The sequence below is a fragment of the Ursus americanus genome, chromosome 16 (genome assembly GCF_024610735.1).
Source record: "Ursus americanus isolate L20-20 chromosome 16, mUrsAme1.1.p, whole genome shotgun sequence".
In the NCBI taxonomy this organism is placed as follows: Eukaryota; Metazoa; Chordata; class Mammalia; order Carnivora; family Ursidae; genus Ursus; species Ursus americanus.
The window spans coordinates 16951462-17057965 of NC_142142.1; the positions used below are offsets into that span (position 1 = coordinate 16951462).

Genomic DNA, 106504 nt, shown 5'->3' on the forward strand with positions numbered 1-106504 from the left:
TCTTTTTTTTTTAATTATGTTGTTAGCCAGCATATAGTACATCATTAGTTTTTGATGTAGTGTTCAGTGATTCATTAGTTGCATGTGACGCCCCGTGCTCATTACAACAGGTGCCCTCCTTAATATTCAATTCATATGTTGAAACCTAATCCCCAACGTGATGGTATTTGGAGGTGGCGCTTTGGGGAAGTGATGAGGGTAGAGTAAATGGGAGAGTGAGAGACCTCCCTCACTCCTGTCATGCCATAGTAAAAAGACAGCCATCTATGAACCAGGAAACAGGGCCCCACCAGACATGGAATCTACAGGCACCTTGACCTTGGATTTCCCAGCCTCCAGAACTGTGACAAATAAATTTCTGGTGTTGCGGCACCTGGCTGTCCTGGTTGATGGAGCATGCGACTCTTTTGGGTTTGAGCCCCATGTTAGCTGCAGAGATTACTTAAAAATAAAATTCTTAATTTTTGGTGTTTATACACCACTTAATCTATGGTATTTTGTTAAAGTAGCCCGAAAAGATTAAGACCATATCTCTTAGTGGCCTCCTAGTTGACTAATTTTTTTATTTCATGGTAGTATCATTTATTATGTGCCTATAATATGCCACCCACTATGGCACATTACTTGTATTATTCATTTAATCCTCAGAATAATATGTGGTAGGTGGTATTGGCTTAGTTTTAGAGAAGAGAAAAATGAGGCACAGGGATAAAATAATTTGTTCAAGGTCATAATCAGTATATGGTAGAACTAGAGTTCAAACAGGAGCTTTATCTATAAAACCATGCTCTTTCCACAAGTGCTAAGGTCTACCCTGATATCAGTTCTCTTCTTCCTCCCTTGTAATAAAACCTGTATTTTACTAAGGGAGCAATATGCTCTGTTGAAGACTCTTTCTTAGCCTTCCTTGCAGTCCAAGTTCTGGCCAGAGACCTATAAATAGAAGTGTTGCATCGAACTTCCAAGAAGTCTCCATGGAATGAAGGGATCAAGCCCTTCTCCCTCCTTCCTTCTCATTGCTGGGACAGCGACATGAAGGCTAGGGCTCTAGCAGGCATCTCGGACATAAATTATCTTGAAATTAGAGGCCAGATTTGAGAGATACCCCACTGACAACACCATGAAACCATAGTACTAGTACCACGTGGCCAACCTCTAGATTTCTTTCACATGAGAAAAAGAAAACCTGTCTTGTTTTTTCTTTCTTTTTTAAATTATATATAGCCAAGTAGTCCTAACCAATATGCCACATGTATCAGTATTCCACCTACATTTTGCCTTTCACAGTTTCCTAAAGCTACCTAATTCTGTTCCCCATGACCCATTAATTAGTAAAAACCAGCTGTCTGTGGCTCTAGGTTGTTAGCATTAACTCTTTTAAAAAAATAAAGAAAAAAAAAAAGAGCCACCAGGGGTGCCTGGGTGGCTGGGTGAATTAAGCATCTGCCTTCAGCTTAGGTCATGATCTCAGGGTCGTGGGATCGAGTCCCACGTTGGGCTCCCTGCTCAGCTGGGAGTCTGCTCCCTCTCCCTCTGCCACTCCCCCTGCTTGTGCACACACTCTCTCTCTCTGTCAAATAAAATCTTTGAAAAAAAAAAAAAACAAGTGAAGAGAACTAACATCTGTATGCTTCCTATGTGTTAGGTACACATGTATATTATATTAGCCTGCATTCTCACTGTCTCACTCATACACCTGGGTGCTCAGAGACCCTGCTTCTCTCCTGCTCATTTATATGAAGTGTGTTGTGATAACTCAAAGTCATTTCTTCCCCTTGTGCACTCAGGGACACCACTCCAGATATTGTCTTCCTTTCCTATATCATGAATCATTCCATGATCATTCCCATCAGCACTAATATATCCTGCTTTAAAAACAAAACTATTTGGCCTCACATTCCTCAATGCCCCTTATCAGCGAAAACTTAAAAGAGTTTATTCCATAGTCACTGTCCTTTTCCTGTCTTCTATTTCTCCTGAATTCATGCAAGGCATTCTTTCATCCCTATTACTCCACTAAAATAATAGTGTCATCAGTGAATTTCATGTTACTAAATCCATGGTCATCTCTTACTCTTCATCTTTTTCTTAATTGATCAGCCGCACTTGACACAGTTGATCACAGCTCCCTGGAATATTTTCAGAACACTGCTCCTCATTTTCTTCCTATTTTACCTCCCTTGTTGGTTCTTTCCTATGCCTAACTAAATGTTGAAGTGCCCCAGGGTTCAGTCCTCAGGTCTCTTCACTTACACTAACTTCTTTGATGATGTCAGTTTAAGGCTTTCAATACTATCTCCATATTGACTCCCAAATTTCTATCTCCAGCCTAATCTCTCCCCAAATCTACAACTACCAACTTAATATCTCTTATTGGGATATCTAACAGACATCTCAAACTCAACACATCCTGAACCAAAATCCTCGTTCACCCTACCCACCCAAACTGCTCCTCCTGCAGTGTTTTCCATGTGAGCAAATGTCAATGAAACACTACCAGCTGCTTAAGCAAAAAACTCTACAGCCATGCTTGACTCTTCTTTATTTACATTTAAACCGTGAGCAAGACCTGTAAGCTCAATTTTTAAAATACATACAGCATCCATGTTTAAGTACTTTTAAAAACTAAAACTTTTTAGATATTGGGGCGCCTGGGTGGCACAGTTTGTTGAGCCTCCGACTCTTGGTTTCAGCTCAGGTCATGATCTCAGAGTTGTGAGGTTAAGCCCCACATTGGGCTCCGCACTGAGTGTGGAATCTGCTTGGATTCGTTCTCCCTCTGCCCCCCCCCCATGCTTGCTCGCTCACTCTGCTCTCTCTGTCTAAAATAAATAAATCTTAAAAACCTTTTAGATATGATTATGATGTTGTGATTGTTTCTGAAACACATATTTTAATGATACATATGGAAATATTTCTAGATGAAATTATATAATGTATAGGCCCTGCCTCAAAATAATATAGACTGGAGAAAATGAGTGGGAATATAGAAGAAACAAGATTAACTATGAGCTGATGATTGTTGAAGGCAGGTGATGTGTATGTACATGGATGTTCATTATACTCTTCTACTTTATGTTTGATATTTTCTATAATAAAAAATTACATAGTTCTCATCATGACCAAAAAAATTATTAACTATGTGTGTTTAGGATGTTAACTATACTTATTGTGGTGTTCATTTTACCACAATACACCTGAAACGAATGTTATATGTCAGTTATACCTCAATTGAAGAAAACAGTTAACTAGAATATAGCCAGAATACGAGCACTTCCCACAATCTCCACGCCTACTCCTATGGCCCAAGTCACCTTCTTTTACCTGAGTTATACCAATCATCTTCCAAGTGGTTTCCTTGCTTCTACCTTTGCCCTTTTATAATCTGCTCAAAACACAGCAGCAGTGTGATCCTGTTAAAGTATAACTCAAATCACTATTCTACTCAAAACCTTCCAAAGGCTGCTATAATCCATATCACCACTCCCCTCAAACTTCATTTCCCCTTGGCCCTCACTCATTCATTATGTTTTAGCCATACTAGAATTCTCTCACCGTGAGGCCTTTATGCATTCTGTTCCCTCTGCCTAGAACACTTTCACCAAAATAGACACACCATTCCCTTTTTTCCTTCAGCTCTATTTTCAAATGACGTTATCGATGAGGCCTCTCCTTAACTACCTTGTAAAAAAGAGTGACACGCCACCATCACTGCTTCTCTCCCTTGCCCTGGTTTATTTTCTTCACAGTAATCATCACCATTTGATATTACTATGTATTTCTTTATTTTCTATTCTTCCCATGCTGTAATTTCCGTTAAAGTAAGTTTTTATATTTTGTTCACTGCTGTAGTTTCAGTGACTAGAACACTTCTTGGCACATTGAAGGCCAGCATTGAGATCTTCATTTTCTAATGAGGAAAGCAAAATAAAAAGAGGCTCAGTAACTTGCCCCAAGTAATACAGATACTTTGACCTAAAGCTTTTGTACTCTTCATTCCTTTTGTTTGGAATGCTTCCCATGTTCAAACCAGGGTCTTAACCTTTGTCTTCCATCAAAACTTGCATACTTTCTACTCCAGCTGCAGAAAGCACTTCACAAGGTTGCCATGAGGTTAAATGTGAATATGAGCATCACTAAACTTTGTAGAATGTCAGGCCACATAGTAGTTGTTAGTTCTTGTGGTTTCATCTCGAAGATCAAAGTCAGACTAGCCCGTTTCTTCAAGCTTATTTTTATCTAGATGTGAAAATATAACTATTTTCTAGGAAACCTGAATAAATTCCAAATATGAAAATTTAGATAGGATGTCTTATGTTAATAACATGTGGTTTCCTGCAAGTAAGTAATGGAAATAAGATATTTCAGTTATTGAAATATTCAGAGGTGAGCACCTGGCCAAAAGCACAAGCACATGACTGTGGTTTAAACATAGCTCCCAGTTTCATCTCTCAGCTGCAGATGTGTTTTGGGGTATATAGATAGCTTATAGTCTGCCTGTTAGCAGATGCGGAATAATTGAGTCAACTAAGGATAGTTATTCTCAAGATTTTTCAAAACACCACTTTCTAATTTGCCAAGGAATTCTGTACCTGAAGCATCACACTCCCCAAGCGAGAAGCACAATGATCTAAACATTTAGATATTTGGAGAATAAACCTCATTCATACTTCCAATGGTCTGATTATTTGTATATGCATACGTATTTTAAAATCCTATTCAAGTTTGCAATTTATCCCATTTAATTAATGGAAAAAAAAACAATGTTCAAGGTGAAATAACTTGTCTAAATTTCCTTAGTGGGAAAAAACAAAATAGAATGCGAACACATAAGAGTCAAAGTTTCTCCTCTAGCTAGTAGTATTTGCCTCTCAAGCTTTGCAGCTTACGGCATACTAGGTCATATCAGAATGATAGGAAATTGTCATATCTGGCTGGTTTTAACCTACAAAAACAAATCTCATTTGGTTCAAATTAATATTAATAATAGAACACTTAAAACCACGGCATGTATATTCAGGAGAGAAATTCAACGACAAAACATCTTTTTAATGAAGGTGCAAAAATAGCAAAAATAAAAGTCTCATACCAACTGTACAAAAGCTGTAATTAAACAATAACAGAAAATTATAGTAAGTGATTTTGTAAAGCCTGATACTTTATAAACACTAAATGATAATGTCAAGTAAGATTACAGATTGCCTATGCTCAGAACACTTGTCAGGGAGCCCAAAATCAGGTTTGATTCTTTCATCATCCTCTTAACTCTACCATGTTCCATGACCCACTGTACTCACTCTTAATCCAAGACATTCATTTTTCAAGTACGTGTCCCAACAAGGGGGTTAAGAGGAAAGGATTGGAGAAGGGATGAATTCCAAGAAAAAGAACAAATCCATGACTCCTGCAATACAGGTGGGGGAGACATTCCTGCACCTGCCCTATAGCATATGCTAGTAAATTGTGAATAAATAAACGGGTGAATGAACGAATGCCTTATCAGTGATGAGTAAGTAGTTTCCTTCCTAATTGTGAAATATAAGATCTTAAGTGATATCTCTAAAGAATATAGAACCATATAATGTGTTTTAGATGAAGGGACCTTAAAGATATCTAATCTAGTGTGTATTTTGTACTTGAGAAAATTATGGCTTGAAATTAAATGATTAACCCAAAGTCACACAGCTTGTCAGTGTCAGAACTCGGACTAGAACGTATGTCCCCTGCTTCTCAGTGTAATACTCCTTCCACTATATCTTCAGATAAAGCATCTTTCTCGCCATTAGAAATAATTAGCATGTAACTTTCACGTCCTGAATATAGCAGAGTAGTCTTACTTAGTATTATAATCAGAAGGTCTTAAAATTATTTAATCTAGTCCCTTATTTTACAGAGGAGAAATCTATGATGCAAAATGTTAAACGACTTGTCCAAGGTTAGCATAAACAAACTCAGGTGCCCAAATTCATAGCACATCCCACCTCATGCTGAGGGCACTCGTGTACTTAACGCTTATTTGCTTTTACATACTTTGATGGCATATGATACTCCACATGTGGGCAACAGGAAATGTTTATTTATATACAAGTACATGAGAAAGCAATTTCCATTCATCTTTTTAAGAAATTTTTACAAATAAGAAGTTTTTAATACATTCATCCTTTGCACACAAAATACATTCTTTTTACTTTTACTCTCAGTAGGAATTATTTCTTAATAAAAACTTAAGCTACAATGGACATCAGGTGGTTTGGTGATTTGACAATCTTTTTTCAAGATGGAAAACCCAAACTTTAAAGACAGTCAATATGTAAAGGAAAGTATATATTAAAAGTGCTCCTTCATTGAATCCTAGAAGATTGAATGAGTGCTCCTTTCTAACATGGTTTATAGCTATCCCTTGAAACAATGCAGAAGACAAGAAATTCTCTAAGCGATGACAACTCAATTTCTACAAGACTGAAACAGTCTTCATGAAATTGATTATCACATATAAATGGTAGGCTCATAGAAAGATTCCTATGGATATATTTGGAAGTTAGCCATTATTCAGGGGTCTCCTGATCCAGCAATTGACCTAAGATTGTAAGTTGCATTCTCCAAGTGGGATTTTAAGAGGTTCTGTTTAAGTGAACACAAATGATTTTTAGACCAATCGCTTTTAAGAGAGATGTGAAAATATATACCCACACGGCAAACTTGTACACAAATGTCCATAGCAGCATTATTTATAACAATCCCCAAAGGGAAACAACCCAAATGTTCCTCAGCTGATGAATGGACAAGTAAATTGTGGAATATGCATACAATGGAATATTATTTAGCCATAAAAAGAATATTAATTCATGGTACAACATGAAACTTGAAAACATGCTAAGTGAAAGAAGTCAGACACAAAAAAACACATATTGTGTAATTATAGGAAATGTCCAAGATAGCCAAATCCACAGAAAGAGAAAGTAGGTTAGTGGTTACCAGATGCTGGGGGAGGTGGGTGGAGAAGTAATTGTTAATGAGTGCAGAGTTTCTTTTTGGGATACTGAAAATGATCTAGAGTTAGTGGTGAGTGTTGTACAACTTTGTGAAAATACTAAAAACACCAAATCGAACACTTTAAAGGGGTGAATTGTGTGTGAATTATATTTTAATTCCAAAAAGAAGGATGCAACTTCATTAAAGAATTTTTTGTTCACGTTCCTGTTCCCGATCCCCCCTTTTTAATGTTGATTGAAGTTTTCATACAATCAACTTTCTATAGAATGTTTTCAGCTAAGTGCATTCAGGTCATTATGGGCTTATATTTCTAACAGGCTTTTTATTAAACAAACAAAATACATGGACACATAGGACAATACGGTGTACTGCATATTAACATTGAAAACCAAGTATTATACCTGTATTGAAGCAGATGGTTAGATTTTATATACTGGTGTATTCAGATATTACTGAGAGCCTGCCTATGCTTAAAACCAGCCAAATATTAATAACTGAGTTCATAAGATTTGATGATTAACATGTTTGTTAAAACTATGTGTATGTTAGAGGTCCATGTTTTAAAGGAAAGAGATAGGAAAGGGGGGGAAATCAGGGGTTCTCTAAGTCTTCACAAAACGGCTTCTCTAAATATTTTAACTAGCTGCTGAGAAGACCTCCAGAATGATCTATTTTGCATTTTATTTCACCCCTACACTAAAAGTCATGCATTAAAGTATCGTAATAATATATGTGGGGCACAACTTTTTCCCTTTAGATGATCAAAAATCTCTTCTTAATCCTTTATTATTTGAAATGTTAAGCAGAGTTTTTTTTGGAAGTGTGTGTGTGCGTGTGTGTGTGTTGCTGAAAACAGCAACTTTACTCACACACTTACATTTATGTAAGTGTATTTACATAAATACATTTATGTAGCTCCCTTACATATCATCAAAGGAGCTCCAACCATCTGGTATGTCTAGAGGACACTTCAGTGAGCAGAAATTAGAAGCCAGCATTCCAGTCATTTGAAATTTTCCGCAAAGGGACATGAAAGACCCAACACGCCTTAAAGGGATAAGAGGATTAAAAAATTTTTTAAATCAATTGACATTCATTGTCAAATAGCCTACAAGAAATTTCCACTGACATTCTGCAATTGTATAGGATGAGAGAATACTTCTAATGATTACATTCCAGAAAGCAATATGTTTAGCAGCTGTTTTTCAGAGGGCTTATCAAGTTTTGCTATTGTTATTTAATCCAGGCATAACTGTATAACCTTAAACAAAGCTGTGGACCATTCAACTAACTAGTGATAAATTATCCTAACCGACCAGATTCTTTTGTTATTCTGTACATGAGTTTTTGCTTTATTAGGCATTTGGTACTCCAATTTTTATTTCGGAATACAGTGCACATGTAGAAAGGAAAAAAAATCCCTGCTAAATTTGGGTGTTGGTAATTACGTCCATCAAATATACGTCATCTGTGAAATGAAATTCTAAAAGCAGCTGACAAAACTAGGATTCATGACTCTATTTTTATCAAGAGGAGAAAACAAGAACCACACAACCAGAATAATTCTTCAGAAGCACACGTTGTTATCAAGTATATAAGGGGAAAAAAATACATGGATAATTGAAGAGTTAGTCAACAGTAAGATTATGATCTAAATCTGATACTAATAAGAAACGAAGAGTTTATAAATACCTAGCCTGACATTCCCCAAGAGAATAATGATTATCACCTTAATGAGCTTTTTCTGACTGTTGTTAAAGGAAAAAAAAGTGAGGCAAAGGGCAATAATAAATGGCAAATGTGGTCCCTTAAAAAGAAGATAGGATCAACCCATTTTTCTTCCTATGGAGAATGAGCTCAAGAAGAAAGAGGTTCAAATTGCACTGTGAGGTATTTCAGTAATAAAGTTTCCTGATAATGAGGAGTTTGCAACGCTGGAATTGCCTATTGGGAAAGAGTGCAAGAATACCTTTCCTGAAATATGTAAAGAAATAAAGAGACTCTCAGGTGACAATGTCCAAAGGCAGAAAGATGGATCAAATAAGTGACTTCCTTTCAAGGCCCTTTCAGAAATGGTGCTCTTTTCTTTGAAGTTGAGAGGGGTTCTTTGTTTTGTCCTAGGGATCTATACTTGTATCAGACCATCCAAAGTCTGCCCTTAATTAAGGAGAAAAGAACTGATATTTGACTGCATACTGTTTACTGAGCACTGTCCTAACTTTCAATTTATCTTATCTAATTTTCACAAGAATCCTGACAGGTATTATGAGTCTATCTCATACATGGGGAAACTGATGCTCAAGAGATTTGTGCTCTGCATAAAGATACAGCTAATTGGACTCCTCACATCTAACCTGGTGTTCCCCCTTCCCACACCTCCCTACATTACTCCTTGAAGTGTTAGAGTTATAACCCATCAAGGATTCCATTAGGAACTAGAACACAACATCTCCAAAAAGTCTGCTCTCATTCAGTGGGAAAGTAAGAATTTGTCTCATGTACCTAAGTCAATTAAAGAGGTGCCTAGCTTTTGTGCTCTAACCTCTTACGTAAAGAAGTCAAAGAAAGTCTTACCCAAACTCAAGTGTTTCTCACCATACTGATCAAGACCAATGACTTCTTATAAAGACTAATGAAAAGCCATCTATCAGCCTAACAGGGAGGTGAGTTATTTTGCAGGTGGAATCATTTGGTCATGGGCTTTATTAGTAAGTGTTGCTTATACTTATCTCCAATTTCTGAAAACCCATGTTTTGTTACTTTTTCTACATGAAGAAATTTGGCCTTGGTTCTATTAAAATAATTTGCAGAATATGTTTTTTCAAGAGAATCAAACCAACAAACCAAATGTCATTTGAGATTCTGCCAACATAGATCTTAGCATCTGCTTTATGCCATTAATGCACCAGCCCATCTCTAATGGAAGCTGCAAAACTTCATGTTGGTCCATTTACGGGATCTTTAACTGAAGATTCTGTTCCACTAAAAAGGCCTGGTCTGAAGTCCTGGATACCAGTTATTCACTCGACTGAGCATGGCCTATCAAAAACATAATTTCCATGATTTCACATAACTTCTATTAAAACGATACTTTTCTTCTTTTTAACTTAATAGCCAGTTTGTGATTTCAACTGGACATTAGTGAATGGACTGAAAAAGCAATCCCAGCCTAGGGCACAATGACAAGCCAGTCTCTTAGCCAAATAACATGTAACCGACCTCCTTCCAGGAGGGTTGGCAGAATAGCAAAGCCTTTAAAAAAAAAAAATCATTAGCTGTAGGTTAACAGATATTGAACTGAACATGTTATGAGAGGCAAAGTGCTACAACATAGGTTAATAGGTCGTCTAGTTGAACCTCCAGCCAGTGCTGAGATCCTTCCCTCATCATCTAGCGTCCGCCTGACAAACACTATTACCTAAGGCAGCTCCTTCCATGGTGACCCACCCTTTTGAGAAAGTTCTCCCAAATCCGTAGCCCTATGGCCTTAAATCAGTGGACTTCATTCCACCCCTTTGAACCAGAGTCTTGCCCTAATTCACTAATTGTGTTCCTCTTTCCCAGGCTAAATCTCCCCAAATCCTTCAAATATTCTTCAAATGTCATAAATTTTAAATTCCTTCACCATCTTTGTTGTGCTTCAATTTGTTTTTAATGCCAAAGTATAGCTCCCAAAGATGACTGTAACATTCCAACATCATAGGCTTAGGAAAGAAGATGAAGTGTCATCTCTCTTGTTCAGGATTACTATATTAATTAGCTGTTTGAAGGGATGATAATTTCTTAATTCAGTATGCTTTTTACCTAGTGTGATGAATGTAAGAGAAGGTAGCTTTCCTTTTAAACACAAATACACTCATGGGACAGAAACGAAATTTGAAAAGAAGAAAGAAAAGAGAGCACAGCCGCCTCTTATCCCAAAATTAGTGCTCAACCAGATTGCTTGTGTGGAGTACTGTTTGTCTGAATGATGACATACATGCCTTTTTGCTCTTTTTGAATTTCTAGTTAAGTCTCAAAAGTATTATAGTTGCTTTAAAATGCATCTGTCAGGACCTTGGTTGAGGAATGTAAGTAACCAGTTGCAGTTAAAAAAGAATCTAGAAAAAATAAAGGGCAAACCCCAAAAGAGCTCTTCCAGAGGCTATAGGGGCAGTATTCCCTAAAGTATGGATGGCTATGAAATGTACAGAGTTGTGCAGGCTTAAGAAATTGAAAACGTCTGCACTGGAGGAGATAATGCTAAGTGAAATAAGTCAAGCAGAGAAAGACAACTATCACATGATTTCTCTCATCTATGGAACATAAGAACTAGGATGATCGGTAGGGGAAGAAAGGGATAAAGAAAGGGGGGGTAATCAGAAGGGGGAATGAAACATGAGAGACTATGGACTATGAGAAACAAACTGAGGGCCTCAGAGGGGAGGGGGTGGGGGAATGGGATAGACCGGTGATGGGTAGTAAGGAGGGCACGTATTGCATGGTGCACTGGGTGTTATACGCAACTAATGAATCATCGAGCCTTACATCGGAAACCGGGGATGTACTGTATGGTGACTAACATAATATAATAAAACATCATTAAAAAAAAAAAGAAATTGAAAACGTCTATCTTCAGAACTTTGGTTTGATATGTGGGGGAAAAAAATGAAAGTTTTTTTCTGGTTATAAGATGATATCTTATGTGGCTTGGTTTATTAAAATAGATGTTTTCACTTTAGTCAGAAGAGCAATTCAGAATCACTTGCAACTGTTATCTATTCAGAATGACTAATTAACTGAAATTTGGTGCTGAATCTGGAAGAATTATGGAATAGCTGAGAAGATAAATGAGGCAAATCATTGACCTGACACTGGAAGTCACCAGTGTCCTCCAAAGGTTCATGAATAGAATCCAGTCCTCTGTTAAATTCTGCCTCCTCTCTCCAACAAATCTAAATTGCTTAAAATAAATAACCCTAACCCAAATATATTATTTTGGCCATTGGTTTTAACCCTTCTTTCAGAAATTGACACATTGCCAAATCAATCCATTTGACTTTCATTTCTAGTTACACTCTTGCCACTTTACTAAGGAAGAGATGGTAACATGAAATGAGTAGAAAGAATAGTAAAAAAGAAAGGCCAGGAACACTAATGGCCTAATTTAATCTGCTGAAAGGACAATTGGATCTGCATAATCAAAATTAAATGTTAATACAATAGAAATAAAAGCATATAAAGAAATAAAAAAAGCCCTGTATAGGTAAAGGAAAAAGCACAAAATCCTTTGAGGATACGGTCTACACAAAGCCATAATAAAATATCATTAATGTCAGTGAGCTATATGATTTCACAATTCTCCCAAACCTGACTCTATGACATGCGTTTTCATTGGAAATTGAAAAGTTTTCCATATATTTAGTAACTTTATTAAAAGAAGATTACACCAAAAATGGAAGCAGACACGGACTCTGATAGTGTGAGGCAGATCAAGCCAAATTGAATTATGAGAAAGCAACTTTCTTTTTCATCCACTATGAAGTAAAAATTCATTTTTATTTAAGAAGGCTCACCTTAGCAAACGTTGCCATGGCAATAACCACCAGTAAGCAAACCAGCAAGTTTATTTCCTGGTCTAGGTTAAGATGCCCACATTTACTTAGTATCCTTTCTCAAGTTCTATCTGAGAAGTTTCTAGGTAACTGGCAAAGCTCCACTTGGCACTAAGTCACTTATTCAACTAATATTTATTGAGCACCTACAATATGGTCAGGGATTGTTCTGAAACTAGAGATGTATCCATGAAAAAGTGTCCATAAGGCCTAATCTGGAATTCACACAGCTAAGGCAGGGAGAAAAGCTCTACATTCCATGTATTTCTGCTTACGGGCCATGGATGGGTGACTGCACGCTATGGAAAGGCTGGGAGGAGTAACAGGGAAGGAAGGGGCCAAGAGCAGAACTTTCTAATCCCCTTATGAGTATGGCCAAGGGTAAACAAAAGCAGCTGAGCCCCAGGGAATAAGAATTTCAGAATGCAAGAGCGATCCTAGAAGCTGTTGTTCTATGACCAAATCTGTCCAATCTAACAGTCTATCTACATTCACAAAGCAGTTTTAATTTCAACACACTTGCTGCTGTGGAGACAGAGCTGGGTCATGATGTAGGATATTGGATTTTTTGCCCTAAATAAAAGACAATAAATCTAAACCTATGGACATGTCCTCACAGTTTAAAAAGAGAAGTTCTGGGGCACCTGAGTGGCTCAGTCGTTAAGCGTCTGCCTTCGGCTCAGGGTGTGATCCCAGTGCTCTGGGATCGAGCCCCACATCAGGCTCCTCCCCTGGGAGCCTGCTTCTTTCTCTCCCACTCCCCCTGCTTGTGTTCCCTCTCTCGCTGGCTGTCTCTCTCTCTCTCTGTTAATAAATAAATAAAATCTTAAAAAAAAAAAAAAAGAGAGAAGTTCTGCCCACCTTGATCAACTTGTTTTCTGAATACTTTTATAGTTGCTGGCTTAATGGAGAAATGGGGAGGGAAAAGCAACAATTATTATAATTGATTTTGGTTGGTATTTATTAAAATGATTTTTCTTTCCTGTAGAAACACATTCAAAATAAAAGCAATTCAAACTTCTGGGATCTCTTTCTCTCACCCATAGGATCAGAACACACACAGTGAAGCCAACCAAAAGTATCAATTCCCTTATACAATATGTATAATCTGTATACAACAGACGAGTCACTCTGAAATCTGCTAGAGGAACACTGGAAATGCTTTATCGATATTGTGTCTCTATGAGCCTCATTTCTTTAAAATTAAATAGCTTTCAAACATCAACATATCAGAACCGAGATTGCCACCATCTACAACAACACAATTGCATATCCTGCCCTCATTCCATTATTCATCCCTCAGGGATGCCAAGCGGCAAGCTACAGAAACATCTGACAGCATCGACAGCATACAAGTTTAATTATTTCCCCAATTTGCATTTATATCAGTGAACAAATTGGAAGGCATCAAAGTATGGCACTAAAGAAATTAGTAACATGTATTCAGCAGCACATCTTCCATTTCGAGTCTTGTTTTAAAATTGGCTAAGTAAAGGCATATATACCTCCATTTGAACTGGAGATTTGCAGTAACACATGCTAAAGGGAGGGAGGAAAAGAGGAAAGAATGGGGAGGCCAGGAGAGAAAGGAAAAGAAAAAGAAATAGGAAAGCGTGTATGGTCGTGAGTCTGAGAGTAACATTAGCACAGGAAGGAGGTGACAAATGACCGCTCCACCTGCTTCCACAAGCGGAATTTTTCTAAGGTTACTGAAGATACAAAAATGGTTCATGAGACTTTTCAACTGTTGCTATTGTCAACTTATCATACTAAAAACATGTACAAAATTCTAAGCCTTGGTCTGTCCAAGATGGATAGTACCAGGAAGTAAAAGATGTCACCTGCTATCAAGGACTGTGCTCTGCTTGGAACTCTGCATCGCAGTCCATTAATCCACAGTATTTTGGTCAGATCAGGTCTGTTTTCTCATACTACTCATGATGTCTCAGAGCTAGTCTTTTACATTAGAATATCAGCAGCCATTTTTTTTTTCATTTTTTTAAAGTTTCCATTTACTTAAAGGGCTGGAAAGATGAGAGAATAGAAGAAAATGGTAAAGATAGAGGGGAAAGAACATGAAAGGAAAAGTATTTTATTTTCCAACAAATCCACCCTAGAAAAGGTAGTCATGAGACTTTGAGAAAGAGTGCTGATTCATGGACTTCCCTTATTTTTTTTATTTCAATGTAATACATTTAAGGACATCAATGTACTAAAATGTTTGGTCTATGAAAGAGCGGATTCATTAGCACCAAAAGGAGTCATGGAGCTTATATATATATATATATTATTAAACCAATGATTGTTACTGTTGGTCATGGGAAAAGGTTTCATATCATTTTTACATCCCGAAGTTCTTGAAAGTGCCTGTGGACCAGAGGAATAACACTTTTCAAAGTCTCCATGGAGTCATCAACACGCACCATAGAGGCAGGACTTAGCCTTCCCAGTTTTGGTTTATCTGGTAGACAAGAAAACCAGGGCCCCCAGAAGCCCTAAAGCACAGCCCCCACATGCACCCACTGGCGTGCAGGAGGGATCTCCCTACAGTACATTTCCCCCTGGACTGTGTTCAGGAATGCGCTTTTACTTGCTTTTTTTAAAAAAAGAACAAAAGCCACATGCTCTGCAGATCATGGAGCGCCTAGTGCAATTTTCTCCTTGCTCCAACTCCTGACTGCAAAAGGGTGAAACCATTATATGTTCTGCTAATGCTGGCCTGTGGACAAAGCCTTTGGCCTGCCATGCTTTGTAAGCTCTGGATCCCACAGGAGTCAGAAGGTCTGAGAGCGGGAGCCACAGTCATCCCCAGATCTCCCCCAGCAATTTGGGGCCCATCGGGGCAGCTGCTGATTCCTTTTGCTTCTCCTTGCCTCAGCCTTTAGTTGAAATTACAACAAGTCAAATAGCTGATGCTTTTGCCTTCTCCAGGTAAGGGCGAGGATACATTGTTCACAAGTGTGTTCTGCCTGGCTTCACTGATGAGGCGACATGCTAAGTCAAGGAATAGTTTCTCCACGTTATCTGACTCCTTGGCTGAGGTCTCCAGGTAATACATGTCCTGAGCTTCTGAGAATTCTTCAGCTCTCTGCTGGGAGACCTCTCTCCTTTCAGCCAGATCAATCTTGTTGCCTAGAACAGGGATAAATCAAAGAAGGAAACATCACTGGACTTTTTACAGGCTCGGAAGCATCAACATTCAATTTCATATCTGAAGTGAAATCGGAGAGATGGGCAAGGAAAGCAAAGCAAATGTGGCTGTGATTACTGGAATGTTTGTTTTAAAATACCAATGCCATTTGTAATGGCAAAGAATGGGGCACAACCCAAATGCCCCTCAGTTGGCCATTGGCTTGAATGAAGGATGGTACATCTGCATGATGCAGCTATGTGCCTCTGTAAAAAGCAATGAGGAATGTCTCCATATACCGCCATGGAATGAGATGCAAAGATGTTAAGCAAATAAAGCAAAGTAGATAAAAGATGTAGAACATACAACTGTCTAAGAAAAAGGGATAAAAAAATACATACATGCACACCCACAAACTTTATTTTTTTAATGCGAGAATAACCCAACATTTTAATTTTAAAAATAATGGTTACCCATGAAAGGAACAAGGTTGAGGAGATAGGGAGGGACAGAAACTTGACCTCTCTAAATATACCTTGTCCCAATAGATTTGACTTCAGAATCTTAGACCTATGTTTCACCTAAGTATACAATTATAACTATATAATACAAAATTAAATTAAAAAAACAATCTCTACCAATGGAAAGCAAAATGAAACAAATGAACCTGTTTATCATGAAATGGCATAACTACACAGAGAGGGGTCTATTCCAAGTGAGTTGAAGATCTCCTATTTTAACCATGCGTCCTCAGTGGTATATACTCTAAGTACAAGAAGAACTGAAGGAAAACGTTTTGAACTTTAGAGTAATCATCCTGTCAGTGGTAGTGTGAGTATTGTTATTCCAAGGCTGCTTCTGTGGGTTTTAGGGGATAAGGCAAATGAGTAATTGTGCTAGGGTCATTGCGTCGGAGATTTCGGGCATGGGAAAAAGGAAATAGAGAACGATTAATGAGGTTAAGTAAAATTTTTACAGTCCTGAATTATAAGTGGAAGTATCCGTGTGAATAATTCATGGTGGATTTCATCTTTAAAAATTTTTCTACCTCTGTTCTCCTGGAAACCTGACAAAAGTGACACGTCAACTGTGTTACCCGGCAGCACAGCTTATGGCAAAAGTGACCCCTGACTGATAAATTCCATCTGGCCTGGGAATTCTATGCATGAATTCTAAATTTCTAGTGGAAAGCCACAACTTTGGGCTTCCCTGAGTGTGGGGACTCTTCACTTGAAGAGACCTTGAAAGTTAGGTCCATGGAGTTGTTATAAGAGAGACTGGCCTCTGTTAAGGCTTCTAGGCCAGGGCAGGTCCATTACGTGTCTGGCAGGAGCCTTTTTCCTTATACCTCAACTGTCCTGGAAGGTCCTGGGCCACTACATGGATGGCTATGGAGGATTACTTCCACTGAAGAGGAATGTCTGATGCTGACCTGCTATGAAGCCGTATTTCCTGTCCTGTATCCATCTAAGAGAGAGTCATGCCAAGTGTGGCCTATCGTAGTCTGGTGAGTCAAAGTGTTTGGTGGAGCCTAATAGACAAACCCCAGGTGGGCACTACAGAATTCACCACACACACACACACACACACACACACACACACACACTAGTTCTGTCCACTGAAATGCCTAAAAGCAATGACCACCGACTAATAGAGAAGATTCCTATCACCTTGGTTGTGGCCTCTAAATATAACTTTGCATTAATAATAAGCAGTGCTACTTGAAGGAATGGCTAATTCCTGGTCTGGGGCAGGAAATGCACAAGTTGTGCCTGGAACGCTTACACCAGAAAGCAAGCGATGGTCATTGCCAAAAGGTCATATCTAAAGGACTCAGGAGACCATTTGAAGCAGCTCCACTCTCAGAGTTGGAACAATTGGACCATCAATAATAATATTTGCAAGGGCCTAGAATATACTGAATATATTTAAATCTATAATAATATTCAAAATATAAACAAATTTTAGTAGTTACTTCTGGAAGATACTGGGGAAACAACTCATTATTTTACGAAGTGGGAAATTAAAAAAAAAAAGGGAATCAAGCATTTTTCTTGGCTGTTCTGTGAGAACTGTACCTCAGAATATCAACTAGGAAGTATATTTGCTAAAAAGAAAAACAAAAAAACTGAATCTGAGCAGGCCTCTAAATTTACCTACAAACCTGCAGGGAATACAGGTGATGGAGCAACATGTCAACGTATTCTACGGTGTGAAGTAACAAAATTCAGACTTGAAAACACGGAAGGATAAACGTATGCTTTAACAAATAAATTCCAAGGGAGAAAAAATGGAGGGATAACCTACAGGCAAAAGGAGAATTAAAAGACACAAAAGTCAATGAGAACATATGAGCCTTATTTGGATCTCTGACTTGAACAAATTTTTTAAAAATGTCTGAGTCAATCAAGGAACTCTGAACATTGTCTAAATTTTGGGTGCTATTAAAGAATTTATTTTTTTTAGGTGTGAAAATGGATTTGTGGTTAGCTTTTCTTTCTTTAAAAATCCTCTTTTGAAGTTATACATTGAACTACTGAAAGATAAATTAATACAACCTCTGGGATTTGCTTCAAAATAATCTGAAGGCAAGTGGAGACAACATAGAGGGGAACAGGTAAAATAAGATTGACCATGAGTTGATAATCGTCGAAGCTGAGAGATGTGTACATGGGGGTTCATGATACCATTTTTTCTACTTTAGCTTGTGTTTGAAATTTTCTATAGTAAACAGGTGTTTTTTTAAAGCCAGTGACTCTTTCATACTGAAGGGACTAATTATCTCCCATCAAATCTCCATTTAACTTCCTTAGACAGAATCCCAAGGAATAATGCTTTGACTCAAGTTCTCAAAGGCTTTCTGTGGAATAGAAAGAAAGCCCAAGTCCTAAGATGGGTGCTTTCAAGTGCTTCATGACAAACATTCTCCAGTATGCCAGAGGGTTTTCAGGAGTGGGCAAGAGTACTAGCTCATAGAGAGGCAGATACTTAGCCCAGCAGCCCAAAAGAAAAGTCCAACAATTTATTACAAAGCAGCACATTACAATTGGACAAATACAAGGTTTGGAGTTGATCTTACATGCTGTGCAACCCTGGGCAAAGAACTTCACCTCTCTGAGCCATGGTTTCCTCATATGTAAATTAGGAATCATTACACATAAATTTCCTGATATGATTCCTGGCACATGGGTGCTAGCTATAATGCTTACTGTAAGTATTTACTTAGCTTACTGTTAACCATAATTTGTGACTTAACAATGTTTCTGAGATTCTCTACCTGGATTTCCAAAATTCAAGTCTTGCTAGAATATACAGCAATGTTCCTTTTTAGGAAGAAAACATTTTAAAAGCCATATATTATTAACATTTTACATCACCACAAGAGGAGTTTTTAACAATCCATTCCACGTCACTGCAATTCCATTGTTAATGGGCCTATCTGTCACCACAGAAAATCACGGGTTGTTTTCTGCTTTTCCCCCTTACTAAACAGAGGTTCTACCCTCCTGCAAGATGAAACAAACTGAAGAATTTCCCTTGGTGGATTCTTTCTGAAGTGAGAATTTCTCAAGTCAGCATGAATGTAAGAAGAGAAAAAAAGTTCGTTTTTTTTAGGCCATAAGCAATTGCTTTAAGACTAAATTCTTTATTCACTTAAGAGATATGCTTTACTTCTAGACCGGCAGCTTCCATGATTTTGTAACTAGATTTTTTGGATAAGTTTAGCAGCCCACATAACTTTCACAGCAGTCCACCTTCTTCCCTAGAGCCTTCATTGACAGAAAAATCAATCAGCAATATTTTCCACTTTATTTTTCTAAACCATCGCCTTGGGAGATGACCTATTTCATTTTCTCTTCAATTTCAGAAGAACTGAATGTTGATTGCATGAATTATATAGCTGTGGACTATATTATTGGAAGGTACCAAGGCATAGGCATTATGTGATTATAAATTCTCTGATGGCCACAAATCAATTTCCCTCCTCATTAGTCCTTACTTACCCACTAGCACAGTGATGACCTTGTTGCTGGCATATTGTTCTATCTCCCGCAGCCACTCAGGAAGGCAACGGAAGGATTCCTCACAGGTTATGTCATAGGTGAGGATCAAGGCATTGGCGCTTCGGTAGTAACTCTGGGTAATGGACCGAAATCTCTCTTGACCTGCTGTGTCCCAGATCTGAAGCTGTAAAGGCATAAGAGAAAGATCAGGTTGGAGAAGCAGAAAAGAAAGTATTGCCTTGCTTTAGTTGAGAAATGGAAACACCTCAGTCAATTTCATGGTAATTTTCTGCCCTAAAAAACAAACAAAAATACAATTTTTTTTAAAAGATTTTATTTATTTATTTGACAGAGAGAGAGACAGCCAGCGAGAGAGGGAACACAAGCAGGGGGAGTGGGAGAGGAAGAAGCAGGCTCCCAGCAGAGGAGCCCGATGCGGGGCTCGATTCCAGGATGCCGGGATCACGCCCTGAGCTGAAGGCAGACGCTTAACGACTGCGCCACCCAGGCGCCCCCTGCGCCACCCGGGCGCCCCAACACTTTTTTTTTTAATGTGGTAGGTATATCTGGTTAAGGAGAGGAGCTTGCTTTGTTTTGGGTTTTTTTTTTTTATATTACCTAAGAATTTCTTTTATTCTTAAAAAAAAAACACAACTTATTGTGGGGTGCCTGGGTGGCTCTGTTGGTTAAGCGTCTGCCTTTGGCTCAGGTCATGATCTTGGGGTCCTGGGATCGAGCCCCATGTCGGGCTCCCGGCTTAGCCTGGAGCCTGTTTCGCCCTCTCCGTCTCCCCTCCTCCCTGGCTCGTGCTCTCTCTCTCTCTCTTCCACTCTCTCTCTCAAATAAATAAATAAAATCTTTTTTAAAAACTTACTGAGCATTTATTATGTGTCAAGCTCTAAGCATTTTACATGTAATATACACAGTGAAGTAGGTACTATTACTATACCCATTTCTCACATGAGGAAACTGAGGCACAGAGAGATTAATTGAGTTGCTCAGTGTCTCACAGCCTGTGTGTCCCCAGAGCCAATTGAACCAGGCATTGTGGTCCCAGAGTTCATGCTCATAACCACAATGACATATTACAAACGTCGGGATAGAGAGCAAGCTGTCATTGTGTGATTGCTGGCATTTCGGTCAGCAACTGGAGCACGAGTCCATCCCACCTCAACCACCTTTTCCAGTTCAAAACTCAAATGCATCTATTAAGAGATGTCCCTGTTAATGAAAACAGGAACAATGCCATGGTAGATAAAATAATATCCCTCCATCACTTTTAAGCTCTGAGACCACGGGCAAGTCACTTGATCTCTGGGTTTCAGTGGTTTCTTTATAAAAAGACGTTAGTAATATGCAAGCCTACTGAAAGTTCACATTTTTTGAAGTTGTCTACCAGCTCCAAGACCTAATAACTGATGGTTCTAATAATAAAGAAGAAGATAAAAAACACTTCTCCCCAGATTTCCCTGCACAGAGCTGAAGACTGCAAAGACAGCATTGTCCAGAGACTCGTGAGTGCAGGACAATCCAGAAGGCCTTGAGCAATAGCACCAACAAGAGTAAGAAAGTCCCTTCCAAACTGTATAAACTTCATGTCACAAAGTGCATTCACCCCCATTAAAAGAACATCATTTCCTCAAGGAAAACCTTCCGGAATGTTTTGATTAGACCAGGTTCCCCATGCCCACATATTCTCTTCTGCAACCCACCCTGTAATTCTCCCTCATGGCACCTGACACACTCGAAATCATTTATTTGTCATAATATGTTTGATAACTGTCTTTTTCACTAGACTGAAAGCTTCACGAAGGGGAAGTGGTCCATTTTATTCACAGAATCCCCTGCACCAAATAAAGTGGCTGCCTGGCACATAATAAATGTTCACATATTTATTGCGGGTCTCATTTAATCTTTACAACAACCCAGGGAGGTAGGCGAGTTTATGCCTCCCCTCCATCTCCTAACTGGCTACGCACAAGGCTGGGACTCAGTCTCCAGGCCTTCTATTCCCAGTGAAGGACGCATCCCACCACCTTAGCCCCCAGAGACTGATTTTAATATACATCTGCATCCAAGGAGGATGAGTTAGTTGGTGTCACCCTCTGTTCCTACCAGTTTAGCTGAGAAGACTAATGAGGGACCGGTGGTCCCTGTCCCCGAACAGTGGCACAAGGCTCTCCTTTGATCTTAAGTCGCAGCTGCTCTTTATGATGTACACGAAAGTCTGTGTGTGCTGAAGGCGACCATACAGATGTTACGGCTTTTGCTGGGACAAAAGCTATTTCTCTGCTCTGCTCCAAACCTAGGGACATGGTTCTCCTCTGCCAGGATGTGTCTTAGAACAACAGACTATTGTTTTCATACCACAATGAGCCTTGAAAAACACTTGTCATTGAATTTAATACTGTCAATCATTAGAAATCACTATGTTCTCATGATTGGCACATCTTGAGAACAGCTCTGAGAGTTAAAACCACTGAAATATTTTCTAGAAGGGTGATTGTATGGCCTTGCCAAGAGGTAGGCTGCTTTCTCATAGGGGGTTGCCTGTTTCTAGCCTTGTAGTTGAGTCTTAAGAACATCCATACTCCACTGCCTTTATCATTCAAGTTGGTTTCACTATTGTCTTTGCAACTCATTCGCTCCTTTTCAGCATTTATATGCTACTAATATATGCAGAGTGCTGTGCTAGGCACAGGGAGGATACCAAGATGAATACAATATAATTTCTGATCTCACAGGGAGGACAAACATAGCAAACCGACCATAATAAAAAAGGAGATGTTCTTGTATTAAAGAGGTGCCAGCAGGAGAGAGTGTCTCCCAGGTTTTAATCTCATGCTGGTCAATATGTTCTCAATACTGCAGCCCTGGGCTTTCTAACCATCCTCATCTCCAGCAAGGGGCTACACTGTTCGCCTACACTCTTTGCATCTCTCTTGTCTGGCTGCTGCAAGCATGCGTTGCAGTCACAGGTGCACTGGAGTGCCTCTGCACGAGACTGAGAACTTTGAGGGCAAGGGCTGCTTCTTATTGAGCCTTAGAGTCCAGTGCCTTCCTAGCAGAATACACGGCACATGGTGGACACGTGTGAATAATGGCTAGCTGAATGTAAAAAGGATGATGGAATCACAAAGAAAGGGCTGATTAGTTCTGCTTAAATGATTAGTAGGATATTAAAGAAGGTTTCACAGATAAAATGTTTGAGCTAGGTGACAATGAGCTCCTAGAGGGCAAAAATTCTTTACCTAACACAGTGCTTGGCACACCTCGTCTACCATACCACAGGGTGGATACAGGGATGAATGCATGGACAGATGGTCAAATGAGTAAATACATGTGCATATGTTCAAGACATTCTTATCAACGCAATATATACCGGATCACAAAGACAGCCAGCAAATCTTCTGTTTATAAGTAATCTCCTAAGGTTACAATGTTGTAGCCTGAGCTTAAAGTTTTACTTGTTTCTCATTTATTCATGACAGACTTAAAAAAAATGGATAGGAAAAAATTCTACACTGTTTTAATCACATTTGCTACTCAAGTTCATTTCAAAATGCAGACCGCGTTAAGAGAAGGGCCTCGACTTTGCCTTTACTGACTTAGCACTAAGAATGCTTCTAATACGTTTGATTCCCTGCCTTCAATCCTGGAAGCCGTCCTAGAAGGAACGAGACTGAAGAGGGGAGGCCGAGGTGGGGCAACGAGAAGTCAGGAGAGAGGCCTGGGGTGTGGCGCTGCCTTGGCATTCTCCAGGCAGGTGACCCTGCACAAACCACCAGTAGCTTCTCTCTCCCACTGACTCTAGGGGACTCTGAGAAAGCCCACAAACTACTCGCAAAAAGACACTTAAGCATCACCGAGAAGAGGGATTCAGTAAACATGAAAGAACAAGGACAACAGTAAGACAACTTCTGTGTCCCTAGTGAAGCTTGGGCAGCTCTGCCCTCTTCCATGGAAACACTAAAGACGTTGCTCCTCACGTGTCCACGTGTTAATGAGACCCTTAGATTAATGGGGTTGAAGGGGGTCATTCTAGATCTTGGTTCCACATACACGGCTAGAAAGAAACTCAAGCAAATTAATTAGGACTCATTAATTTAGGAGATTAATCAACTCTTACTTTTTAAAGATGAAGGTCCGGAGGCCTAAAGAGGTGAGAGGACGGGCTCTGTGCTGTGAATAGGGAGAGGAGGAAGACACAAACCTTGTTCCTGAGGAGCATGTGGTCTCATGGTAGCGTTGGCGGTTATGAAAAGATGGATTTTAGCGGAATGTAATAAGTGCTTAACAATGAGCTTATGGTTTGCAGAAAATGGAATAAATGTAATCCCTGAACTTGGAGATTCAGAAAAGAAAAGTAAGCCCGTTCTTTAATAGTGGGGACCACTTCTTACTCACGCCTTTCATTCCCAGGGCCTGGCACAGAGGACGCACTAACATTTGTGGTCATAGGAAGGAGCTCACACAGATATGTGTACATGACTAGGAAATCCAAATTTCTGGAAGTAAAATGCCTGCAACACTAGTTATCTTTACTCAACTTCTAGGGGGCGGCGGTCACCTCCACCCTGCTGGAAGGATGGTTACAAGTGGCTCTTCCTGCCACTGCTTCCTGGATGCCTCCTTCCTCCTCCCACTCCCAACTCCTCCTCCCCACCTCAGCGCACTGTTTTTTCTGAGCTTTCTGGTTGGCATTGACGTGGATTTCATACCCTGCTTTGTTTTCCAGTGCCCCTAGCTCTCCATTCACTATTGTATTCAGTGTGGATGTCTCTGCAGAAGGAACCACCTGGAGGAGTCAGGGCTGAAAGAGATGCTGGGAGTGCTTCTATTCCACACTCAGGAGCCTTGCCCTACACACTTCTCTGTGTATCTCTGAAATGTTGCAAGAGCACACTGGAGCCTCTCTGCCCTTCCCGAGGCATCTGAAGGCAGGGCTGCAGGTACCACAGGAGAAGGATGCAAAAGACATGGGTTTAAATGTGGGGTGCTCAGGCTGGGTCCAGCTGGAAATCCGATGCCCCAGTTTTCATTGTGCTGCAGATGCCAGGGTCACTGCTCCTTCCCATGGGACTCAGCTCCGACAGTGGAATTTCACTAACTCCGAGAGGCAGGTAGAGCACAGAGCCAAAGATCAGCCTCTTTCCCCTCCTACCATGTCATTCCATCCTGTTCCATATCTCTTCCCATCACCTTCCTCCTGTCCTTGCTTCAAAGTGACAGGCCTACTGTGCCTTCACCCCCTCTTCTCTCCAGGCAGGGCAGACCCCAGGGAGGAAGTGGATGCACTAGCTCACAAAACTGGTTCAGATCCTGCCTCCCTCCCTTCCTAACTGTGTAGCCATGGATAGATAAGTGGCTCAATCTCTCTGAAACCTCTAAAAGGAAGGTAGCTTACCATTTACCTCACAGGGGTTACAGTGAGGACTACATTAAATACAACAGGTCATCTAAAAGCACCTAGCAGTGAGACTGACATATTAGGTGCTCAATAAACACTATCTCCCTTCTCCCCTTACCAGACATACCATGCTTCTTACAGGTACCAAACTGTCCAGAGGGCACAGACGGGAAGAGGGAAATCATGGATCCTTCCTGGACCCCTCATTTAGAATCTCTTCCTTGTTACAAATAGGGGATATGGTGGGAGACACAGTAATTCCAATAAATGATTCATATGACCAAATGACCCATAACAAATGTGGGAATCAGTAGGGTCTTTCATGGGGCTACTGTTCTTAAGAGGTAGCACTGCTTATTGGCCCAGCTCAGGAGTTCTCAAAAAGAAATTTCTGCTTTGTTTTTACAACACCTCTGACATGACAGGAGATAGGACCAACTTGCCTTAGACCCTCTCTCTGTCTTCCTATCTATAAATGCAACATTACAAAGGGAATAGAACTCTGTTCAGAAATAAGTCGCCATGGCTGAATATATTATTTGCAATGTGGGTTTCAATGAGGAGATTTAATAAGTGTTATGAAAACACTACTTCCTCTCAGTACAATGAAAGCCTTATTGAACATTGAGCATCTTACCTTGACTTTTTCACCATTAATCTCCACTGTCTTAATCATAAAATCAACTCCAATCGTGGCTCCTTGTCCTGGGGGGAAAAGACCCTAAAGAGGACATAAAGGAAAACAATTAAGCGAATCTTTCAATTAAATGAAATTCTCTCCCCTCTTCCCCCTCACCATGCATCGCCAGCCCCTTCCTTTGGCTGAGTTAAGAACTCTGGTTCATGTCATGGGAGCCTTGTTGAATTTAATTTTGTATGTATGCTTTGAGGGGTTAAGGAAGGAGGGAGAAAGTAGGAGAGAGGAATGCTAAAAGAAGAAAGAGAGTGAAAGGGGGATGTGAAAGGGGGAGGAAGACAGAGAGGGGGAAGGGAGAGAACTAGGAAGGGGCGGGAGACTGGGTTTCAAAGACTGAAACAGAACTCAGACACAAGGATAAGATTGAGGAGCATAAAGCCATAGGGATGAGATCAGGATTGTTAGAAGAGGAGCAAAACAGATAGGTGCTCCCAGAGAGGTAAAATCCGGGAAGATTAAAACTGGTTATCAGCCTAGGGTGTGGACAACCATGGGAGTGGACCGCTGACAGGGACGAACAAACAAGAACACGCTACAGGAAACACGAACGAGACAGTGAAGCTTTTGAATTTCCCTCTGCTCTGAGGGTGAGAACTATTTCCCTCAGTGCAATGTACCACACATATGTAATTACATGAAATCAGGGCCCTGGACCCTGGGAAGATCATGGAAACAAATAAAATCATTCAGTGAGAAAATGAAGTCGGAACAGCACTAAACCAGGAGGATCTCTGTGGCCTCAGGCAAATCAGTCCCCCTCTCTGGGCCTCAAATTCCATGAGCATTTCAAAACAAAACAAAACAAAGTTGTACCTCAAACTGAAAGCTGAACTAGAAAGATAGGATTTTAGCAAAACTACATGTACTGGTCTATAGTATTTCCTGCAGGTTTGGGGGGGACTTGGAGGTGGGAAGGAATTCTAATAAGGAAGAGTTCTTCACCTAGTTTTGATTCCCTCTTCACTTATACTCCAGAATTGTCAGAAATTAAAGTAAAATGGACTTCATTAGCTCTGGCAGCTAAGATTGGGGCATCTTTAATTAAGTCTATTCCCTAACAAGAGAGTTCTTTAATTAAAGTTTGAACTTAAAAGACTGAGCTTCAAACCCACAGAAAATATCCCATTGCATGTCTGCAAAAGATGTAAATATAAACATTCATAACTGTACTTACAAATATTGAATCAATTTTCCTCTGTTTTGGTTTGACTCAAACACAAGGCTGCCAAGCTTCGAGTTTATCGCTCCAGCTGTTTTGCAGTCTAATAAATGCCAAAAAATCAAACAAAACCTTCCCAATGTCTCCCCCATCATTTTGTTCCCCAACTCCCCATGCCTCAAAAACAGCTGAATCCAATTCATTTGAACTGCCTGCTACATAACAACACCAAACATAATACTGTCTAGGGAGTGTTACCTTGGGGGGGAGTTAAGGGGCTGGGAGGGGTAAAGAGTAGAAAAGAAAGGTGTGGTGTGCTTATTGGTAAAAATTCGCGTTCAAAAATGGACACATTTTTACCTTTCATGACAAAGTTTATGCTTTTAAAGAGAAAAGCCAGATTCTTATGGTCTCAGAGATTAGGACACTAAAAGTAAAAGTGATCAGGCTAAGAACCAGGAGACATGGGTTCTAATCCTAGCTTCGCCGCTAACAGGATGTACAACGCTAAGAAGTCACATCATCCCTGTAGACCTCAATTTCGCATCTGTATAATGAGAGGAGTAGACTGAATAATCTCTAAGGGATCTTTCCTTAGATAATAAGACAAGGTCAAGGGAACTTCTGATAAAGAGACACTCTTCCACGTCTCTGCAGGCTTGTCTTCCTGCCAAAAGCAGAAAAAAGTACTGTTGGGTGGAAGTAAAACCAGCTGGAGTTTCCGGTATCACGCCACAGTGGCTGACTGAGTGCAGACGGCTGGTAGCTTCTTACTTTTGATTTTGCCAGGCCCCGGCTTAGTAAAAAAGCACAAGTTCTCTTCTGGGTTTTTTTACCCTGGGAAAAACCCTGGCATTTCCCAAGATGACTCTCTGCCCTAAAGCTGTCTGTGTGATCCCATCCAGTTTTGCACAGAACCACAGACTGTCTGCGCTGGAAGGAGCCTTGCAGGTCCCCAGGCCCCTCCTGTGTGATAGGGAGGGAGGGAGTCCGGACAGGAGGGAACTTATCTGGGCTCACAGGATGAGCCAGGGCAGAGCTGGGACCAGGACCCGAGTCTCCACACTCCAGCTGGCGCTCTTTCCACAGCACCTGGCAATCCTATGCCTTAGCAGAGCTAGTCTCAGGGTTCCCAACTAGCACCATAAGAAAATGCAAGATGCATGCATGATAATCCTGAAAAGGATGCCATTCATATTTTTCCAGGGAAAACACAAAAGAAGGTCAACTTCAGAATGATTTCTCACTCATTTCTGTATAAAAACAGGCATATAGTCTCTGGCAGTAATTCTTCAAAGGGCAGCCCCAAAGAGAACTTGTACTTAGATCATATGATAAGGACTCAATCCAGAGGGAACATTTAATTTTGTTCATCTAGTCCTTCACTGTTCTCGTTTCATTCCCATTTAATAGACTTAAAAACATCAGCATATTTGGTTCTAAACCAGAATGACTCACTCGGTTGCCTAGGAGGATGTGAGAGGGCATAGGCAGGGAGTTTGATTGGTTCAATTTGTACTTGAGTTTGTAACAAAAATAGTATTTAGGTTTAGTCTGAAGTCCAGATTCATTTGTTAACACCTTTAGGTTATTGACTGATAATCTATTTTAATCTAATAATCTGTTTTTGATACTATACACTGAAAGCAAAACAATTGGTTCCTTTCATAAAGGAAGCACACAAAATGGGGGAGGCTTGGTGGTGACCCCCAGAGCCAGACTCCCTTGAGATGGCTGGAAAAACTCCAGCCTAGGCTATAAAGCCTGTGCACTTTCAAAGGGCACATTAAGAACCAGCAGCCAAGAGGCCCGCTCTGGGACCAGTCATCCATTCTCTTACGCTCACCTAACCAACAGGTTAGTCTGAGAAACCCAACCCTGGACTTCCAAGTTCTCTTACCTGAGTGAATCGTCGGACTAGGCACGTCTTCCCCACACCAGCATTGCCAATTAAAACAATTTTAAACAGGAAATCATAATCTTCCATACTCATTTACACAGCTGAAAGGCAAACACAGGCAAGAGTGAGATGGGGCCTGGTCAGACTTGCCCACAGAGCTCAAGCTGCGCCAGCCTTGTCTCCTCAGGAACAGCAGATCTGACTCATGTGAAGAGCAATATAATGCTTCCCTCTGGTGACCTCGCCACCGAGAGAGGAACACAGGTGTTTGGTCACAGACGAACTTTACTCCTTCCCAGTCACCTCATGCCACACAGAGTGTATGACACAAATGTCCTTTCACCTGGTAACCTTTATTCTTCCAAGTCGTCAGGTCACAGGTCACCCCTGTGGTAAGAGCTGTTTTCTTTCAGCATGGAAAGGAGATTACAAGCCTTTGTGCAGACAAGCTGGGGGTGCCAGCAGGCAGGAACAAAGGAGAGCCCATCCAAAGCTTCAAGGCAGTTTATTCTCGTACAGTGTATGCCTATGGGAAGAATGCCAAGGGACTGGGAGACTGAATGAAGGGGAAGGAACTGGGAAGAAACCTTTCAGTCCCCTGCAAGTCCTGGGCGTCTTGAGGTCTTAACGGTGGGAGTTATCGCCATCCCGCTACCACCACCCCGCGGCTGTGCACCTTCCACCAGCCAGCCCGACGCTCCAGCACCTCCCAAGTGCCTGTCCACTCATTCCTACGGGCCGTGGCATGTGTCACGTCCTCTGCCCAGGATGCCCTCCCTCCCACCCTTCTGTGCCACCAAATCAATCCTGTAAAGCCCAATGCAAGCATCTTTTTCTCTCTGACTTTTTCACTGCTCTTCCCCAAATAAAGTTAAACACTTTCATCATTCCTCTGTCCTGAAATTTCAAAGGTCTGCCTCATCCCTGAGGCAAGGCATTATATCTTTCGGCTCTATTTTCCTAGCCCACGCGTGGGACAGTTATATTTAGTACACGTGTACTCTGTAGAATTAAAAGTTAATGAATAGACCTAGTGCTTAAGTGTAGGCCTTAGTTTCTCCAACTGTGCTGAAAAGAATACTACATGCTCTGTCTACCTCAGAGGACAGTTGTAAAGATTTTTTAAAAAGTGTAAAAAGAGCCTTAGTACCCACAAAGCTCTATCCTGGTGAAAACCATTATTATCTCCTGTGTACCTACTATAGTACTGTAATCGTGGTAGGAAATATAGAGATGAGCCAGTCTCTGCCCTGGAGACTAATGTGAGAAAAGTTAAACAACCACCACAAAGTTAAATACAATTCAAACCAGCAGTGGAGCTCATTTCATAAGGTGCAGGCAGGACAAGCCTGCAGACTCTGGAGGAAGAGGAGAAGGACAACCAGCAAGCCCATGAGGGAAAGGGTGCTTGGGAGAGCTGGAAGAAGCCCCCAGGGTCACTCCTACCAGCAGAGCTGAAGCTCAAGTGACTGCAACGTCGCAGAGTCGAGAGAGAGCCCAGTGCCCGGAGACCAGTCAGGTAGCTAGGGGAGCAGATCCCTGTGTGCACAGATGATTTCTGTGTGGGTTTTAACTCATCTTGGAAAGATGACTGACAACCAAGCCAACACTCATGTGGCAGCTCATGGGGTTTTCTCTCAGTTCAGAGGGACTATGAAGGAAAAAGAGTTCTCTGTCAAGAGTCTGGGGCCATAAGCAGTGTTGAGTTCACTAATATGCCAGGCACTATACTTGGCACATCAGGGATATTTCCATTTGTTTTTACAAGTCTCTGAGGCTGGCATTTATTACTATGCTACCTAGTTTACAGGTGAGTAAACTGAGGGGAGCCTTAAGTCATAAAGCAGATAGCCAGAGTTCAAGTTCAGAAGGCATATGGTGCCACCAAAAGAACTCTAGCCTTGGAGTTGGAGAAACCTAGATTCAAATCCTGACTCTACTATCTTTGGAGTCTATGTCTCTGGGAAAGCGAAAATTTTTTGGAGCCTCAACTTCCCCATCAACAAAATGGTGCTAATAACACCTTTATCACAGAGTTGTGATGCTTGAAGGGATTACTGTCCTCCAAGGACAGTACCTGGTTCTTAGTCAGCCAAATTCTCAATATGACAGCAGTTTTCCATGGTCTGGCTTCTGCCTCCACCGCCAGCCCCTACCTCTCACCACTCTGCTCACACTCCATGCTCTACGCTCACTGGATTTCTTCAGTTCCTTAAATGCCATAGGGCTGCTTTCCCCTTTGGACTTTCACAAATACTGTTCCTTCCGTTTAGAACATAGGACACAACCTCCCCTCACCACCCCCAGCCCAGCTAACTCTGAGTTCTCCTTTCGATTTCACTTAAACACTACTCTGAAGTATACTTCTTTGACCTGGGAGGAGGCCGACACCCTGCTGTAAGCTCTCATGATACCCTTCCCCATCTTTCTTTTTTTTTTTTAAAGATTTTATTTATTTATTTGACAGAGAGAAAGACACCGTAGAGAGAACACAAGCAGGGGGGAGTGGGAGAGTGAGCAGCAGGCTTCCTGCTGAGCAGGGGACCCAGTGCGGTACTCAATCTCAGGACCCTGGGATCATGACCCGAGCTGAAGGCAGACTCAGCGACTGAGCCACCCAGGTGCCCCATATCATTCCCCATCGTATAGTCATATTCACCATGCTTTACTGTACTTATTTCTTTATATCTGTCTTATGCTCCAAGTCCACCCCTCAGCACCTTCACCCCACACCACACAGGCACACACACATGTGCATGACTGTGAGCAGCATGGATGCAATGATATGTCTATTTGGTTGAGTCCCCATCCTAACCCCTCCCCATCATAGTCACTGTCATCCTTCCCACTACCATCATCATCATCATCATCATCATCATCTCATTCTATATTATTAACTCATTCAATCCTCATAACACTCCTAACAGGTGGACACTATTAGCATCCTAACTTGATATATAGGGATACTGAGGCACAGAAGTTAAATAAGATGTCATTAAGGTCCTACTTAACCGGTGGAGCTGAAATTCAAATGCACTTAGCCTAGGTCCAGCCCCTATGGACGTCCTGACACACTACCTGTAGTGCCTTTCCCAATGCCGGGCTTGCGGCCAGAGCTTAAAGAAGGTCTGATGAATTGAATGATAGAGGACAAGCACTCAATAAATTGTGATTTCCTTTTCCGCTTCTCCTCTGGCTTCACATCCAAAACTCTTTCCACTACACTGTAGTGGTTTAAATAAGAATCAAGGACAGACTCCAGATAAAAACTCAGGGATGTGGTATGTTAATTAAAATTCAAGAAAGGTGTTAAAAGTGTAAAGAAAATAAAACTCAGGGAAAGGGACAAGGATAGCAGGAGGGCGTGAGGCTCTGTGGGCCCCACATGGACCACAGCTCACGGCTTTCATCAGCCAGTGAACAGGGAGCAGAGGCCTGGACAGAATCCTTCTGTGCTTAGGTTGCTTGCCACACATTTACTCCTCCATCTTTGGCAGAAGTCAAAGACATAAAGCAGAGCAGTCAGAGGAGAATGTCCAAAAAGAAAGGCCTGAGAAACAGGGCTCCTAAGAGGTTTACAGTGCCCAAATTCTGCACCTTCAGGAAAAGAAGGGGAAGAGTTACTTGGTCTGAGTCAATGCTCACAGTCAGGTCTCATGTGGCTACCACCTGGAGAGAGAGAGAGAGCCACAGAAGACAAGTCAAGGCCCTCCTCCTTTCTATAAGAAATTAATGCCCTGTTGAATGGTTTGGGGGTTTTTGTTTATTTGTGTGTGCATGTGTGTTTTCAATAAACCTTGGGTGGTGTTGGTCTCTTTAAAATGCAGGCCATCTGTGACTAAGGCTGGACTGTAAATTCTGGGTTACCTGTGGTGGTTACTGTTCCGTTTCTAATAGGAAACACATGGTTCAATGAAACGTGCACAAGATTCTCTGAAAACTATGCTCTGATGAAGCCCTTCTGATCAGGAAGTAAGGTAACAGCTCAGGCATCACCTGGCTCCTCCTGAAATACGATGCTGCTGTCCCCTGCCCTACGATAGACAGCACTGCTGTACCTGTCCTAAGAGCTGCAGGCATAGCTGAAGGGAAACCCAACCCCTGTGAGCTGCAATATTCTAGAATCTCCCTCCTCGTGAAGCAGCACACCCACACTCATAGGGCCACACACTGATTCCAGATCATACAAGCACTGCTCCTCATTGTGCCTTCTAAGCCCAGGTTTCTTTTAGGAGCTGGATGCTGACTTTCCCCCAAACACCACTCCCACAATTCATTCATCCATGTGACAAAGTACTGGGCAACAGGGGCAATAAACAGGAACACCACTCAGATGAACCAGCAAAACCCCAAACATCAGAATCACCACAATGGGGCACCTGGTTGGCTCAGTTGGTTGAGTGTCCACCTCTTGGTTTCGGCTCAGGTTATGATCTCAGGGTCTGGAGATCAAGCCCCACGTTGGGCTCTGCACTGGGCATGGAGCCTGCTTGTGATTCTCTCTCTCCCTCTTCCTCAGCCCCTCCTTCCTCCCCTTCCCAAAAAAAGAAATGAAAAAAAAAAAAAGAGTTTAGAAAAGATATAGGAGGCACGCCTGGGTGGCACAGCGGTTAAGCGTCTGCCTTCGGCTCAGGGCGTGATCCCAGTGTTATGGGATCGAGCCCCACATCAGGCTCCTTCGCTATGAGCCTGCTTCTTCCTCTCCCACTCCCCCTGCTTGTGTTCCCTCTCTCGCTGGCTGTCTCTATCTCTGTCAAATAAATAAATAAAATCTTAAAAAAAAAAAAAAAGAAAGGAAAGAAAAGATATAGGAAACAAGATGTACTATGAAAAGAAAAAAAAATTCTAAAAATGTGATTTTGGCAACATAAACCATTTATGAAAGTGACCTTTAAAAAAAAAAAAGACACTGTAGTCACTGTTGCACATCAGTACATTTTCCCCCTCATCCTTCAGGGCTCAGTATAGCAGATAAAGTCAAGGATTCTGGTGAACAGAGGCCTGATCCCCTCCCCCAGCCCTGCTCCAGAAAATGATATTTTGGGGATTTGTCCTTGTTCAAAAACCATGTGTCTCACTAAATCCTTTTCCCTTTCAGAGTCTCAACCTTGAACAGTAAACTAAAGGGGTTGGGTGAATAGGCACCATGGTCCTTCTGGACAGCGTGTGCTGCCATTCTCTCATACCAAAGAGGCAGCATGGGTACTGACATCAAGAGACCTGGGTCGGGGGTGCCTGGGTGGCTCAGTAGGTTGAGGGTCCAACTCTTGGTTTGGGCTCAGGTCATGGTCTCATGGGTCGTGGGATGAAGGCCCACGTTGAGCCTCACACTGGGCTCTGTGCTTAGCAGAGAACCTGCTTGAAGATTCTCTACCTCTTCCCTCCCCCCATTCTCTCTCTCTCTCAAATGAATCTTTAAGGAAAAAAGAGAGAGAGACCTGGGTTTCCTGAAGAGCTGTATAAAGTTTCCTCATCCATAAAATGGGGATAATAGAATCTACTATCACTGAGCTGCTTGTGGGGCAAATAAGATAATACATGGAAAGTGATATTTAAAGAAATATAATAATCAAATGTCATATTTGACAAGAGTCATATATCAGAAGAGTTATATATACTGGTTGCAGAAAATGCAGTCAAACAAAAAGAAAGAGAAAATCATTTATAATCTCTTTCCCTAAGCAAATCGCCTCCTAGGGGTAATTATAGTTAACATTTTGGTATACATCTTTCTAGGTTTTTTTGGTTATATACACTCACCTGTATGTGTGTAGATTTTTAAGTGTATGGATTTAAAAAACAAAAACAACTATAACATTATATAAAATTTTTTGTTTTCCATAGAGTGGTATTTTCCCCAAACCCAAAAATCAGAACTCACGATCTACCAATAGAACTAATTACCAAAGACCCTCAGCATTCATTCAACATTTGCTCCTATGACCCTAAATACTCACAAAAGGGGTGGCAAGAGGATAGCTTCACAGTGATATAATTTTCAGAAATACTAAATATTATAACCCAACCTTAAAGACTTAAAAGTTCAAAAAAGTCGCATAATAAAGAAAACTGAATTTATTTAACCCAGGATTTACCAAATGTGATTTTAGCTGAGAATTCTTTTCTTATATCACACCTTTTAACAAAAAAATCTCTGGCTTCTAGGGCTCTACGACACATCAGTGGAGTAAATGTTATTTTATAGCACTTGAAATGAGGTTGCCACCCAGGTAGGGTTGCTACATGAAAGAAAACAAAATAAAGAAAGAGAGGGAAAAGGAAGGAAAAGAAGGGAAAAGGAGAAAGAGACACCCAGATAAATTTCAATTTCAGATAGCAACAAACATATTTTAAAATGATAAGTTTGTTCCAAATATTGCATGGGGCATATGAATAATTTTTTAGTATGTAAGTATAACCCCAATATTGCATGGGACATACTTATACTAAAAAGTTATTAGTTGTTTATCTGAAATTCAAATTTACTGGGCAATCCTACCCAGAGAAAATCTGAGTAGTCAGATCTACTAGAAACAGAGGCCCTAAACACAGTATCAAGCCTACCCAGAAGCTGTGGAAGGAGATCAGCAGGGCATGAGAAACAAGATATGCCTGATGAATCCCAAACTGCAAACGGAGGAATAAAAAAGGGCAACAAGTAACATTTGAAGAAGGCATTACTGAGCTTGGGTACTTGAGAATCTAGGCCAGACTCCAGGGACCAGGTTCAGACTGGCATAGAACGCGCTCTGCAGGGGAGTCTCTCCCTTCTGGGCTGTCTCAGAGCACTGTGGCCTTTCCTGTATATCCATCTCCACGTGAGCACCTGCTTGCTGGAGGGGGGTGTGCCCTACACATCTGCTGCCCCGACCGTCCTTTAGGACAGGACCATGCTTCGACAAGACACTCATGTCAGCATATTCCAGGGCCACGTTCAAGTAGACACTGAATTCAAAGTGTCTGATCTTTCACTCTAACAAGGTTCTGTCTCAGGAAGCTCATTAGTGCTTAATTACTAGACGGCAATTACTAAACATTACCATAATCAACTGCTGCAAGCTCACTTGCTTTACATAAGCTGCTAATTTCATGTTATTGCAAGTTAATTATTCTCCTTGGCCAGGGATGTCAAACACCCACCTGTGCCATGGCTGCTCCTCAGTCAGCAGGCCATAATCTCCAGCACTCTGACCCGGCCCTTTACCGTTCACAAAATATGGTCGCAGACATGATCTCATCTGCACCTGCCAACAATCTCACGAGCTGCTTCTTATCAGTTATTATGCAAGTGAGGAAACTGAGAGTTGCGGTAATGAAGTGTCACTCCAAGTCCCACACTAGTGAGTTGCAACGTGGCCTCCCCATCCTCGCCACTGAGGACATAAGGAGTTTACATTCTATCATTGTTAATACCAATAATCATAGCTGACACGTATTCAATGCTTATTATGTGCCAGGCGCTGTACTCATGTCTGTACTCATTCAAGCTTCACAACAATCCTGGGAGATGGGTACTGTTATTATTATCCTCAGCTTACAGAAAAGGACACTGTAAGCTTCCATCAAAATTACACAGCTAATGAGTAAAACCGCCAGGATTCAAAACCCACGTCTTTCTGGGAAAAAATTAAGTTGGAACTCTATCTCACTCCTTATACTAAAATAAATTCCAGATGGATTAAAGATCTGGATTTTGAAAAATGAAAACATAAGAGTACTAGAAGAAAGCATGGTCTATATAAAATCTTAAAGTGGGGAAGGCTTTCTAAGAATTACTCAAAATCAAGGCCATAAAATAAAGAGATTGACCAATTTGACTAAATAAATTTTTAAAAACCCTGCATGGCAGAACAAGAAAAGATGAACTCCTTAAAATATCTGAAACACATATAACTAAAGGCTAATTTCCTTAAATGCTGAAAGGGTTCCTACAAATCAATAAAAGAAATTGAATAAGTCAGTAGAAAAAAAATGGACAAAGGACACAAGCAGATAGTTTATAAGGAAGGGAATAAAAATGGCACTTACATATTTTTTAAAATGATCAGCTTTACTCCTGAGAGTAAATTCAAGCTCTAATGTATAATTTATACTTATAAATTATACTTTTAAACAATTAAGATTATAATTATAAATTATCATTTTAAACAATTAAGATGATAATTATAATAAAACTATAATATAGAATTCAAAATCAGAAGCCATTTTTCATTTCAGACTGGCAGAGTTCACTCCGTGAAGGAGAGGGTATGGAGAAATGGGGGGCCGTCACCACTGGTAGGAGGTAAATCAATGCACCCTCTATGGAGGGCACTATCGATTTAAAACTAAAAAGGCTATTACAAACCCTCTGACCCAGCAATTCCACTTCTCGGAATCTATCCTACACTTACATAATACACGTGTACAAAGACACATGTAGTAGGATATTCATTACAACAACGTCTGTACTAACAAATAGGAAAAACAACCTAATAGTCCATCAACAGGAAAACGGTTGTAATATTATGAAAACTACACGTCAATATACCATGCTGTGGACATCTGCAAGATGCATTAAGTGAAAGAAGCAAGGTGGAAAATGGCGTGCATAGTATGAAAAGGGGGGCATTTAATTATTTCTCTGCATAAGCATAAAATATCTCCAGAAAGAGACACAAGAAAACTAGCAACAGTGTTTGCTTCTGGGGAGGCTGTCATATATATCTAGCTGTAGAAAGGAGGGTAGCCTCCAACTCTTAAATTGTATTCCGACCTTCCACTCAGTCTGCTTGCAAGGCAAGACAGTTTCCTTCCTCAGTGAGAGAAGTCCTTTAAAAAAAAAAATCTGTTCGGGGCGCTCTGTTTCTATCTTTCAGTCTTTCTCTGTCTGCTCTGCTGCACACCCTTTGCTAGATGGGGAAGGAATGTCCCACCCAGCTTGTGGGGTTGCCCTTCCCAGCTCACTGTGTGCCACAGCTTTCTCTATTAAACCTTGTCCCAGCCCAGTAAGTTCCTACATGATGGGCTCATTCTTTCATACCAACTTCCCTCAAAACCGAGCAACCATCGCATGGCAGCCAAAACCACCGGAGAGAACCACAGTCTGTTTATTTCACCAGTAAAAACAAAACTCTCCAACATTTGTCTCATGAATCATGGCTCAGAAATTACTCACTGCCCTCTGACACAGAATCCTCCTGAGGAAGGAGGAGCCTCTTTTTCTCCCCATTTTACAGAGATGGGATTTGAAATCGGAAAAAGTGACTTGCCTCAGGCCACGCAGCATGTGAAACAGAGCCAGAAGAGCACACACCCGGGTCCCCTGACTCTGAGCTGCCGCCCCGCACAGACAAGGTCTGCAAGTATAAATCCCTCCTGGGCAAGGCCACAGGCATAGCACAGAGGAGGCTGCCATGGACCCACAGAGGGGAGCTCGCTCAAAAGCAGCCCTTGGGAATATTTTTTCAGACATGTAAAAAAATAAAAATAAAAAATAAAGTAGGCCTGAGATCTCTACAATATAATTTTCAAAAAGCAAGACAATAAAACATTTTATTTTATTCTTTGTATATATCACCTTTTATATCTTCCTATTTCCCAGAAACACACAATAGATTTGGGATACCAGGCAAGAAAGGAAAATGAAAGTTAACCCATGAAGCAGCATTTCATTGGCACTCCCCACAGCCAACGTCGGAATTCTCTTGTTGGAGTAATAGTGCTCTTTCACCTTCCCTAGTGAGACAGCGTCCCTGCCCTGAGCACAGGTCTGATCTTCCGCAGAGGTGAGAGGAGGAGAGAGGGCCACTGCGCCGAAGACACCTGGGCCCCCATTCGGTTAGCGCCCCAGGCAGAACTAGCTTGTTTGCACCACAGCCCTCGGGTGCAGGTTCTTGCCAAAGAGTCTTGGATGCGCCAGGAAATACGGGCACCTTGTTTCCTGGGGGAAAAGAAAGATACTTTTCCCGCTCATTAATGCCTTTCCAAGATGGGGAGCTTCTGTATGCAAAACATGTTTGTGGAACTGCTTTAAAAAAGGTCTTTCCAGACCCAACTTGCTGTTTCCGTCTTCTGCGCAAGCAGGCCGGGCTCCCTCCGCTGTCCTTCTCCAACAATAAACAACATCGCCCTCAAAGTGCTCCGGAGGTTCATTCCAATGTCCGTCCCATTGTGTTCTCTAAGCTGGGGACTGCGTCTAATCTCTCCTCTGCAGAAGCTTTCCTGCGCCTGTTTGGCTGGACCGGAAGGGCCTCCTTATCAGCATCTTCAGTCTCCTCCCCCAGGCCGAGCACACAAAGCAGCCTTGCCGGGCAGCCAGGGGGCAGGGCTGCAGCCCACAAGTGGGATCAAGCACTTCCCTAGTCTTAGGGACCCACAGCCCTTCGAGGACAGAGGTGTCTCCTTCCCTGCCAGAAGACTGTCACTCCAGGCTGGACCCTTCCTTCAGCTGTTGAAACAGATTCCCTCCTCACTGGAAGCATGAGAAAAAGTGAAAGGGAAGCAAGTGTCCACATGGCCTGGGACTCATATGGACGAGAATAAAATACAGGAATTCTCCCAAGATTCGTCTCAAGTTTGTCCCAGTTCCTGTGTCATTCAAGAGAATGACTACTTGTGTAGGGCCTATGTATTTTACACACACCAGCCATTCCATCCTTGAAACAGCCCTGTGGGGCAAGAGCAGATTTCTTAGTTACTATTACTATCAGTAAGCTTTTACAGCTATAGAGCACCTCAGGTTTGCTAAGTACTTCCCTATAAATTATCTTACCTGCATCCTGGCAAATTCCTGTATGAAACTCTTCCTCAACATGGCCCCCAACACACACACACACACACACACACACACACACACACACACACACACACACACAGCATGCCATAAGCCATCTGTCACCGAGGCCTGCAGATGTTCAGTCAGAAATGTAGCTTGAATTCCTCCTTGGCACCACCTTTGTCCCTCCGGCACCAAGCTGGATCAGGCCCAGCCCAAAGCTCTGCTGTCACCCAGCCAGGCTACCATGGACTTCTAAACAGGTGAAGTATATCAAATGGCATAACGTTCCTCAACAGCAAGTTTTCAATATTCATCAAAAGCCTTAACAATGTCCGTACTCTTTCATCCAACAATTCTGCTTCTGGGAATTTTCCTAAGGAATGATGCCAAGATGTGTACAAAGGTTTATTCACAGGAAAGTTCATTCCAGCATTACTTAGAATTGCCCCAAGAACAGAGAGAGGAGTAAAACCTCTATACAACAGAGAAGAGGGTTATATTTTTGTTTTGGTTTTCCTTTGAGCCACATGATGTAACATTATGAAATACATACTTGGAAGGAAATACATTTTTTAAATGCTTACCTTACCTCTGAGTAGTGGGATTATGGATAGTTTATGTTCTTCTTTATATAATTTATATCTTTTCTAAATTTTCTTGAATACACATGACATTTAGAGACAATACACCTTATTAAAATATCATTGAGGCTTAATACCAGTGAGGGAAACATGGGGCAGACACACATGCACACAGCTAGTGACCATCCACATTCAATTTGCTCTTCTAGGAAACAGGCTCTTACTGGGTACAAAGCAAAAGCCATAACAGAGTTCAAACCTTTTGTGCAGTGAGCTCACCGCTGCGAATTCACTTTAAGGAAAGAATTGAACAAACTCAAAATGCTAAATGAACAAAAATGTTCATTACGTCTTATCTAAAAGAACTGGAAACGCTCCAAATGTCCAACAAGGGATCGTTCAGTATGGAACATCAACACCATGGAATGCAGGGCAGCCATTAGAAATGCCAATTATGAAAACTATGTGGAAATATGAAATAATGTTGACAACAGGCTATAAAATAAAAATATACAAAACTGCAGCTATGAAGAATCAGCATGTATGTGAACAAGGACATTTCAAAAGGAAGAATGGGTTATGTTAGAATTATGGGACTACAGGGAGCTTTTTTATTTTTTAAGTTTTGTCCTTTTTTGGTTCTTTTTTTTTTACAAGTTTTTGACATTTTGCGTGTACCACAGGCACATTTTTTAAAATATAGGAAACACAGAAAAGGGGAAAATAAATTACCACAAGGAACACAATCACTGTCCGCATGTTGATGTGTTCCTCCCTGTCTCTTTTTCCTATGCACTGGGTGGTTCGGTTTGGTTTTTATCACTGTGATCATGTCAGTGTTTTTAAAGCAGTTACAAAATCATTTCAGTTTTTTTAAAAAAATCAGTGAACTTCCCATTAGACCATCAAGAGAACACAGTAGTGGGTTTTCTCAAGCGCTATCAGGAGAATGTACCTAACACAGTGCCTATTTGTAAACAAAAACGGGGCATGTTGCGCTGTTGTCACAACAGATGGATTGATCAAAGTTCCTCAACACTTGCAGAGACTCCCAGGCCTATTTCAGTAGTCATAAGTCAGGAGCAGGGAGAATACTGTGCTACCAAAGCTGACATTGTTGGAAACTGGAAGCAATTTGACCAGACTTTGAAAACAAAAAAAAATACAACAGCGTACCAAGTTTTCACATCAGAAAAAAAGCGTGAAGGGAACAAATCCAGTTGGCCATTAGGTCCAGAATATTAAACCTCCTTTATATCTCTCACATCCTTACTCTCCTGCCCATCTGTCCTGACCTTCCCTGGGGCCAACCTCTCCTACCTTGGCAGCAGCTGCCCCTGTTCCACATCCAGGCCACGTGGACTCCTTCCACGAAGAGACACAGAGACAGGGAAAAATCACCAAGCAGCGCATGAGCTCTGCTGCCCGCTGAGTGAGTGTGGGCCCTGGAAAGAGGGAGAGGGGAGGCTGAGTCGGCTGTCGCTATGGAGGGGCTCAGTTTCTGCAGGAGTGTGATGCTTTTGTGCTTTTCGAACAACAGGGCCCCTCCACACAAACCGACTATTCATCTCGTACATGCATCTACCAAAGACTGCCCTCTGTTCCAAGGCTAGGGGAAAAGCTGCTGCCTTGAGCTGAGAGAGACATGAGATGCTACCGCTCGCACAGCAAGCCTCACTCAAATACGCCTCACTTCAAGGACAAAGGTAACTGCATTTTTTGCCTTAGAGGCTCTTAGAAACTAACCCAGGTCCAAGAGGCAATGCAACTCCACTGTAACCTTTCCACAGAACTAATCTGACCATGTCATTCCCACACTGAAATCTCCTCAGGGGCTCCGGGCTGCCCACACAAAGCCGTGAGAGGAAGTCCAGTCCCCGGGTGAAGAGGGCAAACTTTGGAGCCGAACTGCCTGACTGAGTCCTGCCTCTGCCCTTTATGAATTGAATGGCCTTGGGCAAGTTCCCTATCCTCTTGGTGCCTGTGTTTCTTTATTTGTCAACAGGGATAATAACAGTACTTACCTCATAGGGTCGTGGTGCAGAATAAAGGAATCAATAAAGAACAAAGAAAGAGTCTGGCATATAGGAAGCACTCAGTAAGAGTTACCTGCTGTTCCTATTCCTGCTATTGTTGGAGAAAGTTCAAATTCTCTAGCAGCACATACACAGCCATCCATGACTCACACTCTGCCCCCATCTCTCTAGCTTTGTTTCTCGTGACCTTTGAGTTACCACTGCCACTGTGCTCATGCAGACAGGCCAGGGTCCCAGAGTGCAGACCCCAAGGCAGGTTCATTCCTCCACACCTTTACTCACATGGCCATTCTCTCCTTGTTGGCTGGTGAGCAACCACAGATCTCTGAAACCTTCCTTCCCCCTCTAAGTGGATTAGCCACTCCCTTCTTTGTGCCTCCGCTATGTTCTATTAAGACTCTCTTCAAAGACAGTTTATTTTCCTCATTGATTCATGTATCCTACTTCCCCTACTAGACCTTCAACACAGAGGCCCCTATGAATTCTTAACTGTAACTCCATTGTCTGGCACTTAGTCAACCCTAAATATTTATTAAATAAATGCAAAAGAAATATTGATCAGAACACACAAAGCTGGCAATACTTTTCACAGAACCTAAACACCAGGATTTAGAAATCAAATCCCAAAACACTTCGACTCTAAGGACAGTTAATTGGAAAAGATCATATAACCAAAGAGAAGAAAATTATAATTTCCCAGGAGAAAGCCAAACCTTGTTACAACGCAGTGTCTGTGTATATTAGGGGATGGAGACAGAAGTGACATTAATAATGGCTCTAAACTAGCTGATGCTGACTATTCATTGAATAGTACTTTTTAAACTGTTTCTTCAGAAAAATGTAGTGTCATAGCTGATTGGGGAGTACCTTTCACCTCGCTGAGAATGCAGGTTACCTCAATATAAAATACTACAGGAGACCCAGACTGTAAGAAAGAAAGAGGATTAATCTTTGTTGGGTGTCTATGATAAGGCAGATACTTAAAAAATAATATATTTTCTATTTATTAAATATGCTGGACGCAGAACTATTCACTTCAAGTGCATTTTCAGGTTTGATAGTGTAAGTCCTAAACAACTCTGAGACATAAGTATTAGCCTCTCCATTCTACAGATGAGAAAAACATATTCCCCCAACCCACATATTTCTAAGTGAGCATCTACTGTGAGCAACTACTGATCTAGGAGCAGAGCATACAGCAATAAACAAATAGAAAAACTTCCCGGGGGGGCGCCTGGGTGGCACAGCGGTTAAGCGTCTGCCTTCGGCTCAGGGCGTGATCCCGACGTTATGGAATCGAGCCCCACATCAGGCTCCTCCGCTATGAGCCTGCTTCTTCCTCTCCCACTCCCCCTGCTTGTGTTCCCTCTCTAGCTGGCTGTCTCTATCCTGTCGAATAAATAAATAAAATCTTTAAAAAAAAAAAGTTCCCACACTTCAGAGAGTATACATTCCAGTTGGGCAACAAACAGAGCAATGAATGAATGGGGAAATGAACATATACATTAATGAACAAGAAAAATATCAGATAGCGCCAAGTTCTCACTTGCAGAGAACTAGTAAAAATAGGAAGGGAACAGAGTGACTAGACAGAGTGGGATGTCAGAGAAGGTCTCTCTGAGGTGGCTATATTTAAGATGAGATTTGCACAAGAAAGATCAAGCACATGCAGATTGGAAGAAGAATATTTCACGCTGAAAAAAGAACTAGGGCAAAGGCCCTAAAATGAGAATAGGCTTTGGCAAGTTCAAGGAACCCAAGCCAGCACAGTGAGGCTGATGCACTGTCAGTGAGAAGCAGGCTGAGTGAGTGACACAGGGCAGGTCACAGAGACCTTGGTCCGCCAGGGTAAGGAGTGTGGATTTCATTCTGAGTATAATGGGAGGCCACCTGTGGGGGGCAGATGGCAGGGGAGGGAGTGTAGCACAAACTGAAAAACAGTGTTAACGATTTCTGTGGTCTCTGTAATGGAGGGTATTATGGTATGGCTACGGGTAGAAGCAAGAAGTCTAGTTAGGAGATCATTGCAAGTGGTCTAGGTCGCGGATGATATGGCTTGGACTAGGGCGCAGGTGGTGGGGATGGTGGGAAGGGATACATTTGGGAATGTTTCTGAAGACAGAAAACATAGAACTCACTGAAGGAATGGATAATGTTAGGGAAGAAAGAAACAAATCAAAAGCAATGCCTGGATATTTTGGCTTGAGCACTTGGGGGGATATTAGCACCACTTACTGAAGTGGGGAAGATTGAAGAACAACATGTTTTGGGTGGAGACAAAGTCAAGAGTTCTCTTACAGCCATATGAAATGTGCAGTGCCTCTTAGGCATCTAACTGGACATAAGCCTGGAGTTCCAGAGAATGGTTGAGGATAAAGATACATATTTGAAGGTCATTAGCAAATGGATGCTGTTGAAAGTCATTGCATTAGACTAGGATATCTGTATCTCAGAGAAGAGAAGGGGGCCATTTCAGAACATGGAGCACATCACCATGTAGAGGGGGAGAAGAGAAGGAGGAGATCCAAGAGAGGTAGGAACTGACCCAGGAAAGCAGAGTGTCCAAGAAAACAGCGATCAACTTTGTCAAATGCTGCTGAGAAAAGGAGTAAGATTAAAAGAAAGCAGTGGCCTTCAACCTGGTCACATGAAGGTCATTCATTGATTAACATTGACAAGAATAGTCCTGGTGGAACAATGGGAAGAGATTAGAGCGAGGGAAAGGCGTCAAAGCCCAAACTAGGGACAACCTGTACGTTTTACTGAGAAAAGGAACTTGAAGACAGCTAGAGGGGGGATATAATGTCAACAGAGGTATAAACTAATTAACAAATTTATTTTGGAATAGTTAAGAGACAAATTAGAACATTTTGGGTTTTCAGATGGTGGGGGAGGGGTTGTCTATTTTCAAATAAGAAATACAGGGGCATGTTTATTTGCCACTAAGAATTATCCAGTGATGAGGGTAAATCTGATGATGGCAGAGAGAAGGGGCATAATTACAAGATCAAAAATCTACAAGACTTAATCTTAACAAAACTAATAATGTACCCAGGGTAAAAGAATTGGTAGTCTGTGGAGCTGGGATACTAATCCAGATCTGTGTTTTTTGTTGTTTTTTTTTAAAAGATTTTATTTATTTCTTTGACAGAGATAGAGACAGCCAGCGAGAGAGGGAACACAAGCACGGGGAATGGGAAAGGAAGAAGCAGGCTTCCAGAGGTGGAGCCTGATGTGGGGCTTGATCCCAGAACACCAGGATCACGCCCTGAGCCGAAGGCAGACGCTTAACGACTGAGCCACCCAGGCACCCCCAGATCTGTTTTGACTCTTAAGTGCATCCTTTTTTTTGCCACACCATTGACTGTAATATAATACAATAGCATTTACAAAAGATCCCAATTCCAGGCTCTGAAGATAATCAGAACAGAGTTAGAAGGAATCTTAAGAGAAGTTTGGAGCACCAACACAAACATACACCCCGTTCTATATAAGCAAGCTCTGTTCATCCCACAGACCGGCAAATGTCATTTCTATTTGCACACCTGGTTGTGGTTCTATTAGCTGTACGACTTTCCGTTGTTTCCCTTATATATTCAGAGTGGGTTTGAGGAAAGGACAGGGACACTGAGATAAATCACAGTGCAGTATAAAGGCACACTGTTGAATAAACTCTCTAATGACTGTAACAAGGAAGTAAAAATATGTTTTTAATGCCAGTTGTGTGTTTACATTCAGCAAAAGCAAAGATGGGAATTGAGGTACAAGGTCATTTGTTTCTCTCTTCTTTACGCAGCTATCTCAGCAAGCGAATGACTGTGATGATGCCAAGAAGTGGCCTCTTGTCATCTGTTTCCCAGATGTTTTGCCTCTCTGTTTTGCTTTTCTCACACCTGGCTCCACATCACCTGGTCTAGCTTACCTCTTCTTTCAGGGCAATATAGATGCCATCTCCCCCATGAATTGCTCCCTGATCTCTCCTTCTCTGAACTTTTATAGCACTAAGAATTAGTACCACATAAATTTGGCTCTTGATCATATGAAGTCTTAAAACTATTCTCTGATTCAAGTATCAGAGTGACAGTAAGAGTACTTTTCAGTCAGAAATTCAGTACAGTTGCTGGCCATTGTTACTCTGAGAGGTAGCTTAGTTGAACAAAGATCAAGGTGCATCTGGCTTGAGACTGTGGCTCTGCTCCAACTCTAACATGCTAAGTAATCTTGGGCAAGTCACTTTCCGAAACTCAGCTCCCCTACCTAGAAAATGGGAATAATATGACCTCCTCCCACCACCAGGGTATGTATCTAAAACATGCTGGACAGTTTGCTCTTTGGCTAAAAACTCTACAAACCCATGGCTTTTAAAACCAGGTCTGAAATGCTTCAACCTGTTCACAATATCCTGTCAGCTTCTCCTCACTCCTAGCCTACCTTACATTTCCTATGCTGGTGACAATGAAGTCATCAAGCTATCTCTCACCACATGCTTTGTCTTTTGGTCCCTTCAGTTCCTGCACCCTAATTCCACCTTGCTCAGGTAGGTTCTCCCATATTACCCCAACCATAGCTTCATCACTGCTCTCACCCCATTGCTTATTTATTTACAGGACTATCTACTCCGTAAAACAAGGGCTCCTGAAAGGAAAAGACTGAATTTTATTCATCTTTGTATCCCCAGTAGCACAGTGCCTGGTGCATATAGGTACTTTCTTCTTCTTCTTCTTCTCCTTCTTCTTCTTCTTCTTCTTCTTCTTCTTCTTTTTTTAAAGATTGTATTTATTTATTTGAGAGAGAGAACATGCACGAGCACGGGGGAGGGGCAGAGGGAGATGGAGAAGCAGACTCCCTGCTAAGCAGGAGCCAGACATGGGTCTTGATCCCAAGACTATGAGATCATGACCTGACCCGAAGGCAGACGCTAACTGGCTGAGCCACCCAGGCGCCCCAGTACTTACTTCTACTTCATCATTCTGATGTCCATTTCTTCATCTATGAAATAGGAAGACTATCACTTACTTGAAGGGATGGAATTAAGTTTAAATATCCAAAGTTGACCACAGGTGTCTGGCATATAACCAGCCATCAGTACATTTGATTTATATTCTCAGCATCTCCTGGTTTTGCTTTCCTAGTCTGTCCTTTAGGACCAGGCTCTTACACTGGCCCTGTGTCCTTGCTGTGAGCCCTCTCCTCCAACCATATCAGTGATCAGTGAGGGTCCCAAGTCCAGAGCTGTCTTGAGTTCGCACCTGTGACAGTGTCCTATGAACTCCGAGGATGACGTAGCTAAGACACCAGTGCAGGACCGCATACGTTTCTTAAGTATCTTTGTGCAAGGTAATGTCCCAGATGCAGAAGTGACCCAACATGCACAGGGAATTTATGATCTACTGGGGGATAAGCGAAGAGGTAGGGAGACAGTTAGACAGATGAAGGCAAGATAATTCAAAGAAGAAAAAGGTTATATACCTCTGGGGAAATTCAGGAAAGCCTTAGAGGAAGTGGCATTTCAAATGGACCTCAGAGAGCTGAGGGGCTATTTCCAGAAATGTGTGTTTTCCACAAAACCTAGCACCAAAATGCTCCTGCTCCTCTGATAAAAAGTAAGGTAAATTGAGGAACCACAGCCTACTGCAGGCCCCTCTAGGAGATTCACACTGCACAGCAGGGAGGCTCTGACAAGTCCTGAAGTATGGAACCCTATTTAAGTGTGTTGAATCCAGCATCCCAAATTTGTCTGCCCAGTAGTTCTCTGTTTCTTTCCCCCTGGAGGCTATATGTAGCGTTGTGAGGAAGGTACTTGAAGAAACAGAGAGGTTACTGTTACCCTTTTAAAGTTGTATGTTTGCATTTGAACAGGGCCTCTCTTAGATAATATTTTAACATCAGATTTTTTTAAACAATGTAATCAGCAATTTAAAAAATTCTCCTGGCACTTGGTCCAAAAGGATAAAGCAAGGGGAGACTTTGCAGAACTAAGTAGCTGTTGAGACAGAACAAATTGACTCCTTTTTAGTGTGAAGCAGTGTGTAGACCACAAGCCTTTCTCTCCAGGGAGGGAGGGAAAGAACGCATCTCTGCGGACTCCATTCCTTCTATGGTAGGATGTTTACACTCATATATGGCCCCCCTCCCTCTCCAACATGCTGACTGGGTAAAAAAACACCAGACTTAAAAGCGAAGGCAACGGCATTGCATAACAAGTCGTCTAGGCATGTTTCCCTCCTTAATATTTACCAAACACTACTGGCTGCAAGGGGCGAGTAGTAAGGGGGCATTGTATGCTTGTCTGTCCCCACCCTGGAGGCGCAGTGCTCAATTATGCAGTCTGTGAGTTAACAAATGTTTACTGGGAGTGAGGCACTGGTGCTCAGGATACAGAGAGAAACAAGACAGAGTCCTGCTCCCAAGTTCGGCCTCACAGGCCAGCAAGGAAGACAGGCAGGTAAACAAACTGCAGTGCAGCAAAGTGCAAGCACACAATTCTGTAACAAGAAATGAGTGCAAAATGCCAGCGAGGCACAAAGGCAGGCGCTCCTTAACTCTGCCTGGGCTTCAGGTCGGAAGAGAGGCGTGTTAAAATAAGATTCCTCCTAGCTCTCAGAAGATTGGAAAGGAGCTTTCCTGGCAAATCTATCTATCTATCTATCTATCTATCTATCTATCTATCTATCTATCTATCCATCCATCCATCCATCCATCCATCTAACTATCTGTAAATAGGATTCCAGGTTTGAGTAGAATCAGGTAGGATAGAGCAAAACTGGGGGGAGAAAAAGGAGCAGCTGATCTTCCTGAGAAAGTAGCATACTGAACAGCTGCATCTAATTTCAGTTACTCCCGAAACCCTACAAAAATCCAGTGAAGACTTTTTGTCTTAATAACAAAACCGTTCAAGTTCAGGGAAAGAAAAGATAATGGTGTCAAATGTTGGAAGCTTGGGAAGCAGACAAACAAGTAGTAACTGACAGCAGATGCAAGAAATCTGAATCCTAACCCAGAGGCAGGAAACGCTGAGTGTGCAGCTGATGAGAACCACAGAGCCCTCACCAGGCCTAGGGCTGCCAGTAATCGCAAGCTCCTGGAACAGTGGGGCAGGATGTGAAAATGAAGAAAACAGGGAAAGCTGCTTGAAAAGAAGTTAAACCCTTAGATCCTTCTCCTCACCGACAGAATTCTGGAGGCTTAGATGCTAGAGAGCATAAAACAGAAATGTCCAGTTTTTGTTTTAAAATAATCTGGGGAGAGGGGGTGGGGGGACACGGATGAAACAAAAATGTCCACGAAGTGATCTCTAGAGAACCTGGGTGATAGAAGGATTCCATGCACTATCCTCTCTACTTTGTAGTCTTTGGAATTTTCCATAATAAAAAGTAAGAGTGGCTCTGGTCCAGGAGTACCCAGTATGGTTAATGGGGAACATAAAAAAGACAGCTTTTTTGGGTTTTCTTGACAGCTTCATAAAGGTATAACTCACATACTCAATTCAGCCTTTTAAAGTGTACAATTCAGTGGCTTTTAGTATATTCACAGAGCTGTACAACCATCACCACTGGGATGGTTTATTAAGATATAATATTAAACTTTATTAAGATATAACTCACTCAATTCACTCTTTTAAAGTGTACAATTCCATGGTATTTAGTATAGTCACAGAGTTCTACAACTACCACCATGATCAATTTTAGAACATTTTCATCACCCCAAAGAAAGCATCACACATTAGCAGTCACTCCATCCATATCCCCCCCACTCTCCAGCCCCAGGCAACCACTAATCTATTTTCTGTCTTTACAGATTTGCCTATTCTGGAAATTTCATATAAATGAAATCATATACTCTGTGGTCTTTCGTGAATGGCCTCCTTCACTTACCATGTCAAGGTCTTAACAGTTGTTTTTGTTTTTTGTTTTTTAACCCACCCTCTCCCTATCCCCACCCTTAATTAGACCACACAGCCAAGGATGACATTCAGAGACATCTTGGGAAAGCTCTAATGAAGATACAGACCACAATACACACACACACACGCGCGCACACACACACACACACACACACACACACACACACACCAGCTTGAAGGAAATAGATAGTATATGAGGCAGGGAGCAGGGTGGGAGGGTAATACCATTAATATTCTCACAAAAATGAAATAAAATTACAGCCATGAAATGAAAATAGGATGCTATATAAAGGAAACACCAAGAGGACAAAAAAAAAAAAAAAAAGAGCTCTTGGAAATTGACAACTTAGCAGAAATTTTAAAACAAAAACTAAACAGAAACAAACACAAAAAAACCTCAATACAAGGATTGAAAGATGAAGTTGAGAAAATCTTCTGGAGAGTAAAATCACAAAACAAAGATATGGAAAACAGTAGAAGTTAAAAATATTCTAGAGGACCAGCACAGAAAGTCCAATACCAAAATAAAAGAAATCCCCAAGGGGGCACCTGGGTGGCTCAGTCAGTTAAGTGGCAACTCTTGGTTTTGGCTCAGGTCATGAGACGAGCCCTGCCTGCATTAGGCTCCCTGCTCAGTGGGGAGTCTGCTTGAAGATTCTCTCCCTTTGTCCCACCCCCTACTTGCACATGTGCATGCACTCTCTCTCCAAAGATAAATAGATCTTTTAAAAAATAAAAGAAATTCCCAAGAAAGAACAGAAAAAAAGAAAAATTATAATATACTTTGATAAAAACTTCAAAGAACTAAGTTGTGCAGGTTGCCAGATTCAAAGGGTCCCACACACAAAACACAGTGTGAAATTTCTGTGAAATTTCAGAAAACCACAAAGAAAAGATCACATAAGCTGCCAGAAAGGAGAAAATTAAACAAACAGGCTATACACAAAGAATCAGAAATTAAAACGTTTCCAACTTCTCAACAGCATCAATAAAAACAAGACAATGAAGCAATACCTTCAAAATTCTGAAGGAAAATGATTTCTAACCAAACAATGTATCAAGTGTGAGACCAGAACAAAAATATTTTCAGATATACAAAATCTCAGAAATTCACTTTCCATTCACCTAAGAAGTTCCTGAAGGATATCCTTCATCAAGCAGTATTATACAAGAAACAGAGCACTGAGTAGAGACAGTCAGCGGAGGACCCCCAAATAACTACCACACGAAGAAACCAGCCAGACTGGAGAAGTAGAGCTCCAGGGACAGACATACTGAAGACAGTCATCACCAAAAACCCTACTGCCATTAAGCCCTCTTTGGTGTTGTTGATCTAAATATTTTAAATATATGATTATAAAATTTTCAAACATACTGAAAAGTATGCCCATGATACTCATCACCAATTCAATATATGAACATTTTGGACTCTTCACTTAATCTACCCCCTTTTTACTATTTTTTCTTTGTTTAAAGGTTTTACAACAAATTCTATATCATATCATTTCATTTCAATGTACTTCAGAACCCACCTCTATATCACCCATTCTCTAACATCACAATACTATTATCATACCTAGAAAAATTAACAGTAACCCCTTGATATCAGTCCATAATAAAATTTCCCCAACACCTCAAAGATGATTTTTTATAATTAGACTGTTATGGGCGAATTGTGCCTCCCCGACCCCCAAATTTATATGTTGAAGCCCTAAGCCACAGTACCTCGGAATGTGACTATAGTTGGAGATATGGCCTTTAAAGAAGTAACTAAGTTAAAATGAGGCCTTCAGGGTGGTCCCTAATCCCACATGACTGATATCCTTATAAGAAGAAGACAGATTAGGACAAAGAGAGACACTGGGGCCACTTGTGTACAGAGGGACAACCATGTGAAGAGGGAGGAAGAAGGCGACCATCTCTAAGCCAAAGAGAGAGACCTCAGGGAAAATTTACCTGCCAGCACCTTGATCTTGGACTTCCAGCCTCCAGCACAGTGAGAAAATTAATTTCTGGGGCACCTCGGCAGTTCAGTTGGTTAAATGTTCAACTCTTGACTTCAGCTCAGGTCATGATCTCAGGATCATGAGATTGAGCCCTAAGTCGGCCTATGTGCTGAGCGTGGAACCTGCTTAAGATTCTCTCTCTCCCTCTCCTTCTGCCCTCTCCCCAGCTCATGCTCTCTCTCTCTCTCTCTAATCTGTCCCTAAAAAAAAAAAATTTTAAATTTAAAAAATTTAAAATAAATTTCTGTTGTCTAATCTATCCAGTATGTGGTATTTTGTTATGGCTGCCTTAGCAAACTAATACATAAACTATCTGAACCAAAAAAATATTCATACATTACACTGATTGTAATTTTTAAGTTACATTATTTTTTTCATGCTACTGACTTGTTGCAAAAGCCAAATCAGTTGTCAAACAACCTGCATTTATCTGTCTGCTTCCCTAGAGTGTAGTTTAATTCCTTCCACTTTCCAATAAATCAAAGTTAGCTTTAGGGGCTTGATTAGATTTAGGGGTCAATTTTTAGATAAGAAAATTCCATAGACAGTAACTGCATACTCTCTTTTTAACCTGTCAAAGAATGATAGGTAAACCTGGTCCAGACTCTTCTCTGACTCTATTTGTCTTGACCTAGTGCTAATGAAGCACATGGTCATCCCCGCCATGCTGGCTGCGTGGCTTAGCTGATGGCATTCACTTCATCCCACAGAGGAGTTTTTGCTCTGACCTACTCCCTGACAGCTGGAAAATGAGAGGTAGAGAAGACAGAATAGTCCATTATCTGTGACTATACCCTATCAGATGTTCAGTGCCTGATCCACACTGTAGCCCCCCCCAGATGCCCTAATAATGGCGGCTTTAAATTTCCTAGGATCCACTTACAACTCTGTCCACTGACTTCCCCATTACAACCTTTTCTAACCTCTAGGAAAGCTAAAGCCAGACTACGAACCCAAATCAGCTTATTTTTAAACCTAATAGTGGCACTATTGCCCTCTTCTTACAAAGCTTGCTAGATTTATACTTGCTCCTTGTTTTAAAAAACTAACCGATATACTGTTTGGTAATACAAACGTGTGGTTAAACCATAAAAAAAGTAAGGAAATGATCAACACAAAAGTCAGGATAATCACTGACTCTGGTGAGGAGAGAAGGAGACATGATTTGGGGGTGGAAGATACAAAAGCAGCCAATAACTTCCAATTTTATAAGCTGAATGGTGGATGCACAATTTTCATCTTATTGTTCTTCTTCAAGCTATAAATCCATTTTAGACTACATGATAGTAATTATTTTTTTGTGAGTTGTCCAGTCTGGCTAGAACACAGGGTTTGAAGAGTAGAGTAAAAGGATAAAAGATTGGAAATGGAATTTACGCTGAAGGCAAATGGCAGCCTCAGTGATGCTCTCTTGGGGGTCAAGGGACATTTATATCCAAGATCAATTAAAATGGCCTTCTCACAATCTATCCATCAAGAATGGCAGAAAAAAATCTTTTTTTTTTTCTCCCTACTAAGTTACCTAGAGATGACATATCCAACGTTTTAAGTATCTCACTGGGAAACATAATAATATGGTTTTGATGTATTTTTCCAGTGAAAGAAGAGTCAGCTTGCCCTAGGGAACACATTTGCCTCAAATTCTTAAATGACACAAAGCTGGGGGGGATGTAGAACAAATGTTTTAGATGACAGAATTGGGATATATCTCGGTGAGCTGGAGTGACAGGTCAAATCTAGCGTACTTTATAACAACATCTACCGCTTACTGAGAACATACGATATGCCACAAGCTTTACATAATTTATCCCACGGAAGTAAGTTGCCCGAGATCACAAAGCAAGTCAATAGCAGAGTCATCATTTGAAACCAGATTTTCAGACTCAAATTCTAATCTCAAGTGAGATTTCAACTATCAGAAATTAACTCTCAAAAAACAGAACCTTCTTTACTTCAGTCTGTCACCCTTAGAGAACTGCCATTCAACCCCCAACCCCTTGGGCATAAGCACCTCAGGAAAAATTATTAGATCAGACTGATTTCAGTCATTGATGTCACATTTGGGGACCCTCTGACAGCTGCCAGGAAACTTCTATCTCCCCTGAAGAGCAAGTCTGTCATCAAGAGTATGCTGTAAGAGGATTCTTTCCGCAACCTATTCCCAGCTTGGCAATGTCTGCTTTCCCATCTATATTGAAGAGTTTGTAGAACTCATGATATGCAGTTGCAGACAGGGGGCCCTTATCACAAAGACTGCTGAGCAAGACCCCTTAGCCAGCCAGATCTCCACCTTCAATTTTCTCTCGTCCTCAGGGCCACTGCGATTTGCTGGGTGTGTGTAGCCAAGAGAACAGCACAACCACCTCCAGTGCACAGTCATATCCAATGAGCAATCCCGAAAGACAGCCAGAGAATTTTAATGAAAACCAGAAAGCTCTTGGCCACTAAGTCCAACTGCAGTCCAGGCCTGACAGCCCCTCCCCCCTTTGCCTAGAATCCCTGAGCCAGTTTCACCCCAAAGAGCAGGGAGGAAAGTCCATTCTGCATTCAGCAACATCTTCCAATGCAGCCACTTTCCAGGGTCATTTAGGTGAGAGGCAAGTACATGCTGATTGCAGAAGGACCCAGGGACCCTGAGAAGCACACGGTGCAGCAGCAACAGATCTGAGCCAACAGATTATGAAACAGTCTATTTAAAAAAAAAAAAAAAAAAAAGCCTTTCCTTCTGCCAAAGCTGTCTGAACACAGCTGCATACAAGGCTAGTGAGGAATCTTAACAAGCTTAAAGGGACCGTATTTCAGATATTCAATAACCAAAGGTGGAAGAAATGAGTATTTTGAGCACTAACTATGTGTCAGGCACTCTGATCTCATTTAACCTTCGGTATGAGGTGGGAATTATAAAGTGCATGTAACAGATAAAAACACCGACGCAGAAAGGTTAGATAAGTTGTCTCAGGGACCTAGCTGGCAAACAGAAAATCAAGGCCTAAAGTTCAATATGGGTGAGGCTCATCAGGCATAAACTCAAAATTCCAGCCTGTCCTGCCTAATAAAGAGAACGATCATTTCTGAACAGCAGCTGAGCCTGGAACTCAACTAAGATTTCTGCATGTACTGTATCATCTAATCCTCACAGTGACCAGATAATATAGAAGTCCTTATAATGCCCATTTTAGACAAGGAAGCTGAGGCAAGAGGTCAAGTAACTCAGCCAAGGTCATGACATTGCCAGGATTTGAACCTGGTCTACCTAATTCTAGAGCCACATGTTAGACTACTCACTCCTAACAACCAACAGGAGAATCACGTAGGTCATCGTACTGACCAGACAAGTTGCATGAAGACTTCGGTCCCCCTTCCCAGCAGGCTATCCACATTCCAGAGTTACCTTTCAAGTTGTCAGAGCACTCCTCAGTGGGGGCACAGAGTTACAGGCTCTGGGAAGGCTAATAGTGACATTTGCACCTTCCTGTGGACTGGGGGCTCTGTTGACACTGCATGGGTGAAGGAGAAGGCTCCCAGCAATGATTCTGAGATGCCTGTGCATACAGAAGCTGACAGCTCCTTTTTGCAGGCTCTGCTGCACCGGTCCACCCACCTCACGGCAACTCCTCCCCTCCCCAACAGCTCCCAGGCCTATTTTGTATTCTTAACAGTAGACCATGTGCCTCCTCTTAGAGCAACCGCGATTTCCCAAAGGAGACGACTGTCTAGACAGAGCATCCCAATCCATCTTGACAAGAAATGGGCCATACCATGTCAGGTTTGATCATTTACGTTTTTGGGGTCTGTGTTCAGCACCCCAGTGAAGGCTCTAGGCCTGGCACCTCTGGGTAATCAGACCGAGCATCACGCAGCACAACAGCTGATATCCAGGGTTAGAACTGTCTTCCCAGCCAGGCAAGCGTTACCCGAGAGAAGTTGCAGGCATGTTACACCCAGGCTTGTGGGTCATGCAGTCCCAGGCACACCACAGAAACTGTTCCACTAATCAGGTTCAAACTTGACAGAACTCTTCTACACACGTTCAGAATGAAGCACCAGGCTTTGAGGTAGACGGAACACCTCAGATGTGCCAGGTACTGCAGCAGGTATAGTCACAGCCAATACCTTAATTCATATTCACAACATCCAAAGAAAATATTCACAACATTTTATGGTAGATAGGACTGCTTTTTGGGGGGGGGGGGACAGGATTGCTTTTATACAAATAAGGCAACTGAAGCCCAGAGAGGTAACATAATTTGCCCGAAATCACACAGGAAATGGCAACTTCAATATCAAATCCATTTTTAATATGACTCCAACACCCTTATGCCCAATTATGAGCTATGTGTTTATTCTGCAGATATTTACTGAGCATCTTCTATGGGCAGCTACTATGCCATTTATAGAAAATAAGGTTGCTAACGTGATAGCCGGTGTCCAGTCACCAAAGAACTTATATTCTCAAGAAAGGCAATGTAGATCTGAAAGGCAGCTACAAAGTAATGAGATTAGGGCCTTTGATGACTGATCAGAGCAGGCTTCTCTGAGGAAGTGGTATTTGAGCTGAGACCTGAAAGATGAGAATGAACCAGCCATTTGCAAAGCTATGCAAAGAGTGCAGGCAGAAGTTACAAGAAGTGTGAGGGCTGGTTGCAGGAAAAAGCTTGTCATGTCTAGAGAACATAGGGCCACCAGGGACCAAGGCTGAATGAATAACGGGGAAGAAAGAATATTTGAGATGACGCAGGGCCTTGTTGACCACAGAAAAGAGTTTAGATTTTGTTGTAAGGGCAATGAGAAATCAGAGTTTTAATTATGGGACTGGCATGATCTGATTTGTGCTTTTGATTTTGTTTTTGTTTTTAAGTAGGCTCCATGCCCAATGTGGAGCCCAAGGCAGGGCTTGAACTCACAACCCTGAGATCAAGACCTGAGCTGAGATCAAGACTCGGACACTTAACCCATGGAGCCACCCAGACGCCCTGAATTTGGGCTTTAAAGAGATAATTCTGTTTGCTGCGTGCAAGGAGGGGGCCAGAGTTAGGAATGAGGGGAGAGATGATGGTGGCTTAGACCAGGATGATGGTAGAAGAGATGGATTTTATATTTGGAGATAGGACCGAAAAGAGAAGCTGATGGACTGTATGTGAATAGTAAGGGAACAAACTCCTAGGTTCCTAGCTTGACCAACTGGGTGGATGGTGGTGCCATGTATAATGAGAAAGAATGAAGGAAAAGCAAAATGCTCATAAGATACTCATGGATTTTATTCTCTTTTACACCAAGAAGAAGAAAGAGTAGACCCAGTTGTGTATTTTCTGGGGAAGCCATAAATTAAATGCTTGAAGCTGCTTAACCTGGTGAAGACCTGCTAGGAATGAAAATGGAGAATAAACAGCAAGAACCTGAAAGGTTGACCTAAGAAACAGGGGTTCCACGTACTTCATGTGGCCATCCACTAACAAGCTGGGACCCATGGGCGGAAGGCAGACATAGGAGAAGTCAGATGGATGTTGGATGGAGAAAGATAATCTTGTGGTCAGAGCTGTGGAAAGGGGAATGAGCTGCCTCGAGGTGACCATGACTTCCCCGTCACTGGAAGTGTTAAAGAATAAACCACATGACCCGTTGGCCGGACGGTTAAAAAGAAAATTCAATAATCGGGTGGGCAAATCCTTCTAAGCCTAAAATCCTTCTACCCCTAGGATCCTGTGGTTTTAAGATACAATCTTTGTTAATCTGACCATTAGGGCTGGAGTTTTCCCAATCAGGCAGAACTTCCTTGGTTTGTCCTACCTTTTAGAAGGCAGACGAGAACAACATTAGCTTATTTCAGCCCCTATAAAGTGACTTCTAGTTTACTTCTAAGTGTCCTACAAGATACTGAAAGTATAGTATGTACTGGCATACTTTTGTATAGTTTTGTAAAAGGCACAAGCTATGAATCAGATAGCCCAGATCTGCAATTTATTAGCTCTGTGACCTATGGCAAGTTATTTAAATCCTCTTGAGTCTCTGTTACTCTCTTTGAAAAATGGGAAGACTAATGCCTAATTCAGGATGTTTGCTATGAGGACCAGAGTCCACTACTGACCCATTACAGCAAGAATAATGATAACTAACATTTATCAAGTCATTGCTATATCCTAGTATGTGCTATGTGCTCTCCGTGCATTTTTTTTCACTTAATCTTTACAAAAACCCAGAAGGCAGATACCATCATTATTCCTGTCTTAAAGAGTAAAGATTTCTAGAGGTTAAATAACTTGCCTAAGAGTCATATAGTTAGTAATTGCTCAAACTGGGAAAAAAACAAGCAAACATCAACAAAAATGAAAAGAAAAAAAAAGGCAAAGAATACATATTTAGACAGATGTTCAGATATTTAAAAAACATAACCTACTGTGGAACTTAACAATCAATTCACTGACTAGACATTTAGTAAATATTTACGGAACATATAAATGAATAACTGAATGATTAAATGATTCCAACAAACACATACTGAGTTCTTACTAGGCACAGCATCGAGAAACTAGGGTTACACAGAATTTACATTAATTTCATTGAGACGTTGCCATTAAAACCATTATCTTCCAATCATAGATAAACTCAGATATTGATCCATAATCCATGAAAGGTCCTAAGAAATGTCATTCTCAGACATATCAACAGAAGCCAGAATTACTGTTGTTCTTTCTTTGGGAAGTCCAATGTTAGAGGGGTGCTCAGAGTAGTAGCTGAAAACTAAGAGCACAAAAATAGAAGCCAAGGGAGGAGATAGTCTCATAGAAAAAGATCTCATAGAAAAGTCTCGTAGAAAAAGACTTCAATAGGAAGCAGAAATCTAAGAGAACAAAGGCTTTAAGAAAGGCTGACTTAACACCTATGAGTTTGCTTAGGAACTTCACCAGAATTGTGGGAAAAGAAACCAAGTCTCAAAGGGCATTTGGATGAATGGGTTAAAGAGGAAGAGGAGGTTGTCTTTTAAGAAGTTTGGTGATAGAAAAGAAAGAGAATGGCAGCCTGGTGAGGAGCAGAAGGACTACTACTAAGGAACCAAAAGGGAAGGAGAAACCAAAGACTGATGATACATGGAAGAGACACAAGGAAGAAAAAGAAGGACCAGACCCAGGGAAGTCAAGAGGGGCAGGATGGAAAGCACAGGGGAGGGGCTACCCTTGGGAAAGGAGAGGTCATCTTCTGTTCTGACAGGAATGAAGGAGGAGAGACTATCATGGATGGACACTGTGAAAGTTACTCAGAATCATGCCAGATGGATCTCCAAACCAATCAAATTAGGGAACACCATTTTAAGCTTAAAATGATATTGATTTCCTTGGGCCACTCATAAATAAATTGGTATGGAAAAAGTCAACCATCATTTGGATATAAGTTCTACACAGTTAAAAATCAGACTTATTGGTGGGCACCTGGGTGGCTCAGTTGGTTAAACGTCTGCCTTCGGCTCAGGTCATGATCCCAGGGTCCTGGGATAGAGTCCCAAATAGGGCTCCCTGCTCAACAGGGAGTCTGCTTCTCCCTCTTCCTCTCCCCTCTGCTCATGCTCACTCTCTCCCCCCTCAATATCAATAAAAATCTTTTTTAAAAATCAGACTTATGGAGATGTGCTTATATTCCATTTCTTTGGGGGAGGGAGGACAAAGAGGGAGGGAGACAGAGAATCTTAAGCAAACTCCATGCCCAGTGTGGAGCCCGACATGGGACTTGATCTTAAGACCCTGAGATCATGACCTGAGCCAAAATCAAGGTTGTACGCTTAACCGACTGAGCCACCCAGGCGTGTCTATATTCAGTTTCTTAATCTGGGTGCTGGGTACACTGGTGTGTTCAGTTTGAAAACATCATCAAGCTATTACACTTACAAGTGCACTTTTCTCTATGTATATTATATGTCAATAAAAAGTTTTTATAAACTAGTTATTAACTTAGAATCACCACTCCTATACTTTTTGTCAGTTTTTAAAAGAGTAACTTAACCTCAAGAAAATATTCCTTCAGACAGGCAACATTCTTTGAGATTCTTTTAGATTCATCACAGTACTAAATGCAAGACTAGATGCACAGTAGGTTTCTAATAAGTAAATGTTGATGGGGCGCCTGGGTAGCTCAGTTGGTTGAGCACAGGCTCCTGGTTTCAGCTCAGGTCATGATCTCATGGTTGTGAGATCAAGCCCCCCATCGGGCTCTGTGCTAGGCATGGAGTCTGCTTGGGATTCTCTCTCTCTCCCTCTGTCCCTCCTCCCTCCCCTACATGTGCACCGATGCACTCTCTCTCGCTTTCTCAAATAAATAAATAAAATCTTCTAAAAAAAATAAAATAAATATATGTTAACACATTTTGGAGAACTTTAGCACCAGACTTAATGCAAATCTATCTCCAGGAAATGGCACCTTTATGATTGCAAAATGTGGCAGACCCCACGTTAGCCAGGTGATTGCACTGAGCATCGCCAATAATGGGATAAACTAACATTATGTGCTTCCCCTCGCACAGCAATGGCAAATATACAAAATCAGCTATTTAGCATTATTGCCAAAAACATTTAGCCTGCGTATAATCATGGAGAAATAACTAGACAAATTAGGTTGTGAGATATTCTTAAGAATCTTAAAAAATATCAATTTCATAAAATACAAAAAAGAAGGAGAATCATAGATTAAAAGACTAAAAAACAGAGAGAGAGAGAGAGAGAAACTAAAGATTACATAACAACTGAATTTAATGCGTAATCCTTGATTGGATCTTTGAAGACAGATTAACAATTATATTATTAGCATTACCAAATTAACATTATTATTAATATTATTTGGACAACAGGGGGATGACAGATCACCAAAGTGCCTGCAATTGTTCACCCCCCTGTATTCATGCCCCTGAGTAATACGACTCTGCAGTTCCTCCCATGAAGAACTTGTGATTTGTTTCAGCCAAAAGACTGACGCAAAAGTTATGCTGTGCTAGCTCCAAGTCTAGGCCTCAAAACATTTTGCACACTTCTACTCTCTCTTGGAATCTGCCTCTGTGCCATGGAAACTAGTGTGGGCTATCTGCTGGAGGATGAGAGATCCTCTAGGGAAGAGACAAGCCATCCAAACTGAAGCCAACTTAGACCAGCCAGCCCCTAGTGGATCCAGCAGCTGACTGCAGACCTTGAAGAGACCCAGTCAAAGATCAGCTGAGTCTGATCCCTTAGAAGAACCACCCACTTGACCCACAGAATTATGAGCATTAATAAATGGTGGTTGTTTTAAACCACAAAGTTTTGGCATAGTTTGTTACACAGCAAAAAGGCAACTGATTGAAGGTGAGACTTAAATATAGACTGTGTACAATATTATAGAATCAATGTTAAGTTTCCAGGGCATGATAATGCGGTTATGGAGAAGAATGTCCTTATACTTTGGAGAGAAATACAAATATATTTAGAAACGAAGTATCGGGGGCGCCTGGGTGGCACAGCGGTTAAGCGTCTGCCTTCGGCTCAGGGCGTGATCCCGGCATTATGGGATCGAGCCCCACATCAGGCTCCTGCCCTGGGAGCCTGCTTCTTCCTCTCCCACTCCCCCTGCTTGTGTTCCCTCTCTCGCTGGCTGTCTCTATCTCTGTCGAATAAATAAATAAAATCTTTAAAAAAAAAAAAAAAAGAAAAGAAACGAAGTATCGTGAGGTCTACCCCCCTGCCCCCCCAAATGTAAATCTGCATACAAAGAGGAAAATAAAGCCTATGTGGCAAAATGTTAACAACTGATAGATCTAAGAGTTTTTAAAGGTTCTTTTTACTAATCTACTTGTTTGAAATTTTTCAAAATAAAAAGTTAGAAAGAAAAAATGCACACCTATCTCCAGAACACGGTGACACTGAATATTTATCTGGTAACACAGCACAGTACCATGTAATGAACAAATCCTTCTCATTCTTTTAGCCATCCTCTACCTCCTACTCCTTTTTCTGAAGGTGATCCCTGCTGCTCAAGGGGGAAGTGGCGTAGATAGAAGCTGCAATAAACCAGGGATATGCCCTGGGAGAGTTAAAAGAAACAAGCATTAATAGATTAAAAAAAAAACATTTTAAGGTAGGTATTAACAGGGGTGCCTGGGTGGCTCAGTCAGTTAAGCATCTGACTTCAGCTTAGGTCACGATCTCAGGATCCTGGGATCAAGTCCCTCATCAGGCTCCTTGCTCCAAGGGGAGCCTGCTTCTCCCTCTCCCTCTGCTCCTCCCCCACCACCCCCGCTTATGTGCTCTCTCTCTCTCTCAAATAAATAAAATCTTTTAAAAAAACAAAGTAGGTATTAACACTATGCAATCACTAAGTAAGATTTCTCCCTGATATAATCAGAAAAAAAATTTCTGGCAGGTTGGCTGAAGCTTGAAAAGAAAAAAATCTTTGGCAAGACACATGGGCAGGTCTCTGAATTATTTTCTGTTAGAAAACAAATATTCATGTGTTTCTCTATTTTAAGGGATTTCTCAAACGCCTACAAATGAGAAGACTATCTTGCATTACATCTCTTCCCTCTGCAAAATCCCTCAAGATTCTTACCAAGACAGCCTAAATCTGTTTTTCACAACCTAATGAAAGCCTTCTTTATTTAATTTGGATCTTCCTCCAAGTGATATGTAGCAATTATTAATGCTGTGCATTGACTTATACAGACCAACCCAGGGGGCCTAGGTTCAAAGGATATAGCTTTCTGAGCTGAAATCTAAGAATCTTGGCTTTCCTATGCCATATAGAGAAACTCTGCTTACAACGAATGAATGGTAAACAAAGCCCACAATGTTCCTTATATTTTAAAAAACAGTAATCTAGGTAGAGAGGGTTTTCTTACAATAACCTATACAAATCTGTAAAAATGTCTTTGACTTAAAAAAAAAAACTCCAAGCAAATCCTTTTATTACCATTGTCAGGTGAGAAAAACATTCAACTTCCATAAGAAGGGAAAGAAAACATCACAAGCATCGCAAGCTACTGTACATCTAATGAGTCGGTTGTTCTCATCCGTCAGAACTAAAAAATTAATACAGCAAGATATTTGTTTTAGACATTATTTGGATCAAAGTCAAATCCATGCCCAATTTTTCCTACAGAATCCCTCAGTTCTTTAGCCCACAAACCCCAGGATGCCTCTGACTACAGTTTGAAACTACAATTTTAAATCTAAATGCTTGTGCAAAAGGAAGAAGGTAACACATGCAGAGAATCTTCCAGTTCCCTCCACAAACTTCATCAGATTCAGGGAAACCAACCAGGCTCTCGTGTCTTCAAGGGAACTTTGATGTTCAAACAGAATTCTACTGTGCACATTAATTCTCAGAACTGTGCTGTGGCGCTGTAAAGACAGCTGCAGAACTGGCCCACATCTGCATATTAGCATATACATCTGGTGAAAGGATAAGACATCCGCAGACCTGGCATGGGTCTCCTCAGCCACTGAGTTCCCATTCAGTTGTCACAGGTAAGTGGGAGTAAAGCGCTCTGAGCAGGTTAAGAACTTGAGCTTGGTACTTGAATCTTGGCTCTACTACTTAACAACTGGGGGAATTCAGACAAATTTTACTTAATCTCTTCAAGCTTAGTTGTAAAATGGGGATGGTAATCTTACCTATTACATTGAGTTATCGTCAGAATTAAATGAGGTAATATGTATTACTACAATGTCAAAAAATTTTCAAGAATGTTGGCTCTGATTATTATTCTTTATTACTATTTGGGTAGCGATCCTAAATCTGTTACGGGCCTTTATAACTTTGAGAGTCTATGAATTAACTGTGTGACCCACAGTAAGAAATTTGGCATCTCTGGGCCTCATGCTCATTATCTGTTAAATGAAAGGGTAGAGCCAAGTGACCTGTAAAATCCCTTCCAGCTCAGAAATATTAAGAGGCTCTATGATTGCTCTTATATGTTTTCATCTGTGTCTCAGTGCCGCTGCCTAGAGACCCTGGTGCAACAAAGCAAGTGCCAGACAAACTCTCTTTATCCTTTTTCACCTTAGTTCCTTTAATCTCATAACCCACCCCTGCAAACATAGGACGTACATAAGGGATTGGTCCCCACAAAAAAAAATACACAAGTATGGAGGAAGCCAAGCCTCTGTCCCCTTCCTTCAGGCTGCGTAGTGGCTTCCCAAACACAAGTGTGGGAGGTGCCATGAATGAGTGGATTCATTTATATACCCACAGAAGCATCCCACATACTGAGGGAGGAGTGCCTTCCTGTGCTCCAAAGACACCCATTCCTGGTCTCCACATGCGACCTTCCGTTAGTCTGGCCATCTTACCTGCCTGAACTGATGGAGGGCTGGGATTTTGTCATGCTAATTTTACATCCTCAGTTCCAAACACAGTGCCTGGAATGTGGTAGGCACCTAATGACTTACTGAATAATTAAAATAATACTTCCCTCGGGACCAAAGCTGTATATTTGCAAAGTAAGTAGGCAATTTGAGTTGTTGGCCTGAACATCTGGGGATCCTTTATTAAGGGTCAACAACCCAGCAGTGTCAAGAACTAGCTGTGTTCTTGCTGGTGGTGGTGGGAAGTGTTGTACAAAGAGGGATTATTTCACCTCCTGGCTCTCAGTTTCCTCTTTGACTAAAAAAGGGGAGGGAAGATGGGTTAAACCCAGGGTGGGAAAACTACGGCTCATGGGCCAAATCCAGCTTATGTCTCCCACCTCCAGTTTAGAATGATCTTTACATTTTTGAATGGTAGCAAAAAAAGAATAATATGCATCAGAAACCATATATGACCCCCTGGACGGAATACATTAACTTTCTGGTCCTTTACAGAAAAAGCTTGCTGACCCTGGATTAGATTATCTCTAAAGTCCCTTCAAAGCCAGAAATCTTAGCATTCTCACTCTACTGGGTATCCTTGAACAGTCTGATTCTGGCTCCTCGCACAGAGAATTTCCAAGACTGAAATAATACCCAAGGAACAGCAGGATCTCGATTGTTATTTGTTTAATTGAGTAAATGGATCTGTAGCAGCAACCTTAGGAACTGAATCCCACACCAGGAGGGTAAGTTGGGTCAATGTGTATCAAATGACTGCCGAACAAATGCCCCCAGGGTCAACTCGCTACAAGGAGAACACACAGTTCTACTGGCCCTTTGGATAACAGTGACGCCTGTGATGGCCCAGAGCTCAGATAACCTGGATTAAAACTCACCTTGTTCCACCAAATAAAAAATACAATTAGCCATCCCCTGAACAAACCACTTCAAACAAACAGGTTATAAAGCTGTCTAGATGTAGCTATTAGAAACACAGATCATCTGATCAGATAATCTTAATGGTGGCAGACCCAAGAGAATAAATCCCATCCATAGTAAGGCATATAGAATAATTTAGTTTTCAACATTCTGTTTCTCCTTCCCTTTTGCTGTTCATATATAATACCAAAACAAGGAATTCAAACATTTATGTGAGGGCAGCAAGCCAAGTAAAGTCTAGAATATATGATCCTATTAACACTAATGGAAGTTGGAGGAAGGTAAAAGAGAAAATAAAGCTCCTTGGTTCTGCTCTTAGTACACATACTTTTCCAAAATAAACAGCCAACAATTATTCTTTTAATGTTCCTTCTCTGTGCACCCATAAATCACTCCTGGGCATATACCTTGTGCTGATTTCAAAGGATGGGTTTCTGGTTTTGTGCTGTTGTTGTCGTTTTTTTTAAGTAAGTTTCCATGCCCAGTACGGAGCCCAGCGCAGGGCCCTAATTCATGACTCTGAGATCAAGACCCAAGCTGAGATCAAGTGTTGGACACCTAACGGACTGAGCCACCCAGGCACCCCTTGTGGGGGGGTTTTAAACCTTCCCTTTGCTCTTCCTCCTTCTGTATACCTACAAGGAGTTCTCCTGAAAGGGGCTGGGGGTGCTTTTCTGCCATCCCTCAATCAAGCACCTCTAGGATAAGCAGAATAAACCCCAACCATGTATTTCATTGTCAGACTATTCCTCAGGAATTACATAGTTGATGGAGAGATTCCACCCTCTCTACTTTCCTCTAAAGAAGCTACCTGGAGCTATTTTCTCAGCTGACCAGAGAAGTCTGAAGTCCCCCCCACCCCACACCCCAGAATGAGGTGGATTCACACATCTCACTCCCACCCTCACCCCCAGGCACTATGCTCCAGACATACTGGCCTGGAAAGTTAAAAAAAAAAAAAAAAACCCACAAACCTCTTTATATCTCAATGCTCATTTCCAGGCTCTTCATAAACCAGAGGAGCGAAGGAAGAATAGTTTAAATTTGGATTCTCTTCCTGTGTGTGTGTTTTTTTTTTTTTAAGATATAAGTAATCTCTACACCCAATGCTTGAACTCACAACCCAGAGATCAAGAGTCACATGCTCCACCGACTGAGCCAGCCAGGTGCCCCCTTTTCCTGACTCATTAAGCTCTTTCTAGCCAGAACAGTCAAACAAACACTAACCCTCTGCTGACCTCTGTGTGAACCTCAAAAACAAAAACAAAAACTCTTCACTTACCAGAGTCATCTTATTTTCATGTTTTCAACCAATAGAATTGGGTTTAACTTTAACTGGCATCCTTGTTCCAGAGACAAGGATCCAGCACTCAGGTTACATTGTCAGAGCTCTGGGACCCTCTAAAGAAAAGTCCTGCAATGGCTGTTCTCTGTTCCCAGGCCCAAACAGCCTCATCACCGTTTTCTCCATACCCCATCACTGTAAACCTGTTGTGGGGACCCAGCACTGCTCCAAGTGCTTGCATCAGCCCTTGGATGTTCCTGCTCTTCTTCCCCTGGATGTAATCCACAGCATCTACTAGGGACTGAAAAATCATCACACCGTTAAAAAGAATCCCTGGAAGTTTAGGTAATTAAAGTACAGAAAAGCAGGCTACCTCCACCATAGTGTAAATCTGGTATTTATTCACTTTGTCTCTAAAAGAGCCTTTGCAGACTATTCATTAATGTTTGCACAAAGAAAAGAGACCCACATGTGCCTTTTGATTATGAAGTTTAATAGGAAGTTTGAGGTGATTCAAATAGGCATTGGAAAACATGTTGGCCTACTTCGTTACTATCAGGTATATACGGAAAAATTGCATATTAGTGCTCAAAATAGACTTGCTTCCTCTTTCGACAGCGCACAATCATCTTAATAAACAAGGTACAACCATTCTCACTCCTCAAAGCAGAATTGACCATCCCCTCTACTTTGGGGGCCCAATGTACCCTGTAATGGCCTTAATAATGGGACCTGTGATCCTTTATTTACTCTTTTGTTTGTATGCCTGTCTTCCTACACCCCACTGTTCCTATTTCTCTAGGCTATAAGTCTCTAAGGACAAAGACTTCTTCATCTTCCTTCTTGAGCCCTCAATGCTCAATAGACTGCCTAGCATACGGCAGGTGCTTCATAGCAACAGGATGGAAAAGGAGGTAAGGCAGTAAGCATTAAGAAGGCTGAGACTAAATGTTTTATTCCTTGTTGCCTGGCCTATAAGTATTTTTGGAATTAATGGATGGACTGAAGAAATAAAAGAACAGTGGTACTAAGGTATGAAAGTATAGGGGCACCTGGGTGGCACAGAGGTTAAGCGTCTGCCTTCGGCTCAGGGCGTGATCCCGGCATTATGGGATCGAGCCCCACATCAGGCTCCTCCACTAGGAGCCTGCTTCTTCCTCTCCCACTCCCCCTGCTTGTGTTCCCTCTCTCGCTGCTGTCTCTATCTCTGTCGAATAAAATAAAATAAAAATCTTAAAAAAAAAAAAAACTAAGGTATGAAAGTATAGAGCTTGGCTGTAGAGTAATGAATGTCAACTTTCATCAATTCCAAAAGATTTTTTCTTACATTTTGACAAGGAAATTAGGGTGCATTTTACAATGGATGACATCTTGGCATGGTGTCATAGTTTATTTGGAGCCTTATTTTTTCTTTTTTTCTCAGTGGTGCATAGAATAGTCATACATACTAGAAACGATGGTGTCTGGGGCACCTGGCTGGCTCAGTCAGAAGAGCATGTGACTCTTGATCTTGGGGTTGTGAGTGCGAGCCCCATGTTGGGTGTAGAGATTACTTAAAAATAAAATCATAAAAAAAAAGAAGAAAGAAAAAGAAATGATGGTTGTTACCAAAATCATATGATGTAGCTGTAGTAAGAAGGGCTGGAAAGATGCTATAAAATTGTACTGAATTTTCCACGAGAGTAGAAACAAAAAAAGAGGATGGGCCTTTTTAGTGGCTGGGTCAATAGGGTGGTTACATGTCTCACAAAGACTCCCCCTTCTCTAGGAGCAGCCCTAGTGGGGCTCCCAGTGGCCACATCCATGCTAAATGACCCTGCCCTTCTGCCCACCACTGATTGGTTCAGGGATGGTCACATGATCCAAACTCTGAATTTTTTTGCTTAGAGCCAGTAGGAATATAGGTCACATCTCTGCTTTAACAACAGTGAGATTGTTGTTGTTGTTGTTGTTGTTGTTTTCTTTCTACAATGGTGAGATTTAAAGTTCAGGAGCTTTCCTTGGCCATGCTCCCTGCCATGTAGGAGGGAAGCAAAGCCAAAGACAGAATTTTGACATTATTTGACTGCCTGTGTGGTTCAAACTAGCTACATACTCACCAAAAGAAAATTTCCTTTCTTTCCCGGGCAAACAGGCCATATTCCTCAGCCTCCTTTACCATTAGGTGGAATCACGTACTGAGTAGTAATTGGTGGAATGAGGACAGAAGTAATATATAAGCCACTTCCAGATGCGGCCCATGAGAACCTCCCATATGAGATCCTTGAATTTCCCTTTCCAGCTGCACGTTAAAAGGACAGAATTCTGACACACCTAGAGAAGAATGGAGCCACGAGATGGAAGGAGCCTGCATTCCCAAAACACAGGAAGTGGCTTAACCAGGAAAAACTATGTTGAACTGCTGTATGAACAAGAAACAAACTTCATTTGTGTTAAGCAACAAAATTTGGGGATTGTTAGGGCAGTTACCTGCTCTAATACATCCTGGATCCAGCTGCACCCATGCTTTCTATGGTTATATGAAATACCCAGCATTCTTCCCATCAATTCCCTCTTTGCCCAGGCCAGTTTGAGTTGGGATTCTTTCATTTACCAACTCAGAGTTCTGAGAAACATAGCCAAGAAGAATGAATTACAACCATTTGAAGTGCCAAGAATATAGTGGTAAACAACAATCCCCAAGTGTCTGAGGAATACCTAGAAAATTTCTCAGAACAGAGTAATAATCCAAACAAATTTATGACAATACACAAAAAACTCATCAGTTTCCAAGGGCTTCTAGCTCTAAACTCATAAACCACTTATAGTAGGATACTCTCTTCCCATTCTCATTTCATTACCAGAAACATATACGAAGTTGTAATAGTCCTGCCTTGGGGTTTACCTACCATCAAATACCCTCTGGAGTTCTCAACCATCCAGAATCCTAGGAAGTAAGACAAACCTCATTTATCATACACAGCCAGCTCTGCTGTCCCAGGATTTCTTGGGAAATGGATCCACGTACAGCTCTAAGAATCCAAATAATTACTCTGGGGCGACTAGCTCCGGGTATGAGGATACAACCCTGACCAGAATTTTCAAAGATAAATAGTCAAGAATCACCAAAGCTTCTAGGAGTATTTATGACTATAAATGAAAAGATGACAAAAATAAACATGAGCATGATACCATGCATGCCTACTTGAGCAATGAAGAGATTTGCCAGGAACTGGGGCCAGAGACGACAGAGCATGCATCCTGCTCAGTTTCCAGAAATGTCTCTCATTGAGCCAAATTTGTTTTATAACAACAAGCACTGACATCTGTTATACATTCTATGGGCTTGTTACACAGCACTTCAGTGCTATACATCGAGGCATCTGCCTGTCACAACAACAGTATGAAGCTACGATTGTCATCAGTCCTTCATTCAGAGCTGAGAACACAGGCTCAGACAGGTCAAGTCTCACAGCCCCAGGATTTGTGTGTGGAGCCAAGACTTGAGCTCCAATCTCTTTACCCCACATCCTCTGTCTGTTTCACTGTAGCCCAAACTGTGGAATACCAGGGCCGAGAAATGGCCTGCTGGAGACTTTTCCCCACTGCCATAATTCATCAACCCATTTGGAGGACAGTTTGCTATTTGTGCAGCCACATGGGAACTTTCTAGGGGGTTAAAGGCCCAGGGTCAAATGCCTGGCCTGCCTCCAAAATAAGCTGGGGAAATATTCCCTGAGAAGACACGATAGCTTGTGCCCACAGGGAAACCTTGAGAGAGAGGAAAAAGGAGCCTGAAACATAAGGGGTTAATAGTGGAGACCTCTGGGGCGCCTGGGTGGCACAGCGGGTTAAGCGGTTAAGCGGTTAAGCGTCTGCCTTCGGCTAATGGCGTGATCGAGCCTGAGAGCCCCACATCAGGCTCTTCCGCTAGGAGCCTGCTTCTTCCTCTCCCACTCCCCCTGCTTGTGTTCCCTCTCTCGCTGGCTGTCTCTATCTCTGTCAAATAAATAAATAAATAAATCTTAAAAAAAAAAATAGTGGAGACCTCTATGGGATCCTGTCAGAAACTCAGAGTTGCAGGCCTCTGTGAGCTTAGCAACAAGCTCTCTCAGACCCCAAAGACAGAATCTGGGGCAAATGACCTGAGGTTACCCTTTTTGGGGGAAAGAGAAGGGATCAAATACATAGACTGAGCTGGCCTCAATCAGTGTTCTCTCAGATGACTTTTATGAGCCATTTCTAAGAGACAAATTGCCAAGATCAAATACTCATATGCTACCTGGGAAAGGCAAAAAAAGGAGTGTGTGTTGGGGGGGGGAATTAGTATTTTAGTAAGAGCAATTTATCTCTGGGACCTGGTGACCCACCACTTCAGAAGGAAGACATAGGAAATTGGGGGAGCTGTCCTTTGGCATGTTGGAAATTTTAAGAGCTGGCCACCCCTAAATATCACTACTTTCTAGGCTCCAAGGATGAGAGGGAAGCCCTGTACCCTGGTGCGGTTTCTCCAGAAGTAGAAAATCCAGAAATCTGAAGAAGCATGGGGTAGAAAAGGCAAAGTTTGATTTTAACAAATGGGCTTGAGTCCCTGCTCAGTCTCCTGTTAGCTATGACAAGCAAGTCAAACCTCCTTGAGCCTCAGTTTCCATATCTGTGAAGGGTAAGAACACCTCCCTTGCAAGACTGTGGGGAGAATAAAACAAAATTATAAATGTAAAGGGCATAGCACAATGCCTATACATATTAGCTGCGCAATAAATGTTAGCTCTTTTCACCCCCCTACCTCAACCCTCATTTCAATTCCTTGGCATTGAAATTCTAATACTTAGCCATTCTAATTCTTAGCAATTCACTGGTCCTTAGTAGTTTTGAAAGAATCACATATATTATCCAATATGTTGGCCATTTAACTCCTTGAAATATAATCATCTGTGATTTTAGTTGTGAACACCTCAAATAACCCTGGGCCCTTGGGCCTCTTATGAGTCTACCCCATGCTTCCTAAATTCCCTTTTAAAAAAAATTAACTCCTAGGTCTCTCTTCAACTTTATAATCTTTCTCCAATCGGAAAGAGAATCCAAACTATACCAATATTTGGCTGCACTTGACTATTAAATTCAACTAAACTTTCCACAAGGCTTAAAATCAAAAGGACCTCTAACATCAACAAATTTAACTGAATTTAATAAATATGTACTATGCTTATAACCACTGAAACAGCAGGAAGGATAAGATTCTTACAGTCTCCTCATTACCTTCCTGGTCTTTGGGATGATTTACTCTCCTCTTAACATCCTCTTATCCAAGACAGGAACAGGTACCCCTTCTATATGCTCCAGTCTTCTGTATACACCACTACCAGTGCTATGGTCATACTGTACCATAACCATCCATTTCATCTCCTTCACTAGCCTACAATCTCCTTTCAGGCAAGAACAGTGTTTTGCCAAATCTCGATTACCAGTCCCAGCACCCACCAGCTTGTACCTGGTATATAATAGAAACCAAATTAGTGTTGGATAGATGGATAGATGAATGGATAAATAGGGTTTTTTGACCTGGGAGAAGACTTGGAAACAGTCAGTCCAATAGAAGGTCTTCATTTCACAGATAAGGAAGCAGAGTCTCAGAGCTGCCGGTAACTAAGCCAAGGTAGTCTCAAAAGCAGCAAGAAGATGACAAGTGGTAGCAGTCACATGCCGTTTTTACTGTGAGTTCAAAGGCAGACATCACTTCACATTCATCCCCCAGAGGAGATATTGTAGCTTGGTGGACACAGACAGCATGGGCTCCACAGGCAAAGTCTTGCTTCAGCTACCTATCAGTCATGTGACTTTGGGAAAGTTACCTCATCTCTCTGAGTCATAATTTCTGCATCTGTTAATTAGGTCTATTAATAACTTCAGAGTTGTTGGGAGTATCACATCTGCCAACATACATAAAGTGACTAGCATAGCATGGGCACTATGTGCTAAATATTTGTTGACTGAATGAATCATGAATGAGTCCCTGTCCAGCATACCACAACTTCATGAACCTGGTTTAGACTTTGCATTTAAGTCTCTGCCCACATGGAAGCTGGCTGGGACACCCATAATTACAGAGCCATTTGGAGATTTGTTCCTTGCTAGAATTGGATCTTTAAGCAGCACCAAACCTCTATAACTGCTCACTGTTCCCTTCACCTGGGTTGCTCTTTCCACCTTCCTCATTGCCACATAAGTCTGACCCATCTTCCATTGCCTAGTCAGATCTACCCTGTCTAGAAAGCCTCTCTAACTCCTATGATTTCATCAGTCCTTCTTGTCTCACTAATTACTTTCTACCACATAGTAGGGGGGTATATCTGTTTGCGTTTTTTAAATTGTGATAAAATATACATAATATAAAATTTACAGTCTTAACCATTTTTAAGTGTACAGTTCAGTAGTATTAACTATATTCACAGTGCTGTGCAACCAATCTTCAGGAACTTTTTCATTTTTCAAAACTGAAACTCTATACACATTAAATGACAACTTCCCAATTTCTCCCTCCCTCTAGTCCCTAGTAACCACCCTTCTAATTTCTGTCTTTATAAGTTTGACTATTTCAGGAAACTCATATAAGTGTAATAATAAAATATTCATCCATTCATGTCCGCTCTATTTCTCTTAGGATCTTGTCCTCGAGATTCATCCATGTTGTAACATGTGTTAGAATTTTCTTCCTTTTCAAGGCTGAATACTATTCTACTGTATGTACATACCACATTTGGCTTATCCATGCATCTGTCAATGGACATTTGGGTTCCTTCTACCCTTTGGCTATGGTGAGTAATGCTGTTATGAACATGGATATGTAGGGATGAACCTGTTTTATCTCCTCTACTTGAATGTGAACTTCTTAGTGACAAAGCCTGAGTTTCAGTCTTCTGTAGGTGGCTAACATGTGATGGGCACTCAATAAATACCCATCAAGTAAGAAAGACAGGATTCTGCTCTGCAGATGAAGCAAAAAGTAATCATCTTCCACACAAATCTGCAAAATGGCACATCACACAGCAGAAAAGCACAGGCTTTGCAGTAAGACAGCCCTGGCTGCTGGCCCTGGATCTGCTTCTTACTAGTCATATAATCTTAGGCATGTTACTTGGGCTGTCAGAGCTTCGGATTCCTCATGTGGTTTTGCCACAGCTAAATGCTATAACTTATGGAAAGCAGTTAGCACAGCACTTGGCACATCATAAAAAATGTCTGCCATTATTATTATTATTAAGTTCTATAATAAAAGTAACTTGGGGGCACCTGGCTGGCTCAGTCAGTAGAACATGCAACCCTTGATCTCCAGATCCTGAGTTCGAGTCCCACATTGGGCATAGAGATTACTTAAATAAATAATAATAATTTGTTGCACATACAAACATGCCATTTAGCTTCCTGGCTGTGGTGACTTTAAAAGCAAAGAACATGAAAAATTCTGAGACCAAACAATTTACAGCAGGTAACAGTCAATACAGAAAGACACCACCACAGCAGCAACAAGGAATCTGGATTGGTAGCCCTGAATGTGGAATCTTGAACTACACTGTTGCAGCTCATGAGCTGGAAATTTTGTCACATCAAAGGGGCAGACTTAAACATTATACTAAGGATCATCTCATTCAGCAAAGCAGGCTGTCCGAGTTCTCATAAATGTTTTTTAATCAGGATTACTTGAGTTTTTTTTGGTGCCTGGGCTAAATCTATTTTGAATTTAATCATAATTCATGTTTTGAAGCTTTTAGTAAAAAGATGAAAGAAATAAATAGATCTTTATTACTATTTCAGACAGAAGTATTTATTTCAATCTGTCTCAAAGGAAATTGAGCTCCCCACCCCACTCCCAGTTCCTCTAGGACATGAATTCCTTTTGAGGTTGCTATCCGAATTTTCCAGACCACAAACATTCCTTCCAAAGTTAGCTCTTAGAAAGGCAAGTTTTTGAGTCTTAGAAAGAAAAGCTTATCCAAGCTCCTTTTTCTCTGCCAAAACAATTAACATTTGACATGGCTAATTCAAATGGCTCTCCCAGACAAAATCAGAAACTTGATTGTGAAGTTGGGGGGGAGGGAAGAGAAAAAAGAGAAGGTAAGAGGAAGTTGACCAAATGCTAATATTGGCCCCAAAATAGCCCCAAGGGACCATAACCCCTAACTTTCCTAGGATAATCATGACCTCTTGTAAATTTAACACTATACTGAGATAATGTATTAAAAATGGGTAACTAAATATGATTTTATTTCTCTCTCTCTCTCTAAATATATATACATATGTATTGTTTTTCGGGAACATTTTGCAATTAAATAAATAAATTCTTTCTCAGACCATGAATCCCAATTTTGGATTCGAAACAATACTGTCACCATATGCCACATGTCAATTTTAATTTGGCTCCCCAATTATAGCTAAGAGCTACTGGCTACCTCGCCCATCCCAGGATGATAGCATGCACTTGAAGACTGCCAGGTGACAAGCACCATACTGAGCCTTGACATACAGGGCCTTGTTTAATCCTCGCGGCAACGCTGTGCTCTAAGTACTGGCATCTTCCTTCCCTCCTTTTTTACCTCTTTATTTTTAATTAATTTCAGACTCAAACTAAAAGAAAAAAAAACTTCAAAAAAATTACTAAGAATTAATATATATCCTTCACACCCAGATTACCCAAATGTTAATTTTTTTACCACTTTGCTTTATCATTCTCTCTGATATAAATAATACTTTATCCCTAAACATAGTATCTCCCTAAAAATAGGGACATACTCTTTTATCTTCACAATATGATGATCAAAATCAGAAAATTAATATTACTACCTACATAATCTAATCTCAACCCTTCTTCAAATTTCACCAATTGACCAAATAAAATAATGTCCTTTTTGGCAAAAGAAAAAAATTTGGGGGGCATCTGGGTGGCTCAGTCAGTTAAGCAGCTGCCTTTGGCTCAGGTCATGATCCTGGGGTCCTGGAATAGAGCCCAGCCCCACATCAGGCTCCCTGTTCAGCGGGGAGTCTGCTTCTCCCTCTCTCTCTCCTCCACCTCCTGCTTGTGTGCTCGCTCTCTCTCACACACAAATAAATAAATAAAACCTTTAAAAAAAAAAGGGAAAAAGAAAAAACTTTTTGATCCAATCTATCCAGGATCATATGCTGTATATCGTTTCTATGTGACTTTAGTCTCTTTTAATCTAGAACTATTCCTCAGTCTTTGTCTTTCATGACCTTGACATTTTAAAAAAATACAGTCCATTTGATTTGTAGAATGTTTCTCAATTTATATTTATCTGATATTTCCTTGTGATTAGATTCAAGTTATGCATTTTTGGCAGGAATGCCACACAGGTGATGTGTCCTTCTCAGATGATGATTTGTCCCATCACTGGTATTAACTTTAATCATTTAGTAAAAGTAGTGTCTGCCATGTATCTCCACTGTAAAGTCACTCTTGCCTCCTTTATAACCAATAAGTATCTTTAGACTAGATACTTTTTCATCTATTGATGAAAAAACTGAGGCTCAGAGAAGTTATTAGTTGTCCAAGATCACACAGCTTAAACGTGCCAGAGCACAAATTCAAACTCCATTTTGTAGGCTCCCACACTTGAGTTCTTCAAAAGCATCCCACTGCTTCCTAGACCAGTCACCAGTAGCTCAAGTATCTTAGTCTAATGCCCTTACCATGAGCACTGGGGAAAACAATATGAGGACATCATGGCCCACAGAATCCTGGTACTTCTCTGGTCTTAAGAACTAGCACAGTCCTAGCCGCTGAGTCTCTAGAGCTGCTTCTAAAGTGCTAGAAATCCTGGGGCACCTGGGTGGCTCAGTCATTAAGCATCTGCCTTCGGCCTACGGCGTGATCCCAGGACCCTGGGATCGAGCCCCACATCGGCCTCCCTGCTCTGCTGGGAGCCTGCTTCTTCCTCTCCCACTCCCCCTGATTGTGCTCCCTCTCTCACTGCTGTCTCTCTTGTCAAATAAATAAATAAAATCTTAAAAAAAATTAAAATAAAGTGCTAGAAATCCTGAGGGCACTACTTTATACCCAAGCTCCCTACTCTCTGGACAATGAATCTGGGAGAGAGCACTGGAGAAGTCAGCAGAAGATGGAAATGTATATGCATCAGAACACCAGGCTGAACAAGGAGAACCTAAAATCACCCCTTCCCTAAGTCCATCTCCATCACAGCCTGACCCTCTGTCTGGCCACCTGAAACTTTTCTTTTTGAGCTGCTATTTCTTTCTAAATTTTTTGTTTTAATTTTACTTTTGAAATACATTGTTATTCCAATCCCTATGGTTCAAAACTCAGTGTGGCACACCCACTAAAAGGGCCATAATGAAAAAGACAAATAATAACAAGTGTTTGCATGGATGTGGAAAAATGGAACCCTAATATATTGCTGGAGGGAATGTAAAATGGTATAGCTGCTTTGGAAAACAATCTGTCAGTTCCTCAAAAGTTCACACATAGAGTTAGCATTTAATCCACTACTGGTACAGATGCAAATTAAATAAAACAAACGTACATTTAAAACCTTGTATGTACATGTTGATAACATTATTCATAATAGTCAAAAAGTAGAAATAAGCCACGGTACCTGGCTGGCTCAGTCAGATGAGCGTGTGACTTTTGATCTTGGGGTTGTGAGTTCAAGCTCCTCGTTGGGTGTAGAGATTACTTAAATAATTTTTTTTTTAAGTGGAGGGGCACCTGTCTGGCTCAGTTGGTTAAGCGTTCAACTCTTGATTTCAGCTCACATCATGATCTCAGAGTTGTGAGATCAAGTCCTACATCAGGCTCCATGCTAGGTATGGAGCCTGCTTAAGATTCTCTCTCTCTCTCTCCCTCTCCCTCTTCCTCTCCCCTCCTCTCTGAATAAAATAAAATAAAATAAAATAAAATAAAATAAAATAAAATAAAATAAAATAAAATAAAATAAGGGGAAACAACCCAAATGTCCACCAATTGGTGTGGTATACCCATACAATGGAATATTATTTGGTAACAAAACAAGAACTGATCCATGCTACAACACAGATAAACCTTGAAAAGATCTTGCTGATGAAAGAAACCAGTCACAAAAGACCACATATTACCTGATGCCATTTATATGAAATGTCCAGAATAGGCAAATCTATAAAGACAGAAAGTAAAAACAGAAAAAGGTTGCCTGGGGTGGTTTGGGAGGGCGGGGTACAGGAGTGGGGGAGATGACAAATGAATGCTAATGAGTAAAAGTTTTCCTTTTAGAATAATTAAAATGCTCTAAATTGATTGTGGTGATGGTTGCACAACTCTATGAATATACTAAAAACCACTGAATTGTACAGTTTAAATGGGTGGATTGTGTGATGTGTGAATTATAGCTCAATAAAGCTATTTTATAAGTTAATGTTATAAAATAGTAAATCCTAAGAAATCTCACAACACACACCCCACTCATTTTTACAGCCCTGTTCCAGTAAGTAACTACTTTGTTATTTTACATAGGGTTTCTCTGTGCAAATTTGAATATACTTTCTTATCCCTACTTCCTTCACAAAATATGCACTCTTCTGCATCTTCCTTCTTTCATTTAATATATCCTTTGAGATCTTTCCGTATCAGCACTTAGAGAATACCCTAATTCTTGTTTGTGGTTTAATATTTTTCCCTTGTGTGAACATACCCATTTATTTAACTTGTTTCCCCTGACACACTTAGGGTTTGTTTCCAATCATTTGCTATAAGCAACAATGATGCAATGCTTGTTCTTTCTTTTTAACTTGATTTCATCAGGTCTCCTTTTGTTCCTGGACTGCAGTGAGGCAAAAAGGAACAGAAACTACTTCAGAGTTAATCAAAACTGGGTCTGCGTCTGGCCTCCTCTGCTAACTAGTTGTGACTCTCAGAAAGTTACTTGTATTTTCTGAGTCTTAATTTCCTCGCTTGTGAAATGGGCAAAATCCCTGGGGGAAAAGGCAGAAGGTCGATAATGGATTATAACACCTTGAGGGTAAACAATAATCCAGGAGTCCAGATAATGCTTAAAAAAGGGAGGAGGAAGAGAAGGAGCTGACAGCTGATCTATCTAAAAAACACCTGGTAATAAATATAGAAGGAAAGAGAGAATCAGAAAATCATCCTTTTATAGATACCAATTGACCTAGGCCATGATTATCAGTAGATGTTAAACCCAGTGGATAAAAACTGTTGAGGAACAGGATATTCAAACAATCTCAAAGTATCACCCCACAGACTGTTTATTAATTACAAAGGGAAACAGGTACCTTTACAATGAAGCGATCAGGCAATACCACTTCATCCAAAAGACCAAATCTTACATCACCAGTGATGTTACAAACTGACACTATGTGTCACCTAAGGTGATACAAAGAAAAGGATGGAACACTGTCTATATGGAATTCCTACTACAAGTGTTTAACCTGAGTCTGATAAAGAAAAAACAATCAGACCAATCCAATTTACCAAGGCAACAGACTTGGAATCTTCAAAATTTCAATGTTTCAATGTAGCGGTATTATGGTTACATGGGAGAACTTTCTATCTCTTAAGCGATACATGCTCCATTAGGCAGAGGTAAAGTGTTGTAATGTCTGCAACTCACTTTCAAGTGATTAATTGGGAAAAAGTGTGCGTGTGTGTGTGTGTGCTCGTGCACGTGTGCACAGATGCAGAAAGAGAAAGCAAAGGGTATATGAAATGTTCACTGTAAGATTTTTGCAATTTTTCTACATATCTGAAAGTTTTTAAAATGAGTTGGGGGAAGAAATAAAATAAAACATGTAACCCATTTGGCACCCAGTAGATGCTATGATAATTCACATCATGGTTTCAACTAACTCAACAGATGGAAGAAAAGCTCCTCCCTGTGTGCCTGAAGGTAAATGAGCCATATCAAACTAAATGCCACCAGCCAGTCCTGCCTTCATGAAGTTTATACTTTTGGTCAGAAGGCAAGGCAAAAATAGGAAGCAGCTGGAGATGCTTTTGGTTTTGGTTCCAGAAAATCTACCTAGGGCCATCTGCAACTTTTTTTTTTAATTAGGTAACTTAAAAAAAAAAAAAGTTACTTAACCTCACTAAGAATTATTTCCTCATTTATATGGAAAAAAGTGGAACAAAAATCTACCACCTAAATTTGAGATTATAAAACGGCATACATAATACACCTTTGTAAAACATCTTTTATTGAGGACTCTCATTAAAAGACAGTAGTCTCCTAGAATAAAAGTGGGGAAGAAGGAAGGCTCCTGATGGTTTCATCTTTATTTACTTACCAGAAAACCCAGCACAGAATCTTGCATTTAGTTTAAGCTCACAAATACTGAAGAAGTGACAATAAGACATTATGAGACAGAAAGCCTTAAAAAGTCTTTTGGAATACAAATGCCACTGGAATTAAAGAAAAAATGACATGAGGAGGCCCAGTCAGACACAGCAGCACCTTAACAACAACACGTATTTATGTACATAGAAATTTGCCAAAGTCCTTTTATACACATTATCTCATTTTGGTCTCACAATAACCCCCATTTTATAGAAGAAGAAACTGAGACTTGAAAAGATAAATTTCACATGCTGCAGAGCTCAAATCTGTATTTGCTCCACCCGGCCACATAAGAATAGAAATAACTCATAGCTTGTGATCCTCACAGTCTTTTCCCCAGGGTCTCTGCTGGGGCACAGTGAGTTACTGATGGCCACTCCTAAATTCATACCTTTTCTACAGAAAAATGTCAAAAATCTGCCCTGGGATTGCTTCTATCAATATTCAGAAAGATGAACAGTCAGACCTTTTACCCACCTGATTCAGATATTTAAAAAGTGGAGCTTAAATTCCTCTTTCTGGTGTGGTGGTGAGACTGAGATGGAGAGGAAGTGAGCAGAAGGGGTTATTTTCATCTCAAGGATCATGCTGTCCACATTTTAGTGAAGCTAACCATAACTCAAAAATAAAAATTTTCTGCAGAATTTTCTGGGGAAAACTCTTGGCTGCTTGTTTCAGTTCACTTTTTAAATATCATGCTGTGTTGTAGGCAGAGATGATTTATTTTATTTCTTCCTTCCAGAGGTTTCCATATTATTTTACATACTAACCTTTATTATTATAGCCTTCACAAAAACTAGCAGGAACTCTGTGATTCCATTTTCGCCCACTTTCCATTCACCCATCACAACTTCCTTCCTTTAGTAAGAGTTTAGCTCAAGGAGCTAATGGACTTGGCAAAGGTATGTAGAAATGGCACTGTCAAAGACCATTGATAAGAATTTAAATCAGGGGGCAATTAAAGAGAAACTGTTCATGCCCTCTGACCCAGCATTTCTACCCCCAGGAATGTATCCTACAGAAATATTCCCACAAGTTCATCACAAAAGGATGTGTTCTCAAATGCTCACTGCAGTGGTGCCTACCGGCCATGAAAACAGGTAAGTTAGAGCAACATGCAAATATGTGGGACAACTGCTCAAAATATATTGAGAGACAGCAAGCAGAATTATATATAATAATATCCTTAGTATATGTGTGGGGGGAAAATGACAGAAGAATATACATCAAAATCTCAAAGTTGATTAACTTTGTGAGGTGGAATTAAGGGGAATTTCCCCTATCCACTTCATTGTGTATTTCTATAATAAATTTTGACTAACCTTATGTTATGTCTAGACTAAAAAAAAAATTAAGATATATATTTATGTGCCCCTTGCCATCCTTTCCTCTTCACTTTGGAAGGAGCTAGTGCTCCACCTGTATTACTACCTCAAGTAACATCAAAGGTAGAGTACCAGCTCTAGAAGTTCACATTCTTACAGAATGACAGGATAGTGTTTAGAAAGGACACTTTTTAAAAAAGATTTATTTATTTATTTATTTATTTATTTATTTATTTATTTATTTGAGAGAGTGCAGGTGGCTCTACACTGAGCATGGAGCCCAGTGTGGGGCTTGATCTCAGGATCCCAAGACCATGACCTGAGCTGAAATCGAGAGTCGAACGCTTAAGCAACTGAGCCATCCAGGCACCCCTAGAAAGGACATTTAAAAATCACTTACAATATCCCCAATAATCGATATTACAGCTTGTAGGCTGATTAAATACTTTCAGTGACCAAGAAAATCACTACCTTTCTGAAGCAGCCCTTGATGTCTTCTAGCTTTGGTGTGACATTCCTAATGATGACATTCAGGAATGGCAACTGATCTAGACACCAATATCCATAGCATGTCAGGCTAAGCAAATGGAATCATTATCACATCCAAGAAAACTAACATTGTTACTGATTATCTAATATGCAACTTCCATTCAAAATTCCCCGTTTGTCCCCAAAATGTCTTTTATAGCTTTCTTTTTAACTCCAGAATCCAATGAAGGGTTACATATTGCACTGGGTTGTCGTAGCCCTGGTCTCCTTTAATCTAGATCAGTCCCCTATATATTTTGTTTTATTTTGTCTTTCACGACATTGACATTTTCGAAGATCGCAGGCCAGCTGTTTTACAGTATGTCCCACAATCTGGATTTGCCTGATTATTTCCTCATGATTAGATTTAGGTTAAAATTTCTGGCAAGAATTCTGCATCAGTGATGTTGTGTACTTCTCATTGCCTCAGGTTGTCTAGTTATACTGCTATTTTTTTCTTTGTGTTACCACTATGGGTACTAAGCAAGGATCAGCTGATAAATAAACTATTTAAACCAAGAAATAAATACAATGTTAAAAACAGTTACTATGAGCATCAGCTATACCAGGCATAGTGCCAGGCATTTAAAACATATTATCATTTAAACCTCATAACAATCTTGCAAAAAAACTGAGGTTCAAAAAGGTTAAATAACTTGCCCAAAGACACATACAGTGATTAAAAATATATATGTGTGTGTGCACGTGAACTCTCTGTCTCTCTCTTTCTTACACACACTTTATCATATGTCTCAGGGATCATGGTCTTCGTGAGGATCCTCCAGGGACAAGTGAAGAACTGTGACCTTAGACACATCTTGAGGAGACCTATCTAGTTTTCAGCCATTGGATTACTATAGAGAAGGAACTGAAAATAAATTATCTGCAGTTTATACAAAATTCTTCCACACTTGGAAGTGCTCTTATTTGGAGATGGGCCACATTTCCACCATAGCCAAGAAAATAGGGCAATGGTTCCATAAATTATTATAACATTCTGGTGTTTTGTTCTTTTTTTTTTTTTTTTACTATTCTGCAACAAAATGAGAAAAATAAAGACAATGTAGAGAATTACATAATGTTACATATGTTAGTACATAACACCTCAAAGGGTCCAGGTTTCAGGAATACCTTTTAATGGATTTGTTAAAAGCGTTTCACATTTGACACTTGCATTACTAAATACCCTCTTCCAATGCACTGATATTTCCTTTGAATGGACCCTCAGTGACTTAAGTTAATATACTCAATCAACAAACATTCGGAGTCCCTAATCTTTGCAAGACACTCTATTAGGTGCCTGGGAACAGTCTGGAGAGCTCTTTCTTGCTTCATGTCCCAGGTCAAAGGTCTCCTGCCCCTCTCAACAATAAGAAAGGATGAAAGCCTTTCTTGGGGCTGTGCTCTCCTAGCATGGCCTATGTAACTCTTTTCATGTGGCTACTTATGTTGGTCTCCCTCACCTGAGTGAATTCTTTCAAAGGAAACACTATCTTATTCAATACTGTATTCTTAGCACCATACATTTACAGCTGGGGGAAAATCAGTATAAATTAGCAGAATAAATACATTTCACCGATGAGGAAACTAAAGTTCAGAAAAAGAAGATAACATGTCCAACACCATACAGCTAATAAAAAAGTAGCAAGCCTCACCAGAGCTCCCTTCAAGTCCACTTTGCCACATCTATACTTGGGTGAAGGAGAGAAATATCTTAGATGTCTGTCTGGAACTTCAAACTCAACATGGCTAAAAGTCCCTCCTTCTTGAACAAACAAACAAAAATCTGGTCTCTGTCCAGTTCTCCCTTTTTCTGAAAATGGCGTTCCTAGTTGCTCAAGGGAAAACTCAAATCATCTTTACTCCCCTTTCTCCCTACCCCCACATCCAATCAATCCGTAATCTTATCAATTATATTCCTTAAATTTAGCATCTCTCTAATCTCTTTCCTTCTCTCCAAGCCCTCTGCCACCACCCTAGATCCAAGCCATCATTATCCCTCTCATAGACTACAAGAATGACTTGCTACTTGTCCCCCATACATTGACTTTGCCCAATCCTCTCCTCCAATCTCTTCTTCACTTAACAGCCAAGGTGATGTTTTAATATCATTCTACATATATAATTCACCTAGCTATTCAAAGTCCTTTATTAGGTTCCTATTGCTCTTAGGATACAGACCAAAATTCATGTGAGGCTCAGAAAATTACCCACTTTCTAGACTCTGACCACCTCTCCAGCCTGGTCTGGTCTCTCTCCCCTTGCTCTGCTCCCATGTACAGATGGACCTCCTTTCAAATCCTCATTATTTACCAATCTTCCCTTCATACTTTGAACATGCAGTTTCCCTTGTCAGAAATCCTGTTTGTCTGCCTGTAAGCACCTCTCATTGACAACCTAAATTACTCCCACTCACTCTTCAAGTTTCTTGAAGTGTCACCTCCTACAGGAACCCTTCCGTGATTTCCCTAGACAAGGTGAAAGCACCAGTGAGGCACTCTTATTCCACCATATAGTACATTCCCTTTTGGCAGTAACAATCATCACACTGTGATTACTTGTCCAATGATTGTCTCCCTATTAGAACAGAAACTTCATGAGGGTAGGGGAAGCTTCTCTTTCTCTCTCCTTTTTAAAAAAGATTTTATTTATTTACTTATTTAGAGAGAAAGCATGCACATCCATGAGCAAGTGGGGGTGAGGGTGGCAGAGGGAAAGGGAGAAAGAATCTTAAGCAGGCTCCACACTGAGTGCAGAGCCCAATGAAGGGCTCTACCTCACAACTCTGAGATCATGACCTGAGCCAAAATCAAGAGTCAGACATTTAACCGACTGGGCTACCCAGGCACCCCAGGAAGCTTCTCTTTCCACCGATATATCCATAGTCCTTAAAACATAGTAGCTGCTCAATTAATATTTGTCATCAGAATTATGGGCTGGATGCAAACTGTAGCAGGCTATGCCATGAGGCCAAGTATACCAAAGGGCAAGGATCATTATCCATTTGCAAATATGTAAACAGAGGCAGAAAGAGATGCATAGTTATTCAAGGTCACAGACATAGTGATGGGGACAAATCTAACCATCATACAGCTCATTTGTCCCCTCAAAACACTAAACAGCATGGGTAGGAGATGGAGCATCTCAGCATAAGAAAATTAGGAACGAGGAGGTAGTAAGAGAGAGGTGTAGGAAGACAACTTCTTTTTTTTTTTTTTTTTAAGATTTTATTTATTTATCTGACAGAGAGAGAGCCAGCAAGAGAGGGAACACAAGCAGGGAGAGTGGGGGAGGAAGAGGCAGGCTCCCAGCAGAGCAAGGAGCCAGATGCGGGACTCGATCCCAGGACCCTGGGATCAGGCCCTGGGCCAAAGGCAGATGCTTAACGACTGAGCCACCCAGGCACCTGGTAGGAAAACAGCTCCTGAATCTGCCTGTTACATTAGTTGCCTCCATACCAACAGTTAGACTCTCTATGCCTGGAAAAGCACTAATGCTAAACAAACAAACATAACCATCACCACACCCTTCTACTTAAGAGAACAAATTTAAAAAAAATTTTTTCATCCACAAAGAAGACACCACAGGAGGGAACACTGTTGCCACTCCAAGTGTCTTCAAAAAAAACAAATGGGCAGTTTGGCCACTTGGATTGCTCCACCAGAATCAACAGAAAAGATGGCCTTCCCACCACTTACTGGAGCAGGAATCAGGGGGAAAAAAACCAAAACCAAAAAAAAAAAACAACAAAAAAAACAAAAACAAAAACAAAAAAACTATTAAATGAGGAAGACGCTCTTTGAAGTCTTCTTTTTCTTTGGGAATTAAGAGAAATTTCATGTAAAGCATTTGGGTTTTGGTTTTTAAGTTTTTATTTATTTAAGTAATCTCTACACACACAACTTGGGGCTCAAACTTACAGCCCCAAGATCAAGAGTCACATGCTCTTTCTCCTGAGCCAGTCAGGCACCCCCATATAAAGCATTTTAAAGCCTTGCTGGCAGTTCTTAATACAGGTACCAATGAAAACTACAGTAACATGGGCTCAACTGCAACATCCACGAGCTGCTGAGGCCAAATTATGTCTGTCACAGAAGCCACAAACAAGGCCAAAGGGTCAGGCTCATTGCTGCTCATCCTGCCTAGCACCCACTGCAAGAAAAGGAAAAGTCAAAGCTTCCAAGCGGACTCTGTAGAATAAATACTTACAAGTCTACCTCTACGCTGGAGGTTCTGGGTGAGGTAGAGAAGGGGTGGGGAGGGTATTCAGAGATTTGAAAAAGACTTAGAGACTTAATATATTGGTGTAGAGGGAAATTTTGAAACAGAGAGGAAAAGTGAGAATTGTAAATGGGGAAACAGGGAAACTGGAAGAGACAGAGGGGTGGGGCAAGGAAGGCACAGGCAAAAGGGGTAAGGTGCCCAGGAGAATAGACAGTAAGCATCAGGGAAAGGTAGAGAGAAGCAAAGCCAGGCAATCTTTCCCCAAATCCCAAAGCTGCTCATTGCATCTCAATAAATCACTCTACTACAAAGCCCATACAGTGGAACGTCCTTTGCATTCCGTAACAAGCAGCATTTAATGAAGCATCACCCAGCTGCAACTTTGGAGACCTAAGGGTCTGAATTGAAAATGAAGAAAATTTGTTCAGCAGCAAAAGACAACCAGGAATGACTTTCACCCAATGCCTGACCTGGCTATAAAAAGGTTTGGCATTTTAAAGTTAAGCATAAAATGCTTTGGCATTTCTCCTTCTTTTGACATCCCAGGAGGGGGTGTGGTTGACCCCAAATCCATTCATTTCCAAGGTTGTAGATCTCTCAGCTAAGACCGGCCCCATCTGTTCTGGAGTCAGCCAGCTGTTTATCCCAAAGTAACATTTATTGCACTAATCATCTTAATAACTCTTACAAGAGCCAAAATCATACAAGCCAGAATGCTTTCTATCCTATTAAATGTGTCAGTTCGCTTAAAACCCCCCCAAAACAAACAAATAAAAACCCCACTTCTATGTTCCTTGGTTTCCCTGGCCAGGATCACTCCTCCTTTCAGAAGATACCTTCTGGGTACCTTTCAGTAATGGCAAATGAAGGTTAACAGTGTTTCTAACTTTCCCTTTCCCTTTCCCTAATGCGTTAAAATGAACCAGGGTTTCCCTAATGATCCGTTCTCCAAACCGTTAGTTGTGACTGGTGACTGTGCCTCACGAAAAGGCAGCTCGTTATGGTACCATTGTCAGTGGCAAGGAGCCTACTGAAACATAATTTAAAACACTCATACGAGCACAAATCTGTCGGCTCCACTTCCAAACAATCCTGCAGTGGGAAGAAGAAAAACACTTAACAAAAATGCTGCTTCCAGCAGCCTAAGAGAAGCTTCCCCCAGACACGTGAAATGTTTCTGACTGGCAGGGAGTGCACCATTAAAGGACACTGTCACCTCAAATCAGCAAAAAAAGGCGAGACAAACGACACAGACACACACGCATAAAATAGAGCCTCACAAAACTTAACCTACTCAGAAGCACGCTCATCTTAAAAATAAATAGCGTGTGCTTGCCCAAGCGACATAAAAATGTTCTAAAGTAGTGCAACCACATTAAATCACTGTCTCCATTTCTCCCCACGCATCACCCCTTCCCACTCAAACCTCAGCACTCGGGGCCGTATGTGACAGGACTGCAGTCCCCCACCTCTGCCTTCTGATTTTTCAAGAGCACTTCCCAACATCCTCCCCAGCCCAGCCCCCCCTCTCCAATCCTAAAAAAGGTTGAGGGGAGTTGCGACTAGGGAATTGGCAGGAATCGGTCCTCCGGCGGGGGAAGGTTGCTAGAGTTGTTCTTTGCAGTGACCCAAATTGCACAGAGCTTTTCACTTAGCAGCACTTCAGAACACCTCTCCAATCCTCCCGCCCCCATCTTCCCAAAAGAAAGCCTTGAGAATTAAGCGGGAGGAATAACTTGGTAGAACCATTTGAATAAATCACTTCAACTCACCTGGTTTGGGATATTTCTCCCCACCCCAGGCATAAACAGAAATGATGTGCGAATGAGTCACGCAGGCAAGGAAACGTGTTGCGATGTCCTAAGTCCAAGGGCTGGAGTCAGTCCCTGCCCTGGTGCTGCTGCTACTCTTAGCTCAGCTGGAGCAAGCGGCAATCGCAAGCCCAGCAGCAGCAGGGGGGTGGATAGACCGTAGCACAATGAATGCAGTGGGGTTTTTGCAATGACATCATCCCTCTGTCCGAAAGGCCCCAATAGCCATGCTCAGGAGCGGTGCATTCTGGGAATCGTAGTCTTCTAAAGCCCTGGCAGGACACCGAGACTATCGCGGGAACTACAATGCCCAAAATGCGCCAAGGTCGGACGCGCCCAGAGCGGGCCAAAGGAGTGCAGGGGACTCGGCCGCCATGTTAGGAGTGCCGGGAACAGTCCGCGGATCCTGGCTGAGGTTTTAGGCAGCGCGCGAGCCGAATGGTGGTGCGGTGGGGACGGTGAGGTGGAGGATAAACCGGTTGGAGAGCCTAGGACCCAAACCTGGGGACCCGGGTGTGGACGCGGCAACTGGGGACAGATTGTAGGGCGGATCCGGCTGGAGGCAGTTATCAGGAGGCCGACTGGGCCTGGGCCTTACGGTCCAGTGGGTTGTATAGGCACCCTACCGGTCCTGGTCCTTCTTCTTATTAAGGGATTGAGGGAGTCAGTTTACTTCTGGGCCCAGAGCATCACTTAGGCCCGCTAACAGGAACCTCGGAGCGGTTGGCGTCTTTGTTGGGCTGCGGGGACCCCGGACGGCCATCCTTCTCACTTAGGTCGGAGAAGCCCCTTCCACCCACGGAGTTGGGTTATTCCTCCGGATTTATAGTTATCTTTTTGTCACTTATATTCCAGCCTTCCTTATTCCTCCGCAAGGTTCCGGACCGTCATTGGTTTTTCATACAGGAATGACTTGCCAGAAGGGTCCAAGAAATCGATGTTGGCTCTAATAACCAAGCTGTAAAGGGACGGTGCTTTGGCGCCCCAATTAAGACTAACGTCCAAAGGTGTAACACCCGGTTTAAAATGCCAGGGATTTTATTGATGATAGCCCTATTGACAGCTGGCGGTCGGTTTCGAAGTAACGTGGGTTCTTGGATAAACTTAGAGTGTAGGCTAAAATACTGCGAAGACAGGATGTTCATTAGAAGCATGGATCACCAACTTATTTTAAAAATACAGTTAGTGTTTCATTTGTGGTACTCCATATATACGATTACCTTAAGAATTAATTTTTTTTAACTAGCTGAAACCAAAGTTACTGGTATTTAAGTTATCTTGCTCAGTATCTCAAATGAACTGTATTTTTTTTTTCAATTGTGTTACTAAAACAATGCTGTGTATTTGTTCTTTTTCAGAGTGTCTACACTATGAAAGATGGAAAATTTCTTTTTCTCCTGAGGGTATCTGAAGGGTTAAAAATGCCATATATATTTATGTTTTTCTCCCTCCCTTTTGCACAGTTATTCTGAAAACAAAATTACTCACTTGTTACTTTGGGTCATTAACGGTATGCGTTTCACCTCTCTGTTAGTAGTTAGTAATATCACAGCTGATGGATGGATTCTCCTATCCGGAAAAGCTAAAGAGAGAGATTAAAAATAATAAAACATGGTAGAAACAGTCTTTCAGATGTATACACATGATAACTACAAAAACATAGAAGAATCATCATCTGTCATGTTTCTGGGAACAGGTCACAAGATGAAAGGCTTTGTTTCATTTTTAACAAAGGTAATATGTGTTCGTCTCATTTATCCATGCAGTACAACAATGGGAAAGGCTCATACAAATATTTCTGGTATTCAGAAACACCTTTGCAAGTAATTGTAAGTATAGGAAAGGGAACAAAATGTTTGCTGTTTTCTTTCTGACCTTCAGTATAACTATGGACGTGTTTTACATTTAACAGAGAGAAAAGAGTGGACAGCTTTGCATTTAGGCTTAGTTTCAAACTCTTAAATCATTTTTCGGGGTTGGTGGTTCACTGGTGTGTCTTATTTTACAAATCTATAGTGAATCTTGTTCGTGGTATAAAATATTTCTTTATATAAGCAATAACCTCAATCTGAGTTATTATGGAAGACAGATTTTCGGGGGTGGGGCAGATTGCTTAGAAATCTCATGAGTGAGAAACTAGACCTGTATAATGCAGTGATTTCTATAATTTATAATTTGTCATATGTTTGGGTAGTTTGAAGTTTTTCCAGGCTTACATCCAGTAGACATCTAACCATAATGAAAAAATATCTGTTTAATATCTAGGGGGGAAAAAAAAGAGTCCATGATTTAACCTTTAACTTTTAGGGGAAAATTCTGCATTCTTCCTTAGAAATTTTATTTACAAAGCTAATATTTGAGGAGTTGGTGACACCAGCTTCTGAAAGAATAACCTCAGTGTCCCAGAGAAAGCATTGGGTTAGGAGAACTGAAAAGTGGGATTAAGAATGCCTTAGGTGGGGGGCGCCTGGGTGGCACAGCGGTTAAGCATCTGCCTTCGGCTCAGGGCGTGATCCCGGCGTTCTGGGATCGAGTCCCACGTCAGGCTCCTCTGCTATGAGCCTGCTTCTTCCTCTCCCACTCCCCCTGCTTGTGTTCCCTCTCTCGCTGGCTGTCTCTATCTCTGTCAAATAAATAAATAAAATCTTTAAAAAAAAAAAAAAAAAAAAAAAAAGAATGCCTTAGGTGGAATAAGCAATTTACATTCTTTTCATCTCAGAAAAGTATTAGGGTTTTGGTTTGTATTATAATTATAGGTAGCTCATTAAAGAGTATTGAGTCATTTGCTCATATGGCAAGTGTTTTTCAACAGTTTTAAGTGTCAGGATCACCTGTAGAACTCTAAAAATATATAGCTATCATCCACTCATCACTGTTGAATTATTCTACCAGGTTGGAACCAGTTATTCTATATTTTTAAAACTATGAGTGAGTGTATAGGAGTAGGGTACAGGTGTCCTCTACATCCTGTATTTGTATTAACGTAATGTGGTACATTACGTTAGTAATAACAAAAGTTTAGGCAAAGATTTTAGTCTTATTACTAATTATACCCATAAATGAATTCTGAAAATGTGTAGATGAGGAAATGATCTGGAGATCAATTTATACATTGGTGAGGGAGTGGGTTAGGGGAGAAGATTTCAGTTTAGCCTTATGAGTACTGTGATATCCTGACTTACCTAAATATTTCTTAGAGTGAGAATTTAGCATAATATCGAGAAAGTAATGATAAGAGACACTTACCCAAGTAAGAGCTCATACTATCACAAGATTATGGTAAAGCTATTCAGATATTTAAAAGAATCAAGAATCTAGAAAAAGGCGGGGCTCCTGGGTGGCTCAGACATTAAGCGTCCGCTTTCGGCTCAGGGCTTGATCCCGGCATTCTGGAACCAAGCCTGCCTCTTCCTCTCCCATTCCCCTTGCTTGTGTTCCCTCTCGCTGGCTGTCTCTCTCTCTCTGTCAAATAAATAAAATCTTAAAAAAAAAAAAAAAAAAAAGAATCTAGAAAGAGGCAGTAAGGTACTAGGATATTCTGAAAATAATTTTTCTTTTTTTCAGTAACTCCTTTCCTTTCCCTGAATCCTAAGTTCATTAAATTATTGATGTTATCTTAGTATTCTTGATATTTAGGTAAATGATATACAATAGAGTATCTTTTTAGCTCCAGATCATTTGATTCAGTACTGAATTTGTCTGGGATCTTTACACTGAAAATCCTATAACATTATGTCATTAAAGAATAAATGCAAGATCCAAGAGGACAAACATTTGAAGTGATTAAAGCAGCCCTAGGATTCAAGCACTTAATGGATCCATCTTTAGAGGAGGGAAGCCCTCTTGGATATGGAATATGACGACTGACTTTTGTATTTTGAGGAATGTTGGCCTGGATTCTGCTGCTTCAGTTTGAAATCTATCTTTAATGGCTTGCTCAGTATCACAGACATTAGTAACATTCTAAGCCTCATTGATAATAGCAGGCTCTGTAGGGATGTTGATAAAGATTAAAATAATCTATGTAAAGTGTTTAGCAAAGGACTTCGGAACACTTAAATTTGTGGTGGATTGTTTGTTTGTTTTTTTAACAGTTGGGTAAACTAATTTTTTATTGGCTATTTTTAAAAATTAGCCACAGAGTAATTAGAGCACCGAGGACAGGGATTAACTAAGATACAGTCTTCCTACAATTTGTTAAGTCAAATTTGTATGACCAAATTCCTAGCAAATTACAGTCCCATTTCTTCCTTTCATGTAGTGATACAGGGCAACAATCTTCTTCAGCGCATACTACTAAAAGGAATGTAAAATGCCTGTTACTGAGTTATGTTCCTAAAAGATGATAATTGTGCCTGAGTGACTAAAGTTAAAAAAATTACATAACAATTTTAGCTTGTGTACTTATGTAGCTTGAAGAAGCCCCAAGTTGATTTTGAAAATCATGTTCTGTCTTTGTTGAGAATCACTGTATTATTCCCTTAAATTAGAAAATCATGTGCTAAATTATGAAAAATGTTAGAATTGTTTCATATCTTACGAAGTTCTAAAGTAATGCTTCTATAATCTAAGCTATGAAATTTGAGAGAACAGCTCTGTTGTCTGCCTTTCTGTATCTCTTTTCCAAAATAGAATTTTCTTACCTATCAGAAATGGAATGTCAGTAACCAAAGGTGCTGAAGACCCAGTAGTTACATTAGAAATTATTCTAACCTGATCAGAGTTGAGACAAGCAAATTTAAAAGGGAAAGAAAATTTTACCAAAAGGTATCTTTTAAGACCTCACCTTAGATTAAGTTAGATGTTTTCTAGTGTACATTCTTAGGAGTGAACACAAATAAGCATGACACACACAGTTTAGCAGTTGGACTTTCTCTACGGTAGATCTTAACTCATTCTGAAAACTTTAATATTTCATATTTTAAACACTTTGACTTAATATTCAGGAAACTAAAATGAATTTTTTCTGGTCTTACTTAGTTGACCCATTGTGTTTGTAACAAATGGGCATAATTTTAGCTGCTGGATTTTATAGGCCACTGAAGGTAAATGCAGTAAATATCCCCGGGTCAAGATTTAAAATCCGAATGTCCATAATTAATGATTAACCAGAAAAGCAAGCCCTGTTTATTCTATGATTCTATTTTTTCATTTTTTAATAGGTTTGGGTAATTGTTGGACTAGAAAATATTTCTTTGCAACAGTAAGTATGTGAAGATGAATTTCATCAAATATAAATGTTAATGAATATAAAGCCTTTTAAGGAAACTATGGAGATGTGCAGTTGTAAGCAATTATGCAAGTGGGCACATACTTAATATTCTTGATCTAGAGTCTTTGAGGGTCCTGTATGGATTTGAACTTGCAGTAAAGGTTAATCCTCAATAGGTTGTATCTTAAAACCTTTTAGGAAATGTTCATCAGTTACCCTCTTAACACCTAACTCCTGATTTGATGAATTTAGCATATAGGTGTTTATCAAATTGAATAGTCTGAGGACTTGTTTGAGCTACTCCACCACCAGAAGATAAAAATTAGGGGCGCCTGGGTGGCACAGCGGTTAGGCGTCTGCCTTCGGCTCAGGGCGTGATCCCGGCGTTATGGGATTGAGCCCCACGTCAGGCTCCTCCGCTATGAGCCTGCTTCTTCCTCTCCCACTCCCCCTGCTTGTGTTCCCTCTCGCTGGCTGTCTCTATCTCTGTCGAATAAATAAATAAAATCTTAAAAAAAAAAAAAGATAAAAATTAGTAACTATATGGGGCGCCTGGGTAGCGCAGTCGTTAAAGCGTCTGCCTTCGGCTCAGGGCGTGATCCTGGCGATCTGGGATCGAGTCCCACATCAGGCTCTTCCGCTATGGGCCTGCTTCTTCCTCTCCCACTCCCCCTGCTGTGTTCCCTCTCTCGCTGGCTGTCTCTCTGTCACATAAATAAATAAAATCTTTAAAAAAAAAAATTAGTAACTATAATCTTTGATATAACCTAAGTGACATCTTTTTTTAACACTTTGAGCCAAAGAAACCCTCAGCTTTCTTCCTTCCCTATCCTCTCCCTGCAGACTTTTAGTCATTACTATGGTATCAAGTGGGATCTTAGAGTTTCTTAGTAATCGTCCCCATCGAACTGGATGATGTTTATTCTATTAGTTCATTGTCGGTATATTGGAGCCACTTCCTTGTATTTCATAGTATTTTATATACAAGACGAAAATGGAGAAAAGCTTACATTTTAAGAGTTTTGACACGTGGTGAAATAAAGTAATTGCAGAAGTGGTAACCTAAAACAAACTGCAAATAACATTGACATACTAGAGCGCTTACATTGCAGTTGCTATTGAAACTAAATAGCATCTTACATAAGTGTAGTAATAAATGACCTTTACCAGTTTCCTGCTATTTCAATGGAATACTTCAGTAACAATAGTATGGTTCATTTACTCTGTCTCAACAATTGTGAATGTGGTGAAAAGTTAAGTGTTACTTTTGGTGATGAATTTTACATTTATTACCTTCTTTTATGTTTGACAGTCTCAATGCAAGTATGTTTATGTCAAGTCTGCTTTGTTTACTCTTTGTATGTTTAATGCTGGGCATTACGCTTGTTTCGAGTTTCAGTCCCATGACCCATTTTCAGTATTCATGTTTGTGTGTCTTTCCAAAATTGTTTGCTTCTTTGTTTCCTGCTGATCCCGAGAGAATTTATGAGCAATTTTTGTTGCTTTTCGTGTTGCTGTGTATTCGCCTGAGATGGGTTGCTGGATTTTCTCATTTTCCAGATAAACTCTGCTCTTCCCTTCCACATTCCTGTAACCTGTTTGGCATTTGTTGGAATTCTGGGTTACTTGTAATGGAAAAGTTGAAGAATCGAGTACTAAGATGCCAGATTTCAGGGGCTTGGGGAGTGAATGAATGGGAGTAGGGAAAGAAGTAGGTATTTCTTTTAAAAACTTTGTATTTTTATGAAGTTTGGCCCTGGAAGAGGCAAGAAATAATGGGAAATAACAAGAGAGTATGTGGGAATGAAAGAGGGTTTTTACTTAAATCTTCCTATTTAGAGGCCAAAATCACATTCCACTTCAGGGCAGTTTGATCATTTCCCAAAGGAATCAGGACTTAGAATTCTGTGCTGTCCCAAATTGGGCCAGGGGAAAGGTGGAAGAACTCTTAAGTACTTATGTAATTTTTTCTATGAATACTCCATACTTTTCTTTTGATTATTTTTCCTTTCCATTCCCTTCCTGTTCGTGTTCCTTCAAGGCTTTCGTACTGCCTATTTAACCAAACTTCTGGAAGAATAGTGCATTTTTGTAGTGCATTTTTTTGACCATTCCAAAAAAGCGTAGCAATGACCAAGAGCCTAGGTTTCTTTTGAGAAAGCAACTGGTCCTAAACAGGCATTTGCCCTTTATACCAATATCATTATACTTACCAACCAAACCTGACTGGGATCCTCACCACCACTATTAGAGAAAACTGCTCATTTGACCAGAAGATTAAACTTGAACAAAACCTGTCTGTTCTTGCCTAGCTGTTATTACCAAGACACATTACCTGGAGGAGGAGAAGTCTGAGATAGATTCTTTTAATTATTTATGTGAGAAAGGTATGATTGTAAAAACAAAAATGCATGAGAGAAAAGCGGTTAACATCTTAAAGCAACAGAACCCTCAACAAAAAGTGGAAAATCCAGTTCTAACAGTTATGAATAAAGTTTTCCATTGCTTGAATTCACTGTCATTACCTAATAAATGAGCTGCTGTTTCCCTTCAGAGGTTTAACTGGCAAAATAAATGGAAAGATGGCAGCAAAAGAAGGGAATCGCTAAGACTGGTAAGGATTCAGTATAATCAGAAATAGCAAAGGAAATTGGTTATTACTGGATCCTGACACTAACTCACTGTCCAAATGTGATTTCATTTCCTTTAATGAGATAGGCACCGGAAGAAATAACTTGAGGGATTTCTAAGAAAAGACACTTGTGGCTACCAATTGAATTGCTCTCTGTTACAAGTTACATTTTAAATTACAATGCATAGTGCAAGGCTCCATACATCCTCCAACATGACTCCCCAAGTTAGCTAACACTTTATATCCAAGCTAATACCTATTTCTGGTGAATTTAAGTTTATGCAGCACTCTTCTACCACTTCCAACTGGAAGGAGGAAAAGACATGAAAACAAATGTTAACTGTGTAATTGTTTATTGTCATGGGACCAGAGTTATACCCAGATTCAGAAATCTACTTGATACTCCTGCTTACTACTAAGTTAATGCAAGTAATTATTAATAGTTAATATTAACCGTTAATACCTACCTGCTCAGTAGTCTAAGATAAGAGATAGACTTTACATAGGCTGTTAATTTATGTGCTTGAGCCCACTTTGGTTTTCAGTAATCTAAGTAGAAACTTGAAGTTACATATGACCCCATTGTATAACTTGAGATAACCCTAAATTTCTGTAATGTATTTTGGTACTATGTTGAATTCACTTAAAAATCCACCTAATAGAGCACCTGGGTGGCTCAGTTAGTTAAACATCCGCCTTTGGCTTGGGCCATGATCCCAGGGTCCTGGGTTTGAGTCCTGCGTCAGGCTCCCTGCTCAGCGGGGAGCCGCTACCTCTCCTCCCTGCACGTGTGCTCTCGCTGTTGCTCTCTCTCAAATAAAATCTTTAAAAAAAAAATGCACTTAATAGTTCACAGATAACTGGAAAGTAATTTTTCCAGTAGTACTGGCAGGAACATGCTGTTAAAATATTTGTGAACTAGTTGAGGTCTAAATAGAACTACAGCGTATTTGTGTATGTAAAAAATGCATAATGTTTATACCATTTTATATACACACACACACACACACTACAGCATAAGCTCTAGTTCTGTTTTGACCTCAACTAGTTCACAAATATTTTAACAGCATGTTCTCACCAATACATATATTTATATATATAAAAGTGTGTATCATATATAATGTTTATACCATCATTTACAAGTAACTGAAGAACTATATCATACTGACAGTTTAAAGATTGACAAGATAGGGTGCCTGGGTGGCTCAGTTGGTTAAGCGTCTGCCTTCTGCTCAGGTCCTGATCCCGGAGTCCTGGGATCAAGTCCCGCATCAGGCTCCCTGCTTGTCGGGGAGTCTGCTGCTCCCTCTACCCCTCCCCCCTACTTATGATCTGTCTCTCAAATAAATAAATAAAATCTTAAAAAAAAAAAAAGATTGACAAGATAAGGAAGTACTGTCTAAAACCATTTTTAGCGTTTGGTCTGCCAATACCTGGAGTGACTTCAGGCTTTATGGCCCACTTCAATGTTAATCTGTAAAAAATTCCAAAGGCATAGTTTGAAATACTGGTGAGTCAGGCCTGAGTTCTGGATTCCTGGTCTGATAATCAGTAACTAAGGTGTCAGCCTAGGCAAATCAACTTTGAATCTGGTTGGGTTTTTTTTTTTTTTCTAATTTTCTTAAGATTTTATTTACATGAGAGCATGAGTGGGCTGAGGGAGAGAGAAAAGCAAGAGTCCCCGCTGAGCAGGGAACCCCGCTGCAGGGCTGGATCCTAAGACCCCAGCCAGGGTCATGGCCTGAGCCGAAGGCAGATGCTTAACCATCTGAGCCACCCAAGTGCCCTGAATCTGTTTCTTTATGTTTAATAATCTGGTAGCATTTAACATCAAATACATGGTTTTTGGTGATGTTCCAGCATGATAATCTGGGATACATGCTAAAAATGCAGATTCTGGTGTCCCACCTAGATATACTGCTTAAAAGTCTGAAGGTGAGATTGGGATCTGCATTTTTTTAAAAGATGATTTATTTTAGAGAACACATGTGCGGTGCATGAGCATATGGGGGAAGGGGCAGAGGGAGAAGGAGAGAGTCTTAAGCAGACTCCTGAGATCAAAACCTGAGCTGGAACCAAGAGTTGGATGCTTAACTGAGGGCGCCACCCAGGTGTCCCCTGAGATCTTAAATTCACCAGATGATTTCTTTCTACCTAATCTTAAAAGCACCAAGGTGAAATAACTTGCCAAAGTTACTTCCAAAGTTAGGCCCCCTCTTTTTTGTGTTCCTAACTCTTCTTTCCTTCATGCTCAATAACTTATTCCTGCTGTTATTCCAGGACACAGATGCCAAAATTTAAAAAGTACTTCTGCATACGTATATTCAGTGAAAAATCAAACTCTACCACATGGACAAGCATTGCTTAATTAAGGTGTGTAATATAGTTTTGGGGTTTTTTTTTTTAGGGAAATGAACAAATTATATCTTCATCTAAAGCATTTGATTAAAGAAATTAAGCCCTACAGTACTCTATTATAGACATCCAAAGTATCAATATTTGGGGGCACAGTTTCAATCCTAAATCCATTTCTTAGATTCTGTAAGTACATATTGAGTAATTACCAACTTAAATACCCTGGAGATACAAAGATGACTATGACCCTCTACACATGAGAGCCTAAACGTTTTCAGTGTCATGGACCCCTTTATCAATCTAGTGAAGTCCGTGGATCACTTTTCAAAAAAAAAAAATGTTTTTAAGTATATACAGTATGTTGGATTACAGAGGGAGCCAGAGATAATGAAATAGTTACCAAAAATTTTATATAGAAATATATATGCTTTTTTAACTTACTAAGATCTAGCAGTAGCTCTAATCTGCAATTTCAACAGTGGTGAGCATAAATGATATTTCAAGTTGTTTGCAACAGTTGTAATATATGAAAATATAGTTCAACTGTGAACTATGAAAAATTATCCTTTACTGCCAGCACTACTGTGATCTGTTGCCTATGTTCAAATTTTATTAGAAGTTATTGAAAATTTAGATGCAGTTTTTCCCCATCCAAATTCATGGACCCACTGAATCCTATTAAGAACTCTGGTTAAACTGTAGGAACTTTCACGTTGTAGCCAAGGCCTAAGTAAGATCTTTAAGTACCTAGACACTGAAAAACTTGTGATGCCTTGCCTCAGGTAATTCAAAATCAAAATATTTACACCATGAAGTAGATTTAAGGAAGTTCTGTTTCTCCTGGTGAAGACTCTGATGCTTTTTAGAAAGCACTAAGTTATCTCTGAGAAAGTACTAAAGTACTCCATTTGTTTCATCATGGATGAACAGGAGGAGTGGCTGCAGTTGTGTGAAAGTATGGGTTTATTATCTTAAGATTGTATCTGCTACACTTGGTATATAGTAAAGGCTCAATAACAGTAAAATAAACGATCTTTTCCATAAGGGGTTCACAATTTTAGAGAACATTAAGGTACAACACCAAGTGTGGACTACTATAATAGGCACCAGATGCTCATTGCTCTTTAAATGAACAGATTGGAGGGGTTGTTTGTAACCCAAGTGATGTCACTTGCAGATAAATCGAGTAGGACTACCATCCTCAAGTGATCCTACTAGTGTGTAAGCTCCATGAGGGTAGGATTTTTGTCTGTTTTGTTCATTGTATTTGATGTATTCCAGAAATTTAATAAAGTGCCTGCCATACTCAGCTAATCTGTACTCACCTGATTAGCCTCAGATCTGTGTACCTCCATTTCTGTAGATGCTGCTGAAACATTTTAGCATTAACCTACCAGAAACTAGTAATTAAAAATAGCTCTTCTTCCTTAGACATTCAGTAAGTGAATAAAGAGGAATATTTTATTTTCTCCTCTGCAGAAAGCTAATAAATGCTATCCTAAGTGTAAGTTTAGCTACCATTTTTATTCAACAGTCCTTGAGGATAGGAATTGCCATTATTTTAAAATTAAGGCACAAACCTGCCCAGAGTCATCACCCGTGAGCTAGCTAGTAGAGGAACTGGAAAACAATACAAAGTGAATGTCCCAGACCTAGGTATCTTATCTCCCATTTAACCAAGACACAAACGTGGTCTTTCCCTCACATTTCACAAAGAGGTACAATCATGTGAAACAGACTCGGTAACAAAACAAGTTCCATAGCTATTTAAGCACATCTTCATGAGTTCTTATTTAGAAATATGTTTTTTAAACTTCAAATATAGATCAGTTATAGTCTATTTCTCTGCTTTGTGGTCACAACGTACTTGTTATCTTTTCATCTTTTATATTCTACCCTTCAAGAAAAGCATTTGAAGGTTTCAGGGGTTTGTGTTGGTAATTTACAGCTAATAGGGTTTTTTAAATGCTCATTCTTCCCACCCACCATGGATGGGTATGTTTTCACATAGCTTGTTTAGAAGGCAATAAAGCAGTTTAGACAAAAGCATCATTGTTTGAACTAAGAAAATGTTAATGAAAGTGAAGAGTGATTTCAAAGTCCTGAGTCACACAGGGAGAACCAGACCAATATCTAAATTAGTGTGTGATACAGAAGCAGTCATGTTGGTCAATCCATAACTTGAAGAAGTTAAACAGGACTTCATGTTATAGGTGAAGAAATTGAATAGCTGGGAAATAAAACCTGGCCTGACCTGTACTAATGTGAAGCCATTTATAGGTTTTACCTATGTTACTAGGAATAAAATTCATTGACTTCACTGCAGAAATACTGATCACAGTGTGCTGCCCTGGATCCCGCCGGGGATGTTTCATAACACATGGTGTATGGACCTTATTGCCGTTCTACTTTTTTTTTTAAGATTTTTTTTTCTTTTTTTTTTTTAATGTTTTTTTATTGTATTATGTTAGTCACCATACAGTACATCCCCGGTTTCCGATGTAAAGTTCAATGATTCATTAGTTGCGTATAACACTCAGTGCACCATGCAATACGTGCCCTCCTTACTACCCATCACCGGTCTATCCCATTCCCCCACCTCCCTCCCCTCTGAGGCCCCCAGTTTGTTTCTCATAGTCCATAGTCTCTCATGTTTCATTCCCCCTTCTGATTACCCCCCCTTTCTTTATCCCTTTCTTCCCCTACCGATCTTCCTAGTTCTTATGTTCCATAGATAAGAGAAATCATATAATTGTCTTTCTCTGTTTGACTTATTTCACTTAGCATTATTTCCTCCACTGCCGTCCATGTTGCAGCAAATGTTGAGAATTCATTCTTTCTGATAGCTGAGTAATATTCCATTGTATATATGGACCACAACTTCTTAATCCAGTCATCTGTTGAAGGGCATCTCGGCTCCTTCCACGATTTAGCTTTGTGGACAATGCTGCTATGAACATTGGGGTGCATATGGCCCTTCTCTTCACTACGTCTGTATCTTTGGGGTAAACACCCAATAGTGCAATGGCTGGGTCATAGGGTAGCTCAATTTTTAACTTTTTAAGGAACCTCCACACTGTTTTCCAGAGTGGCTGTACCAACTTGCATTCCCACCAACAATGTAGGAGGGATCCCCTTTCTCCACATCCTCTCAAACAATTGTTGTTTCTTGCCTTGTCTATTTTTGCCATTCTAACTGGCGTAAGGTGGTATCTCAGTGTGGTTTTGATTTGAATTTCCCTGATGGCTAATGATTTTGAACATTTTTTCATGTGTCTGTTAGCCATTTGTATGTCTTCATTGGAAAAGTGTCTGTTATATCTTCTGCCCATTTTTTGATTTATTTGTGTCTCGTGTATTGAGTTTGAGAAGTTCTTTGTAGATCTATTTGACAGCACAAGTAGACAGAGCAGCAGGCAGAGGGAGAGGGAGGATCAGGCTCCCTGCTGAGCCGACGGGGCCCTGGGATCATGACCTGAGCCAAAGGCAGATGTTTAACCAACTGAGTCACCCAGGCACCCTCATTCTTTTAACTTGTAGTTCTTGTACAGGTCACACGACAGTTTTATATTTTGAAAATAATTATAAATAACTGCATCATTTATTGACTTGGAAAGGTAGAACCAGTGACTAATTGTAGGCCAACAGGGGGTTAGAAAATCACCTTTTAATACTCACAGTGCTCCTGATTACAATGTCTAGAAACAACTTGATTGTATCTTCTAACTCTCCTTCCCTTTTATTTATTTTTTAGCAACTTCAACAACCTAAATTCCATTCATGCAAATAAGCATTATCTCCTTTCCTTTTAGCACAGAGCTGCATAATGACTAGCTCATAAAGCAGCCAGATGTTATTGCTATCAGTAGGTAACATGCTATTCTGCCTGGTAACTACACAGTTGGCATGCAACAATTGTTTAATGGATAAGTCAGTTAAAATTTTGATGGATTGCTTAGTCCCGTAAATAAGCATTGACTTACATCACCCCTTATCACCTGATGCTTTTGTGACAGATTTTCTACTAGTGGACTGTTTCAGACACTGAAGAAAATAGAACGTTCATTAATTGATGAACCTCTCCCCCCACCCGCCACTGGCCTGGACAGGAGACTGAATTGTAGTCCTTGATTCCCAGTATACCATAACTAGTCTGAAAGGGAGAGGTAGAGAGGGCCATGATATTTGAGGATAAAATCTTGTTTATTTATAGCTGAACTTTATGTCATTGTGTTTAATACCATGACCATTAAGCCATTCCTATAATATTTAAGTTTATCTTCTGAAGGAAACTTGTGAAATGTCCTCAGAATGACTTGGGGTTTTTTTGTTTGTTTAAGTAAGCTCTAGGCCCAATGTGGGGCTTTAACTTAGAACCCTGTGATCAAGAGTTGCACACTCTACTAACAAAGCCAGCCAGACACCCCAGAATGACTTGGTTTTTAGTGGCATTAATTATTGTTTTCTTTTGGGACCTGATTCTTTCTAGTAACAGATTCCAAAATGTTGCAGTTTGTCAAAGACTGTTTCATGTTCAGTATCTTTTTTTTTTTGCCTTTCCATGTAAATTTTATTTATTTTTATTTTTTATAATATTTTTATTATGTTATGTTAGTCACCACACAGTATATCCTTAGTTTTTGATGTAGTGTTCCATGATTCATTATTTGCGTATAACACCCAGTGCACCATGCAGTATGTGCCCTCCTTCATACCTTACAACCAGCCTATCCCATTCCCCCACCCCCCTCCCCTCTGAAGCCCTCAGTTTGTTTCCCAGAGTCCACAGTCTCAGTATCTTTTTAAAAATACAATTAGGTAAAGCATTTTTAGGTAGACTGCATCTATCTCGTCTATTTTCCTGATACTCGGTAATGTTTTTCATCATCAGCCACAGCTCTGAAAGGACATTAAAGGGTCTCATGTTACACACTATAGCACTAATGTTCATAATAAAACATTAAGATAGGTTGAAGGCTTCCATGATTAGCCTACACTCAATTTTTTCCTATCTTCTGGCCTCTTTTATTTCATACTTATATTTTTGTAGTAACTATGTTGAGGGTACATGACCACTAAATTGTATGTTTCTTTGAGAGCAGGAGCTATAGCATGTTATATAGCATGTTTATTTTCACATTTCCTTATGCACTAAAACGGAACTTTTATTTCTTCAGCAAATATTCACTGAGTATCCACTAGGTGTCAGATATACTAGGTAGATTCTAGGGAAACCAAGATAACTAAACCCTTGGGAATCTGTCTTGTGGGGGAGAGGTGGGAAAAGATATTTGTAAGCCAAAAAAACAAAACCAAAAAACCCTGCAGTATCATATGATGTTATAGTGGAATAGGATATTTCCTGGTTTAAGAAGACTAAAAAATCATTTCCAAAAATATCTCCCCAATAAGCTTGCCTCAGTGACTAAATTTCCATCATTAGGATGTCATTTTTTTATAAGACCATTACTGCATTGTGATTGCTTCTGGCAGGAGAACTAAGGGGCATGAATGGGCTGTAGAATTACTTTTTCCCTCTCTTTAAAACCTTTTTGTTAATTTTACATATAGTAAGATTCACTTTTTGGTATATAATTTCAGGAGTTTTGACAAATGCATGAAAGTCCTGTAATCACCACCACAATCAAGATACAGAACAGTTCCATCACCTCAAAAAGTTCTTTTGTACTGCCCCTTTTATAATTTTATAATATATATTTCATAATATTTGGTAAAATAATTTTTCAAAAAGTAAGGTTTGAGTGTTTCATGTACATCTTTTCCTTATCAAAAAAAGTATGGGGGCGCCTGGGTGGCATAGCGGTTAAGCGTCTGCCTTCGGCTCAGGGCATGATCCCGGCGTTACGGGATCAAGCCCCACATCAGGCTCTTCCGCTATGAGCCTGCTTCTTCCTCTCCTACTCCCCCTGCTTGTGTTCCCTCTCTCGATGGCTGTCTCTCTCTGTCGAATAAATAAATAAAATCTTTAAAAAAAAAAAAAGTATGTCTTTGGGTTAAGAGAGTACCTTTTCTAATAAGCCTCTGGAGAAATATAGGTATCCAAGGAAGGGCTAAATTATTACACCATTGTAAGTCATCTACACTTCAGTTGGCAGATCAAGCTGCTGAAAAGAATTAGGACTCAGAAAATGTAAGGGCTGTATGTGGTGTATATATGTTAGGTTAGAGAATAGGAGTTGGGGTAGAAGAGGAGATTACGGCCTGACAGTGGAACAACATGCATTGAAGGATAAGGGTAGCATGTTTTGAATAGTATAAGGTCCTTGGGTTCCCAAAGATACAGGGGGCGCCAAAGAAGAGATGAGTCCTGAAGAGGGGTGGCCTTCATGTAAAAATTGGTCAGTCTGTTATCTAGAACTACAGTCCTGGGATTCTAGAACTGGTTCTGCCAGTAACTCATTCTTGAAAAGTCACTTTCCTTTTCTGGGCCTCAATTTCATCATCTATTAAAAAAAAAAAAGTTGGATTAAGTATATTCTAAAATCTATTTGAGTATTCTCCAACTAGAGGGTATGTGTGTCAGGGGGCGGGATGGTTCTGAATTTCTGTCCCATTTTAACTGGAGAGGAACATCTGTGGATAACAATAACCCAACTCTAACAAGTATTTTAAGATCTCTTAAAGTGTCATGTAGTTTGATGTCAAGCTGGAAAGCACAGTTAATGCTGATCTCATCTGGGCTCCAATGATCTAGCTCTCTTGCCCTCAGTGTTCTCATTTGTAGAATGACTAGATATACTTTAAGGTTCCTCAAAATTTCACATTTTTTGAATGTGAAACCTCTTAAAACTTTCCAGTGTTATTTTTATTCTCATTTCCTCTGGGTCTGTGCCTATTCTGATTTTGCTTTTTTAAGTTATTAGTCGCTATTCATTCAGTACTTATGTTGCCAGAATTTTTAATGTAGGGTATTTGACCTATGTTATTTAAGAAATTTTACAGTGCTGCTCTTCTTTATAGGTGTACAAGTATGGGAAAATTACACCATGCCTCCCACCCCCATCCTGGATAACATATTCCTACAACAAGATCTCATTTCAGTAAATATTAAAAGTAGCATTAGAGAGGGGAAGAAGGGAAGGAAGATGTGTGTGGCTTTCAGTTGGTAAGTGAAGGGAAAAGAACTAACAGTTGAGGACCTACTATGAGCTAGATACCTTATATGTGCCTCCCTTTTTAGGTCATTGATAAAAGCAGGCAGGAAGGGAGCCTATTTATCTTGATATCAAAAAGGGAAAAAAACTTTCTTCCCACAAATCATTGAAATTATTCAGAATATATTTTTTCATGTCATTTTTCCCTGTGAAGGCACAAACAGCACGATGCTTCTACATAGTGTTTGGCGAATGTTTATAAGTGAGTAGGGATTTTTCTCCTGTCCTTAGAGTAGTGGTTCTTTGGGTCCATGGACCTCTAAGAATTTTATAAAGCTATGGACCCACCTAGGAATTCTCCTCTCCCACTGCACAAACACAACAAAATAAAAACAACCATCTTCCTCTCCTTGCCCTAAGTACCTCCACATCTGTATTTGTGCAAAATCCATAATTTTGGGATGTTTTCCTCCTTTCTGCAATTTATTCATGTGTCCCAGGTTAAGAACTCAGCCCTGGAAACATCTCTGGATATCTAGGCAGCCTAGGAGCTTAATTCCATTACCTTGTAATGCTTATAGAGCTGTCATCCTTTATTGGTCCTTTATAGGTTTGAGAAAATTACACCATGCGTCCAGACTGTTCAGTTTGTTTTTTATGAGGAGAAATTATATCCAGCTTGCTTTTCAGTTCATTAATATGTGCTACAACCAAAGATTAGCATTTTTAAGGTTTTTGAAGTAGGAATTGTTTAATTTACAGATGAAGAAATTAAGGTTTGTCCCAAACTTTATTTTTTGCGAGTATCATATCTCTGGGCTTTCTAAATGGAATGATTCCCCTCCCTTCCTTCCTTCCTCCCTTCCTTCCTTCCTCCCTCCCTCCCTCCCTCCCTCCCTCCCTCCCTCCCTCCCTCCCTTCCTTCTTTCCTTCCTTCCTCCCTCCCTCCCTCTCTCTCTCTCTCTCCCTCCCTCTCTGCTTTCTTTCCTTTTTCCTTTCCTTTCCTTTCCTCATTCAGAAACCCACTTAAAACATTGTCAGGCCAGTATCCTCATCTGTGAAATTGTATCTGGGTAGAGAAGGATAGTGAAAAAAAATGACCTTGTCTCATAATGGAAGACAAGGACCTGTAACAAATATTCTAAGTAATTCCAAATACGGTATGAGAATTCCCCCATAAGGTTGTGAGGATCACATTGGTTGAAGGGAAACTGAATGTTGTGTAAACTACAGTTTTCTAATCACGAATGGCCCTTAGCTTGATATAAAA

At 40.7% G+C, this 106504-nt stretch overlaps 1 protein-coding gene and 1 long non-coding RNA gene across 3 annotated transcripts; one reads left to right on the forward strand and one right to left on the reverse strand.

Annotated features, from left to right (window-relative positions):
- Positions 1-4995: 4995 nt before the first annotated feature.
- RAB30 (RAB30, member RAS oncogene family) lies at positions 4996-88098 on the reverse strand. Of its 2 annotated transcripts, XM_045815554.2 has the most exons (6): positions 87882-88098; positions 41548-41672; positions 28888-28988; positions 25769-25852; positions 19722-19905; positions 4996-15719 (listed from the first exon to the last, which is right to left on the reverse strand). In XM_045815554.2, exons 3-6 carry the CDS (start codon positions 28978-28980, stop codon positions 15469-15471), a joined length of 612 nt encoding a protein of 203 aa, XP_045671510.1. In that variant the 5' UTR covers positions 28981-28988; positions 41548-41672; positions 87882-88098; the 3' UTR covers positions 4996-15468. The 2 variants fall into 2 exon arrangements, with proteins under 2 accessions (XP_045671510.1, XP_045671509.1); XM_045815553.2 differs by lacking the exon at positions 41548-41672.
- Positions 88099-88255: 157 nt separating this feature from the next.
- Positions 88256-106122, forward strand: LOC148108766 (uncharacterized). The gene is made up of 3 exons (XR_015726945.1): positions 88256-90376; positions 90606-98137; positions 103721-106122. It is a non-coding gene; the product is annotated as an uncharacterized LOC148108766 (long non-coding RNA).
- The last annotated feature ends 382 nt before the right edge of the window (positions 106123-106504 follow it).

Coding starts and splice junctions, on each gene's coding strand:
- RAB30 (XM_045815553.2), bottom strand. CDS start 28,980: ATGAGTATGGAAGATTATGATTTCCTGTTTAAAATTGTTTTAATTGGC. Junction 25,853..28,887: donor TAGTCCGACGATTCACTCAG/GTAAGAGAACTT, acceptor TGTCCTCTTTAG/GGTCTTTTCCCCCCAGGACA. Junction 19,906..25,768: donor TTAATGGTGAAAAAGTCAAG/GTAAGATGCTCA, acceptor ATGCCTTTACAG/CTTCAGATCTGGGACACAGC.